The sequence below is a fragment of the Thermobia domestica genome, chromosome 9, assembly GCF_964235325.1.
Source record: "Thermobia domestica chromosome 9, izTheDome1.hap1.1, whole genome shotgun sequence".
Classification (NCBI taxonomy): Eukaryota; Metazoa; Arthropoda; class Insecta; order Zygentoma; family Lepismatidae; genus Thermobia; species Thermobia domestica.
The window spans coordinates 62,344,231-62,488,409 of NC_137462.1; the positions used below are offsets into that span (position 1 = coordinate 62,344,231).

Genomic DNA, 144,179 nt, shown 5'->3' on the forward strand with positions numbered 1-144,179 from the left:
GCTTGCAAGAGTCTTGCAAGTTTTGCTTTTAAGAAATCTCAAGCTTTTCATGGGTAAATTTTACTATGAATATAAGTAATAATAAATTCTACAATGCACCAATAGTGAGGGAAATACAATGTATGTTACTAAATGTAATATAGTTTACTTCGTGTATGTATGATAATAGTGTACAACATAGGTGATGACCTTTATTATTTTTAATGGCTGCCCACGCTTCACTACTTATAAGGTAAATCACAACGTTTCGCAATCTTTTTATATTTTTTAACAGATCCAACACTCCACTGGTTCCCAAACTGAGGAGAATATCCCTGAGATGCATGATAGAAAATCAAGACGGCACAGATTATTGAAATACCATGAATTGCAAAATTATTTTTCCACTCTAAAGGCATGAGGTTATTTTTCTACCACGATTAGCTAATCCTTGTATTGAACAAACTTCCAATTAAATACTGAGATTTTGTTTTACTGATTCCAATACGTACTCTATGGGGCATAAACATGGGCATTACGCAAAAGCGGTTTAAAAAATTGCTTTTAAACCGTGGGTATGGAGAAAAAAAGAAGAGAATTAGCTGTGTTGAACGGAAAACGAATGAAATGTTAGTAATATTAGCAGTAGGGGAAAAAAGAAGAATTTTAGATGTAATTAAGAGGAGGAAGAGGAACTGGTTGGGATATTGGCTGAGGAGGAACTATATTATGAGGGACGTGCTAGAGGGTATGGTGGTAGGAAAGGGGGAGGGAGCGAAGGACACTTGTTGAAGGAAGGTATTAAAACAGAAAATTGCTACGTCAAGACGAAGAGACTAGCTGAAGACCATCGTACATCGAAGCTTCTCAGTTGCAACAAGTAACCTGACAATAATGGCAGAATAGCTATGATAATGATGATGATGATAATATGTTTAGCAATATTGACCAAAAAAACAAGAGATAGAAAAAATTAAAATAATAATATTTATAACCAAATCTCTTAATATTTTAAAATAATTTGAGTGAAAACTGAAAACGACTCAACTTTCTATGGCTTTTGTGTAAACTCAATTTAGATAAATACTTTTGACCTAGATTAGAAATACAAAATAATGGCATCAAACTCCAAGTTATTTGAAATAACTCTATAAAATCAGTCTCATTTGTGAATACGGATTACTAGCATCAATTACCCACTTCGTTAGGTTAAATTAAAAGAAAATAATAATGTGTTTCGTTAGTCAGTCACTATTTACTGTTACTAAAGCGCTCTCTGATGTCGGTCATTTTCGATGATTTTTATATTTCTTTCCCTCTTCCTCCCCAAATTGCGGGGCTGATTTTGGATTTAGAAGGCATCAGATGTCTCACTGTTCATCTCAGAAATCCCGAAAACCATGGATTTGACACTGACATAAATATCGGTCATTTCCAATAAATTTATATTTCTCCTTCTCCCTCATGTTGCGAGGCACGGCATCGGAAGTGTCACTGTTCATCTCAATGACCTCCAAATCCATGGATTCGACATTGACAATGATCATTTTCGATAATTTTTAAATATCACCTTCCTCCACCTCACCCAAGTTATGGTGCTGAATTTGCATTTAAACGGAATCGGAAGTATCACTGTTCACCTTAACAACCCCGAAAACTAGTCACTTGTGATCATTTTTATGTATCTTCCCTCCCCCAAGTTACGGGGCTGAATTTGGTCGTAAACGATATCGGAAGTGTCAGTATTCAAATCAGCGACTTCTAAAACTATGGATTCGACACTAATATTTGTCATTTTCAATCACATATATATATATATATATATATATATATATATATATATATATATATATATATATATATATATATACCCTCCCCCTCCTCTGAGCTGCACCGTCAAAGTGATATGACAGAAACCACCTCAGGTCCGAACGTCATCCATGTTGAAAATGTGATCGAGATCGGTCGGGTGGTTCAAGAGTGATGAAGTCACAAAGACAGTCACTTTTATTTTTATTTTTTTACATATATATTTCCCCCTTCCCCTCCCATACGTTGCACCGTCAAAGTAAAAAGATAAAAATCGTTCCAGGCCTGGGGTTCCGGTTGCCGGGTGGTTCGAGAGTTATTTAGTAACAAACTTAGTCACTTTTATTTTTATTTATATTGATTTTTGTATATCTCCCCCTCCTTCTCCTCCCGTACGTTGCTTCGCCAAAGTGAATTGACAAATAACATTCCAGACCCGAACCTTATCTATGTTGAAACTTCGATCTAAATCGGTCTGGTGGTTCAAGAGATTAGGAGTCACACACATAATCACTTTCAATTATAATAATAATATAGATTTATTATTGTAGTATTTTTTATATCGCTCAATCCTCGATATGCCGTATACCTAAGGAGGCTGAAAGTTATATTGATAAACAATTATTCAACGTATAATCATCCGTCCATGAAATCCAACTTGTGGTCACATGCACTAAGTTTTCGCCAATGTCATGAAAATGTTATTTCGATATTAATTTTATAAACATATATTAAAAATTTGCAACGGATGCTTGAGTCTCGAAGTCAAGGCCATACCCATGTAGTCAGCACCTGTGGTGCACGGAATTATCGATGCTCATTACAACATTTCTCTTTAGTTTTGAAAGAAGAGCATCACTAATATGCTTTGAAATGAAATGAAGAATCTAGTTTAATGTCCCACAGCTATGCACCAAGGCTAAGGGAGACGGTGCTGATGAGAAATGACTGAAATGGTGGAATGAAGAAACTAGGAGGAAGCGGAAAAACTCCCAGAAATTCCACGCACACGGTGTTTGTCCACCAAAAAAGCTCACATTGCGCAAGATGGCACCTGTGAGGCTAGAAAACCAGTAGTATCTACAGAAAACGCTAACAACCAATTCAGAAAACGACATACTGTAGCTATATGCTACAGGGGCAGTTCGATTCACACGGATTGCATAAACTGCTGTGAACATATTCACTCAAGTGGCATGTTTACTGAAGCCAAGAAATTCAAGTAAAAGATATAATGATTTTCCCCTTCTTTTTTACATTCCGTAAAAAAAATTCAAGTAGTACCTTACTTGTGCAAGACTCTTGCGCAAGAGTCTTGGTCTTGGTCTTGGTTTGCAGGTATGGTCTTGGTTTTGCATGCAGGACTTGCAAAAACTACAAGACCAAGTCTCTTGCGCTCATCACTACTTACTTGGCCGATGATCGATCAGGGACCCCACGCACCAGAGACCCTACTGAGCCACTGTGCCCCAAGAATTAAACATTATATTTCACCAGGGGAAATAGGTTTTACACCCAGCTATCACACACCAATACGTCCGCTCTCTCTCACACACAGCTCCTTCGTGGATAAGTGATTAGCGTATGCGCGTTTTCCATGGGAGACCAGGGTTCGATTTCCGACGGGAGATCATTTGGTTCGGATTCCATTTTAATCAGTAGATCCAGGTCTCGTATAGCCTTGCTGCTGAAAGAGACGTTAAACTCAAAATCAACTCATCTCTAACTCTCTTTCTTTCTTTCTCTCTCTCTCCCTACCTCTTTCTTTCTTTCTCTCTTTTAAAATTCTATAGCCGATGGAACGCACAGCTTAATACTGCATTCATAAAAGTTCTAATTGAATTCTGTTCTTAGCAAACTGGATCCAGTTTCTAATTTGAATTTTTATTTCTGTGAGATCCATCTTCATATTGCCCTCCAATCTGTTGCTTTTGGGTTGCCCTGTAATACCGTTTATATAGAGTCATTAAATCTAGGAAGCTCAGGTAGTCAGGGTATGTATTAGAATAGAGAAAGGTAGGAGCGCTTTCAAAATTTTAACTGAAAACCCAAACATGAAGAAAGGACCATTAGTACGAGGGTCACTACGAAAGTTTTGAGATGTGAAATAACTTACATACTTAAAATCAATTTAACACTTACATTTTCTCAAAGTATTCACCATTACACTGTGCACACTTTTGCATCCTCGAAAACCACTTTTGGAAAGATTGTTGTCAGTCTTTTTCTTCAAGTGTTGAAAGTTCATTCTCGTAAGCCACTACAGCTTCTTCAGGGCTGCAAAATCTCTTCCCACGCATGCGATCTTTGATCATGGGGAACAGAAAAAAAATCACACGTAGCCAGGTCAGGGCTATACGGAGGATGAGTCATAAGTTTGACCTCCGTAGATTCTAAAAACTGAATTGGGGTGTTGACCATGTGTGCGGACGCGTTGTCATGATGAAGCAGGATCCCGCGCAATCCAGTTCTTGGACGCCGTTCCCGAATCTTCTGGAACACTTTTGTTAGGCTAACAGTGGTGTACCACTGAGCAGCAACAGCATAGGCGTCTCTAGCGGGGGGTGACGAGGGAGTCGCGTCCCCCCAATATTTTGAAGTACAAAATATTTAATATTTCATTCTAATTTAATTTATTTACTAACGACAGAATAACAAATAAATAAATAATAATCATATTTATTTGGAATATATTATTCAGGCTGTAGAACGATTATATCAGAGTTCTTGATATACCTTAGGGGATCGTGAAGGTAAGCAGAAAGGTAACAAATGGAATCGAAAATAATAAATAGGTTGGGCTAGGTAGCACCATTTTAATCACTGTCTTTGATGTCCCCCCCCCCCAAATTTTATATGCCAGAGACGCCAATGAGCAACATTCCTTTGTTCTTCAATTGGAACAGCTGCAACATGGCCAGGTTTGGAGAAGAAAGTTGCGACCATCTTCTTCCACACACTTCGCGGTCGCTTCACTTTCGTGGGTGGATTTTCGTCTGGAAAGACCCAAAGTATAGACTGGCGTTTATTTTCAGGGTCAAATTGATAGATCCAAGTCTCATCACCAGTAACAATGTCAGAGACGCGTCGAGAATTGCCTCCATCAAATCTTGCAAGCATTTCTTCACACTATTCAACACGCATGCGCTTCTGTTGTTCAGTCAAAGTGTGAGGCACCCAACGAGATGAAACCTTCCTGAACCGAAGATGATCATGAAGAATTTTTGTTACTGCTGGCGATCCAATGTTCACTGTAGATCCAATGTCCTTGAAAGTTGTTCGAGGATTTTCTCGAATCATTTATTCCACAGCGGCAATGTTTTCATCTGACACAGCTGTTGCCGGACGTCCAACAGCTCTCTCTTCATCTTTAAGCGATGTCCGGCCTCTTCTGAATTCACTAAACCACCGAAAGTTGTAGCACGGAAAGGAGCAAGGTCCCCAAATGCCCCTTGCAAACAGTCATGCCTTTGTGTCTCGTTCAAACCACATTTGAAATCATAAAGGATCATTGCCCAAAAATGTTCCCTTTCGAGCTCCATTCTAGACAGCCGAATACTGCTCACATCAACAAACAAGTGAAGGCGATACGGCCACTACAATAAGCGAGGCGAGTTGAAACCAGTGTTGAATTCAGACATTTTCAACCGGGGGGGATGTAAACTCCTCGGGGGGGGGTTTCTGTATTTTTGCAAGAAAGCAGCATATTTAACAATTCCATTCACATGCACATCTTAGCTAATATTGAGACTAATTGCTGATAAATATTCAATGTGAGATTATAATTTTTAAAAAATCCTTTAATTTTATCTAAAACATTAAATAAAGACTGGCAAATATATTTTTAGACTAAACTTTAACTGCTATTTACAGTAGCTATTTTGGTTATTTTTTCCCTATATTCAGTAGTTACTGTTTGTTACTAATGTAGAAGTTTTTTAAAAATATTTAAATTAACTTAAATATTTTTTGTCCTAAAACAAACATACATAGGAATATCTTAACAAAAAGTAATCATATTTTCTCACACTTCTGATTCTAAATCAAGTATACTAACCTTGGTTTCTTCACTGCACACACATCAATAGTTTAGTTTACGAAATCTTCAGTAGGATTAGTGTCGTGTCGTGAAAAATCAGAGCTTGGGGTGAGCCTATACGACGGCACCCCCGTACATATGAGTGAGGTCGACAGACCAGCTGCGAAAGGTGAGAAAATTTTAAAAAGTAAACCCTGCTTTTCCTTGATTTTGAGCACTTTTTATTACTTTTTCCCTTTTATTTTATATATGTGCACATGTGTTTCATTCCTCTCTTTTTTCTTTCCTTCTTTTCTTTTCTTTTTCCCTCCCGAATCGTGTGCCCCTTACTTCGGTGCCCGGGGCCTTCGCCCCGCTTGCCCCTCCTTCGTCACCTTCAATAGTAATCTTTCACTTATATACTACTATTATATTGACAAATTCTATCTCTAACCCAGTAGGGATAACTGTTCTTCCCCGATCCCTCTAAATGACACCCTCTGAATCTCACCCTTTAACTGACTTATTTTTACTTAAAGAAAGGTGTGTTTACTTTAACAATCGTAAAACGCATTTACGTCTGTTACTTCCGATGTGAGAAATGGGATTTAGGCGCTCTATTTCAAATAATGCAAGAGCTGTACATTTTCAAGAAATGAAGTCTGCTGACATCAGAGATCATATAGAATGATCGAAAGATCTTCCCTATTTTTCCTTTCCTATCTCAATCTGTGCTAGTGCTACCTACTAATATATAATATAGGGCGAGAGTATAGTACCTACTAAAATACAAACATTTCTTCAACAGTTGACAATTTCATGTTCTGCCAAACTCGGTCATAGCGTTAAGAAATACAGGTTTTATTGACTATTTGGTATTCTACCTTAGATGTTGCATGTTTAATATTTATATAGAATGAGTCTACATCATTTATATGTATATTGAGAGATCGGATTTCGTCTGCACGTGCACGGAAAGAAAAACAAATAATTGGGTGAAGTAATTTCTACATTTTGTGACTGAAATTTTGGGAGTTTCTCCGGGGAGGAAATGAATTTTCTTCGGGGGGAGATTCCCCCCCGGGCTACCCCCTGAATTCATCCCAGGTTGAAACTTGTTTCGCTTCTTCCCTCTGGATACCATTACCGAACGCAATTGTTAAAATTCAAATACTGTGCCACAACAATGCGTATCTCAAAACTTTCGTAGTGACCCTCGTAACTTCTAGTCGCAGGTGGAGAACAATATTAAGATGGACCTCACGGAAACAGAAATATAAAGTAGAAACTGGATCCAGCTGGCTAGTGACGGAAGTCAATGGAACGTTTTGTAAGTGCGGTGCTGAACCTTAAGTTTCACTACTGTAGACTTAGTTAGTATTCCTTTAAATGAGATGTCATATTCTCAGGGGACCATTTACCATACTCTTTTCTACGCGCTTATTATTATTATTATTATTATTATTATTATTATTATTATTATTATTATTATTATTATTATTATTATTATTATTATTATTATTATTATTATTATTTTAGTTTTTCTATATAATCTTTTTTTCTTTCTTCTGGATGGCCGTACAAAAAGACAAAACACATTTAGCCCAAAATTTCATTGGTGCAATTTGTGCATCATAGTTGTGACGCGATCTACTCTCTCAGGTTATTTAAAAAAAAAAAATCTCCTGTCTAACATCCAAGGTACAGATTCCTAGTATTGCTATTACGTTTACTGTTAAACAACGCACAAATATATTACATTCTATTCAAATATAAAATAAGGAACTCACTTTTACTAAATAACCTCGTGAAGTACTGCAAAATATAGCATTAGCCACTCTTATTTTCTTCAAACACACACACACGTAGCCTGACAAATTCATTTGCGTATTTGGGGGTGGTATTAGATTCCAGAAATTGACAGTAAATGGCACCTACGTCAATACGTTTGCTAAAGCGCTAATGGTGCGATTTAAGAACTAGTGTGATATAGGCAACTCTCCCTTACATTTTCTGTATAGAATAAACATATTGACAGTTTCCATTAGTCAATAAATAACTGTCAATTAGTGGCTAAGAGGGTTTATTAATGTTTTATGCAAGATCTTAATCTTTTGTCTGGAGTAGTGACAAGTATTGTATGAAATCTTATTCAGAAAAGTGTAGTGTCACTAAGAAAAAGAAAGAATTATCAGCAATTATGTTACAGATACATAGAAAAAAATTCTTAAGCATTCTGTTATTTTAGAAAATTCAATTACAGAATACTGATCAGACCGAGTTGAAAGGGAGGAAACACACGACAATAAAGCTGTCTGTCAAGAAAACTGTTCTGAAATATAAAAATATCAAATGGATAAAGTTAACTGTTAAATCTGGCCTTAAAGTCTTGGATAGGGTTGCCTTGTGACCAGGGGCGTACGCAGTGGGTACGTCATGAAGTCCAGACTTTAACGCTGAAATACCGATTTGTCTGTAAATTTACTGTAAATTTAGGGGCGATTTTTTTTACAAATGTTAATGTTCTACCCCAAATTGAATTTGGACTTCCCAAAAACTTTGCACCCTTCCTGAAAGAAATTCTTGCCGACGTGCCTGTTTGTGAAAGTTTTCAAAAAAGAAGATTTTTTATTTCATAAAAATGCAACAGTTGATTCAGTTATATTGAGCCGAATTTGCACTTACTACTAACCTAGTAAATGTCATATTTCCATCATCGGTTGTAACGATCTGCAGATCCCTTTTACTGACTACTGCCCAACATTGAAGTTTCCATTGCAAGAGACTGTGTTGCAGCTGTATTGCATCCCACTCCTCTTTACAGGCTTGTCATAGGCTGGAGATGGTGCGAACTCGAACATGGGACAGGCGCTGCTTGAGGGGTCCGAAATCACAATAGTCCATTGGGCTGGAATTTGAACTCTTCAGAGGGACGTCAGAGAAAACCATTGCCGAAATTCCAGTTTCCTGTTCCTACGGCGATAGAATTCCAGTGATGTTTTGTATGTGTGGCTGGATACCTTGTCTTGGTGTAGCTCACCCTGGTTCACGGCTTGACTGTAAAATGTTGGGATTTCATCCTGTTGCACTTCAGTCAGATCATGAGTCTGATAATACATAGCATTGATTTTGACGTTTTGCTCCATCTTTCAGAGATGTAGTTTTCTCCTATATGAGAAAACTGCCACAATAATCAACCTTTTTGGAAAACTCTCTCTGTATATAATGGCACGAACTTTATCGCACTCTGTGAGATAAATCTACGCCTCATCAAAGGTAACAAACTTCCACCAATCACCCGCGAAATGACATTCATAGTCACCTATTTTTCTCGGCCACATGGCATGGTTTCAATGAATGCATATTGCTTTTGCGAATGACAATGAGGCGTAAATTCCTGTGAATGGCTCAGTTGATTGCCTGCGATGTGCGGCATTCGGCATGTGCATCATTAGCCGAACCACGTGTAATAGTGGCTGGGTTCTCTTCACGGGAGGTTACGTAAATGTAGTTTGCCCGGGATTCTGTGCTGCACGTTCCCGTGTAGTACGATTTACAGTGGCATGACTTACATGAAACTTATGCACTTTGAATTATGCATGAAGAAATTACGGAATGGCACTTTATTGGTGGAAACGGTCGACGAGAAGCAAACAACGAATCTACTTAAATTTACTCCATTGGAGCAGTTAACGTGTTAGTAGGACCCTATCGCCCACTAAACGTCTCTCGCAGAGTGATATCATGTTGAGATCCTCTAAATACCATCGAAGGGAGATTAAATTGGAGCTGACTGACCAATATGTAGTAGATGTAACTCAGGATGTAAATGTAGGAAGTCAGGTGAACTCATTGCTACTCAGTCACTAATCCTTACTTTCAGTTTGCGCACTTCCGAACTACGTGAAGACTGGTTATTATCGCCTTAAGGTCCGTCCCTTCATTCCAAGTCCCCTGGGCTGTTTCTAATGTCAACAACTCAAGCACACCAGCAGTTCGTGTAACGCGAGTGCTGCTCTTTGTGCGAACTGTGGCCAGTGTAGTTATGGTGTGGTATGAAAATAAATGTCAGAAAGTCAAAAGTCATGGTGATTGGAACGAGGCAGTCGGTGTCAAACAAGGAAGTAGGAAGGGAGAAAATAGAACAGGTGAATAGTTTTCGGTAGTATTATTAGTAATGATAAAAAGTGTGGACGGTAAATAAAAGCAAGAATAAGGGGCGATAGAAACCCTTACAAGGAAGAAAATACTATTTTATGGGACCTTGAATGAAGAGTTGAGAAAAAGACTTATAAAATACTTCGTGTGGAGTATTATGCTGTATGGGTCAGAAAAATGGACATTACGCGAAACTGATGAAAAATGACTGGTAATTTTAGAAATGTGGGTATGGAGAAGAATGGAGAGAATTATCTGGGTCGAGCGGAAAACGAATGAGAGGGTCTTAGAAATGGTGGGGCAGAAAAGAACAATTTTAGATATTATTAAGAAGAGGAAGAGAAACTTGTTGGGGCATTGGCTACGAAGGAACTAAAACATGAGGGACGTGCTAGAGGGTATGTGGCAGGAAAGAGTGGAAGGGGGCGAAGGAAACTACAATTAACGGACGATATCATAACAGAAAAGTCAAACGCTAAAACCAAGATATTAACGAAAGACCGAGGAGCATGGAAGTTTCTTAGTTGCGGCACGTGACCTGCTAATACTTGCAGATTACCTATGATGATGATGACCTCCTGAGAATTTACCCGACTTACACCACCAATCTCTACTAAAACAGAAATTTGTAAAAATCTAGCATTTATGGTTTCAATATTAATTTTCGTAGATTAAAACAGTTAAGATATACCGAGAATTCGCTTTTTGATGCTTCATTTATAATTTTATGTTCGTATATGGAGTAAGAAATTTTATTCTTAAAATGGGCCCCCTCGAGCTTCCCTGGAGGCAGTTGCTCCCTGCCCCTTGCAAGTTACAGTCCTGAAGAGAGTCTTGGAAAGTTTGAACAATTCCACCTTAAATTGTAGACCCGCGTCTCACACAGCCTCGGTATTACAAGGGACACTAGACTCCAAATCCAACAACTCTAATCGAAGACCTGAATTGAAAAACGTTCCAAGTCCACTGGAGTACTTTTTATCGGGAAATCTTTAAGTTTAACGTCCCACGGTTATGCCGGTTAGGCTAAAGGAGACGGTGATAATGATAAATGAGTGAAATGGTGGAATGAAGAAAGTGGGAGAAAACGGGAGAACCCCGAGAAAGCCCACGAGCACGGTGTTTGTCCACCACAAAGTCCACACGGCGCGAGCTGGGATCGAACCAGGAACCCCAAGCACCGGAGGTGAACGCTCTACCACTGAGCCACCGCGCCCCCACTTTTTATCAGGAGAAACAAAAAACATTATAATCATAAATATTGTAATATCCACGTGCTTGTGTTTAAAAAACACTGAACATGGTTTGCTATTCATAAACAACAACCAACTGCACCTTACTATGGAGTACTACAGCAGCAGACGGCGGAGACAACAGCGACACAACCAGTCATATAATGACAAGGGAACAACAGCGCCACCGCCCCACGTTGAGTGCCTATATAACCGAGAGGATTTCAACGACACATATCAGTCTGCGATTGGTCATTCTTTCTTTAGCTTGCTCTGGATCTTAAGGAGTAACCTAGCCCAGAACCTCTTCTTTGCTTCGGAACTATAGGCTTCCCTTCTTCCCGCTTAGCTTGCTCCGGAGCTCTGTGACTTTCAACCCCCCCTCTGCTTGCTTCGGAGCATTGAGGATTTCTAATCCACTCCATCTAGCTTGCTTCGGAGCTCTGTGGAAATCCGCTCTAGGCTGCTCAGGTCTTGGGTCACCTTTCTCTACTTTATATTAGAGAATTTACATTATTATAGTATTTGTGTAAAATACTATTTATAAAGGATATTATAATAAAAACCGGTAGTGGGAAACGATTCCGTACTGTAATTTGTTCTACCTATTCTCTACATACTCTTGCACAAGCAGAAATTTACAATATATTTGTTTGGAAAAGTTTGTGGTGGACATACCAACGTGATATATACTCATATTGCAATATTTTGTGTAGGTAGAGACAATGATAGTCCGGGAATGTAGCCCTTCACCTATTTTGTTTTATAAAAATACAAAATAGTCTTTGCGTCTACAAACTTTGATGAAATCTTCCTTTTGACCAAAAGTTAAGGAAGTAATCTTTCATACGGGAACCCCTTCGCTCATGGCAGCCACCGGGGTGTCTTGTAGCGACTTGAGATTACGGTCCTAGGTGACTTCCTCGGTTCATAGCAGCCTCGTGAGGTACAGATTGTGTTGAGGAATTCACTTCACTTCAAATCAGCCTCTAAGGATTTTAGGATAGGTAGAGCCCCTTAGTCCAGTGCGACCTCCAGAGCTGTTATAGGTAGGCGATCAGTGGTCAACTGATACCACGGTCTTCTTTGGTTCCTCTTTTATAGGCTTTCTTCAAGTGGCTCGTCCTCTTTCGGTTCCCATCGTGTTGATCTTCGTGTCTTCCCGTTCAGCGTATCGCCTGCTTATTTGTAAACGTTAGCATGTGTCGTCCATAAATAAGTGCTCATGTTGTGATGTGGAGATCCTTACAATATATTTCTGTGGACTTGGATTTTTTTTTTTTTCAATTCAGATCCTGAATTTGAAATTTTTGATGTTGTTAAGTACCATTACATGTTGAAAGTGTGAATATTTGGTTACACTTTAATATACTAGTGAAAAACATAAAACTTTACTTATGTAAAAGAGTTCCTCTGAATTGTCTCTACAAATTCTGAAATGATGCCAATGTGTTGATATTATACATAAAAATTACCGAAATCAAACAGGTAGAAAGTATTATCCACATTGACTTCAAAAAGTGGGAGGAAGAGCCCAATAATGTTGTTGTTAAGCATTTGAGAGACGACTAACATGGTTTGTCATTGTTTGCGACTGAGGTCAAATAAAGCATTATAGGCGAATACATTTTTTCTCAGTCATTAAAGCTTTCCATTATAGCGATGCCATTCGCCTGAATACAAAAACGTTCTGAATCCTTTATCTGAACTTAATATAATCACGAGGACTCCGGATGTCATTCTATTCAGCTTGAATTTTTCGTATTAAAAATAAGATTATGCGTTGAACGTAGTATGCAATATTATACAAGTGAATGTCCCTTGAATCATAGGTGTTGACGCACGAAAAAAAATACAGAAAATACGAAAAAAAGTGGGTTTGGGATACCGTAAGACTGGTAGAAGTCTACACGGGCCGGAATTTTTAGCCCGGGCCCGGCCCGGCCCATGAATTTATAGTGTGAGGCCCAATCCGAATCCGAAATATGTTTAGCATTTAGGCCCGAGCTCGGCCTGAGTTCGAGTGATAATCAAATGAGACCGAAATAAGCTCGAATTACAGAAACTTAATAATTAACGCAAAATTGTATTTTTATTTACAGCAATTAGAGGTGTGCTTTGAAGTTTTTCGGAAAGAATGTTCAATAAATATAATTTTACAGTATATTTACTAAGTTAGGCAAGAAAAGGACCGAGAAATATAATTGTATATTTAAAAAATTACAATCCGAGCCCGGGCCAGGCCCAAAATGGTATATGTTTTGTGGGCCCGAGTCTGACCCGCGGGTTCAGCCCGAACCCATGCAGACTTATGAACACGGGGTTACTTGTAACTTCAGAGATAACTTTGCACAAAATATGAAAAAAATCACAGTTCTGAGTCGGTCAAACCTTGAACTGTAAATAGAAAGTTTCAACTGCCACCTTAAGATAGAACATCTAACTGTATTTTGGCCAGGATTGATATGTTTAAAACAAGTGTTTAAAACATGTTTCAAACGAGGGCTGTTGTTTTATTCAGTTTGTTTTAAACGTTTTAAACAAATTGTTTTAAACGTGTTTTTTTTCGATGGTGGTTGGACATGTTTAAAACAACTAAAATATCAGATTGAAGAAGCTAATTTAATTTTCTAACAAACAACACATCCTCCGCAGGATTTGTGCATGAAGTAAATTACAAGCAGAGTTATATTTTTTTTATAACAGCAATTACTGAACGAAATTCTGTACATCAATGTACGTAAAACTAAACCAACAGAAATTCAAGTGAAGTATTTGAAAATTTATTGATTTCCAAGAATACCTGGGGTTAAACACACTATACATTATTCTAAGATCCAAATTCACAAATTCAAAACTTGAATATTTTTTGGTCACTATCATTTCCATAATAATGAAGTTTTCACATCATAAGCTAGAAGAAATGCTCTGACAAATACAATACAACTCATAGAAAAGAGCAGTGACTAGATTACAAGGAGCAAATAACATTTTTTAACTAAACAGTTTTCAAGATACATCTCTATCTGCAACATGGATAGCTAACAATTATTAATGTCTACGGCATAACAACACAATTAACCTGTAGCCGCTCGCCAGGGATTTTTAAAAAATGGTAGACTCTCACGTTCGGAGCTCTGGTGACCCTCCTAATTATCACAGAGTCATGATTTATACACAGTTTTAAAGCTTATAGACCACAAATTCCAACGAGGTAACATTCGTGAAATTCCCGTCGTATTTATAGAAACGAACATACATAAAAATCATTAAAAAATATGAAAATATTGACTTTGCGGGGCCCTGGCAACTCTTGCGGTCACCTGCGCTGACAAAATGATGCTAATGTTTAGGCCACATACTTGTGACAATAATATAAGAAATGGTAGACACTGCTGCCATTGTATAATGAATTTGTTTTATGTAGGAAGTACTTAAAAAATGTGCAGAAAAACATTCATTGAATTAGACATTCTCTCCCCTCCCCCACGACAGTACCACGTCCATATGCAAGTCATTTTTGCTGTATACATCATGTATACGAACAAGGATTATCCTTCTAGACCACTTCAGTAAAATATATCTTGCCTTATATGGAACCGCTCTGAAACTAAATGTAAATTAGTCAAATTTGACCCCCTCTTCCTCTATAAACACAAGTACATATACAGGTTACTATCATGTAGCGGACTACTTCATTGCTTCACATACTAATTTTTGTGGATGTACCACAAAGGGGGAGGAATGGCCTCCAAAATCTGATGAAAAAAATTGATGGAAAATATAAAAAGCGAACTCCATCCTTCCTCTCTCCGCCGTACATAAATACTCCCTACATACATAAAATGTAATGATGAGCACGAGCGAGTTCGAGCGAGTTTTCATTGAAACTCGACTCTACTCGAAACCGACATCATTGAGCTCGACTCGAGAACTTGACTCCAACAATTTCCTCCAACTCGACTCGAGTTTCGAGTCGAGTCGAGCCAAATCGAGCCAAATGCTGTGTGTAGTTTCAAGTACTTTCTTCAAGTATCCTACATAGACAATATAATTATTATCAATGATACTTACTATTACTACAACTTATTATTATTATTATTATTATTATTATTATTATTATTATTATTATTATTATTATTATTATTATTATTATTATTATTATTATTACAACACCAGCATGTATAAACATGAATGATAGGCGGTTTGTATCTGAATACTAAAAACTACTTAACTGCTGACCTTGGAAAAGGTGAAGTCAAGGAGGCAAGGACATCGTTTACGAGGTTCTGGGTTTCAGTTCCTGAGGAGCAAGTATCCAGGCTCGAATCAAAAATCGTTAAAAGTTAGACTGCGTCGGCCAAACATGTTCAAACCTGCTAGGCTCGGGTTCTCAACGGCTCGGCTCACAGCTCATTCACTATCGAACCGAGCCAACAGCCCACCCAACAGAGCCGGCTTGAAGCGATGGCTCACCTGAGCCGAGTCGGTGCCTCATCTCAACCGAGCCGGCTCGAGCTGCTCCTCAGTTGAACTGAACCGAGCCAGTTAACATCACTACCTGGGTTGGGCTTCTGCTTCGGCTCAAAAGTTAGATCGTGCAGGTCTCAGCCTTGGTGGTAAGGACTACAGTATATACCGGTGTTTACATTGGCGTTCACATTTGAGGCTGTCCCGTTATAAAAATCCATAGTCGTCTTGTTCATCGATACGAGACGAGATACGAGCAGTGTCCCATCTTCTGAGCAACATTAAAAATGTTCCATATTACTGCTTACACTTCTTATGACTTTCGCTTTCCAGTCTAATCAGGCTATGATTTCAAAACGAGTTAAAACGAGCTAAACGAGCGAGCCGTTTATCAAACTCGACTCGACTCGAAACTCGACCTTAAAACAGTAACTTGGCTCGAAACTTGACTCGAGAAAATTGCCTTTGAATCGACTCGAATTTGCTTCGAGTTCCGAGTCGAGATTTAGCTCGACAAGTGCCCATCCCTAATAAAATGTATACTAGCGGAAGACTTCATTCCTCGGGAATACTTGGGTACCAAATCATCTTTCTAGCTTAATTAGGGGCTGAGCTATTGATGCTTGTTGTAAAAATAAATGTAATTTACGTCAAAAAACTGAAACTCCAAAAATTGGCTAACTTTGCCCCCTCCCTGCTCCCCCATATAAGCAAGAAGTACAAATACACGATATTAGCATGTAGTAGCCTACTTCATTGCTTCACGTACCAATTTTTATAAATCTACCCCCCAAGGAAGGGAATGACTCCCAAAAAGCCGTTTAAAAAGAAACAAAAAAACACGATATTTACCCTCCTTCCACCGCCACGTGGTACCCCCACATAGATAAAATGCACATCAGCGGAAAGCTGCATCCTTCAGGAATAAATTGGTTCCAAAACCATCTTTCAGCCTTAATTAGGGACTGAGCCATTGAGGGTTAAAGCCCTGATACAGCAGTTGCGTCAATGGGCGTTTAAAGATTAAGAATGAAGACGACCAGTAGAACGTGACACAAAGAAACTACATATTCAGTGAACAGAAATCGGTAAAATCCCGATTTCTTTTTCCGGAATTGAACATTTGGACAGATCGAGATTAGGGAAGTTGCCGAAATTTGATCTAACGGTTGAATATAGATGGCAAGCAATACCTGTGAGCGTGTAAAAATGGAATATATATATATATATATATGCCTATTTACATTATTGTTTTAAACAAAATAAACATTTTAAACGTTTTTTTTTTTGTTTAAAACAAAATACTTTGTTTTAAATGTTAAAAACGTTTTAAACAAAAAACGTTTTAAACATAAAAACGTTCATTTTGTTTGTTTTTTTTAAACGTGTTTTATTTCAACCCTGATTTTGGCTACAATGTTGGCGATTGACATCAGTTCTAATTACCCGGTGAGTTTGTTATTGTAGAGGTATGGAAAACAGTCACTGTAAAAGCAGACAAAATTTGAAAGATATCACTTACAAGAATTTCCGTCAAAGTTAAGTCAGTTTCGTAAAATACTACCGTGTATAGTGGGACTTTGAAGCAAGAGTTAAAATTGAAGTGTGAAACGTTTTCAAGTCATGCAAAAAATAAAACTGGGAGAAGGTGATTTCAGCCTCTAATCGCGGTTACTTTGCACAGGTCCAAAGTAACCCCTTAGATAGGAAATTACTACTGCTGGTACCTCCTGCCATCTAATTTTAGGTAAATTTCTTATTTAAGTAGATACCGGAATGGATTTCTTGTTTGAAAACAAATTATGAACAGTGCCGGGACCAGAAAAATATTTTGAGAGGGGCTTCACGCAGAAAAGCTTCGATTTTTGAGGGGGAGGCTTGAAGCTTATACGCATAGGAATGACTAACATTAGATTAAAGAATAAAAAAGAAATCATGCAGTTTGAGTGGGCTTCTGCCTGAAACAACCAAACCTCGTAAATATTCCACTGATTACATTTGGGATGATATTCTTGGACATAAAGAGCAACCAAAGTAAATAGGTTTAGGGGATTTTTTTTCCTGAGTTGGCATTTTTGTAGGACATATGCTAAACTATCAGAATGTGGTTCCTGTGGCGGTACTAGAATATACATAATTTTCTTTACAAATATCGATAATTCATACTAAGTACTGATACCGCTACCATCATTCTAATATCAATATATGTAGACTGTATGCAGTTTTGAGTAGGGAGTGAAATGTATAAATACTGAAGGGAAAACATTGCACAGAAACATTTTGTATGTGGTGTAAAGTATCCTCATCTATGGGGTTACTTTGCACCATAGTTTTATAGTTCAATAACTATGTCCATACTGAATGTTTACTTATGCACTTGCACGAATGTTTTCCTTATATATCTAGCTATTATATGTCTAAAAAACAGTGTTTTAAACCATTACGTTTATAAGTTACATGCGATTTTCTTTAAAATTTCTTAAATCTGGTGCAAAGTCTTACGGTATTTTTCAATTCAGGTCCTCAATTGCGGATGGGAGAAAACAGGGTTTCAGTGATACCGTGCTCATCCCTGGTGCGTGGAGTCACTGATTTGATCCCAGGCTATGTGTGTTTGTGATGAACAAGACCGTATCTGTGGATATCCTCATGGCCTCCCGTTTCTCCCGCACATTCATTCGACCATTTTTTTTATAATCATCCACTTCCATTAATTTTCTTTAGCCTAAAGAGCATAACAGTGGGACCTAAACTAGAAAATTCATTTTCAATTGTGGGTATGTGTTAAGCACATGGTGTCAAGCATCGGTCAGAATGAATTACGCCTATCTACTTCTCTAATATCTATTTTCTAAAAAGTACTTAGCTCTAAACCTTAAGAAATTATAATGTTTTTAGTTTTAGTGCCATTTTTCATTTTACCCCATATAGGGTGAAATGCACAGTTATTGGCCACTTAAGGAAAATTTTGACTTTGGTGTTCAGTGGTGCCCTTATTTCTTACAATTTAAAACTAATATTTTTTAAGTGGACTTATAGGGATATTAGCTATCGATTTCGGTTATTCTTTTTGTTCTAAGTTATACAGCATTTTCACAGAATCTCTTTTTGTAAAAATATGCGAAAATGTACAGTAATTGGCCACATTTTTTAGTGATTGGCCGGGGTTTGTACTAGTGATTGGCCACTAAACGCAATCAAAATTTTTGAGCTTAATATGAGTACAATTTTGTTCTACAGGCTAGAAATTAAACACCAATGTCACTATTACATTGACAAAAGTAGTTTAGGACTGTGAAAATGAAACAATGCATTTTGTGGTTATTTTTAAAAAATCTATTAATTTCTTGTTAACAAAATATTAATTTCTATGTATTATGTTTCTTTTACAGTTTTAAAAGTTTACAATGTAGAAATTATGACATATACAAAAGTAACTTTACTTGAAAAATATTTGAATATTATATAAATTAGGCCTATATAGTATAAAAATAATAAACAGCTTTTACAGTTAGTCCTTCTTTCATATCATACTTTTTGTAAGTTGAGCTTAACATCACCCTTTCAATGCTATTACTCTTTCAATTAGCTTTTGCAATTAGTTCCAATATCTCAGCCAATGACTCTGTATCACTGTCACCAATCTCGAAGTTGCTAGGTACACTTTCATCATCAATGTGGAAATACTTGTGGTATACATAAATATCATCATCTGGTGAGAGTGGAATGTTTGGTTTGATGATTTCTGGGGACACATGATTCATGAGTCGCATTATCACATTCGCTACAGATTAACAGATGCTTAGAATCGTTACCTTTACAAACATAACATTTCTTACCACTTTCAAAGTGTTACTGAGGTCTAATTTTCTTTTTGTTCCCTTTTTTGGGGCTAGTGACTTCATCGTTGCTTTGGATTTTCTAGTTTCCTCTCGTTCTCTCTTTTTGAGTTCTTTGTCCTCATTTAATTTAGCCTTTTCTCTTAGCTTCTTTTCACATAACATCCTGCATTTTTCTGACGTTATTGCATAAGGCATTCTTTCTATGTTCCTCTTTCCTTTTCTTTTAGGGGTTTCGGGCCAGGCCAAGTATACAATTATTTGGGAATGCTGGGTTTCCAAAAGAGGGCTTTCTGTTTCTTTAGGTGAAACTGCACTGCTAGTGCTGCTTGGTAAAGAATCGATTATTCCAATGTTTTCACTCTGTTCGTGAACACTTTCATCTTGCACATAACCATCGTTCTCAATATTCGTCTGTATTTGTTGTGTAACATTCGGGCTCCTTTCCACATCAGCACTATTAGTTACACTCAAATGGTTTTGATTGAAAAATTTCCATATATTGTACGAGATGGCAAAATTGTTCTCTTCATTTACATCTTTCTGTTGAAAGCAATTTCTATCGTTTTCTTCAAATTTTTGAATTTTATTGTTACCTACAATACTGCAAAATTTCTCAAATGAAAGAACGGGAGTGTTTTCTGTTAACTTTGTGCTCACCTTTGTTCCTGAAGTTGTTAGACATTTAGAATAATCAACGGCATTAGGATCCCAAGGAATCAACCCACATGCTCTAAAACCGTTAATGATTACTGCAGGTCTTAAATAAATTTGTATTACATTCTGTAACACTTCGGCAAAGTTTACCTTTGTGAGTACACAGTTAGGATTTTTCCTGTACCAATCGCTAACAGCTTTCTTCCAACCAGATTTTATTGGTTTAAAAGCAGCTACATCAGCTGGTTGCAAAATACGTGTCGAATTTGGGTAAAGGGCAATAAGTTCTATTCCTAGTTCTCTGCAAAGCTGGCTTAACTGATAAGTCAAGTGAGTTTTGTGGTCATCAACGAAGAGGATGACAGGGAGCTGAACCCCTTCTTTTACAATATAAGGATAAAATATATTTGCTATATATTCATAAAACACTTCAGATTTCATCCAAGCGTTTTCACTTCTACCAATTCCCCAACCTTCAGGAGCAGAGTTTATTATTACACTTGGAATTCTTTTATATGGATAAACAATCATCGGCGGACACAACTTACCATTGGCAGCGAAGCAGAACATCACTGTCAGATTTTCTTTGGAAGAGGACGTTTTTACGTCGTAAATGTTTTTATCACCTTTGAATGCAAAAACTTTACCGCTCGAAGGGCAGACATGAAAATTAGTTTCATCTCCGTTGAACACTCTCCATGGCTGTGTTAGGATGTCTTGCAGTCCTGATTCCTGTAAATAACTGTATATTTCCTGAAACAAACTGAGAATGTCTTTCTCACTTATACAAGCACTGGCGTACGTTACATCTTCTACAGTGCGCTGAGTCAGTTCCGGATGTCTCTTTAGAAAAGCCTGCAATATTTTAAAAAGAAAATAAATTAGTCGCTCTAATAAACTAGAAATAAAGTTTAGAAATATAGGCCCTATCTTTAAATTTTAGGTTTCCGATATAAATTTCTACACTGACAACAACATAAGAAATCACGTTTAATAATGGTATGAATGTCACCAATACTATTATTGCCATCTCTTAGTGGTCGACTAATGTTTGATTCCATGCAGTTTGAATTAAGTTTTTGTAAGTGAATACATAGATTAGTAGACCTAAGTAGAAACATAAGTATTAATGCAGATATCAATTGGGCTTACCGAACAACAGTCTCTTTTTCCTCTTTAGATAAAATAGGGGAAGGACCAAACGTGTTCTTGCAATCGGGGTTCTTTATCTTATATTGTAACGTAGCTCTTGGAATTCCATATTTCTTTGTTATGGATCTCTGAGATGCTTTTGTTTCATGTAACTCACTGAGAGCCTTCTCTATAATATCCTTATCGTAAGGCATTTTAGCAGCTTTTGGCATTCTTGCGATTACTACTGCAAAGCCTGAAACAAAAAACGCGGGCACGCGGTGGCTCGGTGGTAGAGCGTTCACCTCTGGTGCTTGGGGTTCCGGGTTCGATCCCAGCCCCCGCCAAGTGAACTTTGTGGTGGACAAACACCGTGCTCGTGGGTTTTCTCGGGGTTCTTCCGTTTCCTCCCACTTTCTTCATTCCACGATTTCACTCATCTGTCATCATCACCGTCTCCATTAGCCTAACCGGCATAACCGGTTTTTTTTTATTGCTTTCTTTCGAAACACTATTTAATATCTACATAAAAACATGCTTAAAACATATAAATTTAGTTACACCAATTAGTTTTTCTCCATATTTGCAAAATTTTTAGAGAACGCGTAAACACATGGTCATTTTGGGTAAGTAAACGTATTGTTTCCTTCTTTGGGGTCTCTGACTTATAAATCCAGAAAGGAGCCCTAGACTTTGTTTTGTTTTCATCGCTTTATTATTATTACAAGTAGTAAGAGCGTAAAGAAATGTGTGAGCGTGTGTCACAGTTAGGAAATTACAATTTGTTAGTTAACAGTCGAATGAGCCACGTATACAGTTCGTAATCAAATAATTTCTTCTATCAAGTTAAAATTGTCAGTTACACAGCTACACACACACACACACACACACACACACACACACACACAAACACACAAAAATACAAGCTCTGTGCACCGAAACTCAAGAAATGGATTCAATGTTTTGTTCCACAGAATGCAAATTTCGAAACCCCAGGATGATCGATTGTGTCATATTTTTTTTAATGGTCAAAAATATTTAGCGATTTTAGATAGGGAGGATACACGCGAAAAAATTAAATGAAATATTTGAGTTTTATGTCCCGCGTTTATGCCGGCTAGACTAAAGGAGACGGTGATGATGAGAAATGAATGAAATGGCGGAATGAAGAACGTGGAAGGAAACAGGAGAACCCCGAGAAAACCCACACACACGGTGTTTGTCCACCACAAAGTTCACATGGCGCGATCGAGCTAGGGACCCCATGCTAGGGTTGAGCGCTCTACCACTGAACCACCGCGGCCTCAGGGAGGATACACGTAACACAGATATGCAAAAAAAAAAGTTCTGTGCAGTGTAACCCATTGTATTTTGTTACACAGAATTCAAATTTCGAAACCACAGGATGTTTGACCGTGTTAATTTTGTTTTATGGGCGAAAAACGTATCTATGTGTTGTCTTATGTACTTAAATTCGCACCAAAATTCGCTGAAGTTTTCCACCCATAAAACAAAATTGACACGATCGATCTTCCTGGAGTTTCGAAATTTGAATTCTATGTAACAAATTACATCAAATCCATACCCTGCGTTCTACTGCACAGAACTTGTTTTTATCATTTTTCTCTTTTCCTTTGTTTTGTATGGCTGTCTTAAATGTATTCTCCCAATGCAAAATCGCTAAGGTTTTTCGCCCACTAAAAAAATTGACACGATCATTGTCTTGGGGTTTCGAAATTTGGATTCTGAGTAACAAAATACATAGTATCCTTACACTAGGTTGTGGTGCACAGAACTTTTATTTTTTGTGTATGTCTGCGTTATTATTAGGCATCTAAACAACATTGCTTTTTTTAGCGCCACAGAAATTCATTATTTTCCATTTTCTCGGAAACTACGCATAAGAATTTACAATTCAAAGATTTTACTTTGTTGAGCTTGAATCTGGTCTGTCGACTGATATATGTATTATCTTTGGAGAATATTTTAGTTAAACAGAAAATATAATTTCAGGTTATATCGAAATAACCGCACTATGCATTGTCGTCATGCTAGTTTTATGATGAAGAGCTTAATTGAGGGCATGCTCAGCATCAATGTCACATCATGTAGCAGCATTTTCTTTAGTTTTACAAACAAATTTATTTTTTTAGTTTTATAAATAAATTCATTTTTTAGCTTTACAAATAAATTCAATTTTTGTTTTACAAGTAAATTCGTTTCTTTCGTTTTGCCAAAAAATTGTTCTTTTTAGTTTTACAAATAAATTCATTTTTTTAGTTTTACAAATATTTTTATTTCATTTTCTTGAAAACTAAGCAAGACTTTAAATAAAGATGGAAATTAATTATCAGTTTCATCTCTCTCTAAGTGAAATGGTTTTCGTACTACATAAATTTTAGATTTATAAGCAAATTCTTTTCTTTAATTTTACAAATAAATTCTATTTTGTTTTACAAATAAATTCTTTGTTGTTTTACAAATAAATTCATTTTGTAGTTTTATAAATAATTTAATTTTTGGTTTTACAAATAAATTCGCTTTTAGTTTTGCACATAAATTCTTTTCCTAGTTTTAAAAATAAATTCATTTTTAGTTTTACTAATAAATTCATTTGGTATTTTTACAAATAAATTATTTTTCTAGTTTTACAAATAAATTCATTTTAAATTTTACAGATAAATTCTTATTCTACTTTTAAAAATAAATTCATTATTAGTTTTACACATAAATTCTTTTTCTAGTTTTACAAATAAATTAGTTTTTTTAGCTTTACCAATAAATCCATTTTTTATTTTCTCGAAAACTAAGCAAAATTTTAAATGAAGGTATAAATTCATTATCAGTTTCACTTCTCTAAGTGGCATGGTTTTCGTAGATCTGAATTTTTGCTTTTAAAATAAATTAGATTTTTCTGTAGTTTCTCAAGAACTAAGCATGAGATTTTATACACTTACGCATATCATTTTGTTCAGCCCAATAAGACATATCAACTGGTATATATTAGTGCTGTCGAATTTTTGTGACATTTGCGGTTTTCGGTTTTTGAGAAAACCGGTTTTCTGAACACCGAAAACCGCAAATGCGGTTTTAAAAACCAAAACCACAAAGGCGGTTTTTAAGACCGAAACCGCAAATGCGGTTTTCGAAACCGAAACCGCAAAAGTGGATTTCCAAACGGAAACCACAAAAGCTCTTTTCGAACGCGAAAACCGCCCCAAACCGTGTTTCGGTTTTATAAACGAAACCATGTTTGTCTTTTATAAGCGAAACCATGTTTGTCTTTTTCAAAGCAGAAACAATGTTTGCTGTTTTTAATTACACCTTTTAACAATTGTGAAAGCATCTATCAATCGGGAAAAAAGTATTGATTTATATGTGTTTTTTAACTTTTTTTTATTTGCTCCAAAACTATTATGGTAACATGTGCAGCACTGTGCGAAAGGGATACTTCGATGGTTGTACAAGTCACAGCTAAATTAGGGATGCCATATTTTAAAATCAGAAAAGTTGGAGGGGGGGGGGTTCTAAACCGTAAGTACTGATGTGAACTTATGTGTTACAAATACTGACCTGGGATCCTTCGTACTTTTCTTTTTTCTTTTTTTTTCTTTTTCTTTTTTTTTTAGTTATTTCTTTGATGACAATTCCAATGTACTTTTCTTTTCGGGCAAGCAAACTGGACCCCACCTGATTTTCATATATTTTGTAAATTAGACCACGGGGAACACGAATCTGAAGGAATTTTGACATTTCGAACGTCGGAACTCGAGATATTCGAACATAAAGTGACCATGGAAGCAAACTGGACCCCAACTGATTTTTATATATTTTTAAACTAGGCCACGAGGAACACGAATCTGAAGGAATTTTGACATTCCGAATTTCAGAACTCGAGATATTCGAACATAAAGTGACCATGGAAGCAGAAAGGACCCCATTTGATTTTTTATATATATTTTGTAAACTAGACCAAAATGAGCAATAATCTGAAGGAATTTTGACATTTTGACTTCCCGAACTCGAGATACTAGAACTTATACAGTAGTTTTATGTAGTATGTATAAAAGTAACGAAAAAAGTTCTGTCGCTTTTTGACCTATCATCTTAGAGCATCGATATGTCACCTAAGATCAAATATAGTACCCATCAGTAGCGACGACCTTCTGCCAACGTTCGGGATGGGCATGGATTCCTTCGCGGTGGAACTTGGTTTGCCGTGAAGCGAAGAAGGTATCAAGTGCATTTTGCACCTCTACTACGGAGTTGAACTGGAGTCCTTTAAGGTGAGTGTCCAAGGAATGGAACAGGTGATAATCGGACGGTGCAATGTCCGGGGAGTATGGCGGATGCAATAGTGTTTCCAATCCAAGGCGTAGGATGGTGTCCCGGGTCATTCTATCAATGTGGGGCTTAGCGTTGTTCCGTAACGAGAGAACCCCTTAGCGATTGAGGAGTGCTGGCTCCAGGCTTTTCAGTTTTTCTTGAACACGACTCAACTGCTGACAGTAGACGGTTGCATTGATGTTCTGCTCTGACCAGCCGGTAGCAGTTCCCGATGCACGATGTCGCGAGGAGTCCACCAAACACAGAGCAGGGCTTTTTGCTGCATTACTGGTTTCAGCTGTTTTGGAACCGGCTCATGGGATTTAACCAAACATGACGACGCCGTGGAGTTTCATACAGGACCCATTTCTCATCACATGTCAACACCCTGTCCAGAAATTGCTCCTTCTTCAGACAAGACAGCAAGGAAACAAGGTGTCTGCTCGCGTAGTCTTCTAGCCCGGAGTCAAATGATGTGGGACCCATAGACTCAACTTCTAGTGCCTCCCAAGTTGATGGAGTTGCTGCCGAATGGATTCTCCACTCACATTGAATGTTAGCCCCAGTTCCTCACATGTCTGTCCACTGTTCGCCTCAATTGCTACCTGAAGATCTTAATTTTGTACATGTGTTTGTCTTCCGGCACGTGGTGCGTCTTTCGTGAGTGTTTCGTCACCGTCCTTAAATTTGCTAAACCACCCTTGCACTATCTGTGTAATCACGACACCCTCACGAAAGGCCTGAGATATCTCCCGCCCCTCTGCAGTGGCGTTTGACCCAAGTTTGAACTCGTACAGCATACACGCCCTTATAACGCTCTGTGGAAGTTCCATATTCACTCTGTCCCTACACAAGTTCACGTTGTAACTGAACTGCCATAACCAGGTAGAATGTTGGATATACCCACACCAACAACTGACCTTCGCTTTATCTCCAATCGCATTCAACTCAGTGTGAAGGCCAATTGAACACAGACCTCCACAAAAAGCGACAGAACTTTCTTGGTTATCTTTTTATATCTCACAGGACATAATGTGTTTTGTGTAGAGAATACTGTTTTTTTTTTTTCATATAGATACATAGCTTCTATATTAAACTTTAAGTTTTAATATCTCGAGTTCCGGAAATCGGAATGTCAAAACTCCTTCAGATTCGTGTTCCTCGTGATCTAGGCTAGTTTACAAATTATATAAAAAATCAGGTGGGGGCGGTTTACTCCCTTGGTCACTTTATGTTCGAATATCTCCAGTTCTGAAATTCTGAATGTCAAAATTCCTTCAGATTCGTATTCCTTGTGGTCTAATTTATAAAATACTAGCAGCGTTCACCCCGCTTCGCTGCGGTCACCCCGGAACGCAATAAACTTTGTTACTTAGATAATTTTTACTTTTTCGCTTTCAAATTGCAGTAAATGTTAACATTATAGCGCCTGTCATTTATGTTAACCCGCCGAGTGACACGGTCATGCGGGTTGCATATAAATACGTTTATTTTTATACCTATGATGAACTAACAAAGGATTTGTACGTTATGAAAACTTGAATGGTCAATTATCTCAAGACACTGGTAATTAAAAATTAAAGTGATATGATAAAAACCATCTAGGGTCCAAATCCTAATAACCCCCCAAAAATGAAAGAAATTGGTTCAGCCGTATTAGCGTGATGAGCTAACAAAGGATTTGTGCGTTCTCTTTTATATAATAGATATAAAAATCAGCTGGGATCCAGTTTGCTTACCTGCAGCCTACTTCTCAAACGAAAGTTTTCCAGAGTGTGCACTGTGCTTCAAACTGAGTTCTGTCCTGGCTAACAAACGTAAATTCGCTTCTATAAGAGTCTTTAAAGTTACCCTTGAAATTGTCGTTCGGCATTCTTGTAGCTTATGAAGGCATGAATAATTCAAGCAATTGCGGATCCATGGGGGGAGGCGATCAGGGGAATCGCCCCCCTTCCCCCAGAAGAGGGAAGTTTTTTTTCTTTATTTTATATATAAATAAAACCCATCCCAGCGTTTGGAGCTCTTAAAAGTAGCTCTAAGTAGCAGTATTACAATCCATCGCCCCACCCCACCCCCAGAAGTCCATCCTGGATCCGCCAATAAATTCAAGTATGTTTGTCACAACATCTACAAAAGAATGTTCATTCGTATAGAACCTCCAATAGATTACACTAAAAACACATAAACTACTCAAAGAAAATAATTGTGCATTAGAGCAGATCTCTTATTAGCAAATGGCCCTGCACACGCGCACTGCTCAGCCCGAGCCTGAGGACGAGTTCAAATTTAACTCAATCGCGATTGAGATTGTCAGAGGTGTAGCGGTATACGTTGAATATACAAACACTTTATCAACTAGGCCTATGTCGTCTTAGATCAGCGTTTCCCAACCGGTGTGCCGCGGCACATTGGTGTGCCGCGAATGGATCGCTGGTGTGCCGCGAGGAAATCGAAACAAAATTATTAATTCTAACCAACTAACTAACTCTATGGCCTATGGAACCCGGAGGTTCAATGCCGCGTTCACAAAAGCTCTCCACTGACTTCTATCCTTAGCTAACCGCATCCAGTTTCTACTTTGTATTCCCATCTCTGCGAGATCCATCTTAATATTGTCCTCCCATCTGCGCCTGGGTCTTCCTAATGGTCGTTTTCCGATTGGTCTTCCAGTCAAGACTTTGAAAGCGTTTCTACTTTCTTCCATTCTAGCTACATGACCTGCCCACCTAAGCCTCCTAGACTTGACGACCCTAACAATGTTGGGTAAACCGTATAAATTATGTAGTTCCTCGTGATGAAGTTTCCGCCATTCTTCATCCCCGTTCCTCTTGGGTCCGAATATTCGTCTCAGGATCTTGTTCTCAAATACTTTCAATCTATGTTCTTCCCTCAGTGTAAGCGACCATGTTTCGCAACCATACAGAACAACAGGCATGATTATCGATTTATATAATCGATAAATTCTATAGCAATCAAATTGGAAGACATAGAGAAAAAGGTATATTTGTATTTGATATTACTACTATGAATCTAAAATTTAAAGTTTCATACTGTGTTACTTTTCTGTAGAACATTTTTCTGCACATTTCTAATTTTGGAAAAAAAAAAGTATTTGTTATCATTGTTATGACCATTATTGCTTCTTTATTGTTGCAGACTATTTCCTAACTTGAAATTGTAAAATATTATTCAATCCTTCCGGCAAAATAAACATGCATACGAATTATCTACATTTGTGTTTTAAAAGTACAAGAGATTTGTTTGTTCGTTCGTTATTTACTGATCCTCCTTCTTAATGGAAGGTTGGATATAGTTTTTTTGAAAAAGAAAGTGTGTTTTTAACAACTTGGGTCCTATATCTGATAGCAATTGTTTTCTATTTTTAAAATTAAAATGAAAAATAAGCATAATGATTTACCACGGGGAAAAAACCAGTGATCGAGCTTTCTTCTCTGTGAGAAGGATGTCAGTAATCAGAAAAAAATACTACAGTATTTTATATTTTCAAATAATAATAATAATTAATAATAATAATAATAATAATAATAATAATAATAATAATAATAATAATAATAATAATAATAATAATAATAATAATAATGATGATGATGATAATAATAATAATAATAATAATAATAATAATAATAATAATAATAATAATAATAATAATATGTGTGCCGCGAGAATTCGTTACCCTGAAGTGTGCCGCAAGTTGAAAAAGGTTGGGAAACGCTGTCTTAGATTTTTCTCCAATCCCAAAAAGCGAGTGGTTTTTCGTGATTAAGATATGTTTATGTAGAACCTGAAAATCGGATGGTACCCGCTAAACTCGGGTAATATGGCAACACTAAGCTAAATAGAAAATAAGGTATACTCCTTTTTTTAAGATCACTACACATGCAACTAATGAAATTCAATTTGAAATCTCATCCACTTAGACTGTGATCTTTTATATTATTGGGGCCGCGGTGGCTCAATGGTAGAGCGTTCACTTCTGGTGCTCGGAGTCCCGGGTTCGATCCCAGGCCCCGCCGAGTGAACTTTGTGGTGGACAAACACCGTGTGTGGGTGGGTTTTCTCGGGGTTCTCCCGTTTCCTCCCACTTTCTTCATTCCACCATTTCATTCATTCCTCATCACCGTCTCCTTTAGCCTAACCGGCATAACCGCGGGACGTAAAACTTAGAGATTTCATTTCATTTTTATATTATTATTACTCTTTCCCCTTGTTTTTAAAAATAGTGTGCCACTCTTTCTTTTGTTAACAAAAAAAGCACCACCTCCCTTTCTTAAAAAGAGAAAAGAAAAGGAAAAAGAAAAGAAAGAAAAATCTATACACAATTTTATTGTTGATTTGTTGCCACTCCGATAAATGTGAATTTTGTGGTTTTGCATCTGTTGACTGGTTTCTTATCGCAAATCCCAGTCACCTGCAATAGTTCATACGTGAAGGAAAAACCGATCATGTTTTATTCTGTATCTTTTTACTTCCCAATAACGATAGCCATGCCTCTATGTGAAAAATTGCAACTTATTTTTTTATTCTGCCAATTGTAAAAGTATATTCAACAAGAATTTTCCTACACTTTAAGACATTTTAAGAAAAAATACCTTCTTTCCCCACTGCAAATTTTGAGCATTTTTCCCAACGCCGATGGAAATTTCCATCCATCTGGCAACTGAGAGCCGAAGTGGGGAAAGATCTTTGCTATTTTCTCATCGTTACTTGATATTAGGCGGTTTTCGGTTTTTGAGAAAACCGGTTTTCGGAAAATCGAAAACCGCAAATGCGGGTTTCAAAACCGACATTTCGGTTTTATGAAATTTCACTTTTTCAAAAACCGGTTTTCGGTTTTTCAAAAACCGATTTCGACAGCACTAGTATATATGGCTCTTATATATATATATATATATATATATATATATATATATATATAGGGGCGGATCCCGGATATGATCAAGGGAGGGGCTAAACCATATTTGCCGTTTTATCCAGTGTAAAGCAGGATTGAAGGCCATTTTATCCAGAGTATACCTGAGCGTCAACGGGGGCTATAGCCCCCTTTGGATCCGCCAATATATATATATATATATATATATATATATATATATATATATATATATATATATATATATATATATATATATTGTTAAGCCTTCACAATATTTTAAAATTTATGGAACTATTTTGGATAATTTCGCTATCCAGTCTCGACCATAATATGAAAAAGGCATCGTTAAGTTACGCATACCGGTAAATGATTTTATTCTTTTCTTATAGCCTTCCAAATTATATTATGCATAAGTGTTGGAAGTCTTTTAGAATGGCTTTGTCTGTCTGCCCGCCTGCCGTCGGTAGGTGTCAGAAAAAAAAAACTGTTATACAGTATCGTAAACAGGAATTTATTTCGGGAGGGGCTCCAAACTCAATATGAGGGTATTTTATATTAATTCCTAAAACTGCCCCTAAAATTTGGCTAAATTTACACAAAATTAAAAATTTCGAGGGGAGGGGGTCCGGACACCCAGGACCCACCAGCTGTCCCTGCTGTTATATATAGAGAGATGCAGCTTTGGCAATCAATTCAGCATCCCAAGGATATAATCCATCTCATCCTTCACCTCCCTAGTCAAAATCGGAAGTATTTCGAATTAGTCATTTCCGGTTTCAACGTTTGTCGCCATGAAACGAAAACGGTAACAGGTAGCGAGAATTGGCTCTTTGCAAACGATTTAGCGTTCCAAGCAACATACCAGACTATTCCAAACACTATCAAAACCAAAAGTAATTCAAATTTAATATTATTCCGGATCAACACGGATAAGACATTAAACGATAAGATATCGAGAGGTGATTTTTTGTGATCGATTCAGCGTCTCAAGAATAGGTTCTATCTTCACCATTAACAGATTTAAGTATAATAATAATCATAATTCTTATCAAGATCCTACTTGAGATAAGTGGTGTATTTAGGGGGGGCTATCGGGTCAGGCCCGTATCCAGGAGGGTCTAATGGGCCGCCCCCTAAATTTTTGCTGATCCCCTTAAAATTTTCACGGCAGGCTTGCAAATGAACTATAATATGGTTGGGTCGGGCCCCCCAACTTCAGCCGAGCCCACCCTACATTTTTTGGACTGGCTATCGGCCTTTATCGGGTTCAAGCAACCCCCCGAAATAGATAAATTTATATATAGTACAGCCTATATAATAACTGTATACGTACATAGACCTAGTATATACACCTACACAGGAGAATGTGCCTCGAGACAAAATCCTAAATACGCCACTGCTTGAGATAAAGAGTTTGATATTGCACGTGTTGTATGCCTATGTTTCTTTTTCTATTGCTTTTTTTCGAAACACTATTTCGTATCTAGATAGAAAATTATTTTTTGTGCATTTATTTCGCCTTTTCTGAAGTACTTAAAACATGTTAATTTAGTTATAATAATTAGTTTCTCTCCATATTTGTAATTTTTTTGAGAGAAAGAACGTAAGCACATGGTCATTTTGGGTAAGAAAAGCCTTCTTTGTGGTCTGACTTATAATCCAGAAAGGGGCCCTAGAGTTTGTTTTGTCTTCATACGCTAACACGCAGTGTGGCAACCTCAGCATTACGAAGACTGAAGCTAGTAACGTGAGAAACACATCGATCAAAACTACTGGTAAAAGGTTTGCAAACTCTACCGTGAATCTTTAGGTTCAGACTTCACAAGAGGAAGAAAGAGAATGTAACTTATTCCTGCTCCCATATCTATTCCAAGATGGATATAATTTAAACAAAAAAGAATCGTCAGAATTGGGTTAAGTTTAGAGTTACTCCTCCGCTTTTTATAAAAATCAGGAAAATTTACAAGAGAAATGAGGTAAGAAATGATAATTTGAAGTTTTTATTTGATGTTTAGGAATGTAAGTTCGGCAGGATAGTTATGTTTAATACGAGAAAAGATATGTGGAAGTTAGTACTATTTGCCGGATGCGGAAGCATTCGCGGAAGGTTTCAGCAGCATGGTGTTTGTAAAATATGGCGAATATGGCGAACAGGTGTAGCGGATGCGCAAGAATAATGGAGAAAACCTTTTAAATTTTTGTGAAGCCCACGGAGTACTGAAGTCAAGTGAAATGTAAAAATTTTTAATACTTTGAGCACTGTTTTTTGTATTTTGCAAGGTCCAAGGGCACCTTCAGACTGGAGGGGCAACTCTAAACTTAAGCCTCAGAATTGGCCTAATTATACATAAACGAATTGAGAACCTCTTTCGTTCTCTGATGTTGGTTACAAATTCATTTCAAATGGTTCACCCGTGTCCCTCTGTGAATGAGACTGCAACCTCGAAGTCATATCTACATATTGAGAAAAAATTAGAAATTGTCCCCTTCTATCATTAAAATCGGAATTTCGAGAAATGCTGTGACATATTCTGCCGTGATTCGAATAAGGATTTTATATGTCAACTTCCATATTCCTAACACGTCTCTAGTCTTAAAGGATTTCGAGACACAACCATCTTATAAAAATGGCAACCTACATCTTTCTTCCTCCCTTGGACGAGAAATATAAAACCCGCTGAAACACGTCTTTAAATTGAAAGCCTAAATACCAATTTTCATATATCTAACCGAGCTGTGACCAACTTATTTTAACACTTGCAACCTCGACTCTTTTTCTTCCAAACTTTTTCTTCCCCTGGAGGAAAAAATATCAAAAACACCGAAACACGTCTTTAATTATTTTAAGTTTAAATAACAAATTTCGTGTCTCTAGTCTTAACGAGGTTTTAAACATGGCATCAAATTATAGCAACTGTAAACTCATCTTTGTTTTTCTTCCTTTCTAGGGCAAATATATATATATATATATATATATATATATATATATATATATATATATATATATATATATATATATATATATATATATATAAATAGGTTAAACATGTTTCTAATTATTTTAAATGAGAATCCAAACATCGAATTCTACGTCTCTAATCCTTAAGAAATTTCGAGATATTGTCATGTCATTATAATACTTGTAATTCCCTCCATTTTCCTTCTCACTCCCTTATCTACATTACATAAACAAAACAGCACACAAAAAGTAGCTAAATAAAACAAAAATTACTCGTGTTCCTATTTCAGTAAAAAATGTCTACTATTATGGACCCTAGAAATAATATTTATTCGTATGGCTTTCAAATTTATCAATATTGTCCCTTAATTAATTTATCATGTGTGGAACGGGTCCAGGGTCGTAACTGTAGGTCCCGGAGACCTTGCCGGGCGGTAGTGCCCACAGACTCCGGGGGGACTCATAAAGAGTAAGAGAAATATGGAAAGAGGGAGCCCAAGAATTAGAAAAACAACTATTTCTGGGGGGAGCAAATACACGTATTAATAATGCTTGCCCCCCCCCCAAAGTAAAAGTCTGTTACAACGCTGCCCCCAAGCTAGGAATGTGGAATTTTATATAGGTGTAATCATTAAAAATAAGCGAGTACGTATTACAGCCTTTTTTGAAATTTCCTGTTGAAGGGCATTTTCTGTAAAAAAAAAAAAAAAATAAATAAATAAAAATAAAAAAACCATTGAAAGCAATGTTATCTGCTGTTTTCGATCATATCATAGGAAAATGACTGACTTTCTCAACAGGGTTTTTGAAACAGTTGAAACAGTTGGAACAGAAACATCAGGAACGCACCCAGAAATGTTTGTTGGGAGGGGCCCAAAGTTTGGGGGAGCATCCAATACTATAAGACGCCGTGTCTAGATAGCATTGAACCCAATGATTGAACCGGAATTGTTTTGCATCCGAAAAGACGATAAATAATTATTAAATACTGCCATCTACTGTATATTATCAGAAAAAAAATGAAAGAACTGGAGTGCTTTATAAGAAACGAAAGAGTACAGATGAAGTGTAAAATCAAATCTCTATGCTGCGCCGATCATTTCTGTGCTAAACAAGCACAATTTTACAAAGGAAGTGCACAAATATTTGTCAAGTTATGTAATTTTGGGAAAGGAATTCGGACCCGGTGGATTCCCTACGTGGGTACGCCACTGGTTAGTACCTACCTGCAGTGGCGGATCCAGGGGTCGATCGTCCTCCCCAGAAGAGGAAACTTTCTTATTTTATATATACAGTGAAACCTCTACTAACGGACACCTCTATAAAGCGGACACCTCCCTTAACGGACATATTTTGTATTCCCCAAACACTGGAATAGGAAAAAGCATATTGACAAACCTCTCTAAAGCGGACACTCTCTAGTACGGACACGGACAGTCTTTTCTGTCTTTTATAGGTATTATTTTCCTCCGTATTAAGGACACTTTCTCTAGAAATAAGTTGATAAATGTAGTAAAAATGCATTTTTAGTAATTCACACATGTATCACCAAGGAAGCATTGTGACAACATTTTGCCCCCTCAACTGTCTGCTCAGCAACCCAGACGAAGCGTCTCTGTTTAACAACACTCTTATGTCCTTTGCTTGCATCCCACTCACGCCCAAGCTGTTTTAGACACAAAAGTGATTGACAGTTGCTCGCCGTTAGGGATGACACATTATGCTACTGTCTCGTTGGAGTCTCTAACCAACCAGCAGACAAGTTTAGTACTTTTTGTCCTCAGGTATGTATATTGTCTCAAAAAGAACACTTCAGGACTCCAATCATCCCACAAATTAAAGCGCCATACTGAAAACGAAGGAAGTACTGACAAGTGTAAAGTGCACAGAACTATAATATGTTATTTCAATGTTGTGCCTCGAACATAGAGTATTGGATGACAGAGAATAATGCATGTAATATTCGTAAATACGTGATTCATGCAAAAATATTTTTTCTAATTGTATATTATCTTGCTCACTAATTTACATAAAAATACTGAAACCTCTTGAAGGCGGACACCTCTCTATAGCGGACAATTTTTGATTCCCCGCGGCTGTCCGCTTTAGAAGGGTTTCACTGTATAAATAAAACCAATCCCAGAGTTTCGACCTCTTAAAAGCAGCAGTATTCCGCCCCATCCCCCCGCCCCTGCCTACCTGAAGTTGGGATTTTATCATGTCACTTTGATTAAAATGTGTATCGTAAGGAGGAAAGGGATCAAAATGTATCCCTAAAATATAATATCCTATGGATTTTTATCTTTACACTTTCATTGAAATGTGTATCCTGAAAGGAGGGGGGAGAGATTTCAAACTTCTCCACAAACCTATTCTTTCCGTCTGAAAAACGAACATCTCAGCTATAACATTTTAAAGGGTTCAGCTATAACATTTTGTCAGGAGTTGAAGAGCATTATTATGTTAAGTTTGTTTTTGAACTTGAAATAATTCTAAAACTGAGTTGGAAACATTGTTAATGTGCCTCAAGGGTCAATGAAAGAACGCGCGTTTTTGGATGATATACATGAACTACCAAAATCAATCTGAAAATGAAGGGCTTCATAAATAGTAACTGGAAGGAAGTGAATAACATAAAATATTAGACTTGAAAGTTGTTGTCATTATAATGCAGTAGTAGTGATTTTTTTAAAGTGAAAAATAAGTTCTTTTTTACGTATCGCAAACAGAGTTGTTCATTGTAGGCGTGCACAATGATAAGCAAAGGGTAAGTCAATTTTTGTTTAAACTCATTTTTAGTTATAAATTATAGTCAGTAATTGTAAAAGTAATCTGAGGAGTTCAAAAAGAGTTGGTATATTGAACTTTTCACAGCTGACACGCAAATATTTCTTGATCGTTCAATTTTAGCTTATTCCGGTATGTTAGTGCAGGTATGCAAGATTTCTGCTAATATAAGTTATACAACACAGGTTCGTGTAATGTCTTTAGTGCACACGTATGAACAGGAGAAAGATAAACATTGCGGTATAACCTAATATTGTATGCAAATACGGTACTATTGTGCAACATAAATTGCACTGAAAAATTTAAAGCTTTGTTCTGCATGTAAGCTATATGCATTTTTATGCGTGGGTTACAGGATACGTAACAGGTAGAAATAATTTGGTTTCTGCCTGTAATATATATAATTCAGGTATGCGGCAGTGATATAGCCGTAAGACAATAGAATAACAATGTGCCGATATTCTATTCACAAACAAATTTAATAGTTTTTTAACAAACAAATTTACTGTAGGTATAATTTATAAAGGTAGCATGCTGCAATGATAATTTCCAGTGGGGGCTTGTTTAGATGAAGCGGGCGAAAAGTAGGCAAAGAATATAAGATTTAAAGGAGAAATAAGTTGAAATAAGGAAAGAGTAATTGATTTATGTCTCATTTAAGAATGGAATAGAAATACATTATGTAAAAATGAGAAATGCTGTAGAAACTATGCACTCACCGGAAGCGCACATAAGGGAGTACGAATAAAGGTCAAGATGTATATTTAATAAAAAAAAAAAAAAAAAAAAAATACGAATATAATGATAATATTAGGTTCGGTTAACTACATGTTAACAAAAATGAAGGAAATTGTAACTTTCGAAGAAGAAAAAAGGTAAGAGTGCACTTTGTTCAGAACAGTATAGGAACCGATATAATAAATAGCAATACGAGTAACTATACTATGTTAATTTTAATAAAATGGGTAAAGACTTCCCTCACCCTAAGCTAACCCAACTCTACTTATTTCTTACCTTGCGTCATGTCAACAACATAACAAAATCACTTGTTCTGCGGTACAGAAAGGGGAACCAGTAATCCAGAACTTTGCACGTCCAATTCGGGGCCGTTATCTGTGGAAGTTTAGCCTTTTATATTTTTCTTGTCCTCCAAATGTACTAGCAAAACAGGAGAGGCCAAGAGTGCACTTTATGCAGAACAAGTGATTTTGTCATGTTGTTGACATGGCGCGAGATAGGAATAAGTAGAGTAGGGTTATGGAAGTCTGTACCTATTTTGTTAAAATTAATAGAGTGTAATTACTCGCATTGCTATTTATTGTATCGGTTCCTATGACTGTTCTGCACATAGTACACTTTTACCCAGGGAAGTAATATTTACTTGAAATGATGTTTTACTTTAAATAAAAAAAAGTTGCGTGCACATGCTAAAAGCTGCTCTTAAAATAAATAATGATGTAGAAATTATACGATTTCCACTACTGTATCATGATGCCGTTGTGTATTACACTAGACTTTTGAATTATTATATTAATACAATAATGAAAAAACACCATTAAAGTAGTGAACGTAATGACTTCTAAGATTTGTGTTGGTTTTAGAGCGTTTTGGGGCAAGATTTGACTTAAGGTAATTTGTTCAGCCGTTTCGTCCTTGAGGAACCACAAACGTGACGACTCAAAGGGAACCTAACCTAGCCCAATCTTATTTTACTTTACATCACTTAACCGAAAACGAATTACAAACACACTGATCATGGGGGATGGTTTTAAGTGTTAGTTTGTTAAATGATGAGATCTATATGTGTACCGTCAGTTGGGATGACTTTGGCACATTTACCAAAAAAGTATTCAATTATTTTTGATACTGTGAGAGAGTGTGATTTGCATGAATGCCTTTTTTGGTAAATGTGCCAAATTAACGGTATATAGTATATACCGGTATGCGGTTTGCAAATTAACTTACCGGTACAGTATCTCTTGTTCGAGGTATTTCCAAGTAACATAAAATGGACATGTATATTTACTGTCCGCTAGTTCGAAGTATGCTTGACGTTACTGTTACTTTTGCAGTTAGTTTGTTGTAGAATTCTCCATGTTGGATTCTACAAGATTAGAATAACTGGTTATAGGTATCATTTTCATGAACACTGAGTATTCAGAGTTTTTGAAACAGTTATTATACTTTGTGACAAGCATGATTCACTGCTCCGGTTACAAGTGATTTGAGTACGTGAAGAATCACGTACTCAGATCAAATTAGTACTCAATAGTAGTAGTAGATATTGGAGAAATTACGGTAATTGGAGTAGTGAATCGGAACAACCTGATTCAATATATAATGAAGTATGAACCGGTAAAGGTACAGAGTGCATGTTCTCCAGAAAATTTATTCCTTTTAAAACAATTTAAATCAAAATTAAAGTAAATCTATTGTAACCTGGAGTGTAAAATTGAAAGGAAATATTCCACAAATCAGTTTATTGTCTACAGGATAGGCCTTTGTAATAATCTTTCATAGTAACCAGTACCGCAACCATAAAATACATCAGACCAGAACTATAGTCTTATTTATTAAGAAACATATAAGTCCACAATATATATATATATATATATACATATATATATATATATATCTTGAGAATAAAAGTTACTCGCAATGTCGTCAGTTTGGAATATGCAATTAAATTGCCCGTACTTACACATTGGCATATAGTATGAAGCAGATTGTTGGCATATTTCTTATTAAAACTTAGGAATGGAACTAAAATTCATTAATGCTGAATTTTTCAATAAGAAGCTCCAACTCTGTCAGCGGCTTTTCCTTCTTAATGCTGTTTTCAAAATACAATCGTAAATCGATACATCACTTTTCAAAAGCAAGTTGTGCTCCACCGATTTATTTACTTTCCACTTAACTGAAATTAGATATTCAGCAGCCCAAACATATTATAATGAAATTCAGTGTTTGTTTCGTAAACGCATAGGCTATTTGCATTCTATGTTTGCATCGTGCAATTTAAAAATAGGTTCGCACTGTTTTACTGGTAACGCTTGGAAATGAAAAATATAACAAAACATTGTGTAAGTAATGCGTTCTATACTACAAGTAATGAAACGTATGAAGATCTCAGTTCCGTTCCCATAGGCATGATTGTTAGCAAGATGGAAGAGCTCTTTCGGATCACAACGAGGGTGTAATACATGTGATGTTCTGCGATTGCAAAACAATCCGTAACACACTTGAAGTCATAATAAGTTACCGGAACAGTAACATTTTGTGGTTTTGAAGCTGTTATATGTGTTACCAACTATTCACAAGGATAGTTGGTTTGTGTTTTGTTTTCAAAATGTTACAGATAAACTTTATTTTACAGGTAAAATGTTATTATTTACTTATTTGTTATTATTATTATTATTATTATCGTATAATGGAAGTCATGATGTGATTGAAACAATCGCATATGTTCATGTAAAAATACAAGCCGCTGAAGAAGGTGCGAGTCCCCATATAAAATTCCGGCATTAATAAGCACTGAGATGCATTCGTTAGTTAATAGTTATAATCAAGCGCTTATAATCAGTTTAGTTCGTTTAGTAGCTATGATTTATATATTTCTTAAAAAAGTTCAATCGTTGTTATATGACAAGTGATAAAACAGTGTCAATATAACGAAAAGTCATTCAGGTTGTTTCCAATGACGTGGTCCTCTAGCGAAAATTACATTTCGTTCAATGATGTGTACTAACAAGCAGGGTTGGCAAAAACCATGGTTTTTATTGAAAAAACCCAAAAACCAGGTTTTTTTGGTTTAAATAATTTGCTCTATGTATTTATATTACATATGGACAGAAATAAGCTTGTTTCGCCTTTGTGTTAGTATGCAACAACCGGGTTATGCTGGAAAGGGTCACATAAGCTTAAAGGGGAATCCAAATCGCATCTCGGCTTACATCTAAGAGAAATTGTCCTCCATAGAACTCGAAATCGGGACTAATTGGCCACAAATGCGATACGTGTGCTGACTCAATCACGAAGGATTCCTGATAAAAATACGTTAGACTGATCTTTACATATTTATTAATATAATCGTAAACAGTCATTTCAGGACCAAAAAATAAACAATTGCGCAAGTAGAACCATTATACAGAATTACATATGGACAATTTTAAAGTACTAGAGAGTACAGAAGAAGTAATTTAGTCCAAGTCAGTTCACTACGACTTTTATTAGTCTAAGTTAAAAAAATATGACGACTTACTTTGCATATCAGTAAGAAAAATGAATAAAGATACGAATTATTTGAGTCCACTTTGGCTCTGACCCATTTATACATAAATAGTTACCAAAGATTTTTGTGATTTCAATAATTGCCTCTCGTGGGGTTTGTATGACCCCCCTCCCAAAAAAAAGTACAGCATTTCGATGTATTTTATCGATAGTAAACATTATCAAAACGAAACAATGTTTAGAATTTTCCTTTGGTTGAACAACAATAATAACTAACTATAAAAAAATCACAAAAGAAACATCCATAAAGTTACATAAAAAAGGTTGCTTTTGTAATATAATCTCTTTGAGTAATGAATGGGGAATTTAGGTCTGAATATAATACGAATAATATATGGGAGTGAAACGTGATAACCCACAAATATGTGTTCATCAAGATTTTACGAATAGTTACACTTTTACGAACATTTTTCGTTTCTTGGTTTAAACCAGTTGGTTTTTTTGAAAAAAAAAAACAGCTGGTTTAAACCAGCCAACCCTGCTAACAAGTAAGAGAGTTGTTCATTTTCGAAGCAGTTTAATTTTTGATAGTGTCTCTGATATTAGTGGCTGTGTGATTGGTTGCCCTTGGTTATCGTACGGTACCATGTTCGTTACATCTTCCTTACTGTGTTCATTGTAGTATGTAATATGGTACTCTGTGTACAGGGTTGGTATTATGTTAACTTTACTAAGGGTATTTTCGAAATTTTATGGAACTATTTGGAGTCCTCATTTATGGTGAACGTATTTGAATGTTAGATAAGTCAGGTGTTACTTCTTCTAAGGTAACCACAAACCTCTGTTTCTGTGTTATGATTATGCAATTTGTAATCGTGATTTACGTCGTGGTTCGGAACAACTTTTATTTCTCATATATCCCCTTCTCTTAATTGTGATTCCCAGCTACACCATGACGTATACGATCACTCGCCCATGCCTGCAGTTCCACTTACGATGACTGGGACATGACAAGTGAAAATGCAAGCAACGTAAATAAAATATTGGTTAAGCTACACATATGATATTACAACAAATGACAAATAACCTTTTGATAAAACAAGTGTAATATTACTATAGAAGCGCGAGTATTACAAGAATGTATGTTTGAAATACATCTACTATTAACAACTCAGTATCAGTAACACAACGGTGTGGTGGCTCAAATAGCGGGTACTGTGGCTAAAAATGTTAATAAACTCACGTGTTTCTTCGGCTAGCCTGTTGAAGTTGCTCCCTTGTTGTCCCGTGTTCGAGGAGGTGCGCTGGTTCTGGGATGAAGCCCCAAAGTTAATTTACTGCTTCTTCAGTGATGGTTCCACATAGAAGCTACAAATATAGGTTTTGCTCCAGGAGGTCGTTGCCGCTGTATTGTCAAATAAGTACACTCGCGTAAAATTTGATGTGAGGAATAACGAACTGTCACTTTCACATATAAATAGAACACTTCTTCTCTTTTAATTCAACATAGAACGTATACGTGTACACACTCGTCTAACAATACAATAATCACAGGCAGCCTGAATGCTGCTTTCCGAAAGGCGAGTTCAGGGCAAAACCAAACGTCGACGAGTTTGATGTCGTATAACTACAGAGTGACTGCCCGCTTTTTCCAGTCAGCTATTGCGTATATGTTCTCGGTGCTAGAGCGCCCAGATGATGACGTATACTACTAAGTTCGCACTCTTTGGCTGAAGAAGTGCGGGCATTTTAACTAGTCAAATCAGCGTTAAGCAATGACAAGAAGTATAGTGTTTTTGCGACTTTCCCGTTTTTCCAGAGTTAGAGATCGTTCACAAAGAGAGTCGTTGTTTCTGCGTCGTATGTCCGTATATGGTTACGAAATCTAACGGAAGTCTACTAACACAGACGAACAGACATTCCAAAGCGGTGACAAAGAGTTTCTAGAACACTTGGGTTTATACGAGGGTTGGTTAATAAAGTTCAGAATAAATTTATTTTCTCAATGTTTCTTTCAAATCGCAAAAAATGAGCTGTAGGACGGTGACAAATTTGATTGCTTTGGAAGCTCGAATTGATTAGTTATTCGGACAAGATGAGAAAGAAAGGAAGAAAGATTGATCCGGTGTATCACTCCACAGGAACTTAATTCTCCAAACTGCTCCGTTGAATTGTTTCTTCCAACACCAGTTCACAAATTGATACAGCAGGGAATCGGTTACGTTTAAATATATACACTATGGAGTTCTGTTTAACCGAATTTTCATGGGGCCGATGGTTCTTCAGTTGAACGAAAATTCGATTAAACAGGAACAAAGATTTTTGTGATACAGTTTTGTACTTTCGTATACAAATCTCAGCTGGCAGATGTCTTGACCTTTACGTTATAATACAGTACAGTACATGTGCGAAAAACAAACTTGGATAGGGAAGTGGGGAAATACAGCCAAAGTATCATTTCATTTAGTTAATTTACCTGTTCCATTAGCTTACAAAACACGAGAGATTTTCATGAAAACATTACAGTTCTCAATAAAATACATGCAAAATATTATCAGGTAACAGAAGGTATACATAATATTGCATCTATGCATCTTACTAAGGCTTATGTCCAAAAGTATGCACACTTTGAGTATGCAGGCTTGATGTATACAATTAGAGTGCACACTAGATAATGTGTACTTCGTCAAATAATTAACTTTTCACACTTGGCACCAGCACCTCATCATAGAACATTAATAACAAAACAAAGGGTAATTTCGCATGCTAAAAAAGATAAACTAATGCTTTTTTTAAAAAAAATTTATGAATTACTTTCCCATTATGTTAAAGATAAAATTATCGTACAGCTTGGAGACAATATGGGTCAACCATAAAATGACAAGTGTTTTTCATGTATGCCGAGAGCTTCAAAAGTTGTATTCGGTCACCGTATTTGCGAATCTTTATAATTTCCGGTCTCTTATGCGCATATTAACAAGAGCGGCACGTAAAGGCAATAATTCTATACTCAGTGTGTAATACGCACAACAAACTCGCAAAACCCACCAATCTGTTGGCAATGTTCTATTTTACTAGGCATGCTTCCATGACGGGATATTTCTTAACCCACTGGGGATTAGGGTGCCGATGGCACTACTGTGGGCGCTATTTACAAACAATCTGACTTGTTAGTCCTTAAGGTAAGTTACGAAATTCATTACACGCGAAGACTGGCAACTGGCAAGAGCATTAGAGAACGGAAAGTACTGGAGCATTATTTACAGTAAATGGCACAAAACTATTTTGGAAAATGCATACTGTATCAATTCAAATTGTATATCATTGCTTCCTATACAGAGGAATGACACCGTACTGCTACAATCGTGCTATTTCTACCGTATTGTTTTAGTTACAGACACAAATTGGGACATTTCTACCTATTGCGCTAAAATTTGAGTTCCTGCACCAAAAGTTAATACTTATAAGGATGACAAGGAAAGAAGCGGCGCAGTTGAACAATACGAAGACCAAAATGTACGATATTCAAAGGTAAAAGTTGTCACTATAAAATGGCATTTTTAAGGATCAGATATACGCAGGCTGGATAACCCTAATACCTATGGTAAAAATAACCCTAATATTATGGTACCTATGATAACCCTGATATTACGGTAAAAATAATTGAAAAAAAAAAAGAAGTGTAAGATGATTATCTAATAAACCTCCTTAAATGTAGTCCTGTCATATGATGATACTATGATAATCTGAGTCACACCATGTGAAGCGCGCTACTATGCTTTCGGCGCCCTACTCTTGTCTTTTGGTCTGAAAGGGACGTTAAACTCAAAATCAACTCAACTCAACTTCTCCCGGTGTACACCTGTCTTCTGTTCCTCATGCTCCTCTCTGCGAAATAGTTATTGAGTTGCCAAGTTAAAGCTGCTGAAAAAATAAGATTTTTTTAAAAATTAAGAAACGTTTTATGAAAAAAAAATACCGTGTATGTTAGGTAATTGTTCTCATTTTCAGCTATGTGAAAGAGATTACTTGCTTATAATCGTTTCATAATGAGTGCAATAGAAATGTGATTATATGAGTTAAGAGGAATTTGTGAAAACCATGATAAATGTATAGAAACAAGTTTTTGGTCTGTATTTCACCCTTGGTCACTGCAAAATGTACGGTAACTGGCATATTACGGTTCCTCACATGGATCAAGTGCAAGGAAACATAGTAGTCTTGAGACTAATTTATTTGTTTTGAATAAAAACTTGGAAATTATGCTTTACTATCTACATAAGAATTAACATTTACAGCTTTAGCAGTAGGCACATAGTAATGAATAATATAGGTATTCATTATTCTATGCTGTATCGTAAAATTTTAATTCATGTGCCATTAAAGTTTGTGATTTACGTGCAAATAACTGCAATAACGACAGCCTAATTATCGCAGGTAAGCTACATGAACCATATATTTTAAGCACAAACATCTTATATCATTATTAAAGATATTATGTGAGATACTATTGTACATTATTTTAAATTCCTATCCTATTTTTGTTAAATACTTTTTTGTAACGGTTTCGTTATTACTAATTAGGATATTTCTCAAGGAACATCAGCTCACCTTAAAAAAAAAAAAAAAAAAGTGTAAATCTTCGCATACTAGGTGACGTTGGTTCCAGAGATAAGCGTACTTCGAATGTACTCTTGTATCTTTTGGACACAGCCTAAAATACAAAACCATAAATAGGTGAGACCAATCATAATCATGAATATCACCATTTACATCGTAATTAGGCAACCATTTATTCCACATCTGGCATATACTCAGGAGTAAATACCTGTTACTATTTCTTCATTTAATGAATAATTTAAATATTCCTTAATAGTATAATAGCATTTTACAACAAGTAGGTTAAATAACTTCTTACGAAAAACGGTAACATGAGCCATATTGTTCAAATACATAAGAAGTTTATTATACAACCTAGCACAGTTTTGCATATATTAGCATATTTTGATGCTTCACAAATATGTCACTATCACGTCTTGTATTATGGCTATGAACATTTTTGTTAAAAGTGAAAAGATGCGTGTTTTTTTACAGTAAAAAGAATATATTCATAAATGTATACCGGTACACTGGGAAATGTAAAAAATTTTGCTTCTATGAAAACATTTTTACATGACAATTTTGTGAGTAATCCGAAAATTATTCTAATCACTTCTTTTACAATCGGAAAAGGCTTAAACTATTTTCACCAATTCCCCAGTGTATTATTCCGAACCTAATTAATGAATTAAACTTGACGTAGTAAAAGCCAACAAGTACTTCCCTCGACACCGTACCTTGATGTTTATATAAGGCTAAACACACGCTTCTTAGCTTATTGTTTAAAAGTGGAGATGTGAGTAGACCATGAGAGATCGTCACTTATACACTTAAAAGCTTTGTGCTGCAAGAATATTGGAGGGAATGAGAACATATTTTTATTCTAGGTGATATACGCGGTTTCTCTGAAAAACCGTAAGAGAATCGATTTATTATGGTTTATAATTAATCTTTCGCTGATAACCACTTTACGAATTTGTCGGTAAAAATGACAGATTTCCCCTCAACTTCTGTTGATTTTCCTGATATAATCATATTGGTGCCAGCATATAGAATACATTTTCCTGAATATATATTCTAACAAATCATTTATATATAGCAGGAAAAGAATAGGACCCAACAGGGAACCTTGGATAATACCTCTGACTACTTGGTAAAGAAGAACAAGTTGTTTGAACCGCAACTACAACCAATTTTGTTATCTGTACCACTTATTATGTACTGCAGGACGCAAAATTTCGAAGTCAGATGCACATGCCAATCCAAAAATGATGGTCGCTAGCATCTCTCACGTACAAATTATGAGAGGTCCCCTCTCCGGGCCTTTGGTTTGACAAAGAAAGAGATTACACCATGGCATAAAATTTCAAAACAAGACAATTAGATTCAGAATAATCAAATTTGAATTGGACAATTCATGTACATGTTAAAAAATAGTTTACCGTAAGACTTCACGTTTGTGTAACTGTACCAGTTACTGAAGTACCTGGTACCTGGTATCTTCACTGAAGTACCAGTTGTCGATCGCAGTTTTCGGATCAAAGTCCTTAAGTGAAGGACCATTGATGGAAATTCTCAGCAGATCATTCAACGGGGGAAACGATCTCTCGCATTGAAGCGCCAAAAGGCAAACCATTTCGGTTGAGGGTTGGGGAAGGAGGGGCGAATTACAACGTTGTAAAGACTTCATATTCCGTGTTTCCTCTCACGTAGTGACAATTATTTTCGTGCGAAACAGAAACTGTGCAGCCCTGTGAGTTCAGGCAGAGACTATTCCTACTGAACACTGGTCGCCAATGGCGACCAGAAATTTTGCGCCGTGGTCCACTGGACAAATAAGAAAGAAAGAAGAGAAAAAAAAACAGTTGTGAGCTACCCCTCTAATATCATAAACATACAACTTGCTCAAAAGAACACCGTAATATTGTAACAATGAAATTACTTTTTGATAAATAACTGACATAAATCAATAATATTTGCCGTTGATCTTCTGAAATGAAAGTCGCTCACGAGTAGGTTTTTAGCAATTGGTTTAATCGGTTAAAAAGGACTGTAGTGTATATATGAAGGGTAAGGGGAAAAAACAAGGAATGTCACAAAACTGCATTTTCGAGATAACGGCGTTTTAATATTGAAAACCGCGTACAAAGAATAGGATTATGAAATCTTTTGCCACTTTTTACATGAACATTTCTACATCTACGCATGCATGGCATAGATAGTCAAATAGTGCCAAGAGTCACCAACAGATAGGACAAAGGACCCGAAAAAGCACATACATGGACATTCCTTGTTTTTTCCCCGTACCCTTCATATATGTTAGTAGGTAGCATACCTGTGTATTTTTCTTTTTTCTTCATTTATTTATTTATTTATTTACTAGCTGTTATGCCCGTTCTTCGCACGGGTCAGATAAAATATCTATGTAAAGAAACTGAACAACGAAAGAAAAATTAAACCTTTCTAAAATTGGATCTATTTTGTGTGAATGCACATCCGACAAAGTAGATGTGTTTCCATTGGGATAACTATAACCATTAACTAACCTGTTTTTCACCACAAAACCATCTACTACTAAACAGAAAAGAACAACATGAATGTAGAGAAAACTATGGTTTTCACACAAATATCGGTCATTTTAGATTTTTTTTTTTACATGTCTCGGCATTCTTTAGTATGGACCCTGCTCCTTAGCTGATGGGGGCTAAATTTAAAAGTAAACACTCTTTTGAGTTTTACCATTGAGCTCAGCAACCCGGAAAACTATGGATTTGACACTAATATCGGTCATTTTCGATTAGTTTTACATGTCTTGGTAATCTCCCCTCCCAACAGTTGGCCTCGGCCCGCATATAATGGTAGCTTAATTTGAAAATCATTGGTAATGAAAGCGTCACCATTGATCTCAGCGACCGCGACAACTATGGATTTGACACAAATATCAGTCATTTTGGATTATTTTTACGCGTCTCGGTATCCCCGCCCCCGGTGACCCCCGGCTCGCAGCCGAAGGGGTGAATTTGGAAGTTAATGCGATCAGAGTTTTACTATTGGTCTTAGCGATCGCAAAAACTAAATTTTACACTAATATTGGTCATTTTCTACTTCTTATACATGTCCAGGTAAACGCCCCCCTTCCCTTCCCCTGAGAACCCCTGGTTCGAAATTTCAAAAAAATAATGCTTCTTCTTGGTCCGGGGCCTTTACCAAGGTACCCATGACCCAAATTAGGTAACTTCCGGTCTACTCATCTGGACCCCAGGCCGTACACAGGCAGACACAAACAAACTCTTCCTTTTATTTATGTTAGACTAACTTTTACCTTTAGCAATTTACTTTCACTTGTTACGTTTTAAACATTACTGGCATACAATTAACTGTCTGGGAATTTCACTTTTCCTTGATCTGATCTTATATTTTAAAAGTTTCTCTGGTATATATTTAATTTCCAATTTATAGAGACTAATTCATTTCCTATAAACGTACTTTCCATGTGCGAAGAACGACTCGGATTCGTTTAAGTTATGTTCTTTTGTCTGGCTCCCATCATCTAGACATAACCCCACCAATTTCCTTTCAGTACATTAAATAGGTTGAGAAGAACCTGAGCATAATGATAATGATACCTGTGAACTTTAATAAAAAGTGACCCCGTATTCTTAATGTGTATCTTCCTACGGGTGTACATTCTAGAACATTTTCGAACCTACCGGAAAATAATATAACATGCTAGTACATTCTACAACAATTTTGAACATTCTGGAACATTTTAGCACATCCTGGATCATTCTAGAGGGTTCTAGACCATCCTGAAAACTCTAGAACATTCTCGAACCTTTGGGAAACTTCTATAACAGTCTGTAACACTTTCCAAGATCGTTGATAGTTCTAAAATTTAACCCATTTTTTAGCACGGTAACACCGTTGCTTGGGCGTTTTCTCCATCTAGGATCCCTGCTGGTCCAAACCGAAACCTTCTTCATGGATAGGAGATACAGGGCTACAATACCATATAACTTCCATGGGGCTCCGGGTCTTGGTATCGGAGCCTTTGTGGCACGCACGGACAAACCACACTTACTTTTATTATATATATTGATTTATTTCAATGTATGAATCAACACTATCTCTCAGTGCAAATAACAAATCCGTTCAAGGTCAGTGAAGGTCAATGTTCTTTCGTTCAACAGAGCTCTACTTTATAAAGCCGAAAGATTTATCTTATCTCTTATTTATTGAGTCCTCTGCCTTTTGAAGTTGCTGAAGAATCCGTTTAGTTACTTGCCTTGTTTGTATTGTAATTGTTTTAATCTACGATAAGAAAACTACAGAACACAAATACTGCAAGTAATTATCTAAAATTTGAAAATGTGTTCATATTATTGAAGATTCATTCATTTCCTTTTCTTTTTTTTCTTCATTAAAACGTTAGAAGAATCAGTAGAAAGTAGAATTTAAGAGAAAGTGTTGGAAATTACTTTAGTTATTCAAACATTTACTTATTTGAATAACACACAAAGAGTAAAAATGTGAATGACTGGACCAGGAATCAAACCCGGGATCTCCGGCATATCGCGCCGATGCATTCTGCACGGTATGCTAGAGATATCGGGTTCGAGTCCCGGTTCAGCCATTCACTTTGTGTGTTATTGAATTCGCACCTACAGATAATCTGGTATGTAAAAATAAGTTTAGTTGTTTCCTCCTTTAATAAATATATATGTGCGTATTTTAATTTTGTGTATTGCACAAAATTACATCGACACCTAGAGATCTAAATATTAAGATTTTTTTGTTCTACAAAAAGGACATATCGTAAGTCTCTGTTCGCAGTTTTGCAAGAAATCGAAGAAAAGAGGGTTTTAGTGCCTTTAAGAGTATTGTGTGTTACTTTCTTCTATCTAAATATATTTCTTTAGTATCTGAATATTAGGTTCAAGAATTTGAGACGTCTTTTATATTTTATTATAATTATAATTATTATTAGTAGTAGTAGTATTCGTCAAATTTATTCTGCTTTATAGATACGATAGAGCAGCGTTTCCCAACCTTTTTCAACTTGCGGCACACTTATAGATATTATTATTTGTAAATATAAAACACAGTGGTAATTTTTCTGTGATTATTGATCTCCTCACAAAGAAGAAAGCTCGATCACTGGTTTTTCCCGGTGGTAAATCATTATGTTTATTTTTCATTCTAATTAAAAGGTAGAAAACAATTGAATGAAATATTAGACTTAGGTTTTTAAAATACGCTTTCTTTTTAAAAACTGTACCCAACCTTTTACTAAGAAGGAAGATCACTAAATAACAAACGAACAAACAAATCTCTTTTACTTTTAAAATACAAATGTAGGTAATTTGTCGAAAGGATTGAATGATATTTTAAATTTTCAAATTACGAAATAGTCTGCAACAATAAAGAAGCAATAATGGTCATAACAATGATAACAAATACTATTTTTCAACATTAGAAATGTAAGAACAGTAACCCGGTATGAAACTTAAAATTGTAGATTCATAGTAGAGGTTCATAGTAATGTGAAATACAAATATATTTTTTCCTACGTTTTGCAATTTGATTGCTATAAAATTAATAATTTTGTTTCGATTCCTCGCAGCACACCAGGGGCCCATTCGCGGCACACTGGTTGGGAAACGCTGCGATAGAGTGTTTTCTTCTTCTTTCTTCCACTCAGTGGCATACACTATATTGTTTCAGATACAAAAACACATCAAATTATCCCCATATAAAAACACAAAGTGCATCAACCACCAAGTGGATTTGATTATAGGATAAACAGGTGTGCTGAGTTTTTCTTGGCGTTATCCCATTTCTTCACACACAAACCTGTTCGCTGAGCTAGTGGCTAGCGCGTGCATCTTTTGTGCATGTGGTCCTGGGGTCGATTCCCAATGGAAGAGGACAAAAAATTCAGTCATTCACTTTCATTAATTGCCTGTCTCTTTTTGCTTAAAAGAAGACATAAAAGAGTGGGACAAGGTTGGCTGGTTTAAACCTTTTGGTTTAAAGCAGCTGTTTTTTTTTTTTTTTTTTTTTTTTTTTAACGTTTAAACAAAAAAAATGCTTTAAATCGTATGAACTTCATAGTGACGTTTCTACATATCATACCATCTGCATTAATTTTATCTCCTTTTAACCTTTTAATCAACGCGTCCCATCTTTGATTCTCGGTCGAACCACAGCCCTTTTTTCAAGTGTAAACCAAGTAGCGGTTCGGATGTCACTTTAAGCGAAAGTCTTCTTGATAATCTCGGTATTACATAAGAGTGTTAAGCCTAAACACACGAAACGAAACCAAATTATATGCCTGAATGGGCCAGTTGTTTCATAAAGAAGCCACGGTTGCTTAAATATATTGATAGAAATTGGCAAAATTTATTGACTGCGTATATAGCTTCCAACATTAGCTTGGATTGGACTTTCAGTTTTAATTTAATTGAATGATATCTACATACTAAATTTGTAATTTAATATCTTAGTTTTAGCGTACTGATTATGATACGTTGACCATAAAATTTTACATGCCAAGCAACAACGAGATTTTTCCGTTATTGCTTTGCATTTAAAGTAATAACAGGATTTTCCCAATGGTTTCCCGATTTATATATAATTCTGTATAATGGTTCCATTTGTTCAACTGTTTATCTTTTTGTCCTTCTGAAACGATTGACAATTATATTAACAAATATGTCAAGATCAGTACAGGGAGTCTATAATTTCCTGTAGGAAAGTAAAACTCTATAACTTGGAAACCGTTACGTTTAAGTGTAAAAATTTTTTGGGTTGGAAGAAGGGAAGTTTAAAGTTTTGTTCTGGCCACAATGCTTGATGCTTGCCACGGTGCTCGATGACGTTTGCGCTGGTAATCACGTGACTTAAGATGGCGTCTATTAAAGAAAAGGCATAATGTGTTTTGTAGTTTGCGGAATTGAAATCTTGCCTTTCAGTGCGGAGAAAGTTCCGAACAACGTATGGGGAAAACACCCCCAGCAGAAACAAGTGTCAAGAGGTGGTAGGGAAGTTCAAAGAAACTGGAAGTGTGTCAGATTTACCACGCAGTGGAAGGCCAGGAACGAGTGACTATGTGATTCACATGTCGCAGGACAGCGTAGCCAGGAGTCCAATGAAGTCGCTTAAACGTAGGTCATTGGAACTGGGAGTACCGAAGTCGACGTTACACAAGATCGTACGCAAGAATTTGAAGGTCCGGCCCTATATATTAAAATTTGTGCACGAGCTGATAGGGGAAGACTGTGACATGAGAATGGAATTCTGTGAGTCAATGCTTACCCGCTTACAAGAAGATGGTGACCTGTCTCGATTTCTGTTTTCAGATGAAGCCACATTTCATGTGTCGGGAAAAGTGAACAGGCACAACTGCCGAATTTCTGGGGTGGAAAATCCACGTGAATTCGAGGAGCACAAGCGGGGTAGTCCCAAAATCAATGTGTGGTGTGCTGTTTCAATGGACCACATTATCGGCCCTTTTTTTCTTCAAGGAAGAGACGGTAAATGGTAACAATTATCTGAATATGCTGCAGACATTCCTTTTGCCAGAACTTACTAGGTTAGGCATCCTTAATGAGGTCCACATGCAACAAGATGGGGCACCGCTGCACTATGCCCTTCAAGTTCGGCAGTTTCTTAAGGAAGAACTTAAGGAGAGGTGGATTGGCCGAAGAGGATCCACACCTTGGCCTGCAAGATCACCAGATTTGTCGCCTTGTGATTACTGGCTGTGGGGACACGTGAAGACCAAAGTTTATTCGCAGAAGCCAGCTAATCTGCACGATCTCAAGAACGAAATAACTGATGTGATTTTGAACATCCAGATGACCACCGCCAACACGCAATTCTTGGTTTCCCAAAAGACTGCAAGAGTGTTTGGACGTGAATGGTGCACAGTTGGAGGTTTGACGATGAACCTTAACTAGCTGAAACAAAACTTTGAACCTTCCTGTAAGTACACCAAAAAATATTTGTTAATACATTACGTAGTTTCCAAGTTACAGAGTTTTACTTTCCTGCAGGACTTTATGGACTCCCTGTACAACGTAGTTTTATCAGGAATCCTTCGTGAGTGAGTCGGCAGATTCATCGCATTTGTGGCCAGTAGTCCCGGTTTCGAGTCCAAATGGAGAATAATTTCTCTCAAATGTAAGCCGAGAAGCGGTTTGATTCCGATTTACGCTTATGTGACCCCTTCCAGCACAACCCCGTTGCTGCATAAGAACACCAAGGCGAAATAAACTTATTTCTGTCCATATATAATATCAATACATAGAGCAAGTTACTTTACCTCCCCAAAAAAACTGGTTTAAACCCCCCCCCCCAAAAAAAAAACTTTTTTTCAATAAAAACCATGGTTTTTGCCAACCCTGCACTTCATTCATCCAACTCATTCTTACCGCCTCCTTTAACCTTGGTGCATAGTCGTGGGACATTAAATAACGAAAGAAAATGAAACCTGATCTAAAAATACGAATAAACATCAACTACCGAATTTTAATGTGTCTTCCAGCTGATTTCTATACTTTCTCCGCGTGGATTGAAAACTGATACAGACCCTCATAATGAAGAACTCATGAATTAGAAATTCCTGTAAATAACGAAGGAAAACTAGAAAAGTCCATTTTGCTATGTAAATAGATGTTATTTTAGTAAATGTAAATGTTGTTTTTGAGACACTCACTATACCTGAGTTTCGTTACTGTAATTTCGCATTTGTACCTGTTTAAATGATTCTACTAGCATCAAGCGTATGATTTAATTTATTGTACAGAATAATGTAGCCCGGTTTACCAGTCCTGATGAAGGGTAATCGATGAATTTACCTGAAATATTAAACATTTGAAGAAATTCTTTTCGACGTAAGAATACGTACAAGATTAATAATTTTGATTATAATATAAATTACCTGAACTAACGCATGACTGTGTAGGGAATATTATGCCGGATGGTGCACAAAAAGCTGGTCCCTTCAAGCATGTACATTATACAAGGTTCGGTCAATAAGTAATGCCAATCCTTAATAATTTTGTAATTGATTACTCACAACTATTGGCTACAGATCAGGATCATTCAATATATTCATAATTTCTCTTTCGACATCTGGTTCAGCGTTCTTTCCAACTCACAAAGGCACCTCAGTAGTAAAATGCTACATGTTGCTTGCGAAACCACCCTCTTGATTTCTTGGGGTCGTTTTCAAATATTTTAGCGCGTAGAAAATTCCTCAGCCTACCGAATAGATAGAAATCAGAGAGAGCCAGGTTAGGATGTAATCTGGGTGAGGCATCACCCTACCCGTATCTTGCAATTTGTGTCAGCATCTGGTGCACAGTGTGCTATCTTGCAATGTCCTGATGAAATTTGATTAGAATGTCTTTAGGTCCTGTGTTTTTGTTGCATTTGCTTTTTTTTTTTTTTTTTTTTTAAGCTTTTCTAAAGATTTACGTCATTTTTCTTTGTTGATGGAAGCATCTTTTTCAAAAATGTCCATGGGGATGAGGTCATCTTGGTCCGAAAAGACGGTGATCATGATTTTGTCTTTAGAAAGAGCGACGTTGTATGGGTCCTTTGCATTGATTGACAGTTTGAAAAGGTCATAATGTTAGACCAAAATTTTGTCTCACATTATGATGCCATTGAATGTCTCAGTAGGTGCTCTTGGGACAGATCCGACGAGGTATAAACAGATTTCTTTCCGAGTTGGCATTATTTCTGTTGTTAGAAACTTTTACATCCATTTCGAGGATAATTTTCGATATCCAAGAACTGAAAGAAACTTAAGAATGCTTCCTTTCAGGTTTGACAAATCTTTCCATCAATTGACAAATCGTTACCGGTGTTGTTCGGTTATTCTTGGCCATTTCCTCCATACAAGTAAAATTTTTCCTGTTGCTGCAAAGGAGGGTCTGCGTTCTCTTTGTTACGGATATAAATCATCAGTCAGAAAACACTGAATTGTGCTTCTGTTCAGGATTTCGTTTTCATACACAGATTGCAGTTTTGAATCTATTGCTGTAGCTGAAATGTCTTTGGACTTAAATATTAACTCAATCACTGACCATTGTCAAATTCTGATTTGTACTTCACGCTCTAATCTGAAAAAATTAAAAATATATATAGAGAGAGGGCATAGTGCATTATTTATTTACGTTCCTTGTATTACATACATTATTCACATTTTACACATGTATACATTGTTACATAGGTAGGCGAGTCAGACAAAGTATGTTAGTCTCTTTTTCATTTGTTCAAGGCAGAGAACTACAAATATTCAGACTTAACGTTTAATTTCCGATTATTAAAAGACGAGCACGCAAGCAGGCTGACCGGTTTTTCTCGTGCACCACCCGGTATTACCTGTTTAATATGATATTCCTTGTACAATCAGGTAATAACTGATTAAGCTTGTGTTGTTTGTTGATAAGCTTGAAAACATGATCGACTGATAAGCTCAAATCATTTCACATTGATTGAGATAATGTCTGTCCTCTCAGCCCTATTCTATATAACAGAAAAATGTATTGTATTTAGTGTAATTTGTTTATGCATAATTCTTCCGTAATGTTGCCATGACTCAGACATTACATACTGCACGTGGAAAATTGAAGACAAACACTATTTCTTGTCGCTGCAAGCAGGCTTAAGTGTCTTTCTGTAGTTAGAATTGATTTATAATTATTGCTTTTTACTTTGCGATAGAGAATTGCATTGGAAAGGTGCAATTATCTCCTTCATAGTAGACAATTGTAGTTTGGTTAATAAAGGTCAGTGAAAAACACAACTTTAGCTAGCGTAATAGATTAGGTTACGTTACGTTATATTAGTATTTTATTGTCTATTGTCATAACGTATCTTAATCCTTTAATTTTACTTTTAATAGGTAAATTATGAACCAGAGTCAGCGTTGGAGTGAGCTAAACGACAAAGATAGGCTTATTTCGGTAAGTGTGTTTTATTAATAGATTCATCTGTTGTAGGATTAATTTGTTTATTGATTCAATTGTTAATAACACATAAGACGTTAGCTCCTTGTGGTATTTCTATATTATCATGTGTACTGCAGTTCCATTACTATAAACGTCATGGCAAGAACACAGCACAACAGGGATTGAATCTTTTAGTAGGGAGCTCCGCTGTCGACCATGAATTGAGGAAAGCGTCTATAGACGCGCCTCATTAAAAGATTTTTCTCTTCTCAGGGAATGCGTCTGTAGATGATTTTCTAGCGAAAACGTCTTCACAATGACCCTTGACATCTAGGGTGATTTTGGAAAACTTGATATACATATAGAAACAGGTACAGATATCCTTCGCGTGAGTGAAAGTGTTATGGTAGTTTCGAGATCAAAGAATCCCTAACGGGTATTTTTCTTTCATTTGTTTCAGTCAGATTTCGTACTTTTCGCATTTGCTTTTCGATTTCTTTTGGGAGTGTGTCTTATATGTTTAGCATACCTGTCTTCTGAACTGAAATGAAATCTTTTCAATTTAACGAAAGGCTAAAGGAGACGGATGATTAAGGCAAGAGAATAATGATGGAAGAATAATTGAACTGAGAATGTGAGATAAATATTCCGAGAAAACTTATCACTACACGATGTTGTCCACCACAGGGACTCCATACTCCAGAGCTAAGATATCTAGCACTGAGTAGTCACCGTGCCCCACGGGAAACCCGAGTTCGGTTCCCGGGTAGAGCTCATATGATTTGGATTTCACGTTAACTATAGATATACGTCTCATATAGCCTCGGTGCTGAGGATACTATAAATCAACCAAGGGGGCCGCGGTGGCTCAGTGGTAGAGCGTTCACCTCTGGTACTTGGGGTCCCGGGTTCGATCCCAGCCCCCGCCAAGTGAACTTTGTAGTGGACAAACACCGCGTGCGTGGTTTTTCTAGGGATTCTCCCGTTTCCTCCCACTTTCTTCATTCCACCATTTCATTCATTACTCATCATCACCGTCTCCTTTAGCCTAACCGGCATAACCGTGGGACGTAAAACTCAAAGATTTCATTTTCATTTTCTAAATCAACCAACCAACTGTCTATATTAAATGTATAAAGAACAGTGTATGATGATGATGATGATAGATTCTGATTGGTCATTACTTTTTTCCGAAACAAAAGGCATGGAATTAGTTTATTGTTGCTAACAAAAATTTATTTAAATAATTTCCAGTGTAGTTTAAATTTCATTTTCTTCAAAACTAACTTACATATTAATTAGATTAAGTTCTATCAAAAGCAACCACTTCTATCGAAAGATAAAATAAATAAATAACAGAAGAAACTACTGAAACAAGGTTTACATTAAAGGAGTTAAAGCATTTGAAGTTTAGTTTATTCTTCATATGCAAACAAAAGATACAATTATAAAAATAATTAAAGAACTACTTACATAGTTGTTAAGTGAAATTATTATATGAAAATTAATAATTATAGAACATCTTCAGTAAACTAAATTTCCTATAGAACTTCCTCATGAGGAAACGATTAGCGACCTCGTCGTGGGCTGAGTTACTCCTGATGGGAGCTCGTGTAGTTCAGATTCCACATTAAGCTTTAGGTCTGTGTCGTACATAGCCTCGGTAATGGAAAGGAGCGTTAATCTTCAACTCAGCATCAGTTCCCTTCATTACACTCTACCAACAACAATGAATGCATTTTAATCGTGTGATGTATATCGGTTCCGAACTCCTATATTTCTGATTAACTTAAAATTTTGTGCTTCTACAGAGAATCAAATCTAACGATACAGTCAAAAAAAAAAAAAAAAAAAAAAAAAAAAATAGCACGCGAACTATTTCGGTCACATAGCATCACTGTTATGTAGCGAACAATGAAATGTGAATTCATTGTTAGATTGTTTATTGAATTTAGCGTCGAGGCTATATTAGACGTGGCCCTACAGTTTGAAATTAAATCAGAACAATCGTAATTCATTTAGTGCTCTCCCACTAGGAATCGAACCCAGGTCCCCCATGCACCAAATTGTACTTGTTTTCTTACTTATTAAGATGTTAGGTTTTCCTTCATTCTAAGATTTAAAAAAAAAAAATCATCAAAGATCAGTCTTTCGGTAGTATGGCACTTTTAAAAAAATGACTAAGACTTATAAAATTGCATTTTTCTTCAGTCACTTGATAATTCTTTTCTGTACATCTCTTATACCTTTGTATTTGAGTGCATATTACTTAAAAAAATCCACTAGCTGACCTTACACAGTTACCTGTTGTGTTTCCATAGAAAGAAGCACTTGCACTTGGAAAGAGCACTTATATCTCCTTTTTTATTTTTAGTTGATTGGCTTATTTGAAGAAATACGTTCCTTTACTTTCATTGAAATGGGGATGGACTTCTATAAACCTTACTCACTTTTTTCCTTCCTCTCTTTAGACTCCATAATAGCATATATTTCAGAATTTCGGTTATTTTGATATAAAGCTCGATATTAAATAATTGAAATTCCAAAATTTGTTACAAAGTTTCGAAACGGAAAAGATCAAACCGATATTTATATGTTCTTAGCTGTTTTCGTTATATGTGCAGGATATACTAATGATGTTTGACTTACAGAAATGTTTCTTGAAACGTCCCCGAAATAGAACTTCAGATAAATACATCTTATTTTTTATATATACGAGGGAGGACCCAAAAGAAACCGGACTTTCGTTCTAAAAAAAATAATTTATTAAATTTTTTACAAAATTCTTTCAGTCTCCTTCAAAGTACTCTCCATTAAATGCGATTCATTTCTCCCATCTTCTTTCCTACTGTTTGAAGCACCTCTGAAACACTGGAACTTTTATATCGTCCAATGCGCTCTGCGAAGTTCTTTTTACAGCCTTTACACCATCAAAATATTTTCCTTTTAGATTTTGTTTAATTCTCGGAAAATGTCATCATGTTCGTCAAAAAGTTTGGATCACTTTCGATCCGATTTTTCAAGTCTTGGCTCAAATTCAGACGAATGATTTCATCCTCTGTGAGCAGGCGAGAAACAAACTTAGCGGCAACATGTATCATTTGCAAAGCCTCACGCTGGCACGAGCTCCAACTCACTCCTGCCTGTTTTGAAATATCATCGATCATGAAACGACGATCCTCGCTGATTTTGGGGCAGATTTGTTCGATGTTTTCGTCGTTTGGAAATGATGAAGAGCAGCCAGAACGAGCATGATCTTCAACACTCATCTCACTATACTTAAAGCGCCCAAACTACTCAAAAAATTGTGTGCGGTTCATAGTATCCTTCTTGAAAGCCTGTTGAAGCATTTGGTAAGTTTTCGTTTCCGATTTTCCAAGTAGGAAGCAAACACACTCCTTGTGCCTTTGAATCTGCCATAACGATTTCGCAGGCGGCAAATGAGAACAGTTGAGAAAAACAATAATACGATCAAATGTTAACCTCCTACGCAGACGCCGCTTGGCCAACTGATCTGGGAAGGTCGCTACTAGACCCACCTAGTAGAAGAATTCTCCACTACGCCTAGGAACGGCAGCGCTCTTTCAATCCAGTTTCTTTTGGGTCCCCCCTCGTATATATTGGTAGTGATTGACTATCATTTTCATTAACATTTAAAAGGCTGGTAATGACGCAAAACTTCTCGTCTCGTTTTTAGTTTTTCTTTCAGTCTCTTCTTTTTACTGTCGTTGTGAATACTTTTGTTTGATTTTCATGTATCCTCGTTGGAAGCTCTTTCAAACCATGCTGTGCGTAAGTATAGTAACTCTTATGGAGCGAGTGGTCCCGCTAGCATAGTCGCTAACGCTGTCATCTTTGCAAGTGGTCCCGTATTCGATATATATATTGGAAAAGCTTCTTAAAACCAAGTACAGCTAGAACCTTGTTATTAGAGCTGACCTTTCTTCCTTTAACTGTAAAATACTGATGCAAAAATTGAAATTTGTAAGTTTCAGTGCTGAAGCTAATTTTATGATGTTAATGTACAAGAAGGGAAAATTAGGTATATAAGATGAAATGCGGTGCTTTTTGTGTAGAGGGCACTGGTTTTTGTTTCAAGCTTCTAAGTCAAGTAGTTTTTGAGACAGTAATAATAATATAACAAAACAATTGTTGAACTCTTGTGGCGGGCTAGTTTCAATATTAAACAAATTAAGAAAGTCAAATATGGGTATACAACTTTTACATTTTAGATTAGGTGATTTGGTATGGAATTACCCATATATCATATAGGTGAAAGAATCTTGAGAAAATCCACAAACACGGTGCTTGTCATCACAAAGCCCACTTGCCGAGAGTTCCGATCGAACCAGGGACCCCACTTTCCAGAGATGACAGCTCTAGCACTGAGCCACCAGTGCTCCATAATATTACGTTTGTGTGAGTTACTTAAGCAAAGACTATGAAATTACGTTAGGCTCTGTATTTGGTTATACTGTTATTTATTTATAAAACATTATGGAACTTGTAGATCCAAATGTAATTACCATGAACGTGACCTTGGCATGAAACGTCAATAAACTTGTATGTTTGTGTCACGTAATAAGAATATGCCATGAATGTAAATTACCCAAGAAACATTGCAGTTTAAATTATGCAATTGGGAAAATCAATAATAATACTGATGAAACGCTGGTAAGCCAATTACAAAAATAGTAGAGTAGAAGTTTGTAAAAATCAATATTTTCCATTTAATATAAAAAATGGGAAATACAGTAAAGCAAGCTGATGATTTAAGGTAATCATCTTTTATATGTAAATTATTCATTCTCTTGTACCTTTTAATTCTCAAGGTACACTCATGTCCAAAATTATTGTCGCATGTCTATAAATATGTTGTAGGAATTTAATTTGATAACGAATTCGCCCAGTATTTCTTATAACGTTAGAATGTGTGTAATCGGCAAAGACATGTATGTGGCAAATTTCATGTCAAAAGAGCAGTAAATAAGAACAATAAAACGAAAATAAAACTTTCTTGTCCATTTAACAACATTTTGTTTTAGTCATTCTAATTTTCGTATTTATAATTCTTTTCCTATGAAATTTACCACAAATATAAATTTCCCGATTATACACATAGTATCAGTATTAAAAGTACCCTGCAATATCATTATCAAATTATATTGTTACAAGAAGACAGTTATAAATATGCGACAGTCATTTTGGACATGAGTGTACCTGGTGTACATAACATAATTGCAGAGAACTCTTTAAAACAGAAATTATAAGAATATGTTTGTATCTTAACTTTTAAGGATAAAGAGTTCTCCAATTTATATCAAATTATTTTCTTCAAGTAGTGTGCTAAGTCGGATAAAGAGTACACGTGTTACAAAAGTGGCCGGTAGAAAACTAATAAACAGTGTGGTAAGTTGAGTTGACTACCATTGTAAATTACTGATGAATTTTCTGTAGATTCATCATGGCCGGCAAACAGGATTCGTCTTCCAAATTCATTATTATGGGTTTCCTAACAGAGCTTTAATTGCCAAATAGGGAAACGAGGATTTCTCAAATGGAAATAAATCAAATTGGAATGAATACAATAAGTTTTTCTGTGTAGCATTTTTTTAAATCATTAGTAGTAAGCTACTAAATATAAATAAATTTGTAGATAAAGATTCGTATATCTTTGACATCCTTTAGTGTACCGCCGTTTGGGTAAATTGCGGTCATAAAAGCAGATCTTTAATTTCAACGAAAACATATCGTAATATATCCACTTGTCGACAAAAGTACAAATTTCAATAAATATCAGAAACATACTATTTCAGGAGTGCTAGAGCGTCACTTCGTTTTAGTAAAATAAAATATTGATCCAACTCAGACGGATTCTGTATGTGTGAAGATTGCCAAAATATGCCATATATTCTTTTGATGTCCATGCCAGAAAGAAGTATACGGGACAAATTTGAAAGATTTTTTTTTAAATCCGGGCCCCGTATGGTTTAAAGATTTATTTCGGTTTTATTTTATTTTTTTTTTTAATTTTCAGTTTCTTTGAGGCAAAACTGTTAAAATGTAATTTGTATATGAAGATACTAGCATTGTTATGATTTACAACAACTTTCTACAAAGTGCTAGATATGTCTTCAAGATCTTCCTTTTATTAATTCTAGTAGAGAGAGAGAGCAGGTGGCTCAGTGGTAGAGCGCTTACCTCTAATGTGTGGGGAACCTGGTTCGATCCTCGCCAAGCAAGTGTGTGGTGGACAACATCGTGTCCGTGGGTTTTCTCGGCTTCCTCCCGTTTCCTCCCACTTTCACATTCCACCAGTTCTTCCATCATCTTCACTTACCTTAATCATCCGTCTCCCGTAGGTTAGGGACGTTAAACTGAAAGATTTCATTTCATTTAAAAAAAATTCTAGTAATTGAATTCTTGTTTTTCTGGTGTTCAACTTGTTTGTTTGTTGAAGTTCAGCGTCCCTATTCAAGACCGAAACTACATAAAACGTGGAACTAGAAAGTGGGATCCGAATCACTGTAATGCGTTGAAATTTCAGTGCGCTCTCGCCGAGAATCAAATCCTGGATCCCGTGCACGAAAAGACGCGCTTACCAGAAAACCCGCGGGGAGGGCTGGTTTGTGTTTGAGTATATGGGGAAATGAGTACATTGATTTATATATAAACTGGACCGGATATTGAAAGTAAAAAAAGTTGAAATTTTGCAGTATGCGAATATCGATAGGGGGACGTTGTTTGACGTACTCTGCAATTCACCAGATTAAGATTTGCCTAACCAATATAAAGTTACGTTTTTTTCTTAAAATGGTACTACCCGTATGTCATGTTATTATAAATTCAAATCTATATATTAAACGAAAATACACAATAGGATACTTACGGATCACTGTTTCAAAGTTAGGATGACGCTATAGTATCACAAACATCCAAATTTGGAGCTCTCTTAGAACAGCAATAACGCCAGTGAAACGGACGGAGCAATGCACATTCAAAGTACCTTAGTGTTGAGTGCTACGATCATGATATGAGGTGTTTCGAATTAATGGAAATGAAGTTACAGTGAACTGAACTTTATTATTATTTTTTTTTTTTTTCGAGTGAGTTTATTTCGGAAAAGTGCTTAGATAAATATTGCTTAATCACACAGATGGTTTCCAATAGACATAGAGATCAAAGTGCCGTTTACACCAATTTGATATCTGAAATCGTTCTAGAAATATGAATAACGGGTAGAGATAGTTATTCTACTTGAAATGGCGTAGTTATGTAAAATTTTTAGAATGTTAGTTTATATATATATATATATATATATATATATATATATATATATATAATGAACTATACCAACAAACTGTAGGGGCTGATTCCTTATATTAAAATAAAAGAAAAACGTCATATGGACCTGTGGGGAAAAGTGCATAGTTTCAGATCTAGGGCTGTCCAAAATCGCGAAAAAAACAAATTTCAAGAGGCCCTATTTCGAATTCGAGAGACTTTCGATGGTAGTCATTATCAGCGTAAAGGAAGTCACGCATACGCAATTCAAAAATGCATATTTCATTAATGTTCAATGGGTGTACAGAGTATTCCATGCAGGGTGAAATTCCCGGACATGGCATCAACCAAATTTTGAGATATGCTCTGACTTTATGATTGGTCCAAAGTAGGCAAACGATAAGCCTTGATATCAGTGAACACGGAATCCTTTGGCGCGATGTCGGAAGTGTTAAGGATCGTCAGCAGCACTGTCTCTCGTACTCGGGAAAACGCATGTTGCATTGTTTTCTTTCACGCTTATAAATGAAGAAAACGTAAAATATACCGTGACGAAATACATCGCATCACACGTTATTCCGAACACAAAAATCATGGATATCCATTGTTGTAAAGGCTTACTTCCTGCCTACTTTAGACCCTCCTTGAAATCAGGGTATATCTGAAAACTCTTAAAAGCATGTCTGAGAATTACACCCTGTAGGAAATAACCCTTGTACACCTATCGAAAATTGACGAAGTATGCACTTTTGGATTGTGTATGTGTGGCTTCCTTTACGCTGATATGGATCACCATCCACAGTTTCTGGAATTCGAAATAGAGCCTGTTGAAATTTGGCTTTTTCGCGATTTTGGACTAACCATATATATTACACTAACTGTTTTTGGTAGTTATATTTACAGTAAAATCTCCCGATTACATGCTTTTTGAGCAATGTTGCAAAGTTTACCAATCATTATCTTATATCCGGAACGGTTTGAGGTAACAAATTGCTATTGCAGTAATATAATCTTAGCGTCTTTTGAAAACTAACCACGTACCTATATTGAGCACTTTTTTTGAAAGAAGTATATTTTTTTTTTCTATCTTTTGTAACTTCGTTCCTATTTATTCAAAATAATCTGCTATCATGACCATAGTATTCAACACTAAGGACACTGTGAACATGAATGGGCCGTTCGTCTCCCTTATATTATTACTGTCGTAGAGGCTTACAAAATTTATTTATTTTTCGAGGTTTCTGATGCTTTATCTTTCTTAGTTTGCAACACTGAGCAATAAATGTAGTATTCCATATTTTGTTTAATATATAAATTTGAAATATGTTATAACCTGAGTGGTGCTACTTAATAAAACTCAATTTTATGTTAGGTTCGCAACACAATTAATCTGGTGGTATTGAAGAGTATATCAAACAATGTACCCTACCATGTATTTGCATCAGGGTTGGCAAAAACCATGTTTCTTTTTCGAAACAAACAAAATTTTTTACTTTTTTTTAACCGGGCTTTTTGGTTTAAATAATTTGCTCTATGTATTTATATTACATAGGGACAGAAATAAATTTGATTCTTCTTGATGTTATGCAAGAACGGGATTATGCTGGAAGAAGTCACATAAGCTTAAAGCGGAATTCAAACCGCTTCTCGGCTTACATCCGAGAGAAATTGTCCTCCATTTGAACTCGACACCGGAACTAATTGGCCACAAATACAATGAGTCTGACAACTCACTCACGAAGCATTCCTGACAAAAATATGTTGTACTGATCTTTACATACTTGTAATATAATCGTCAAGAGTCACTTCACAAGGACAAAAAGATAAACAGTTGCACAAGTGAAACCATTATATACAGGGATCGGGAAACTTCCGCCTTTGCCATTGGGAAAATACCGTTATTGCTTGGTATGTAAAATTTTAAAGTCAACGTATCATAATCAGTACGTTAGAAATGAGGGGTTAAATTACAAATTTACTATACAAATATCATTGAATAAAATTAAAACTGAAAGAGTCCAATCCAGGCTAATGTTCAGAGCTACGTAGGCAGTCGATAAATTTTACCAATTTCTATCAATATATTTAAGCAACCTTGGCTTCTTTATAAAACAACAGGCAAGCAGAAAAATTTGGTTTCGTTTCGTATGTTTAGGTTTAACATCCTTATGTAATACCGAGGTTATCAAGAAGACTTTCACTTAAAGTGACATCCAAACCGCTACTTGGTTTACACTTGAAAGAAGGGTTATGGTTCAACCAAGAATTGAACACGGGACGCCTTGATTAAAAGGTAAAAAGGAGATAAAAGTAATTCAGATGGTTTTATATGTAGAGATGTCACCATGAAGTTCATATGATTTAAAGCATTTTTCGTTTTTTTTGTTAACTTTTAAAAAAAAAACTGGTTTAAAAACCACCTTGGTTTAAACCAGCCAACCTTGATTTGCATGGTTCAAATTCTTTTATTATTATTATTAATAATTATTATTTTTAAGGTTAAAAGTTATTAGAGCTTTTCAAGATAAATGATACACTCTGTATATATAATATGAGGTGTGATGAAAAAGTACGATAAGTAATTTTATTAGAAACAAAGTAATAAGCTTACATGATATTTGATTAAATCTTCTTCACGTACTGTCCTTAGTTTTTGGCTAGCATACATTTCCCCTAACGTTGAATCCATGACCGGAAGCATTTCTGAAAGGCTTCCTTTGGAAAGGCGTTCAGCTGCTCTGTCGTGCCCTTCTCAATGTCATGAATGGTGTCAAAACGTCTTCCTGTAAGCACAGTTTTAATTTTTAGGAAGAAACAGAAGTTGTATGGTGCTATATCTGGAGAGCATAGCGAATGTGGACAGACTGGAATATTTTTTCGGCTAAAAACTCGCGGAACAAAAGCAAAGTATCGCACGGCGCGTTTTCGTGGTGAAGATTTGATTTTTAAGGGAACTGAGCCCACTTGGGCAAAACTAGTACTAGCAGAAAGGAGCTGTAAATTTCAGAATTATATTTCCTTGACACAGGATATATTGATTTGTGCAGGCGAGATATAGAAACTTAAGCGGATATGTAGGATGTACATGCACCATCAATTGTCGCTGCATCCTGTGCACTTTATTTTCCCTGAAAAGTTGGAATGGGTGGATACATTAGAGTACACTTAGATCTAACTTAAAGAAAAGCACGCTGCTGAAAGGGATGTTAAACTCAGAATAAATTCAGCTCATTTTCTGTGTTACAATGAATTTCGTTCAATTTTACAATCAGTGACTAAAGGAATTACTGAGAAGGATGCCTTGTTTTCGCTGGCTAATGATTTAAATGAATGTTTGACCATTATTGCAAAGACACTTTCATAAGGTTCTAAAGTTGTAAAGGTTAGAAAGTTTTCATTCTGTGATAACATAATTTTAATTCTTTTAAACAAGGTATTTTTAGTGACATCTTTTTCCTTAATTATATTCTTGAATTTGCGTTTTACGGGTTTTATTGTGCACACATCTTTTGAAATATAGATTTGATTTGAAGGTATCTGAAAAATAAGTTTATTATATCGCTGCAAATTCGCCCTAGCTGCTGGTGACCGACAGATTATTCATGTATTAGTGCGTTTGTGAGTAGAAGAAAGTTAAATCGCAATTTTCAGTATATATAATGTTGAATATGCTTTTTCTTGACTGTTATTAAATGTGTTTCTAGCTTAAAATAATGCATACATTAAAAATTCTTTATTATTTATTCTAGGGACTTCACATAGTGTGGTGTTGACGCGGCACTTTTTTTTATATAAAGAAAAGGTAAAGCGGCTGTGAAAGAAAGCTAATAACTGCATTAAATTAGTTAAGTTTATGTGTTAAGTTGGACTGGTGATGAACAGATTTTAGGCATTCTGATAATGTGAAACGGTTATTAAGTATCCAAAGAACGTTTAAGTCAATAAGAACCATGTCGACCAATGATGGAAAGATTTCTAGTTCCACTTTGAACATTAATCCTAACATCAGAGATCCAAGGCTGATGTCGCGCGCTCATCAGAGCACTGAAGTGTCGTCAGATTCTTCGGTGACACAGACAAGATTTACTGGCAATAATCTAGATCCACCAGACAATTCAATAGGACCTCACAGACTTAGTCAAGGAGTTAGGCCTCTCTCAGATGCAGAAAACAGCCAGATATTTAAACAAAACCGTCCTCCACTGCTGACTAATCGCCCTCCATTGCTGCCTGACCCACCTGTAAATGCATTAATGCATCATGTGCCATACGGTGTGCCACACCCTTTTTCTAGAACCCGAACACCTTCCATTAACATGGGAAATAAAGCACCTCAATCAGCAACAGGTTTTTCCATGATGCGGCCAGTTGCTCAACCGTCATACCAAATTCCTTGCAGTCCATCTTATTCTGAAAGTATTCCGTGCAGTCCATCGTATTCTGAAAGTGTTCCTCGTAGTCCATCTTATTCTGAAAGTGTAGTACCTCACACACGTCCGGATTTTCAAAGAATCAGACCAGTTTCCCACACAGCTTCACAGTTGACACATCATCCTTGTCAGTCTTTCCCCAGAACTCGACCGTCTCTAACTCCTTCACAAGACCTTCGGGTTTATCCACGAACTGAGGGCACAGTAAACCAGGCAAACCAATTGTTTCACAGAAGGCAACCAGTTAACCAAACAGCACAAGTTCCTAATAGCTCAGCTTTGTCTGAAGCATCGAGTTCGATGGAAACCGGACAGAAACGGTTTATCACTAGTACTTTTCCTTACAACCATTTACGAGATACTGGAGATGTGATTTCGTCAAGACTTGTTTCGAACAACACAACGAATATTGAGAGACATATACATCAGTCACAACCTGGAGTGGTCTCAACAACGGTAGTCGAGAATGTTGGGTCATATAATGAAATAACTGGAGCAAGAAGGCCATCTACAAATGTACTGGCATCTAATTCGTATCCTTTCAATAGCGGTTCAATGGACGTTGTACATCATCAAGTAAACGTAACGAGCATTGTGTCTTCATCCTATTGTTCTGGTGGAGCATTACCTCAAGTCGAATTTCAGAAACCAAATCATCTAGGACCTGCAGCGCTTTCAAATTTTGATCATAAAATGAAATCTTTTAAATTTTCGGAAAGAGCTAGGTCTTACACACATGAAACACATTCATTCCCGAGACCAAATAATAATCATAACGATAGAAATTGGAGATTCGAAAGAGAGACTAGTTCCAAAGTTGACAGTCCTAAGTCATTAGATGAAGAACCCAATCCTAGTGTAGAGCCCACTGTTCAGGAGAATCCTGAATCAGAAAACAGAAATGTAAGTGAGGTATCTGTTTCTACTGACAAACAATGTGAAAATATTCCATTGAAATCTCAAGGAACAAGCACAATTCCAAAATGTAGTTCTCCTACGAAGCCTTGTTCATCATCATCTTCTCTTTCACCACAAACTTCAAAAAGTAATCCAGATCCGAAAAACGAAAGTCAATGTGGAAATAGCATGGATAAAAAACAAGATGTTTCACCGAATAAAAGTAATAAAGAAACAAAGAGCAAAGTAGATATTAACGTCAAACAAAAGTTGATTCAACAAGTGATTGAATCACTATTCAAAAAATCGATTCAAAGTATGACTGCGGGAGAAGAATCTGAGCAGGATTTGCTTGAGGAACTTCGACGAACTGTGAAACCTTCAAAATTTGAGAAGATTCTTAAGATTATGGAATCTACGTCAGACAATGAAGCTGATGATGATAGTGAGAATGGTAATTTGTCTAGTAACGAAGGTGAAAGTAAAGCCAAGAATAAGACAAAGAAAAAGAAATGTGATAATTTGCTCAAAGACCCACCGAAACATGGAAATGAAGTGACCTCGAAAATCGCACCTAAGACTTCTACTACATCTCAAGCAGAGAAACATCAACAACCAAAACTTGTTCACAAAACTGGAAATAATGTAGAGAATAATAGTTTGAAAGAGAAATGTGATTCACCTCGAAAGAATAGCGTGAAGAAGGAGAAAGTGGACAGTAACAATATAAGCCATTTACAGCCTTTGAAACATGAAAATCTCAAAGAGGACCATAAGAAAGGAAAGCAGTGTGATACGAAGAAGACGGGAAAACAGGAACCATACATTGCAAATAGTAAGCAGGTTGCCGATAAAGGGTTGTCAATAAAACCTTTGGATAAAAATGACAAGACTGTGTGTCGTGAAGAAAGTCCAAGCACAAGATATTTGCATCAGTCGAAAACGAAACAGTATTTATCAGATCAAGAAGTGTCGAAACTTCTCTTAGAAAAGGAAGAAACCTTGTTAGCTGAAGTGAAACAGTTGAAAAATGACTTGGTAGAGAAGAACAAAAGTGCAATTCGCAATAAAAATTTGGAAGCTAAGCTTGGTAGGTCTTTAGTGAAATCTACAAAGGATAAAAGAAAACTAGACCAATGTAAACGAAAAGCCAGAGAGATACGTCAGACTAATAAAAGCGAAGAAACACCAAAAGCAGCAAAAGATAAATCGAATGTAGTGACAAGCGTAACAATGACGAAAGCAGAAAAAAGTGACGTAGAAAAGACTGACATAGTAGATGAAAAACAGATAGAATCTATGAAATATTCTGATAATAAGCTACGTGATAGTGAAGTCCTGGAACGGCGTAAAATTAAAACGTCCTTGGAACGTCTTCAGCAAGATCTCAAAGATTCTTTTATAGGCAAAGAAGTTCTCAAGGTCACTGGCTACAGGAAGTGTCGAATGAAGCCTACAGAAATAGAAGCCAGTAAAGCTAATGTGAAAAAACAACAGGAGGATGGAATTTCTAAAGCTTCATGTGCAAAACTTGATCAGGATAAAGAGTTCTTGGAGAAAAAAACTCCAAACATAAAGAGTAAGAAGGCAGCCAATTCAGAATTGGAACGTCTTCAGAAGGATCTTAAAGATTCGTTTATAGGCAAAGAAGTTCTGAAGGTGACTGGCTTTAGAATATGTCGATTGAAGAACTTGGAGTGTAGCTCAACTACATCAGGAAGGAAACAGAAGTCATCCGAGGAAAATCTTAAGAAAGTGGACGACGAAAAGGAGATTGCAAAATCAGAAAAACAGGAACACCCAGATGATACAAACAAGACGGAATGTAATTGCAAATCTGAGAATGAAGATAAAGAGAAAAAGGAGTGTTCTTCTTTGCAGCTCTCAAATAAAGTGAATAAATGCAAAACAGCGCAACGAAAACAGAAAGGGAAAGTAAACCGGCAAATGAAACAAAGTGAAGTGTTTAAATTTGCTAAACAAAGGAGACGTTTTTACTGGAAGAGAGGTGTAGTGTTCCATCAGAAAAAACAAAAAACGAAACCTATTATTGCTAATCAGAAACAACCAAAGCTAACAAAGAAAATTTCGAATCCTGAAAATGTCACTGAATCAAGCAAAGTTAAATCTGAGGATAAAAGTATTAGCAACAGGAAGTTGAAAAATAAATCTTCGAAATTGAAACAGTCTAAACGGAAGAGTTTAGAAGTAAATAAGTTGCAACAAGACCTTAAAGATTCATTTCTAGGTTTAGGAGTTCTTAAGAATAGCGGCCTTAGACGGTCGAGAAGTAGTGGAAACTTCCGAAGCACTAGACCTGTTGCTAAAAAGGAAGACTCTAAGATAAAAGGAACAAGTGAAATATCCAAAGAATCAAGTGATAAAAACGTTACCTCCGGTGATTTACATTCAATATCTCGTATGGAGGAGGAATGCAACAGAGTTCCGAATTCGTCAGACCAGCCGTTGGATTCTACAGAAAAGTCTGAAATAGAAGACAGTAAATCTGTTGAGAGTCTAAAGAGCGTTTCTGCAGCTAATAATGCTGTCTCTACTGATCTAGTGTTAAAGGAAGAGTTACATTCCCAGAAAAAAACAAACGATGATAACATTTCAGATAACTACAGTATGAACAGTACTAAAATAAAACGCTCTCGAAAGAAGAAAACTTTCCTCGAAGCTCTACATGACGATCTGAAGGACTCTTTTATTGGCGACGAAGTTCTTGCTGATATTCATCTTAGCACAACACGGACGAGGAAAAAGCAGCGAATAACTGCAGAAGACTCTACATGTATTTCAACTATCAGTACAGTGAATAAGGAGGAGAACAGTTGTTTTGAAGCTGAAAAGTTGGTGGAAGACCAAACTGTAGTTTTCGTGGACAGATATGAGGACAAGACTTCAGTGAATCAATTGAGCGAGAAGGATACTGATGGAAATGTGGGTAAGAAGGTTGAACGTTCTTTGAACGTAAAAGCAAGAAAAGAGGGCAAAAGACAAAATCTAGTAAAGCGTTTAGAAAAACTGAAACAAGTCAAAGGTGGCAAAAGTATAGAAGAAGATACTTTGACTAAAAACATATCAGAGCAAATCCTTGTGATATCCGAAGCATTGGAAAGAAGCGACACAGCTTCCACATGTCAATCTACTGAGAAAGTCAAACAAGAGAATATAAATTTACAAGAAACAAAAGATTCTGAGAACTTCACAAATACAGAAAGTTTCAAAGAACAGGATGATAATACCACGGAACAACAGAATAATGAAAGTGTAAAACGTAGGAAACCGGTCAAATCCAAATTGCAGTCGAAGATAGTACAAGACAATCTTAAGGATTCGGTTATTGGTAAGGGTGTCCTTAAAGCTCTAGGTTATAAGAAAAGTCGCAAAGTGAACAAACTAGAAGACACGAGTAATCCCAAGCAGCGGAAACAAAGATGCATTATTGAAAATAAAATCAAAGAAATCAAGAAAAAGAAATCGCAGAAGCTGAAAGTAGATGAAAGTAAAACCACAACAACTGGAACTGCTACAGCCTTAACTGATAACAATGCCTTCAGTGAGAACAGTAACAAAAACCAATACCAAAATGCTGATAACCAAAAAGTAGCGAAAAAAACATCACGTGAACTACAACGTTTGCAGAAGGCTATCGAAGATTCATTTATAGGTAAAGAGATATTGCAAGCTGCTACTTATGGAAAATATAGAAGTAGAAGAAACGAACATGTTCAACCTACACAACAGCAAAAGAGTGTATTATCTGCAAAAAGGAAGGCAGAAACAGGGTCAGTAGAGAAAAGTACATCTACTAGTAAAAAGCAAATAGAGAATATCATTGACCCAAGTCAGGAAAGTAATGAAAAAAAGGAAAATCCAACAAGTCACACGGAGGCTGCTTCAGGCTTTGAGAATCTGCAACGAGACCAAAATTCATCAGGCGAAATTGGAAAGATCTTCAAGAATAGTTCTGAAAGTAATGTAGCTATTACCAACGAAGACAAAACTTCATCATTGCAAGATGCGGAAGGTAGTATTCCTGTGAAAGTGGAAGCTTGTGAAGAGCTAAATGAATGCAAAATACCACGAAAGAAAGCAAAGAAACTAAGATGGTTTGAACGTATGAAACAAGATATCAAAGATTCCTTTATTAACAAAGATGTCCGTGCCATTACAAAGCAAAATTTGTCTCGAAAGAGTAAAAGAAGAGTGTTTAATCAGAAACAAAGTGAACAGGAAATCGTTGTGAAAGTAGAAATTGAAGAGCATGATAAACTAGAAATTAAAGATGATGATAGACAAATCATCACTTTCTCAGGTTTGTCGAGTGTGACTCAACGTGAAAGTTCTGTTGATGAAATGAACCAACAAGAACGTTCCTCTGAACTGCACCATAATAATTCTAGTAAAAACGAAGAAGAGGAAAAGGTAGATGTGACTCAGTTGTCAGCAATTTCTGCTAACAAAACTTCTGAAAAACAAGAATCTGATGACGTAAAACATGAAGCGCAAAATGAAGGAATGTGCGAAGACCAAGTAGATGACACATATCATAATGTCAAAGAATTTGATGTGCTTGATAGCAAATGTCATCTCCAAGAGGATACTGTAAATCTTGAGAGTAATATCCTGAAATTAGTAAATGAGGAAAATCGACCATGTGTTGATTCAAAGAAAATTGATAGTGGGATTCGTGAAAAAACGAAAATAAAAGTTAAGCGCAAACGAAGGGACGTATTAGAGCCAGGAACTAAGCTCGAAGCTCGTAAAAGTATAAAATCGTACGGAGTCGTAAAAGAGAAGCTTACACAATGCACAAAATGTAAGCATGCTGCATGTTCATATAAGCTAACATGTAGTATTCCCGTTGGCGATAGTGCAGTTCCAAGAGAAGTACTGCGAAAAATGTATTTGAACTCTTCAATCTTAAGTATGAATACCATTTCGACTGAATTGCGTAGGAAATATGGCATTGGATCTAAGTTTTTTCCTAACTTCCCTTCATTTATAAAACGCAAAAGAGCTGCTTCGTCCATGTCGGTTAGAAGAAGAATTAGAAAAACATTAGCTGGAAGTAGGAAATGTTCAACACCAAATAGCCATGCAGACTTACTGACAGCTTCTGAAACAAAGCTGTGCTCTTTGAAATCATGTGAAGGAGATCAGAAAGAATCAGATGCTATTACAAAGATGGAAGTATGTGCTTCAGAGATTGATACCAAACACTTAGATGACAAAAAGAACGATGAATTAAGTACATCAGACCAGTCCAAGGAAACAGTAATTTCTAATAGTAGTAGTTCAGTTGAAAGCACTGAAGGGACAGATATGGAGACAGAATCTGTCACTGAAATTCCAAAACTTAGTGACGTAACAATGGAACAAACGGAACAAGTGAATGCTGAATCAAATGAGTCGAGTGACTTATCTAATCCTCATGCTGTTTCTGTATCAGACAATGAAACGAATTGCTTGACTGAAAAAACGTTGACACAGGAACCCCTCTCAAGTAAATCGAGTATAATTTCTGACGCAAATTCTGATCATACTAGTAACAAAGTTACTGAGCTAGAAGCAATAAATTCAGAATGTAGTTCAGTAACGGCAGAAGTAAAAAGAAGTGACATCGACAACGAGCATACACTTTCTAGTGTAGTTGTTTCTGTTCCGGATTTAGACTGTGGAAATGTCGAGCAATCAGAAGCAATTCAATCATATAATTCAGTAAGTAGTGGAATAATGAAAGATGCTGATTCTAGTGATAATGTGCCTTTAGCGAAAGTTCCAAATATTTTAAATTTCAAGCATGATGAATCAAAGAATGAAGAACGTAGAAACTACAACTCTGAGATATTGTCTGAATGTGTAAAGAAAGTACGCTGTACGGGCACTGGCAGGAATGATGTAAAGTCCGGATCTCTGTCATCAAATCATGTTCGAGATGTTACAGTTTTATTTGATGGAGACGCGACAGAACGAGTAGTTGAAGATAAACCGTCATCGAGTAAACTAAAGTTCGTTACATATCGCAATCGACGCGTAGATTATAAAGCAGAAAAGAGAAAGTTTGACGTAGATGCTTCTGAGAAGAAGTCATATTACGATCAGCCAAGAGCGATGTGGCACCAACCAGAAGAACCAGAGTTAGAAAGTGCTTCGTGGCAAAGAACCCCTTTTCTCAAGAACATCTCGCATCATATGAAGGTAATAGAGCACATAGCTTCAAAAGTATTAATTTCTTCAAATGAAAATTCTGAAGAAACAGCCATCCAGGACAGTGAAATCTCTAGCGAAACAAGCACTACTCCAAAGACTGAAAACAGTGTGAATCATGACACTCCTATGTCTTGCCCGTTTATTGAAGATAAAACAAAAAAGACAGAAGATGACGGAGATTCGAGTTCTGATAGATCGTCTGTAACTGAATCTACCGTTGTTAGCCAAGCGTCTGGAGGCTTTGAACATCCGCACGTCAACAGCAGTGAAGAGAAAGAGACTGAGGAAAATCAGTTGTCTTCAGGTAATACACAAGCTACTAACATAGGTGATAAGAGTGAAATTTCAGATTTGTCAAAGGTACCTGATGTTAATGTTAATGAACCTCCTCAACAACTGGCCAAAACTATTCTGCTTTTATCGCAGCGACTGAATGTTCCATTAATGGAACAGGAAAAGTTTGAGAACGGCTCAGCTAATAAATTGTCTTCCAGTGAAGAGGATATGAAGAAATCCTGTGACAATGAGACATATGTGCCTGAAACAGAAATTAAAACTCCTCAAGTTCCTACAAACATTCCAGTCGAAATACGCATAGGGTCATTGGGTGCAAAACGTTTCCCGAACTCTGTATACTTTAAATGCAATAAGAAAAAATGTGTAGATTCAACTAGTGATAACTGCATATTCTCTACAACAAGTGAGTCATTATTCACTGCACACATTCGCGGATCCCATAGACGTGAAATCAATGGACGAAAGTGTGGGAATTGCAATAAGTTTGTGCGAGGTGTTAATACAATAGTGAATCATTTGAAAATGTGTTCTGGTGACGAACGTACGAGTGCTGTAGTTAATAAAAAGAAGGATGTTCTTGACAAATCAAACATTCCTAAGGGAAGTGAAATGAAGCCAAAAGAACTGGAGCAGTCATCTCTTGCCCAACAGGAACACAATGAACAAATGGAAGATGATGAGAGCGTGCCAGAGCCATTAACGCAGAAGAATAACACTAGTGAAGAATCTCACCGTATTTCCAGTGTAGAAGGATTATCCAGTGACATTGTACTTAACAACTCTTTACAACACACTTTGGCGAAAGAACCTTGTGAAGAAAGAGAAATGAAAACTACTCCCGTTTCATCGGCCAAATCATCATCATTTTACTCAGGTAAGTTTACTATTTCAATTAGTTTTCTAACACTTACCTGTATATCAGACATTTTATTATACTAGTACGATGTTCTTTAATATTATTTCTTGTATAAACAGTGTTGGTAGTTAGTAGTATAGTCCAAATTAAATACAAAATAAAAGGAAAATAATCATTGTAACTTGGTTGTTCCTTTTTTTTTTTTTTTTTTTTTATTTATTGATAATGAATCATGCAACTCTGTAAGATTGTATACAAAATCTTCATTTATAAAATATGAAAAATCATTTGAAACATTTCGAGAAAATAATACGAGAAGAATCTATCTATGCCAATTAAATTACCTCAAATGTAATATAGCATGAACTTATATTTGGAGAATTATCCAATAGTTAGTAAGTGTGCAATTACCAATGCTGTGCCCAAAAGTCTTGTATCCGACATAATTTGAAAAATTGTGCGGCTATTTTCCTCAGTCAGCATAGGAAACGAAAACTGGATATTGTGGAATTTATATCACTACTGACAAATCGTGTGCAAACAATTACTTGAATTGCGTGCGATATGATGAGCTAATGATAGTTCAGAACAGCCCGCCTGGTTACCATCACAATGAACAATTGACACATAGAACTAGTTAAATAACGATATCAATAATGAAACTTACGAGAAAAAAAATTAAAATCATCCAATATGTACAAGATCCAACCAAAACAAATTGCATACTATGTATCAATATGCTGGTAATTACATCATAGAAATTGTAATGAATATCTCTGTTTGCTGCGTAAAACGTGTTGTCTAAAAATCATAAATCGTAGTCATTTGACAAAGATTGGTATTGGAAAATTTTATGTTTGTGTAAAGTCTTTAAAATACAACGTTTATTAAACGCTTTACATTGCTGGCGAAGTGTAGAGTATTTTAAATCTGTCCATAAATTGTTTCCCACAAAGTATTATAAAAAGATTTTTAAGTTGAAACTTTTAGAACATTTTGGACTTAACACCTTTTACGCAGCAAACACAGATATAATCATGTTCTTCCAGTTCTGTTGTGAGCAAGCAGCCAACTTTGATTGCAATCTGTAGTTAAAAAAGAAACTTGTATTTTTGGATAAAAATTTTTATGACAAAATACACACTTTGTCCAGGCTAACTTGATCTAAATTTAAAGCAGGTATTTTGTTGTTATACGTAGTTATAAAATAATAATATTTTGAAATACATACGTGTTTTGGAAAGCCGTAAATTTCTGAATCACAGTCCTTGACATTCTTTTTATGCACCTTTATCTTCGTTTCATTATTCCTCTATGTCCAAGCTGTTTAAGTATCATTGCATTCAATGTAAATGCACGGTGGCTCAGTGGTAGAGCGTTTATCTCTGGTGCATGGGATCCTTGGTTCGATCCCAACTCGCGCCAAGTGAGCTTCGTTGTGGACAATCACTGTGTGCGTGGGTTTTCTCAGGGTTTTCCCACTTTCTTCATTCCACCAGTTTTTCATCCATTCCATTTCTCATCGTCGCCGTCTACTTTAGCCAATCGTAGGACGTAAATCTTAGATTTCATTTCATTTCAAGAACTATTCCTTCACTCACCCCCCAGAAAAAAATGTCATAAGAAATAGGACGGACGGGTCTAGAAAACAGTGAAACAGCTGCAAGTGCTTCAGAATGAACAGAATCTATTTATTACATCCAAAAATTAAATTCATGATAGGAAATTGAAGCATTTCCTTAGTTTTATGCTGAACCTATAAAATAAATTTATTTCTAAATTAAACATTAAATCGAGTCATCAACTAATAATTCACAAAATTTCTGCTCAGTCTTATAAGATTTGGGTTTAATTTGTTTCTATGAATGTATAGACTGGTTTCGTCCTTGGAAGAGATCAAATATCAATTTTAATAATTATCAAGTCAAGAATGGTTTAATCGGAAAGAAATAGTTCGAAAAAAAAATGAAGCAGGTTTTAGATATTTATAGTTCATGACGCAGTAAGATTGCGGTTAGGTCTGATAATCATTGGATTTAATTTCTCATGATCTCTCATGGGTTTTAAAAGCTATTTTGTAAATGACTTGGGTTCATACTTGAGTACATTAGACCAGATGTAAATACAATAGTACTATACTTACATAGGTATGACAAAGAGAATCATTGGAATCAAGGATAAATAATATAAAGAATTCTAAAATAGTGTTTCAACGCTTTTGGGCTTGTCAAAATACGTAGTTACTTCGAAACAAAATTAAAAAAAAAATCCGTGAAACTGATCAAGATAACTAAGAAAAAGGTAAAATTTTGTTATAAATATCTTAATTTAAAAAGTACAAGGTTTAAAAAATACTAATTTTCCAACAGTTTCTGACTACAATTAAGTTCAGCAGTTTGCTCAAAGGAGACCAGGTCTGACAAGAATTTATTTGATGCAGTTATCTGCATGTTTGTACATGTGCAATTTTTTAGTTGACTATTGTACATACTTTATATACACAATGTATGGATGTGACATTTTATATATAGACCCTACACACACACATCATGTTGCAGCCTTCCTCGCTAGCCTAATGGCTAGAACATGTGCCTTTTGATTCATATGTACCTCTTCGACTTCCTGTTGGAGAACATTTTAATGTCTCATGATTGTGCTCCGAGGGTAAAGGAGACTGTGATGATGGTAATGAACGAAATGATGGAATGATAGGAAGTGGGAAGAAACGTAAGACCCCTTCACACAGTGTGTTTATCCACCACAAAACCTACTAGGCGGAAGCTGGGATCAAGCAAAGAACCCCACATGCCAAAGATAAGCGCTGTAAATCAGCATCACTTTGCAGTTAGGTATTATTGTCCGTGGAAGATAATACTTATGTAAGTTAATCGATACTAACTTCCTGTTTTTCTGCATCTACTGAGGAAGATAGCCGCACAACTGTTGAAATCATATCGAAAACAAGATAACTAGGCACAGTATTTAAATACATGCCAATCAACTACCCTGTCTGTTGGCTTTTAAGAAATAGATTATGCCATATCGTAGCATTATGCACAAGCATAAGTTTTCGAGAGAACCGTCTTAAGAAAACTCGTTGCCGGTAGTAAACTGTCATTCTAGATTTTTCGAAGCGAAATAATTGTAACTTTAAAAAAAAGGAAAAAGAAAATAAAATCATCCGAGTAAATCTATTCAGCTACACGAAGCTCTTTGTGAAGGAAGTTCTATATGAATTCAATGTTAATTCTAACGTTTCGCAGTCTAATTAGGAAGGCATGTACAAAGTCGTCGACTTCCATAAATAGATTGTTCCAGGGCTCTGCGAAAGTCTAATTTTTTACCATAATCTAAGATTCGTCGCAAACACGTGTGAGAAATTAAAAAAACTAACATTTCCACAATAGTTATAGTCCGCGTCACGCGAATTGGCGTGTGGCATCAGTCAATAAGCTCGCAGTGCGCTGTTCTTAAACCTTCAGGGAGGAATCTAATCATTCATAATTGATTTTGTTCGTGTTTGTGGACAGTTATTAATAGTTCGTGCCTCATATTAATATTAATATTATATTTATATTAATATAATTAGTTCGTGCCTCACTCACTAGATGACTCTCAAAATAGAATTCAGAAATTCAATACTAGTACTTCTTCAGATGTAACTCCGTTTATAAATTTTACTTACATCGGAAATTGCTTACGTAAGTATTCGTTCGTATGTCGAATTTACGTAATTCGGGGATTGTGTGTAATACAAACGAAGAAAGTAAGTTCCGCATGCTGCGCCACTCCCAAGTGTCATATAGTGGTGATAATACGGGAAACAAGAGAAAGAAACGTGTTTAAAAGATCAAAATTAGCACTTTTGTACAGTCAATAACTTACACTGAAAGCACTGCGACTTATAATGCCCCCCTAACAGTACAGAAGGAATACAGTGGTCTTTAAAAGGGTAGTTATCACTATGGATAGCAGTGTACGCTCTGCAACGTGCTCCCATGCTGCTCAAAAAATTGCTGATGAGTTGTTGTGGTACGGAGTTCCATTCCTCCATCAGCGTTGTTGACAACTGCTGGGTGGTCGTTGATGCATCAGGACGTGCTGTAAGACTTTTCCCTAAAGCATGCCAAACGTGTTCGATGGAATGCGAGTCAGGGAACATGTAGGCCAGTCCATTCATCAAATATCCTCTCGTTCCAAGAGTCCGCCATCTGCTCTCTTCGATGCGGTCATGCATTATCGCCCGTGAAGAAGTTGGGGCCAGCTGCACTTCTGAAAAGACGCACGTGAAAGAATACGCGTACAATGTCATAATTGTGTTGACCGATGACTGTATCACTTTCAGAATTTGGGAAGTTAGTATGCCCATGCAACATTATAGCTCCCCACACAAGAACACCGGCCCACCAAAATGATCATGTTTGAAAATGTTCCTGGACTATCCATTGCGTGTTCCCACCTTTTACCGGACTATTGTATGTACTGAATCACTACTGAAACTGAATCTGCTCTCATCGGAAAAGAACGCGGTCTAGTCCTTATGTTCTAGGCACCACCAATATGCGTATGTCAACGGAACGGCCATCGACCCTAATGCAGTGAAAGATTACTGGAAGCTTTATCTGGGAATAGACCTGAAGCAAGTACCAATATTCTATGTCAATGAGGAAAATATTTAGAATATTGATATTTTCTTCAGAGGTCTACTCCCAGATGAAGTTTTCAATGTAAGGAAGGAAAATATTGGGTTAGAATTGAAAAAAACAAGCAAGGTATGTAAAATACTTTATTTTCTATACATTAAACGTACTGAGCTCGCCATTGCAATTCTGTCTTTTATCAATGCTATCAGTTAATTTTTGAAGTGTAGTGTATTTATTGACAGAATCACCTTCCATATTTTAGTAAAGGCAACAGCATAATTGGAATACGAACGAGACTATGCAGTTTCTCAGCTACCACAAAATGTGATCTCACCAAATTGTGCAACTTAGAAATTTTCGTAATAAACTATTTCCAGAATTGAATTGGTAGAGAATATGACCCTTCAAAGTCATAATGTTTGAGCTTAGATTTCTATTTATGAGGTAGATAAAAACTCAAAATTATCAGATTAGGATACAGGACCTAGATTATCTTCGGCAACGAACCGAGCTAAAAACATTGGCTTGACATTTGTCGGGCAACCAGAAGGACCTTTGTAGATATATGCTGACTTGTCGCATTGCTTTACAAATTTAGTTTCTCCAACAGTTAATGAAATCTCACAATTCTAGCGTTATTAGTTGAAGAAATACATACATCTGTTGATGGTAGTGATTCTGTCAGACACATTGTTTTTAACAAGTACTATATTAACAAAAAGTTTAATGTTATTTGTGGGTTCATTTGAAATGAGAATACAATTAGAGGAAAACTAATAGAATTATACTATGAAGGGAAGAGTACTAAAAAACAAAATTACATTACTTCAATATTTAATTGTATTTCTTAAACAAACCCTCAAATAAGCAGTACGTAATAAAAAAAAATATTACAGGTCGTTTGAAAAAAAACTGCAAGTGTATATCTTACAGCAACGTATCCCAGACTTTTTTTCAAGTAGGTTCCACTTTTATTAGTCAGAATGTTACAAGGGCCACTCTTGGTTACTTTGAAAGCGAATTTATAACTTGTTCTGTTGTTTCAAACATATACTGATATATTTGTAAACTTGTATTAATTAAAATTCCCGCAGTTTTATGTTGGTATCAATAAGAGAAAATACATACCGTACTACTTCTTTAATAATTGAAAACTACAAGAATATTATATAATTATTCATTTGTTTAAGCTGTTAGAATTTGTACGAGGGTGGATTGGAAAATTCGTGGCCTGACCTACAAAAGTAGAAAGTATTAGGATATGTTATGTTTTACTTTTCCACGTAACCCTCCTCGACCGAAATACATTTATGCCACCTCTCCGATAACGCTTCACTTTTAAAAAATGACTTCTCGAGCTCTGCAAAATATTATAGTACTTTTCACCTCCGCATCCGATGAAAACTGCTGACAGCCCCCCCCCCTCTCCCCCTCCCAGAGGGGCCAGATTAGGCGAATAGACCAGGTGAGGCAACAGTTCGAACCCACAGTAATGAATTTCTGCCATGGATGCAAGGGACGTGTGAACGCGAGCATTGTCCTGGTGATTTTCTCTACGTCATAAATTTCCATCACTTCCTCCGACTTATAACTTCTTCATCTGAAACAATAGAGATATGAAATTTTACACAGTGACTACCAATGGATATAGCTACGCAGCTAGTATATACAAACATAAAATAATTGCTTCCTTCTTAGTCAGGCCACGAACTTTCCGATCCCTTCTCGTATAATCTTTGCTTTATTCTAATTGTATGATCTATACTTTATATAGTCTGTACCTGTTATTTTAATGTTCAGATACAGGGCATTCATCGAATACCACAATTTCAGAAATAATCTTAGCATCGGTATGAAAAACATTCTGTTATATGTTAAGTTAGAGAAAGATGTTTTTTTTTTTTTTCTTTGGCTAAAAATTCATGATATTAGATTTTAAGAAATAAGTGGCTTTTATTTCGTTATTTCTGTTTATTTATTATTAATATTTGTTTCTCTTCAGGCAACGAGACTTCTGAAATAAATAATATCACCGCAGAATTCAAGAAAAATGAAACTGAAATAAATACTGCGAGCTCAGCAGATAAGGAAAATGAAAATGAGACATCGATTCAGATTTTAAATATTATGAGCCTTAGTGAAGAAACTACTGAAGTCTTAGATAAGGTAAATATTTCATTTTTTTTTTTTCATCACTGTTATGTTCATGATGTAAGTTATTTCGAATAAACAAAGTTTATATTCGCTAAAATTTAGCGAGTGTTTGTGTGTTCAAAAAACAAGATTCGTACTATTAACTTACTTCCTTTTCGAAGAATTGTAAAACAGAAAGCAAAATTAAAATACGGGGATCATTTATATACACTTACGAACAAGAAAAAATATCCAGATGAGTCTGAGATTAGAATATACAAGGTGTCCCATAATTATGTAGATTATGTTTCAAAGCCTGCGGTATGTGACGATGGGGCAGATCTCTATCTCATAAATTTGCTCGTTAATTTCCACATCATTCAGGGAACTGCTCACGCTAAATCTTAGCGGTGTCACAAAAGAATTGTAACTAATTTACACCATGATTTTCATGGGACAGGTGGATTAGTCTAGGGGAATTAAAAAAAAAAAAAAAAAAACTTCTTTAAATATTTAAGTTTTATTACATGCTTAGTCTGGTAGTATGCAACAACATAAGGAGTAATGCGAAATATTTGATAGTCTGACAGATAATTCATGTAACTACTTTACTGGAGATGAATGATAGAATGCGCGTATGCGACAACAGATCTTAATCTTGAAAGTTTTACTGTGGGTAGGCAGAACATTTTAAGGAACTGCATGACATCTCTAATCACGAAATTAATGATGCAATAATTGCTCATACATACCTTGCTGTAGTCTCGTAATCCTGAGAAACTTCGACGAAGCTCTGATTACTCGCAACCGACGTTCCGTAGATGAAAGCCGAGTCTCGAATCAACTCTTGAGACCTTGAGGTCCTTTTTTAATATTTTCGAGGGACACACCCAAGCTTGTGACAATCAGCTCATCCTTTTGCGTCAGATCCCTAAGTATGGAAACGTATTGCTCTTTTGCATTCTGATTGGTCCACCTACCACACCCAGGATACATGGCATGACACACATGTACACACGTGGACAGCATATACAGTCATAGCCGGATGAATTCAATATCATAAATTCTAGAATTCTCCATAAATGTTTGACCAATTTCCGCACATTAATGCGTTGTCAAAATCGTGATTAAGCATTGTGTATCCTGTATGGTGATTATTTATAACCTTCATCAAGTAAACTTCCTATGAAAATTGCGCATTAAAAGCAACGTTAGTTGCCTTCAGAAGTTTTACTTATTTCCTTTCTTTGTTGCTAACTACGACAAGCCAAGAGAAGAAAAATGTCTATTAATCCAAAACAACCTTTTCAATTCATTCTAATAAAGAGCAAGGTAACCATATTTTGGACCCAGCGTCACAGGTAGAGAAGCTAGCAACATCATTTAAACATAAAACTGAAAATAAACACATTATTCTCATACCTCCATACAAGAATATTAATCTCTGTTCACCATGGCATTGTCCACCAATCGATACATGCCTGGAGACGAAGAGCAACGTTGTCATAAGCAGCTTGACAGACCCGTATACCGATAGCTTCCCACAGTTCGTCCAAATTGCGTATATGATATTGATACACTTCATTTTTTAAAACACCCCATAAGAAAAAAGTCAGGTGGTGCTAAATCGGGAGATAGAGCTGGGCACTCCACATACCCGTGTAAACCGATCCAGCATTCAGCGGTTCGAGAATGTTTCGTTCAGCCACTTTTGCACTGGTGTGGCACTAACGGTTCTAAATCCAGTGACCGTTATCCCCACTCTCAGGCTATACAGTGTTGCCATTTTGAAACTTTTTGTCCAGAATTGCAAATACAGTCAGTCAAACATACATAATTATGGGTCACCCTGTATATTATTAAGAAGAAAGGTAAAAATAGGGTATATTTACGACAATTTTATACTTGTGACCATGGACTAGTAGTGTTACTAAAGAAGTTGAAAAGGACCTTCTTTAGTTTCCAAACACATTTCCAACCTAATGAGTATATTTGTGAATCTCTCTGCCCGAGTTGATATACCAGAATATTCAAATACGCTATGCTGGAGTATCTAGGACTTAGGATTTAGATTTCTGGGCTTTCGGCATCTAAGGCCATTTAGCCCGTCACGTTTTGAAGGATGACGTCTCTCGGCGAGCACACTATCCGGGGAAAGGGAAGGAAGAAAGGATTGGAGAAGGAAGGTAGCGGCCTGGGACCTGTAAGTTAGGTACCACCCCGGCATTTGCCCGGTGTGAATGAGGAAAACCTCATTCCGGGTGGCTGGCCTGAAAAAGCATGCTACACTTTTTCGACCGAGTGACCCCACCGGGTGCTGGAGTAGCTCTTGCAATTGTTTAGAGGACTTTGATATTGTTGACGTGCCCCTTCCCTCTCTAAACTCTTCACAAAGAATCACAAACAATTAAATCCGTGGTTGCCGCGGAGGCTTACTCATAGTGTATGGGGTCCCAGGTTAGATCCGAGCTCATTCCAAGTGGACATATACCGTAGGTTTTCTTGGTGTGTACCCGTTTTGCCCTACTTACTTGATTCCACTTGTTCATTATCATCATCACTGTCTCCCTTAACCTCAGAGCATTATCGACGGACGTAAAACCAAAAAAAGAAAAATCCGTTAATCTGGATGGCCATAAACCATGGCTCTGAGGGTGACAAGAATCCGTGTAAAATTGGCTGTAATAATAAATTATTAAATTATGTGTTAAATTAGAAACCTATCTGACTATGTTAGTTTATACAAATCTGTGTTGTCTGTAGTGGGGAGGTGTATTGTTAGTTGGGATGTATGTGATATTTAACATGCAGGTGTCCGTCTCATAATCCTTTGTCTGTGCATGTGTCATAATCTGTCGGCAGGCTGCAGCCTCTTCAATTCAGCTCTTCCTTTTCTTCTACTTCGCTTTGTTGTTCCGTAGTATGGTTGGGTTTTAAGTGCGACTGCTTGCCCCTGTATTTTATTTTGTCCGCATATGTATTGTTCCGTTGGTTGCTGTTAAGGCGTTCACTGTTTCTGCAAATACTTTCTTTGTTGCTTTCTGTATGGTTTCCAACATCGTATTTCGTTCGTCTTGTTGACTGGTTGCCGTGTATTCTGAGACTGATAGATGGAGAATTTGAACGCGCCTTTATGAATATCGGTGATTGTAGATGCGGATCTAAATAGAAGTTACTTTCGTCAATAAGGTGGACTGTGGCTAGCTTTAAGAATATAAATGATACAGGCAGAATCGAAGCTGCTGGAATGTTGAAGGATCGAATACGAGGATGACTAGGAAAATTTTGAGATACAGTCAAAGGGACACTACAGGAATAGTTTTGCTTGCATGAGAAGCACTCATCCTTTCTAAGTGAACTCGTCCAGTCTCGCGACGATCATGCCATGTGACGTGATGAACGGTGTTACCAAGTAGCCGAAGTTGGTACTATTTGCAGCACAACCATGGAGTTGGAAAGAAGAGATTTGCGAGCCATAATTCTGTACAACTTCAAATATGATTTAAATAAATCGGAGTCGCTGGAAAAGTTGACACAATCCTTTGGGAAAAGTGCACCATCGCATGCAACGTGTTTCGTTGGTTTTCAGAATTTAAATGGGACCGGACCTCATAAAAAGACAAGGGGCGCAGTGGAAGGTCATCAACAACAGTAACAGAGGAAAACATTGATGCTGGGGAGCAGATGATAAGGTATGATCCGCGAGCGACATACAATGACGTCAAGTGCCCTTGGGATTAGTGCACTGAGTGTTTCACCCATCATAAACATTTGTGTGTGAGGAAGGTTTAATCTCGGTGGGTACCACACAACTTGACTGGAAATCAAGAGCAGACAAGAGTGGAATACTGTCAAGATATGCTTCAGAAATTTTAAAGTGGGAACTCTAAGAGGGTTTCAGACACTGTGACGTGATGAAACCTGGATTTGTCAATTTGACCCTGAGACAAAGCGCCAGTCATTTTTTTGGGTGTTGGTATTCCACTCCTGAAGGTGCCGTGAATGCCTCCAAAGAACAGTTAGGTATAGCGTTTGAAACTCAGTGGCACCAGTGCTTCCAGGATTGGTTTAGAAGCATGTGAGATGTTCTGTGGAATGTCGGGTAGAATACTTCGAAAAGTTCTAATAGTTGAAATAAAGATATGTTACTCAGAGCTGCATATCTCAAAACTTCTGGTGACCCTCGTATAGGACATGTTTTGCATCTAGATTTATAACATTTCTTCGGTAGATGTGCTAGATGTTTCAAGCAACCAATGTAGTTTTAAAGATTGAGACCTTCGGCAACCAATTTTTGAACTGTGCTAGAAAGTCTTTTCCATTTCACGATCGGAGCAGAGGATTCTACGATTTTTCTTTCTTTTTTATTTATTTTGTTTTTCTTCATCTCTTTTATTCCAGTTAAGCTAACGAGAGGATCTTCAATTGAAAGGCCTAACACATGGTTTATGTGTTGTGACTGTTTCGGGCCTTTCATCTGGAAGTATTTGATCTCGGCACTTTAGTTTTATTCATTTTCACAATCTAGACGCATTTGCTATCTGGAAAACACAGAGAACATAACCAGTACCTACGACATTACGCTTTACTTCGACACAGATACATCTAAGGCTTTAGAGTACAACGTATTACAAGCACAATATTTTTGTTCTATATTGAGGATAATGATTGTTGAACTTCTTCAATCATAGTTCAGTCATATTTCAATAGATAGATTGAGATAGTTGGATTAGGAATTGTGTGTGCTCCGGGATTCTAGGCCGTTGAGCCCAGGGATAAGTGGAATTTGTGTAATGAAGTTGCGTAGGCTAGGATAGTATTAGGTGGTAGAGGTTTGTGATGGAGGTAATGAATAAAAAGTAGCTTGTCTTTGACCTATAATCGAAGAACCTGCCATACTCATCCGTCTTCTGAAATTGCTAATTCGTTTGCGTCTTCTCCATAATGCTGTTTGTAGTCTGTTACGGATCTCCGAAACTTAGAAACCCTGAATTTGGAAGAAATCGAAAATATTACTTTTCTCTGCTATTCATGTTGATTATTTAATTACATTAATAATAATAATAATAAACTAACTAACTAACTCTATGGCCTATGGAACCCGGAGGTTCAATGCCGCGTTCACAAAAGCTCTCCACTGACTTCTATCCTTAGCTAATTGCATCCAGTTTCTACTTTGTATTCCTATCTCTGCGAGATCCATCTTAATATTGTCCTCCCATCTGCGCCTAGGTCTTCCTAATGGTCGTTTTCCGATTGGTCTTCCAGTCAAGACTTTGAAAGCGTTTCTACTTTCTTCCATTCTAGCTACATGACCCGCCCACCTAAGCCTCCTAGACTTGACGACCCTAACAATGTTGGGTAAACCGTATAAACTATGTAGTTCCTCGTTATGAAGCTTCCGCCATTCCCCATTCTCGTTCCTCTTGGGTCCGAATATTCTTCCCAGGATCCTATTCTCAAATACTTTCAGTCTATGTTCTTCCCTCAGAGTAAGCGACCATGTTTCACAACCATACAGAACAACAGGCATGATTATCGTTTTATATATTTTAAGCTTCAAATTCCTCGACAGAATTCGCGACGACAAGAGATTTTGAACCGAATAGTAACACGAATTCCCTGCTTTTAGTCGACATTTAATTTCTTCGTGAATATGATTTTCGTTTGTTAATATTGATCCTAAATATTTGAAAGTATCCACTTTATCAAAAGCATTATTTAATATTTTAACGCCTCCACAATTTGCCGTATTACGGTCCCGACGCACTTCCATGTATTTAGTTTTCTCTGCATTTACTTCTAAACCCATGTCCCTGCAAGCGTTTAATAATAATAATAATAATAATAATAATAATAATAATAATAATAATAATAATAATAATAATAATAATAAAAAAGATAGTGATACGAGGGATGCTGGTAAAGTTTGTGCAATCAATATATATAAAGACACGTGAAATTCTGGAAATGGCTTTTTTCGAAGTACTCACTTTTAACATCGATTTACTTTTACATACAGTCAATCTTGAAAGCGTTGATTCCATTATGAGGCTGCAACCTCAGGAACACCTGTTCAGAATGCGTCAACAACTGCTCCAAATAACTCAAATCACTTACTCGCATCTTATTTTCCATGTATGGGAACAAAAAAAAGTCATTATGTGATAAATCAGGTGACTACCGAATCATTAATTCGTCGTTTTTACTGAACAAAAAGGAAAAAGAAAGAAAGAAAAGTTTGGTGTACTGAGTGGGAACTAGTGTTATTGTGGTGAAGAATGATGCTGTGATTTTGACTTGTTTTACATAATTCATTGATGAACTCTGGGAAACAATTGTTGTGTACTGCTTAGCATTTACAGTCTTTCGATCTTGTAAAGCTGGTTCACACACGTTCGGTATAACCAAAGAAAAAAGCAATCATTTTTGCTTGGCAGCACTCCTTAAACGAATAGCTTTTCTTGGTTTCGGCTCAGTTTGAAACACCTAAACAGTAGAATGCTGTTTACTTTCGAGTTCGTATGAATAAATCAAGCTAAGTACCTTATAACGATGTAGTACACCAAATTTGACTTACCTTGATTGATGATTTCTTATGAGAATTTCTTTACAGCAACTGACATGAGCCTGTTTTTGAATTTCGGGCAAGTTTTGTGAGATTCAATGGCTTGAAGTTTCCGAATGTTCGGATGGCCATGCAAAATCTTATGTATTGCGTTCGTGGCAATGTTATGCTGAAATTCGAAAAAAACAATTGTAGTCTTATTGGATGGTTCATCGCAAAAACCAAGTGAAGTTGCTTGATGTATTGTTTCGCTGTAAATTTACATTTGAAATCATAATAAATCATTGTCCGAAAGGGTTCACGAGAAATTTCCATTTCTCATATAAAACAGCTACTATAGACTGCTGTAAAAATAATAATAATAATAATAATAATAATAAATGAATAGCTTCAAACGAACCATCAGAGATAATTTAAACATAAAAACGTGTATATTTCCGAATTTTATAGAGTGGAAGACTATTGCCACTGTCATTAGTAGTTTGCAGAAACTTTCCCATCAATTCTTGTATATCGTATTGCATGTTGTTTGTAGTTTCATTGCATTGTCAATTGTAGAAATCCAAATATAGATGAGTAAGTTTCCGTGTTCGTTCCTTTGGTTTTGTAGACCGCTGGCATTTATTAATATTTCTGTTTAGAATTTTGTGGAATTTCGTTTAGGAATTACAAAAAGTAATAAACTTGTGTACTTCAGTTTTCACTTTTATAATGTTAAATCCTGCTCATAAAATTTAATGTGTCGGGGCAATGTCTTCTATGGGTATAATAATAAATTTGTTAAGATCATTAATATGTATTACAGAAAAATAATGCAACTTACTTGATATTTTGTCCTAATGCTTTATGTTATTTCTTTACGTGTAGGCACTAAAGGTACTTAAGGAAGAAGATGATGGAGCCGAACGTTTGACTGATAAAGAAACTTCGGAGTTCATGGATACTTGCACTGAGGACCCTAAGTATTCAGTACTGAATTCCACAGAGGTTGATACTAACTTCGATAGTTCAAAGTGTGACAAAATAATAAAATGTGAAACTGAGGAAGTAGTTGAAACTGAAGAAATAGTTGCGCCTTCTTTAGAATCTGATTCTAGTTCCGTACCAAATGATGGATCTTCAGCTTCAAATAGTGTCAAAGAATGTAAAAGTGAAGATACTTCAAAAGGATGGACTATCAGTGAACTTTCAACGATAGTTACCAGTGAATCATCTCGTGATCCTTCACAGCATGATGTTGTGTTGGCTGAAGGAAAAGTATCAGCGTCAACAGCTAAGAACGATGTCCCGGTACCTTCTAGTAACAATGAGACAATAGTAGGTGCACCTCGTGATGTAGCTACAAACGAAGAACGAGAGTTAGTAGAGCTGAAAAGCTACTCATTGTACCGTTGTGGTAGGACTGGCTGTAAATTTTCCGCTGAGACATCAAGAGATTTAAAAACTCACATAATGATGTGTGATATTGCGCTGGATGATGATATTTTAGTGTGTGTTCACTGTGGAAAACAATATAAATTTATAGAAACATTTCTGGATCATCTTCCTGTGCACGGCATCAAACGCTACGAGTGTAGTGTGTGCAGGTTTCGCGCTTCGGTAGCGGGACATATTGGGAGGCATATGAAACAAGTTCATCGTATATTTAGCATGCGGGTTTCTCCGCGTGATCCATATAAAACTGATCCAGAAACAGCATTCTTTATTGTGTATCCAAAGGACATTAGTGGAAAGTCCACTAACGACCAGGCGTAAAATATTACACTTCTTTCCCTATCCTTTTGCACCTTATATGATGAACATTAGGATACTTTGACTAGTCAAACAACAAAACATTACTTCATAAAATAATTCGACATTTAAAGGAGTTTGAGACTGTTCTGCGCTATGTTATTGCAGCAAGTTGAAAGAACATATTTAGCAATAGGACTAAATACTCAGAATCTCAATGTTTCGTTTTGTAGGTGTAAGAAATGCAGTTAATTTTAAATAAGATTCGGTTGAAAATTTGCTTCATGGCAACAAGACTTTTAATATTATGTATATTATATTCAATTTTCGATTTTAGAAATTTGAAATTAATTTCTAAGAATTTTCGTACTCTTATTACTTCATAACAAGAATTATGTTATCTGCTGTGGTAAACTTGTGATAATATACTAACGTGTAATAATTTGAGATGAAAGTGGATATACTGTGATAATTCATTAAACCCCATGACTTATTTTAGACACTTGTGATTTGTATGATAAATTTTTGTGTTGGAAACTTCATAGCACCTTGTCCCATGATTTGAGCAATCATAAATTTTCCCCACCGTGATTGAAAGGGAGGTTAAGAACAGTTGAGTATTAGTGATTCAAGTTATTGTAAAGTGATATTGGAACATTCTAGGAAGTGAAATTATGAAAGATCAGAACTGTAATGTTGTAGTGTGTAAGGAAGAAAACTGGAATTTTGAAGACAAAAGAAATTTTCCATTTGTATAAAGGTAAGAGAACATTGTCAATATAGTTTTAGTTTCTATCTTTATTTATTTAGAAAGAAAAAAAAAACAATACAGTTAAGCAAAGATTTCCTATTATTATATTTTGAATGCACCGGTGTAATATTGTCATAAGTAAAAATAAGCAAAATGAAGTACGAATATCACCGTACATTTATGTTACGTATTCATTAACCTGTTTTAAACGTCTCCGATGCAGATATTACCTATTTCAATAATAAAAGCTTACGATTAAGAATTGACGTTAGTGTGTACTTTACCTTAAAGGATACAGTAACATACAGTAAGAATAAAATAAATGTTCAATTGTCACTATTTCAGTTCCTCCAATTTTGCGTTAACGTCACACTGGAACGTCCCTCATAGAATATAATGAAGTAAAATTTCTTTTTAAGCATTAAGATTTTTCTTAAAGTAAAGTAAGCAAAATATGAAGACACATCGCAGATTACACCAGTACATGAATCAGGTGAATCGTAATCAAACCAACGGCAAATAAAAGGTAGGTCACCAATTGCAATACATACTGGAGCCGCGTGGCTCAGTGGTAGAGCGTTCACCTCTGGTGCATGGGGTCCTTGGTACGATGCCAGCTCGCGCCAAGTGAGTTTTGTGATAGTCAAACTTCGTGTGCGTGGGTTTCCTCGGGTTTCTCCCTTTTCCTCCCACTTTCTTCATTGCATCATTTCATTCATTTCTTATCATCACTGTCTCCTTTAACCTAGCGGCCATAACCGTGGGAATATAACACTTAGATTTCATTTCATGCGAAAGATACTGCGCGGTAGGATTTAACATCCTGACCCCAGTGACTTCCTTGACGTTACAGTCTCTTTCCATTTTCAAAATTATATAAGTATCTAATGCATGAAATTAATATGATGTTTAGAGTGCCAAAATAGCGGAATTTGTAATTTTGAACTGCAGGCGATTTATCATTTTCATTTCCTCTCTTACCGAAATAAGTTTATTGGTTGGAAAAACTTAATGAAAAAAGTTGGAGATATACCGAAAAGCGAAATCAAAAGTCAGTTAAATCAATACTTATCGACTTAAAAGTTTGCTGTGAATGTATTTTATCATCTATATAGTAGTTACATAGTAATTTATATTTGTGTGAGGGCATGTGATTTAATATGAGAAATCTGTAAGCTTCCGTGTTCCTGTTCATGTGCTTGCTGAGCCGTATTTCTGGACAAATCCGTGAGTAACCATTTGAGTATGTATAAAGAATAAAGTTCTTGTTGGAAGTTAATAATTTTAAACTCAGAAACAGCTCTGTAAGTAAATGTCAGTTAAATGGTTGTGAATTTAATTAACCTTAAGCACGTACATAACGCCATCCGTTAAGCCTAACACTGGTTATACACATAATATTGTATGTATTACACATACTTACTGTTATACTTCCTGTAGGTTTCAGACCTGTTGAATGGTTTGACGTATGTTCACCATGGAACTGCGAAATAAATTTACATGGCGGCCCAAAAGTAGGTATATAGTCCCATCCCGTATTTTATATCATTTCTTATTGTTATCAAACAGGTAGACAGCTTCTTTATTATTTGATCTTAACGTCTTTTTACTTAAAACTTAAACCCGGAACAGTCAAAGCAACTAAATCCATAAACTGGAATATTATACTTGATCAGTGCAGGGGTGTATACCTACTTTTGGGCCACCCTGTATATGAAGTTACGTGTTCTATATGATGAGGTAATCGATCCTGCGACACACCTAATACGCTAATGTACTCCAGAATGGTGTATGCCCATTAGTACTTGTTTTGATTTGTGCAAAATTACAAAGTATTTAAAATTCTCGTTTTAATACGAGAAGCTTATATTATATGTATGGTAATAGGTCTGGCTTATCTGAAGTGCAGACGTTTTCTTCTGGTTTCTGTATTACAGTGTCAACTAATTCTCCTGAAAATTCTTAACAAAACGCTTAAATCTGACTTCTTGTTTAGTTGAGGTATAAAAAAAAAGTCAGTTTTGTTACTACTTCATATCATGAGGGTCTCATTATTGCGAGAAGAGTATACAACATCAAATACTTGACATCTATACATATCAGACTGACTTCTGGTGCCGAGAAGAATTCTCGTGATATGCCGCAGAAGGAGTCTCAAGGTCAATTTGGAAGAATGCCGATGTTTCATTATATCTTCGCTGAACAGGCAAAAAAAAAAAAGGTTTTACATAATCTTTCTCCACATTTAGATTTTATTGACGTACAGGTAATTAATTCTTAATAAGTTGCAAGAAACCAACTCTCTGGAGATACTGACAGCATAGTGTCTAGAATACCATATAGGATTATCGTTAGGTGTCCAGAAAATGTAGAGAGCAAAATTTCAACATTGAACAGAAGAAGAAAAGGACTCAAAATAATCGCTGCATTTTTTAGTTGAGTTATAAGTAATCTAACCAAGTAGGCTAAATCTCGGGTCTCTGTTAATTTTCTTTTTTTCCGTTCAAGCTTCGAACTGACCTGATGGTCGAAAACATTTTTTGTGACTGATGTTTGTATAAGGAAACTAGTGTTCAGGTATATTGTCAGTTTCAGAGTTGTCAAAAACCATGTTTTTTATTGAAAAAACAAAAAGTCTTTTTTTGTTTATTTGTTTAAACCAGGTTTTTTTGGTTTAAATAATTTGCTCTATGTATTTATAACACATATGGATAGAAACAAGTTTCTTTCGCCTTTGTGTTATTGTGCAACAACCGGGTTATGGGGGATGGGATCGCATAAGCTTAAAGCGGAATGCAAACCGCTTATCGGTTTACATCCGAGAGAAATTGTCCTCCATTTGAACTTGAAACCTGGACTAATTGGCCACAAATGTGATACATTTGCCGACTCACTCACGAAGGACTCCTGACAAAAATACGTTATACTAATCGTTACATACTTGTTAATATAATTGTCAAGAATCATTTCAGAAGGACAAAAAGATAAACAGTTGCACAAGTGAAACCATTATACAAAATTACATATGGACAATTTCAAAGTACTGCATAGTACAGAAGAACTAATTTAGTCCTAGTTAGTTCACCACGACTCTTATTAGTCCAAGTTAAAGAAATACAACGACTTAATTTGCATATCAGTAAGAAAAGTGAATAAAGATACGAATTATTTGAGTCCACTTTGGCTCTGACCCATTTATACATAAATATATACAAAAAATACTTCTTATTTCAATAAACGCCTCTCGTGGGGTTCGTATGACACCCTCCTCCAAAAAGGTATGGCATTTCGATGTATTTTATCAATAGTAAACATTATTAAAACGAAACAATATTTAGAATTTCTTTGACTGCAATTGAATAACAATAATAACAAACTATAAAAAAAATCACGAAAGAAACATTCATAAATTTATGAAAAAAAGTTACTTTTGTAGTATAATCTCTCTGAGTAATGAATGGGGAATTAAGGTCTGAATATAATACGAATAATATACGGGAGTGAAACGTGATAACCCACAAATGTGTGTTCATCAAGATTTTACGAACACACACTTTTACAATATTTTCCGGTTTTTGGTTTAAACTTTTTTATTATTATTATTATTATTATTATTAATCAGCTGGTTTAAACCAACCAACCCTGGTCAATTTTCTTCTTCCTCTAGCATAGATTTCCAATAATATAGGTGTTTTGAAATAGTAGCAGTTACATCTGTAGAGGTACCAACTATTATGAGTATCTGTAACTATTACTCATGTCTACTCTCTATTGAGAAATTACTGATATGAGAAGAATTGCTACTGAAAATGCTGAATTTGAATCACTTAACTGCGTCATGTGATAGAAGTCTGTTTTATTTCATTGTATATGAATTTTGTAAAGCAAGCTGTAATTACCTAAGTACATACTCAAGAAATTCTCATGAAGATGGAGTTTCAGAAGCATACAGATGTAGTAGATGTTTCTTTGAGAAAGCTTTCAATTTTTTCTCTTCACTACATTGCTTCGTTGTTTGGAAACTTGTCTATTGATGTTGACTAATTGGAAACTCAATTTTCCCGAATATTGCGGTCATAATTCGGTTAAGTGCAGACTTTGTCTTTTTCACTCTTTCTTGCGTATAGTAGTGACATAATACCGCAGTAATATTAAAAAATCAGTAATCTATACCACTTCACACATTCTACTACTTATTTTCATTGAAAACACTAAATAAGTCTCAAATCTTAAATTAAAATAATAATAATGTTTTTACAAAGAGTGTTACTAAGGATGTCAGACTTTTAGATTACAGGTTCCTACATTATGTTCCTAATTGTATGCAACTTTGCATAGAGAAAGGTTTTCGCTGAAAATATACTCCATTACGTACAGACTTTACATTATATATTGCTGTATCTGTATCTATTGCTATATCTGTAACTACTAGGCCAGGTTCGATTGCTAGCTGGACCTCATGTGGTTTGGATCCAACGTTAAGCTGTAGGTCAGCGTCTCATATAGCCTTGCAGCTGCAAGAATCAGTAAGCATTACTCAACAGCAGTAACAACAACGTAGGTAACCTACGAATGAGAGACGATATGGGTAAGAAGAATCATACATGTGCTGCTAAATATTTGGTGGTGGTTGGATCATCGTAGACAAATGATAAATGCAAGGACACATTACTTCTCAACACTACGCACTTGGTTAGTGTGCACAAAGGACCTACATGTTGACGGAATTTAAGACTGGCAATCTAGGAAATCACCACGACCAGTATGCCTATCGGAATATGAAATATCCAGCAATTCTTGAACACGATGAGAAAACTTTCGTATCGTGTAGGCAAAGGAATATCTTTGAAACCAGATACGCTACTGTTTCTACAAGAATGCGCGATGTGGTGACTAGTGAGACGTAACTACAGGTTTAATATACCTACAACCCTACGAGTTAAGAGAAAACAATGTGGAATTGTTAATTCTCGACATCCCAGATACGTTGAATTGAGTAGTTTTCAACTTCAGTATGTTTTCATTGGTGTAAAGAAGTACTACTGGGAACTCTTGTATGTCTTATATATGTAGGCATTGGATACTTTGGATGATGTACATCAGTCACTGGGCCTCCAGGGTCGTAAATGAAATGAGTAGTCTGTAGTTTTCCGGAGTTTTACCGCACCATAAGACTACACCACGCTGTACATTTATAACCAGGCAGAACGATGTGTTTAGACGCTACTAATACTACCAGGTGTGTAAAACATCCGTGGAAGTTTGTCCCAGACTCCTCCCTCGCATAATTTTCAGTGTGTAAAGCTAGTAACATGTTTAAAGTTGTAACATATTCATAGATTTATACAAGAATGGTGATACATATTCACTTTTTGATTACTTTCTCTGGTTGTTAGTCACACTGAGATCTATACGCTAGCAGAATTAGAAGTTCGCTATTTGGCAGTTTATATTTCGTTGTTACGAGTGAACCGAAGAATTTAATTAAAATACAGGTCAAAAGAAAATGATGGACCCGGTTTCAGAAATTTATAGTATAAAATTGAAAGGTTAACTTTCAAAGTTTAGATTCCACGCAATATTTTCGCCTTCTACCGCTAGGAGTCAGCAATGAGAGCATGCTACAAAAGGTTTGGTAGGAGAGACTATCGGCTTGATGTATGCCGTGTTACGCGAGGTGTTCACATAGAACACTTGTAATATGTTTAAAGCGAAATTACGCTTGTAATATGTTGACGGTTTACATAAATTAAACATAACTTTCTTACAAGGCTGTCTGTATTCTTTATTATAAATTAACGAGAAATGTAACAGTTTCGGAAGTATATCACTTCCTTCTTCAGACTACTATTTCAACTGAAATCATAGATAACATAACATAATTTGTTATCTCTACCAATCAAGAATCATCTTTTTCATTAAAATTCAAAATATATGCCCATTGTTGTGACAATTTTAAACTCTTAACAGAAATCATACATTGTTACCTAATCTTTATATTTCTTGTAATATATATTAACTAAATTATATTTATATGTTTATTTATATGTTTTTCAATACTCAAGTAGTTAATTAGTAATGAATATTCAGGTAGAAAATTTAGTATTCAATATTAGGTACAAAATTTCTATATTTAGATAGTTAATTAGTATTTAATTTAGTTAATATATATTACAAGAAATATAAAGATTAGGTAACAATGTATGATTTCTGTTAAGAGTAAAATTGTCACAACAATGGGCATATATTTTGAATTTTAATGAAAAAGATGATTCTTGATTGGTAGAGATAACAAATTATGTTATGTTATCTATGATTTCAGTTGAAATAGTAGTCTGAAGAAGGAAGTGATATACTTCCGAAACTGTTACATTTCTCGTTAATTTATAATAAAGAATACAGACAGCCTTGTAAGAAAGTTATGTTTAATTTATGTTTAAGATGGACACAAGGCCTTTTTATAAAAATATCTATGTTTGACGGTTTACATTTCTTAGCACATGTCTCAAATAACATATCTTGATTAGATTTCACAGAATAAATTTCTGAAATTGGGTCCATCATTTTGAGATGATCTGTATTTTAACTTGCCCTCCGCTAAAGTTGTACAAAGTAGTAGATGTACGTATCATGTTTTGCCATTCTCGTAGAGGAATATTTGCGTATGATTATGCTATGCCTATTATTTTTCACTCATGGTACAGTGCATCTAATGTGTACTTTCCGTTACATCTTCTAATTCCTTACCTGTGTTGTGCATATGTCATATACAAAGAGGGTGGACCATTTATCTTAATTTTCCCTTGTAACTTTTAAACTGATGGACAAAAAAAAGCTAAAAGTTTGTACCATGCAAATACCCACAAAGGGACATTGTTTGGTATATTGTGTGATACTACAAGATTATTAATCCAACCCAACATAAAGTTTTATTATTTTAAATGACATTACGTCAGATTGTTACATATTTCAGAACTATATGTAAAAGGAAAACATTCAATAGCAGACTTGTCATGCAGTGCTGCAAATTAAGGACGCTGCGAATCGCAAACATCGAAAAACGACCGAATTATGGAGGGCTCTACAACAGTAATGACGCAAGTGAAAACGGACAGGGTAATACACATCCTAAGTGACTTAATGTCGAATACTACAGCCATCATGCGACTTTCCGTATTTCTCGTATCTTCACTCATAACGGAGTTGGTCTATTTGTCCGGACGTTTGCTACACCTCGTATAATATTATTATGGTTCAAGGAACTATCGCTCTAAATATTGCTGCGCATTTTTGAATTATATGTACTATGCACTAGCCTTCGGCCCCAGATCCCCGTATTTGCTTGGCCAACAGACTCGCACTTCTAATTCTTTGAAAACTGTAAATACCAAATTTCAAGCCTCTAAGTTTAAGAAATTTCAAGGTATAGCTATCTTATTTTAACAATTGCAATCTTCACTTTTTTTTTCTTTCTTCTAGAGGAAATATCTAAAGATGCTCAAACACGCCTTGAATTTTAAATGAATTGGCTAGATAACAAATTTCATGTTCCTAATATCAAGGGATATTGTGATATGGCCATCTTACATTAACAATTATAAGCCGCAGTCTCTTTTTAACGTGTCTTTTTCTTCTTTTCTGCAGGAAATATTTAAAAAAAACACTGAAACACGTCTTAAGCATTTTAAATGAAAAATCTAAATACCATATTTCATGTTTCTAACCGCAAAGAATTTAGAGAGAGGTCATCCTGTAGCCCCACCTGTTTTTCTTCCCTTCTGGAGGAAATCAAGAAATGGTGAAACGTGTTTATTTTAACTGGGAAATCCATATACCAAAATTCATGTCGACCATTCAGAGATTCGGAGATGTGGACATTTTATTATAATAATCGCCACCCTCATCCCCGTTCCCCGTCGAATTTCCAAAAATTATTCCGTAGTTGTACCTTACTTCACAAATGTTACGCAGTCAAAATCTCACGTTTTTAGCTTAAGAGGTTTGGCCTGGGCATTGGTCGGTCAGTCAGTCAGGACTTTATGCTTCCATTACCTTGATCTTCAAACCTATTTGAAATATTACATATCAAAAATGTTATCATACGGATATAATCTAGATTTAATAATTTTTAATGTGCTATGCGTTAATAAATTCGTTACAAAATATTTTAAAATATTTGTGATTCATGATTACAATTTTGGAGTACTTACATTAAATCAAATACAACGTAACCTGCACTAAATTTTTACGTTGCTTTTCTTTGTTACAGATTTTTTATTTGAGGAAATTATGGAAGTTGGTCTGTAGTGAAATGGAAATCCACTGTAGAATAGTAGACTAGCACGGTAAGAGTTTGAGATTTCAAAGGGACCAATACATGGAAATGCTGGTGACACAATAATTAAGTGTGATTGCACAGCTTTAGACTGAAAAATGTTGTAGACATTTGTACCTGACGGTCTGCATTTTTATACTTATAATAAATAGTCAGTATGTTTATTTATGTACGAGTTATTTCGTATAAAGGAAGTATTAACCAAAGGTGATAACTAAAAATGCAGTCTTAAATATTACATTTGTATCTTAACTTCAAACCTTGTACACTTCGTTCGTATACGGCGTTCAATAGACACATATCCTTATAATTCACTTGTATGAAAGTAAGTACGGAATTCTTTATTATAATCGTAGTTAATTGAGAAATTTAGGATATCGGTTTGAAAGAAAATTACTTTGTCTTCGTTTACACTGATGCAACTTAAATGATATCATGATATCTATTTTTTTTTTTTCATTCTTTTAAATATTGAGATGTGTGTAAATATTTCCGATACTGCTTTTAATTCAGTGGTTAACTCATATTGAATAACATGTCTCGAAGTACTGAAATATTACCAGGTTTGGTTAAAACTGGCAGATAGTTCATTTTGTATATAATGTAATCTTTTAATGTTTCTCTCCTTGTAAAATTATTTGATTTAAGCGTAGATATCTTGATAATGGTATTACTGAAACTGTTTTTGTTGTTAAATAGTGTTAATTTCAATCACTACATCAAGTCATATGTTCTTGTATGAAACAATAAAGAATTCTGAACATTATTTGTGATTTTTATTTATTTTCATATATACATATAGTTTACAATCAGTTTAAAAGAAAGGTATTTCCAGACTTACAAATAGGATTTCTTGAACATTGATGTAAGGTCTTTCAGTAGGCTTCTTATTGTGTTACATAAGATGCTAAACATTATATACGAATATCACAAAGGACAGCAAAGAATGTCGAAAAAACGTTAAATAGAAATATTTAATGTTCAAAGAGGAGTTATTTCCTTGTGTAACATAGCTGAAACCGTTATTTCACTGGAATCACAAATTCCGTTTTTAGCTTACTGCGCAGTTTCGATATATGCAAGCCTTTCCAGCGACATCTTTTATCTCCCATATCATTTCTTATACATTAATATGAGCTGCCTTGTGGCTTTATGGTTAACATGCTCGTCTTATATGCAGGAGACCTTAGCTCGATTCTGGTGGGAGCTCATGTGGTTCGGATCACATTATGCTGTAGGCCTACGTCTCGTGTAGCCTCGAGGCTGAATTCCAAGTAAGCCAACCATTCATACTATAATAGTTGTTATTCATTTGTTCAGACTTACGAGGCTTAGTGTTAAACGTGATTGCTGATTACATGGATTGTATAAGAGGTTCAGGTATAAGTACAGTGAAACCTGCCTATGTTGGTCACCATCGGTTCCATCAAAAAGTGGCCAACTTACAGAAAATAAGTGTGATTTGTGTATTTTTAGAATAGGGTTTCTAGTATTACTTGATTGTAAAATTTTAATAAGCAGTGGCACGACAGCTACTTATAAATAATGTATAAAGAGTAATCATAAAAATATACAGTACTAGAAAATATTACTATAGTATGTTTAATATATGTGCATACCTTTCTCTTCCTGAAAACTAGTCTGGTACATTGGATTATTCGGATTGAAAACACAATAAGACAAACAACCATGAAATAGAAGCGTATGTACGCAGTTTATTGAAATTGATATTATAGCACTCTTGAGTTATTCAGATTGAAAACAAGAAAAGCTAAGTTATAAATTGAGAAATTCATATGCAATTTATATGACTTCTTTTCAGTTGTTACTGAATGGTGGTTCATTCTAGACGTATTTGTTTTATTCTTTTTGGCAGATATGCACATTCTAATGTTGTAGTTAACTACCACTTGTTAATGAGCTAGAAGTGTTTCCCTCGGAGCAAAAGATGTTTTGAAAAATTCTTGTAGGAATTCATATCTCATAAACTCCGCTATCTTTTGACAAGCCGACAGGTGCCAATAGTTGGCAATTGAGATGGTTAGTTTTAACCTTGAAAATTTTCCGGAATTACTAAAGCTCCCCACCGATGAGAGGAGTTGATATAGCTAATGGTTTTACCAAAACAAACAGGGTAAACAAATACGTACAACCATTTCCTGAATTCCTGTACGTGCTTTTTCTTATTCACATCTTCCTTCACCACCCCTTTATGAGGGTAGTGTTCTGGCCATTGACCTCCAAGAACAAATCGTGCGAATCTATGCTTCTTTGCGTCCAGTCAAATACAGAACATCTGCCTCTCATATGGGAATTCGAAAGAGTTAAGAAAAATAACAAAACTGTATTTTGCGTGACCAATATGCGCAGGTAAATTTATCATCATAGGGTAACATTGCGTCAGTGTGGCCAACTTCCAAGATAGACAGGTGGCCAACTTAGAGTAGTAAGTAACGAATGTCTTATGGGAAAATGCAGGTTCAAGACGAACTAGGCCAAGATAAGCAGGTGGCCAACTTGACAGGTTTTACTGTATTCATTTTCTGTTTCATTAGTTCGAAAATGTTTTTGTGGTAAAGAGAGAGTAATTTTGTTTGTGAACAAACTAATTCTTACTCCATAAGTGATCTCTAAGAATTAGTACCTTGTGAAATGCGTTTTATTGTTTACTAAGCAATAGGAAATCTTTTTTAAAAATGCGATTTCGGAGACAGTCTGCAAAAAAAAAAAAAAAAAATACTTTATGCACTTCATCGTTAGTTTGATCCACGTTGAAACTTAATTCTTTTGCGGAGTAAAATAGTGTAACGATACAGTAGAAAGAAATGTCAAAGAAACTGAAAATTATCGTTGAAAAAATCTAAGATCTTCCTTTTTCACAAGTTAAAATCACACACACACACATATCCTTCATACGTACGTCCAGTGGCGTCGCTTATTCAGTTCACAAGAGCACATAAACCCTGGAATATTGTGCGTTGTGTATTGTTCCATTACATATTTATTAATATTTAGAATATTATTTATTATAATATTTAGAATACTATATATCACTCCATTGCTTTCTCTTCTTTCCTGTAACATTAGTCACCACAAGTTTCTTCAAATTTTAAAGCATCTACTTGCTTTCTATAGTTCTATCCATGATTTTGACCAAGTTCTTAGTAAGACCGGGTTTTGTGTGTAGACCAGAGCTCAGCCAAGATGCCAGATTCGATTAGGTGATCCTGGAACGGTGGCTCACTGGTAGAGCGTTCACCTGTGGTGCATGGGGTCTCTGGTTCGATCCCAGCTCGCGGGAAGTGAACTTTGTGATGGACAAACACCATGTGCGTGGGTTTGTTAGTGGTCCTCCCGTTTCCTCCTATTTTATTCATTCCATCATTTTATTTATTTCTCATCATCATACCAGGTAGTCTCCTTTAACCTAGGCGGCATAACCGTGGGACGTTAAAACTTCGTTTTCGAATTACTAGTAATAGCAGTAGTGGTATTCGCAAGTAACGGTGGCAGCAATAGTGGAATTAGCACTAGTATTTGTAATAGTAATAGTAGTATTAGCAGTAGTAGTTGTAATATTAGTATTACATACGGTATAGCAGTCTTACGTATCATTTTCTTACTCGTAACGCACTAATGAGTGTAGTATAAGACTTTTACGTCTATGAGCTGTGTTATATAATAAACATGGCTGGACAGAGCAAGCATAGATAACCAATAGACAGACAGAATAGGGATATAGAAAGCAAACCTTGCACACGATTTTCCCATTCGAGGACAAATAGACATTGCAATGTTATGACGACACATTTCTCATTTTCCATTGAACATAGAAGGATTGACTTGACTTATCATACTTGGTTGTTCTCAAGCCGGTTACTCCCTGCCTGTTTAGAGCCTGACACGTTTGTGCCCGGCCATTTTATGGTCCGGCCCGATCTCCGCCCGGATCAAGTCGGGCACAGAATACAGATCCAGTCGGGCCGGGCCAGGTCATCTTCCGACCTGGGTTTGCAGGGCTGTGGTGTAGAGCGGCAAATATTTTTGTAGGATCAAGTAAAGAAGGATTCATGACGATTATCTCCGTTGGAACCAGTGAGGTTCGTTTAGACCATACCATCCTCTTTACTGTGGTTCCTATGTTTGCAAGTTGTCATAATAGTAAATTTATGTATACGTATACTGAATCTGAATAACTGTAGGTGATAGACAAATGTCGATTACGGATTCGGATTCAGCATGCGTAAACTTTCAGATCTTGATCCAAACGTCAAATTCTGTGCTTTAGACAGAAATACTTCTGTGCCAAACAGATTCACAGTTGATGGTCTCTCAAGTCCAAGGTGGTCAAAAAGTTAGAGACCGGTACTGCATAAATATATATATATGCCGGGGGTGGGGGATGTTTCAAGTATAACAAATATGCTTTTAGAAGGCTGGAATTTTTATGTGAATTGCAGGCAGGGCCGGATTTAGGGGGTGCACGTGCACCCCTTTGTTGTAAATATACACTATCTAAAGTAAGAAGCTAGCAGGGAAAATAGCCACACTTTCCGAAACTTTCTGCCATAATGTTTTCCTTTGGAGCTTAAAAGAGCTTTGCAAAAGGAATAGTTTAAGTCGATTTCCAAGGACAAGGATTCACCAAGCAAAACAATATAGCATTTGTCAAGTAGGGAAGAAAACAAACAAGAAGAAGAGAACTTTATTCCTGCATAATACTTGCGACCCTGTTTAAAATACTCCCCTCCCCTCCGTTCTATGTATCAGCGTTGTCAGGTGTAAAGAATATTGTCACATGTCACTTTGAAAAGTTTTAGTGTTGTTATTGAAGAGCTTGTGTGCACCCCCTTTAGACAATCCTGGATCTGGCCCTGATTGCAGGTGTGGCTACAAGCTTAATTATTGCTTCGTCGGAACTTTTGTAGGACTTCATTTAGTCATCCGAAAAGTACACTTTCAATAAATTTTATTTTAATGACTAGTAGAAATCTTCAAAAGGGAAAGAGGCTATGCCTTTACTTTCTTTCGTTTAAGATGGAAGAAGTCCTAAACAAAAAACATAGAATAATTATTTTTTCCCTCCACTTGACTGCTATATAACCCACTTTGGGTAATACTACTGTTTACTCCTAAGCTTTGAAACTTTCTTCATGAGCGATATTTCTAAATGCATCTCGTTTCTCTCATACTTTGGCTCATTCACAGCGATATGGAAAGTGAAGAACATCAGTTCTTACGCAACGGTTATTTTGTATTTCTTGTTCTTCTGCAACCGTACCATTCTTTACAAATTAACCCCCACAAGGTTCGCGGGTCAACTCCTGTTGAACTTAGTAGTGTCTATCGACGATAGGCGAGGAAAATTACTTTGTCGATATGACTTAATTCGTCTATTAAATCTTAATATATTTCTCCGAGGAAACTTATTCATAGGACAACATCTGTCATAATGGTTAACCAGGCCACAAGAAAAGCAATAAGTTGCAATATCTCTACATTCAAGTTTGCCAACCTTACTCTTCCGTTAATGTGGCCAAATTATTCATAAGCAAATATGTATTGCTTTCCTCCTGGTATTCCCAAATTTACTTATATTCAATGAATGGTTCAAAGTCAAATTTGGTATATTCAACATCTTATTCCACATTTTTTCACTCTCGATACCACAAATTAATTGATCTCTAACAGATTATTCTTATTGAGAAACCGAACTTGCCGTAGTTCCCTGTTCAAGTTGCAAGACAAATTGCTGTAACGATTGCCCAAGTCCTTATTTCTGCCTAGTAATAGTACTTTTCTTCCACCACATTTCGTACCAACAGGAAAGTTGATGGACTTCCTAGAACTCTGTGTCGTACAAATTACCGAAAACCATCAATTCTTTTAATGACTTATTTATTATTGATGACCCATGACTGAAACATAAATACCAAAAGATTGTAATTGCCTGAAGTTGTTGAACTAACAATAATTTAGGAGTCTTTGTCACTTCTTTATTGAAACCCTATAAATAACCTATTTTTATGCAGTGATTTATTTGTGGATTTTGTAGAAGGGGGGAATATTTATGCAAGATTGTGTTTCGTATAACAGAACAACTTTAGTGGGGTTGGGACTACGTTATTTTCAAACCTACCTACTTTGAAATTATGATACTGGTTTGATAGGAGACCCCCAAGTTCGGTAGCGACAGATTTAATAAGATGCACGGTAGCGACAGATGATCTTGCGCAATAACATAAGCAGTTCTAAATATCACAGTTGTCTTTTTAACAAGAATTTCTTCACAATTAACACGAAAGCCTCTTACTTTGTACCGGAATTACTTGCCTTTTAATCGTCAGGAGCTTTTCCTTTATAGCCTAATATCCATTTCCTTACGTTCTTTTTAAGGCGCTTGTCAACGAAGAAACTACCAATTCACATCTGCAGTGACTGCTCACTAATAACTGAAAATGTTCTATTATTATTATTATTATTATTATTATTATTATTATTACTGTGCTACTCAGATGAAGTATGATAATCAGTTTAATCAGCTGCAGTATTTTTCTTTCGGAAACAATTCTATAAACAAGACCAGCATAGCTCGCGACAATAAACATACTAAAAAAGTAAAGAATTGTTACTAAAATATGGAGTTGAATTATTGTACTTTAAAACAGATTGTATAGCCTAAGAAAGGTAGAAAATATCTTCCCAGGCTGGGAAGATAGAATTAAACCTAGAGACAGGGAAACCAAAACTTAGAAGGGGGGAAATTCCCAGGCTTCCCTGGCTACAAATAAATCCCTGTTTTTATGTTTACATCTACGTTCATGTGTTCGTAATCTCGTCAGAAATTTATGACGTTGAAAACCTTAAGCCTCTATAGCATCAATTCTATATCACGATATATCTGCAATAGCTGATATATATTCAAGTAATCCATATTTATTCTACATTCTTAATAACTGTCTTTTTGTATAATCCTTTAATAAACTCTGTATTAAGATCACGTTGTTTTTATTGCATATTCTCTGACCAATTACATTACACGTTATACCATACAAATAACATCTAAAAATTCATGACAGTACATATCTCCAAGGTATATAATTACTATTTATGTGTAGAATACATCAACTACTGTATGTTTGTACTTTACGCCATGACTCAATCAATAATATTTAGATTCGTCTTTCGTGAGAGAGAACATTTTTCACCCAATCTTTCGAACTATCAACAAGTAGTAAGGTAAAGTATGAAACCAGTAATCAGTGCTAAAACAGACGGAATTACTTGAATAATTAAAATACTTACACTCTATCTATACATCGTGAGGTGGTTTTTTTTCTTACTTTTAAATCTATAAAAACTAATCTTTGTACAGATACAATTTGACCAAACTTTCACAAATAAAAGAAATGCCAGAACACACTATTCCTATTCCAAATAATACAAACGCTCCCATTAAATTATCAATCGTAATGGCAACCTTCGTCTTTCTCTCAATATAAATTAACTTAATTTCATTCATTTTGCGATAAAAATAATATGTATCGTCTTTCCATTTTATGAATAATCCGGCTTCGAAACACACATCTATTATACGGGCAAAAGGTTTGCTCAATGGTGACCCCCGTCTCATATACAGGACTAAAGGAATGGAAAGAAAGGAATCATATGCTGTCCGAAACAATGGTTCTCCGTAAGCATCAAAGTATGACAAAGCGTACATCTCTGCTGCTACGTGTAAAGTCACAAATGCAAAGTCTCTCTTTTCTACAACTCGTTTTATGAGTCTATCTTGGTTATTCTCAACTATCCACCTGTCATATAAGGCTTTTGTTACTAAATCTTCCTTTCCTTTGAAATATGATCGGCCACTTATTGGACCACCAAATTTCAGTCCAGAATTTACAAGATCTTCCATACTTTTTACAGTAGAATGCATCTTAGGCTTAGTTAGAAAGCCAAAGAATGAAGCTTGATAGATAGTGGAAATGACTAATGAAGTCAGCACCCATAAAATAAAAACTAACCTAACAAATAATTTCGGAGGAGGAGGAGATACTGACATATTCAGCAGAACTGACAACGAATATAAAAACGATTTACCCATTACTGAACTGTAATTTTTAGGTTCATTTTTCATCATAGTTTTCAATGTAATTACAATTAGAAAATAGGAGATGATTATGCTAATCCAAGTTACCAAGTCAAGAGGAAAGTATATGTTCATCCATCGTGGATAACTGTTTGGAAGAGGAACTATCCATATAGTATGCTGGTAAATCCTTGACAGTATGACGTCAAAATATAAAGATGTAGCTGGATAAGGAATGGACACTTTAAAAGAACCTTCATACTTACCAATAAATATTTCTAATAAATCACCTGAGATTGTTCCATTAGGAAAAACAAATCCCACAAAATCATCAGTATCGCCAATATCATTTAGTGTTAAGTTAAAATTCAGTTTTCTTCTCAATGCTATCATAGTTTTTCCAAGGATGCCTACGAGAGCATTTTTTCCGTTTTCGTGGTCTGTTAGAAAGGAATATGGAATAAGAGCAGCTGCTGTCAACGATACTCTACAACCATAGAGATTATCCATTTTGTTTGGAAACAAGTTGGTTCCTGTCGTAAAATTACACTTTTTCCAACTATCCAAGATTACCTCTGCACCAGCAGATCCACAATGCAATTTCGAGTAGGGAAAATAAGTATATATAAGTAAAGAATTACCATTCTCAGATGTCAAATTCAAGTTACTTGGAGACAATATTATGATAGAATTAACTAAATCTGCTTTCTGTAAGCTATTAAATGCAGTTTGTAAGTCTTGAGTATTATCATCTTCAGTGGTAATAAGTATCATGCATTTCGAAGGTGGATTCAAAAACCTAAAATTCCAAAACTTCACTAGTATATCTGTTACTTTAGATAAATTATTTACAATAATCACATATTCTACTGCATATTTCTCCTGTAACATTAGCAGTTGTAGGTTTAACATAGTATGATAGTCGGTAATGTCAGGATAGATTCTTAAGACTGGTGTTTTGTAATTAAACGTAATAAAAGTTTCCAATTCTTCTGTATCCTCAAAGATAACCAATGTTTTTGTGGTTTGAAAATACTTGTCCAAAATCAGTCTAACACACGTTTGCATGTTTTCGTTCAAGCCACTCATGAAATTAATTGTTGTATTTTGTACAGTTGAAACTACCAATGCTAGTCCAGTAGCAAGTAGAAATTTTGACAGCACTATGAGACTTGTCATTCCTGAAACGTAAATGATTAATAAAGTAATTATCTTCTTATTTATATGTTTGGTATTATATTTGATAATGTTAAAAGATTTTGCAAGTATTACTTAATTTCTACCTTAATTTGGTTTCATAAACTTAACCTACGGTGTATATGACTATAATGGTGAAAGACAAATTGGGCCTTATGCAGAGTCGTTCTGACGCGTGATTAGTGTCATACTAAAGAGTTCGACTAATGTTTCCTGCAGTAGTCAAGCTTGTAGTATGACGTTAATCAAGCGTCAAAACGACTCTGCATATGACCCATTATGTTTACAATGCTTATTTTTAGAAAAATATATAATAATTCCAAAAATAATAATATAATAATAAATAAATAACAAAAGTTATATGTAATTTAAAATCCTCTTCCAATACCAAGCTGTTTGAGAGACGAACTCACAGTTTAATGTGTTATCTCAGTTTTCACTGGGATTCAAACCTAGGTGTGCCACACAAACAGAAGAGACGCTTACCATATACCCACGATAGAAAGAAAATATATATTTTCAAATTAGGGTTTACTTTGTAACTTTTATGCGTGATTGGCAACCCTGATGTAGTGTAGGCTCAAACGACAGTAGTAGCAGTAAGCTGAAACAGCTGCCCTAATGCAAAATCCCGGCAATTGTGAAGTTAAGATCTGTCAGGATTTCTGAACGCCAAAGGGGAGAATGCAGCTGACATCCGTCGGAAATTGTGTGCCATTTACGGACCGACAGTAACGAATTAAGGAAAGGCCAGACAATGATGCAAAGCAGAGATGACGTCGGTCAATGAAAACTTGACCCACGGGCCACGGTGGCCTACTCTCACCCACCAAAACCCATCGTCATCAACTCTGACACGTGATCCACGGCCTCTTCTCTACTGACTAAAGAGTTTACACTTGTAATAAAACCAGGCTGGGAAATTCTAACTAATCGGAGTTTGAATTTCTAAGATCAAAACCTTTACGATATAAAATGGTAAAGTGTTTGTCATAGGTCAAATTACGATGAATTTGAATTAAATTATCATGGTATAATTATTTCCTTGTTGAATTATCGATATTTTTCAGTGGAAAAAAGAATGAAATTTGGAAGTTCCACATCAAGGTAAGTAGACCAATGTAAAGGGGAAAAAAGTGTGAAATTTTTCATATAATTATGCGTACAGTCCAAACTTAAAATGTCCGTGTAATTAAGCTTACAGTATTGTAGTTCATTTGCAAGCCTACCGTGAAAATTTTTGGGGGGGCAGCGAAAATTTAGGGGGGCTAGAACCCCTGGATACGGACCTGGCTCTAAGCGCTCCATATAATAAACATAAGCCACAACAATTATTATAGTAGAAAGAAATAGATATATGAAGCGAAGCACTGTACATATACGAGGTGTGGCAATTAAATAATGAGACTGCCCATCTCCTGTCGCATCAAATTGAGGAGGAAGTAGCTAATGATGTGTTGTTGATTTTGAACCTTCATGAGCAGCCCCTGTTTGTTTCATGATTCTGAAAGCTTTTCTTTTCTTTGCAGGCTTGCATGAAGAGGACAGTGTTCTGTAGTAGTGCTGGAATCATGGTGAACAGTAAAGTTAAGCAGCGCATTAACATCAAATTTCCGGTGAAATTAAACAAAACACCGACGGAATGTTGTGCAATGTTAAAAGAGGTATATGATGATAATACTATGTCATGTGCGCGAGTTTTCGAATGGCACAAACGATTTTCGGAAAGTAGGGAGGAGGTTGAAGATATTGAATGACCCGGCCGCCCTTTGAGTTCGAGAACGGACGAAAATGTTCAAAAAATTAATGAACTTGTGCGGAAAGACAGACGTCTGAGCATTCGCATGATCGCAGACATAACGAACATTAACAAAGAGACAGTAAGACAAAGTTTTCATGACAATTTAAATGTGACAAAAGTTTGTGCAAAAATTGTCCCGAAAAACCTCTCTCATGAACAAAAGACATTCGAAAGACCATTTGCTGTGACGTCGTGGAACGACTCAAAGCAGAACCAGGCTTGCTAACACGTGTCATCACATGTGATGAAACATGGATTTTTCAGTATGACCCCGAGACTAAGCGTCAATCCATGCACTGGAAGACTCCCACATCGCCAAGAATGGAAAAAGCACGAATGAGCAAGTCGAAAGTGAAGCCAATGCTCATTGTTTTTTCGATATCAGGGGTATCATCATGAGTGAATGGGTGCCTCGGGATCAAACGGTGAATCAGACTTACTACAAAGAAGTCCTAATCAAGCTGAGGAAAAGAATAAGGAAGAAGAGACCGGATTTGTGGAAGAACGATGAATGAATCGTCCACCAAGACAATGCGCCTGCTCATAATGCCCTTTCTGTGAAGCAGTTTTTAATAGCCAAGCGCATTCCTGTGCTCGATCATCCTCCGTATTCCTCAGACCTGGCTCCCTCTATTCCCAAAAGTGAAAAGTGCATTGAGAGGAACGCATTTTTAGTCTCGTGGAAGAGGTGGAACGAAATACGGCAAAATTGTTGAACAATGTGACATCTGATGACCTACAGCATTGCTTTGAACAATGGAAGGCACGTATGTAGCGGGAAGCATTTTGAAGGGGATAACAGTCAATTGTAACTTTCTCTGCAATACATCACATTTATGACACAAGTCTCGTTATTTAATTGCCACACCTCGTATTGTTTCTCAATTAGTAATTGTTTCTGAATTTGTTTCTCAACTAATATCGATCGTTTTCGATTATTTTTACAAATCAACCCACCACCAATTTCCCATATATAGAAAGTGCCCCCCCCCTCCCTCATAAAGAAGATTTTAAAAAAATGCTAGTACACGTTCTGTTTATTTTCAATAAGGACTTAATATACTGAATTTCAGCTCCGTAAGTTGAACGGCTTGCGAGATACTCAATTTTTTTTTCCGCAAAAATTCTGATCCCCACTATTCCCTTAGGATATGTATTATAATGAAAACAAAACGATAGCATCCCAGTTTGGATTAAGGCCTAACTATACACCAAAAGTCATTTCATTAGACTTTGCAATTTGGCCGTGATGATCAGGCACACACACATTCATTTTTTTATATAATAATTTACATGTTACAGCAGTGGCGGCTAATGTTAGTGTTGCAGCGTTGCACAACGACCAAAGGATTTCAAGAAAAAATATTATTATCAATAGTAGTAAAGAACAGAAAAAATACTCTTTAATACTTGCATATATACACTTTAAATAACATATTTTTTACTTCTGTAACTGTCCGTTCCGTTAATCCGTTTTAAAAAGCGAAAAATAATCCGTCACAGAGTCTCTAATTTATATTGTGTTGCAGCGCGCATGCAACGACCAGATTCCTTCAGCGCCGGTATTGGAGCAAATGTTAAGTCTCCTTTCCCCTATCTCAGAAGTTAAAGGGACTGGTCGTTGCAGTGCCTCTGCAACACAGCACGGCTTCCAGTGAACGAGAAGGTTTTTCACGCTAAATAAGATTTCTGAATTTTCTTTCACTACCAATTAAAAAATGGAATTTGTTTTTTATGCATTCATATTTTTAAATTACGGGACCATACTGAAGCAAATCAATATAATGACAATTAAAAAAAGTGATTGCAAAATTACAAAATAAGAAAGAAAATATCTAGTAGAGGAGAAAAAAATGAAAGTAGACCCGCATTTACAAGTTAATTCTGAGCTTATATTGATAATGAAGGCTTCTTCTACAGTAATTTGTGAATCAAATATTAATAAGTCTGTATGTAGAATCGCTCCCCTCCCCCCTCTGTGGATAGTATTTTAGTATAAACATATTTATTTTATAAAATAAGTATATTTTATACTCTTGATAATTTCCACATAAAACTGTATGATGGGGAACGCCACATTGAATTTGGAACTAGTTAGCAATGCTCAGGGGCGTAGCCACGAGGGGGTCCACCGGGTCCGGACCTCCCAAAAATTTCGAAACTTGACTAACATTTGTAGACTTTCTTAATAAACTATACTTTTTAACACAGAAACGATTGATGTATGCTAAATATTTTATTTTACGCCTCATCATGTACTCTTCTTTTCTTATAAAAATAATCGTTCTATCATTTTTTCTAAAAATATAGGTGACAGTAAGGAAGAATTACTTATCGTCTTTTCGGGTGCAGTATAAGACAGGTTCCATATTATGTAGACGTATTGGACCTCCCTCAAATACTTTGGACCCCTCCCAGTTAACATTTCTGGGTGTAGAACTGGCAGTGCTGTTTGTTTTGATGTCCTTTGATTTTTTTTTTTTTTTTTTTTTTTTTTTTGGCTTCTGTTACATGCTGATCCTTCATCTGGCGGGTTTCGAGGTTTCCTTTCCAGAACATATCACATTGGTAAGCATTGTTTCGCCTCATGTGGAAATATATTGTGTTCATCGTGCATTACGCAACAAGCAAGACGGATAATTTGGAACGTAGTTTTTTCTTTTACGCACATGTGTGTGTGTTGATGTATGAATATGTGACATTCGAAATTCATATACCAGTACCTATTTTGTATCAGCTGGTTTGGTTTTTAATTATTAGGTTTAATTTTATTGTGTGTGCTTTAATTCTGAGAATAACCTACAAATTCTGAATGAATTTTATACCATGACTTCTGTGAATAACTTACAAAACACATTGACCAGCTTTCAACTGAGGAAAAACTTGCAATTAAGGATTAGACAAAACAAGCAAAGGGCAATTCAGGAGTGTTCGGAAAAAAAATCCAGTTTAAATTTACAGAATATCTTACGGCAGTATTGTTGTTTTCACCAGATACATTTCCTCAATTTATTTTAAATTTTCCCGGATAAACTGTTAATAAAGTGTGTTCAATGTACATTTTTTTTTTATATCACTAATCTCTGCTACGAACTCTCTTCAGTCAACGCTGAAGAGGAATTCCGATCACTGTCAGGGACTGAGTTTGCTAGAATGAATCGTTCGCAATAATCTAGAAAAAATATTTAGTAAATCTACAAAGCTTTGAAATTAATATTAACAGTACCTATGGCTTCAGCAAAAGACGAAAAGTTTTTTCCACGTGAGAAAGAATTGACACTTTCAAGGAAATGAATGTCCCAAGAAAGGTTATCACCATTGGTTATGCTTTCCATCGAAAAAGACCTGACAATAAGAATACCAGAGTTCAACCAGCATGTATTAGACAGATTTGCTCCAATCAAAGAGAGGAGAATGAACTTACTAATTAATTAAGGTGATTAATCGGATAAAATGTTATGCATTTTTTATTTTTTAAAAATAGTATTTTATTTAGCTTAACATGTCACATAGCATTTGCATCTAAAGTTATGCTGATTAGTCAATGAGTCAACTTTATATTTTCTGTCTCTTATCGTTCGTACTGCAACACCCGAAACCACAATCCACCGACCGCCACTGTGTTACAGTGATTGAAAAATGTATTTTTCCCAGTAGTTAGCTTCTATAAAAACTCACAGGTTGTGTGTCACGAAAGCCAAGTAGTAGTGTAAGTCCTATTGCTATCATTACAATTACAAATATCAATATCCAAAAGTGCCGGAAGTTCTTTTTTCACTTAGAAATACTCATCTCAGGTAAGTAATCAGAAACAAATAAAAAAGAAAGGGAAATGAAAGCCTTGAAAGTAAACCGCAGAAAAATTCACCAGTGTTCAGAAGATGCTGTCTACAATGTAGTGAGCAGAGTGGGTCGGTAGGTCAGAGTGAGTCAGTGGTTCAGAGTGGGTCATGGTTAGTGGTGGGTCGCAGTGGGTCACATGCTGTTGATCCACGATCCCTATCTCACTCAGAAAACTTGACCCAATCCATGTCTGTTGCAGAGTTTCGGGAAGGGCGTTGAAATGTTCATGTCGGTGAACACAGTGGAAGGCCTAGTGTTCAGACCGATAATCTGGTAGAACGTGTTAACAACAAAGTGTGATCCAATCGCCGGTCCACAAAAACTGAACTCTCGGAGGGTTTCCAGAAGTGTCTGTGGAAACAGTACATCAAATTGTGACTAACAAGGTGGGTGCCAAAACTGCTTACAGGCGCTCACAAAGAGCAAAGAACGACAGCTGCACATAGTTTTTGGCCCACCGATGGAAGGATGAGGATAACCTCTATTGTCACATAGTGAAGAAGAATGAAACCTGAATATCATACGCCCGTGGGGAGTCGAAGCACCATCCAATGCAATTGTAGCACTCTGCTTCTCCTAAAGCGAATAAATTCAAACAAACACCATCAGTTTACAAAATCATGGCAACCGGGATCAAAAAGGGTGTAGTTCTTGTGGAATTCTTGAAACTAGGATGCACACTTACAGCGGAAATGTGTTACTAAACACTGAATAACCTGCGACTTGCAGTCCAAAATCGGCGGTGAAGAGTGCTACACTCTGGAATTCTGACAACGCACGCCCGCACACAGCTGCTCGTACTGTTGAGACATTTCAAAGATTTCGATGGGAACCATTCAATCATCCTCCTCACGGCCCCGATATTGCCCCTAGGGATTTCTTATTTTCCTTCACCTGAAAGAGTGTCTTACATCGAAGCGTTTTAACGACAGTGAAGTGTTCAAGGCATCAGTTTTCGACTGGCTGCACCCTCAAGCGTTAGATTTTTACACAGAGAATATACAGAAGCTTTCACCAAGCTACCTGGAAGTTCATGGTGACTACTTCGAAAAATAGCCAAGTTGTTTACATGTGTATCAATCACAATAACATTCTTCTATCATTTTCTTGTTTTTTTTAAATATCTGTTTTTTCACATGCGCCTCACAAGGGAACCTTCCGAAAATGATAGTTGCAGTGAAAGATGTGCCCTATTCCAATTGAAAGAGCTGTAACAGAGATGGTCATTCCCAAAAAATTAGCTGCCCATAGCAATAGGTTCAAGAAATATAAGGGGTGGAAGTTTGGGAAACAGCAAAGTTGGACAAGAGGGGGAAAGTGCAAATTCCGCAAAAAAGGGGGACACGGCAAAATACAATGCTGACAAGTGATGTATAGAAAGAGACTTTCCACAATAGGGAACAAATGAAGGCCACCAGTGGGGTTAACAGTGTTGCCAGTTGCGATGAAAAGTACATGTTTTGCAAAGAGCACTATATGAAGTGAGTGCAATATTCAGTGTCAATCTGTCATGTAGAACATAAGATATGAGTGTATAATCAGTGGTACAATCTAACAAAAGAGAATAGAAAAAACAGAAGTATGAAAAATACGGGAAAGGCGGAGTTGGCCATAATGCGCCACATTTGATCACGAGCTGTGCATATTAGAATGAACAAAACACGAAGCACCAACTATGCAGGAAACCGACGTCGAAAAAAGTCGAAAAAAAACGAGTTCCAAAGTTGGCAACACTGGCCATGAAAATCCAGACAATTCTAATATAGTTAGGCCACTCGCTTCACACAAAGAAAATTTCGGCAACAGGCATTAGCCTCCGCATCATTTGTACATGCTCGTCCACATTGTACGTGCAATTGTTCGATGAGACAATGGTCCAAACCGAAGATACATTTGCAGTGAGCACAGCGGAATACTGCCAATCCGTCACACATGGTACAATGATCGCCTGTGAATGTCTCGAAACAGTACTCTAGAGGTGTCGGAACCTTCGGTCTTTCTATCACATATCCACACCTGTAGAAAGCAAACATAATCAAAGGCTTGATCTACTGTGTGTTGCTGTCTGCAGTACTATCACCGCCTATAAGATATATCCAGAGTGTCCCACCTAACTCTGCGACTGAAATACTTTTAAAGCGAAAAAAATGTGACACATCCAGTTGTGCAGGAATGTACCCATGTCAGCGGGTGACAAACTTCTTTGAGACGCAAGTGCCCCCAAGTCCCCATCATAGGGTCCCAGGGGCCAACTTCAAAATTTCAAATAGCACCATCGGTCGAGTTATATTTCTTTCGATAAATCTTGGAATATGCCACAACGCATATCAGAAATATTTACTATATGGGATTTCAAAATGACCGCCAAAAATATCTGCTCGGTGACAAGAACAACGCGCATTTTTGGCGGCCATTTTGAAACCCGTGCTTCATAAAATAAATGTTTCTTATAGGCGGTGTTGTATCTATCCAGAGAAATGTCATTCGCCCCCTGTTCCCATTTGAAATGTTGCGGTTGACCCCTCGAGCCTTATAATGGGGGCCCTGGGGGACTTGCTTCTTACAAAGTTTTCTTGGCCCTCGACATGAGTACATTCCTGTGCAACTGGATTTGCAACATTTCTTTTCGCTTCCCAGCAATTTGAGATCACAATGTTCGATGCCATGTTAAGACACAACATATATTTGTATCGGCTATTTTGAAAAACATGTTTCATATAACAAATGTTTCCTATAGGTGTTGTTGCACATTCCATGATATATCAAGAGAGTTACCACTCGGTCCCTGTTGCCATTTGAAAGTTTGAAGTTGGCTCCTGGGGCCCTATTATGGGGATCCTGGGGGCACTTGCCTCTCACAGACTTTTATCACCCCCTGACATTGATACATTCCTGCACAACTGGATCCGTCACATTTTTGTTCGTTTCGCAAATCTTCCAGGTCACAAAGTTTGGTGGGACACCCTGTATATTCCCACATACGACCCAACCATGACATAATGCTCACTACTTCTATTATCGGTTTTTGGTTCAACCCAACCATTTCATGTTCCCCGACTTGACATTGCCTCAATCACTCTAGCATTGATGCATTCCGAGTGATGCCTGTTGCCGGAATTTTCTTTTTGTGAAGCGAGTGGCCTAACTATATTAGACTTGTCTGGATGTTCATGGCCAATGTTACCAACTTTGGAACTCGTTTTTCTTTTCGACTCTAGGGACGTCGGTCGGTGCTTCTTGTTTTGTTCATTCTAATATGCACAGCCCGGCCATATCTTATGTTCTACATGACAGGTTGACACTGAATATTGCACTCACTTCATATAGTGTTCTTTGCAAAACATATACTTTTCATTGCAGTTGGCAACACGGTTAACCCCACTGGTGGCCTTCATTTGTTCCCTATTGTGGCAAGTCTCTTTCTATACATCACTTGTCAGCATTGTATTTTGCCGTGCCTCCCTTTTTGGCGGAATTTGCACTTTTCTCCCTTGTCCAAACTTGCTGTTTCCCAAACTTCCACCCCTTATATTTCTTGAACCTATTGCTATGGGCAGCTAATTTTTTGGGAATGCTTATCTCTGTTACAGCTCTTTCAATTGGCATAGGCCATATCTTTCACTGCAACTATCATTTTCGGAAGGTTCCCTTGTCAGATGTTATCACAAAATTGTAAAAGTCATGCCAGAATGCTCCAGACAAAATCAAGGTAAAGAATAATAGGTAATTTATATACAAGCAAGTACAAGAATTTAAAACATCACATTTGTGTTATAACACAGAAACAGTTACGAACTGAAAATAAAGAAATCCTAAATATCAACATCCCTTCCGTAATAACAAAAAGTTTAATGTGGGGTTATGATTACCTCTAACAGCCACGCACACATTGCAGCGATATTAAATACTATCTACGAGATAGTACTAGAGAACCGTAAACAGTTAATCCCATTCTTCACGAACATCAGGGACAGGTTCTGTAACAGTCCTAATGGAATTTGAGTTACTACACTTGCTCTCGAAGGCATCCCAGATGTTCTATAATCTTTCTATTAAAAGATCTTACTGGAAGTCGATGCATTAAAATATTCATTTCCAACAACACATTTATCTGATTTGCCCAATGTTTATGTGCATCATCATCCATTAAGTAGAAGTCTGGGCCTGCTGTACTTCTGGAAATTTGCACATGTACATTTATTGGTCATAATACCTTACTGGCAACAGTGAACAAAAACTTTCAATTGGCTCCTTTTACACAATTTTCCTGGAATTTTACGACCTTCTACGTACGTTCTATTCAGATTGTCATAAGACGGAAATCACTTTTCAAACAAAATCAAGACATATCCATGAAAACCCACAATTCTCCATTTATTCAGGAGCCAATTCCAATTATCTTAAAATGGAAGAAGTCCCCCTCCCAAAAAAAATCCCAATTCATTACCTGGCTTGTGATAATTAAAATTAGTTGTTTACGAACTAATGATTTGCTGGCAATTTATTCATTCATTTTGTCTTTACAACCATTTATGAAGGTATATAATGAAAGAATGAACATCGTTATATATATAAAAGATATATTGCATTGGTACAGTACTATTGAAATTCTCGATTCGATTGACGTGTGACTCTTTCAAAGGTCAAAAGCGTGAAGATTACAATACCTGGTTAGTGAAAGTAGTCTTCGGCCGCAGTCACTTACTCTTTTGCTATCGCTGAGCCGGCGACTGGATCCCATGACGAAAGAAGGTTGCGATGCGAAGTCTTCAACCTCACGTTGTAGCGCTTAATCGCCAGAAAAGTTCTAACCTGCCATAGAGTGATGGAGACATCAGAAAAGGCAGCAGTCAGTAGGCGAGACGATAGGAGAATATGTCACGTAAACAAGAGCTTCATACTACAACTCTGCACCATCCTTCGAACGACATGTTGGCGTGCAGCATGAAGACGGCATGCCTGCTGGTCACTGCTGGATAGTTGTGAACAATTTTGGGTTTCATTTAACGGAGATTAGCATTGTAACGATCAGAAATGATCGACGGAGAAAGGCATGATAGATTACCACACCAACACCAACACATTATTCGAGTGAAAGGGTACTTTTATAAACCATCCTACACCTTCATTACGATCCAACCAATGTTCTGACTTTGTACGAATGTCGTAAAAGATATCTTTTCCATATGAAGGAAGTCTCTTCCAAACTATGGTCTCTTTTGCAAAAGCACGTTGAAGTATACCACGTCAATAGTGTAAACATGTACACCGGACAAACATATATATATATATATATATATATATATATATATATATATATATATATAGATAGATAGATAGATAGATAGATAGATAGATAGATAGATAGATAGATAGGTAGGTAGGTAGATAGATAGATAGATATAGATAGATAGATAGATAGATAGATAGATAGATAGATAGATAGATAGATAGATAGATAGATAGATAGATAGATAGATAGATAGATAGATAGATAGATAGATAGATAGATATAACGGGTGATCCAGCAAAATCTGGACTGCACTTAACAACATATCAGTAGCAAATTGTTCACATAAAATATAAAGGAAGGGAGAAATGGAAAGGGTAATACAAACACTACGAAACACACATTTATTCTACTCTCAACTGCACCATTCCGCCTAATCTGATCGATCCTCTTTTTAGTGCTCTCCACCAGGCGCTGTACACGTCTGATGTCCATTTGTCGCAGGCATAACTTGATGCGATTCATGTGATGGCGAGTTTTTTTCCGGCTCTCCAGACACTGGCATAGACTCAGGCTTTCAACAGTACTCAAAAGTCCTTAGTACATCTGGCCTCCGGGAGTTTGGCAGGGTTGTCTTCCTTGGCGACGAAATGAATGGCTTCTTGTTCCAAGTGTTCCACCATCACTTTGGCGTAATGCACACTGGCTTTGTCCGGCCAAAACATGTAGTTGTTGTCGTAGTGTGCTCTAATGTACGGAATCATATGTTTCTTAATCCATTCCTCCAGGTAAACCCTGTCATTGATGGAAAAATTGGACTCCATGATCAGCAGTTCTGACCATCCATGTGGTCCGATGCCAACCCAGACCAGAACCTTCTTCTCAAACTTAGTTTTGGGATAGAATTTCACCCTAGGTGGCATATCGTATCCGTTCGAGGTGTAGGTGTTGTTGGCGTTAATGGTGGAGTGGGATAGCATGAAGTAGGAGTCGTCATCGAAGATCCAGAAGGCCTTTGAAAACTTTCGATACAGCCAACCACACAACCTCTTCGACTGGTCGTTTTCGAATACCCCATAGGGATGCTAATGGGGACTGAACGTTAACTTATACAGTATGCCAAGTGTCACTATTTATCTCAGACCCCAAAAAATAAGACTAAACGCCAATATCGATCATTTTTATTACTTTTACACGTTTCCCCTTCACACTCCCCCTAGGTGTTCTAGAGGGTCTTAACCCCTAGGGGCTGAAATTGAACTTTAAAGGCATCAGGATACCAGCAATTAACTTATTGACATTGAAAACTATTGATTCGACACTAATATTGGTCATTTTCGATTACTTTTACGTAAACTATTTCAACCCACCAACCCTGAGTGATAGTGATGGCCGAAATTGGATTTAAGTGACATGTGGAGTGTCATTGTTTATCTAATGTAAGTGATCCTGCAAACTGGAATCCTCATTCAAATCTTTTTTCGATTATTTGTATATGTCTTCTCCTTCCACTCCTCCTAGAACTGCTAGGGGTCTTACTCTCACTCGGGGCTGAATTTTGACTTAAATAACTTGGGGACTGCCACGAATTAACTTAGGATGCTGAAAACTATTGAATTGACATTGATATCAGTCGTTTTCATTTATTTTACATGTCATTATTCCATCCCCCGAATGCATGGGGGCTGAAATTGGAATTATACGGAATCAGAAGTGTCACGATTCGTTTCAGAGATACCATTTATGCATTCAACACTATTACGAAATCTACAGTCATTTTCGATCTTTTCTTATATGGCATCCTTTCCCTTTCCTCCTAGGTGTGCTGAGGATCTTAACCTCACAGTACTGTTTATTTTCCAGACTGTAAGTAATAAGTATACTAACATAGAGAAAGCAGACTTTACTAAATAAACTTCGGGGCCATTTGTTGCAAGGTAGTAGTGCGCATTAAAAGTGTTAATATTACAAACTGGGAGAGCGCAATAGCAAAAAAAAAAAAAAAAAAAAAAAAAAGCGGAGATAAAGCGTCTTAAAGTTTCGACTCACCGCATATATCGTACGAAGCATAAAATTACTAAGTGACGGCGTGGAAGAGTGAGAAGCATCAGCGATTTACGTGCAAAGAGTCCACGGTTCGGTTCCTACTCGAGTCAACTTTTTTGTTTTTCCTTTAACCAACAAAGTAGCCATTTGTAACCACAAGTAAAATATTAAATAATCATATGTTTATAATGAATAAAACAATAGAAATCTTCAAATCACTTGTAAATTCTTTCAATCTTCCACGCTAATTAGCAACAAAATGTAAGCTATTCCGTAAATATATTGATATCGCGAGTTATATTATGGTTACCACAATCGTTGTGTAAAAACTTTTCTTGGTTCTTCGTGTCTATATCTGTGGACAGTGTGCGAATTATAAGGGGGTTGAGGGTGAAATCCCCTTTGGTATACTTTACATAACCAAAGGAGAATTCCCTCTCATTTTCTGTTAATTTTCATATCCAGGATAGGAACACATTATTATTTTACTTTATTATTTTACTTTATTATTTTTTGCACGAATTTTGTAAATTTCACCTCTAGCGAATATGTGTGCATTGTTTCTGTGTTTTGTGACTATCATGTGTGATTTCGGGTTCAATTCCCGGTGTGTGGATACTAGCCTCTGGTACAAACACGTGTTATTGTTCAGATCCCACTTTGAACAATAGGTCTCGTGTCACATACCCTTGGTGCTGAACAGAAACGTTTATCTCCAAGCAAATAATGAACAGCGTTGTTGAACCATCACATGTACTTACTATTTAAAAACGTAATGAGTATGTTGAATATGTTATATAATGAGTGTGTTATATTAATGGCACATGAAATTATTTCCTATATTCTTTTACTAAGTGAAATAGCCAGCTAATGTAACTTTTAACACATTAGAATATGTAAAGTCATAATGCAATTTTAATTAAATTTTAATATGTAAGTGTAACACCATGCTGCATTCGTTCTACTATTCGAATTTTGGTTTTAAAAAAATCATATAATCGAAGTAATGAGTTAGTATACTCTGCTAAAGACAGCAAAGATAATCATGCAAAGCTTACCTGTATGCGTTATAGCTAGCTATCGTTAAAGCCTTCGTTATTCGTTAAAATTTTAACGGGTTGATTCCATTAACAAACTCGCCGAAATAATCGCTTTAGTAGTCTGTTGCAAAAAAAAGAATTCAAAAATTTGCTTACATCCATGCGACATGGGATATACACAGCTACAGTTATCCGTTAAAATGTTAACGGATTTACTCCATTAATGAACTCGGGCAACATAATCACTCTAGCTGTTGATTGCGAAAACAGAATTTAAAAATTCGCTTTCGTTCAAAGGTTATTCTCTGAAGTAACGGATGGCGTTACTAGTTAAGATGTTAACAAATTTATTTCATTAACGAACCTGGCCGAGAGAATTGCTTTAGTTATCTATTGTAATAAATGGAATAAAGATTTCCTCCGTTCAAGAGTAATCGTGTGAACTTATGTCGTTAAAGTCGTCCGTTAAGATGTTAACGGATTGACTTCATTAACGAGCCTGCCAAAATAATCGTTTTAGCTATCTGTTCGAATGAAAAGAGATCAAATATTTTGTTTAGTGCAAGAGTAATCGTGTGGACTTATATTTATGTCGTTAAAGTAGAGATGCAAGGGCTCGGAAAAAAACCGGCTTTTTTGGAAAAAAACTCGGTTTTTTCTGCTTCGCTTTTTTGCTTGGGAAATTTTGGGCTTTTTTGAAAATTCTGCTTTAAATTGATAAAGCAGATTTTGTTTCGCTTCTCTATAACACAAAAAGTCATTTAATTAGTGGTTGATGCCGATAATAATATAAAACATCGAAAATAAACCATGAATTTCGAAAAGATATTTCAAACAGTTTTACTTCTCAACATATTTACATTATGAATTCCAAAGGAATATCCAATGTATATAATAAGATTTTTTTTAACCTCCTACATACAAAAGTAAGCAGGGTTAGCAAGAACCATGGTTGTTTTTGAAAATCCCAAAAACCCGTTTTTTGAGGGAGATTTTAAACTAGGTTTTTTGGTTTAAATCAGGTTTTTTGGGTTTAGGTATTTTCCTTTATGTATTTATATTACATATTGACAGAAATAAATTTGTTTCGCCTTGGTGTTATTATGCAACAATGGGGTTATGCTGGAAGAGGTCACATAAGCTTAAAGAAGTCCGGTCAGTAAATTTCTTAAATTGAGAAACTCCCGCCCTAGCCATCGGGAAAATCCCGTCATTACTCTAAATGTAAAACAATAACAGAAAAATCCTGTTATTGATTTGCATGTAAAATTTAAAGGTCAACGTATCATAATCAGTACGCTAAAACTGAGGTATTAAATTACAAATTTAGTACGTACAGTACATATCATTGAAAGTACAATCCAAGCTAATGTTGGAAGCTACGTAGGCAATCGATAAATTTTGCCAATTTATATCAATATATTTAAGCAACCTTGGCTTCTTTATAAAGCAACAGGCATTCAGGCATGCAGAAATATACAATTTAGTTTAGTTTCGTATGTTCAGGCTTAACATCCTTACGTAATACCGAGGTTATCAAGGAAAAGACTTTCACTTAGTTACATCCGAACCGCTACTTTGTTTACGCATGAAAGAAGGGTTGTGGTTCGACCGAGAATTGAACATGGGACACCTTGATTAACAGGTGAAAAGGAAATAAAACTAATGCAGATGGTTTGATGTGTGGAAACGTCACCATGAAGTTCACACGATTCGCATTTTTCGTTCTTTTTATTTTATTTTTTGGTTTAAACCAGTTGTTTATTTAAAAAAAAAAACAGCTGCTGTAAACCAGCCAACCATAAAAGTAAATACTTCTTTTAAAAAACACTCAAATAAGTAGCAAAATTCTATGTAGTATTTTTACTTCAAAATATTTCATACCCTCTTTTTGGACTGACACACAATCATAGTCATACGTCTTGCAAATAAAATCAGAAAAATAAACACACTGCTGAACAAGACTGCACTTATTTAATATAAAAACCCATTTACACGTGACGTTTCGATCTTCTAGCCAAGATCCTCATCAGACGTACACTCTGATGAGGACGTCTGATGTATCCTGATGTATCCTCTGATGAGGACGTCTGATGAGGATCTTGGCTAGAAGATCGAATGTGTTTATATATTAAATAAGTGCAGTCTTGTTCAGCAATGTGTTTATTTCTCTTTTTGGAACAAAATAAAATTAAAGTAAAACATAAGAAAAATGCTTAGATCTATATGATAAACTTTCAATGATGCACATCTAGAGCTTTTTTTGGTTTTGTATATTCTTGAAATTCTACAGTTTTATATAAGCACCAACACAGTTTACTCAGTCCTCAAGTTTTCTGTATTTTTAAGAAGAAGGATTCAATATATGAAGGGTGTGAGGTAAGAACATGGTAACCCACAATTTTACTATTTTAAGAAATTAGAAATTTTCTGCTGCACAATCCATTTTCAAAGTCGGAAAGCTGATTTTTCACATAAGACTATACATGAAGGATTAAACGAAGCGGTATGCGTTGCTGTCTATCTGGTGCTGCATAACTCAGCAATTGAAAATTTGTTAGTTGCCATGTTCTTGGCTCACACCCTTCATATAATTATGGAACTGTCCCAACCCCACCCCCACCACCAAAAAAAAAAAAAAAAAGGACTACGGAATATATTTAAGTTAAGATAAATACAACTGCACAACAAACATGACTGAGTGGAGCTTTTGCGCTTCTATTGAGAAGTCCGGGATTCAACCCAGCATTCGATCATTCTGACAAAGCTTTTCCATTTGTGAAGTAGAAATAGTGCGTGTACTATGAGTTGGCCGACTTCCTTTCTTATTGTTTTTAAATCGTTATTATTACTAATTACCAGCAGTGACGGTTTTGCGAAGATTAAGGGGGCGGTCTTTCGGGCTGAAACATGTTCCACAAAGTTACGGAATGTCTAAAACACGAAATATCTATTAGTTATGCCTTTACTCATAAACTTTAAGCTCCCGTCAAATAAAAATTACGAATGTTTAGAAAAACTAAACATTAGTAAGAAAAACACCCTTCCAAAATACTTTTCTAAATCCGCTACTGATTCTCAGTATAAAATGATCTTCAAGGTTGTATCCGGAAGATTATCTCTAAATATATAAACGAAACGAAATACAGTATTAGTTATGCCTGTACTCATAAACTTCAAGCTCCTCCCAAATAAAATTAGGACATTTTAGAAAACGAAACAATCACAGAAATCCGCCCCAAATTACGTTTCTAAATCCGCTACTGATTATTTGTATAAATTAGTATTCAAGGTTGTATCCGGAAAATTATTGCTAAATCGTAGCACAGCTACAGTATAACAGAAATGTGGAAGTACGGTTAGACGGATATATTGAAAAACATACGCTTTGACGGATATATAGAAAAACGTAAGTTTAACTTTTGCGCTAGAAGGTAGAGTACTAAGCTCTTAGAAATGAAACACAGATGACAAACTGAAATGATCCCGAGAAGAAAAATATGTCGATAACTCAGTTAAATAGCCTCTAAAATTGCCCTCAAATACTACATTCTTCATGTTAGTTTTAATTCATAAAACATGTCCTCCGTCTATCTTGATGGTGAATTTTAGGGCGAAATATGGCGTTTAGGTCATGGAATTCTTATCTAACTATAGAATATACTATAAGAAAGCTATTTAGATAGAAAAATCATGAAAATGAAAACAGCCAAAATTTCCAAAATTCTCGTTTTTTTCCCAAAAAAGCCGGCTTTTTATGTGCAAAAAACCATCGATTCAAAAAAGCCGGCTTTTTTACATCTCTACGTTAAAGTCGTCTGTTAAGATGTTAACGGATTAACTTCATTAACGAGCCTGCCAAAATAATCGTTTTAGCTATCTATTCCAATGAAAAGAGTTCAAATATTTGGTTTAGTGCAAGAGTAATCGTATGGACTTATATTTATGTCGTTAAAGTCGTCTGTTAAGCTGTGAACGGATTGACTTCATTAATGAGCCTGCCAAAAGAATCGTTTTAGCTATCTATTCCAATGAAAAGAGTTCAAATATTTGGTTTAGTGCCAGAGTAATCGTGTGAATACATGTACGTATATACTAATATTGCAATCTTATAAGCAGGGCTGTAGTCCTAAAACTTTCAGAGGGTATACGCTGTTTTGTGATCATCTATTACTATCATAAGAGACATTGAAGGTATCTTTTAATGAACAATGTAAATCGTATGTATTACTTAATTCAATTACATTAGGAAAGAAAACATTACTGTTTACAATCTAAAAGCATTGCATGCTATTTTCTTGATGACACTCCTTATTTAAGTCAGATCGTTAATAACATAAATGAATATAGGTATGGAGAAGGAACCAACTCACTCCAAGAAGAAACAGAAAAAATCGCGCGTTTTTTCATGACTTGTATATTTGAACACTTGCAAAGAATATAAGAGAAAAAAGAGTCAGTTTATCATTGGACTCATGCCCCGATCAAATAAATAAATATAAAGGAAGCAAAAATAAAAAGTACTATACGCCTTGAAGCAGAAGATACACTCTCACCGCCGTGTACCCTCGCCTACAGCCTTGCTTATAAGGCTTCCTAGCGTAGTTCTAATAATCATACTTTATAACTAGCTGAAGTGCTTGCCTTAACTCAATAACAGGTAAAATTGATGGGAAACATTTGAAATACACTAAACTTTCCTTTTTGGTTTGATACATTTATTGATATATGTTCTAATTCATGGAATTCCTGGAACTCAAACTACTTCAAAGTTGAATCAAAATCCAGTGATTCACAAAAACCTCCTTTCTCCTGTGTTCATTACAGTGAATTCGCAGGTTTACCGAATTCACCACCCATTTCCACACCTACTCTATAGAAATCACATTTTTCATTTTTCCTACAGTGTTAATTTTTTATAGTATTATCATAATTTGTTGCAAATTTCATGTATTTCGTGAATAAAAATATTTATTCAATCTTTGGTCTACGTCAGTTAATTAGTCATGTCTTGATTTGACTAGCTCATATGTGGGCGTAGTCATACTAATAATCAATTTCGTTACCCATGGAAATACACATATTTAGAAAAAGTATTTTAAATTGTGTGAATTTACATCATTTCAGTATTATCGTATTCTAAATATTCGATTTTTTTTTTACTTGGGACTATACCGGGATCAACCAGAAAATCCGATGATTGTTCAAAATAGGATATATTCATAGTCTTGTATATGTAGACATTTCCGTATGTTTTAATGTAAATGTTGCCATGGAAGTAGGTGTGTGAACCCCTAATTTGAGGAACCCTTTATCTGGGGTTGAGATTAATTATTTGATGGTGATGGAACATGGAAGCCAGTCATGTTTAAGGTCCGTTTTCCATATTCTATCAGAATCAAGGTATGTTTGACATTTGAAGTGAATCTAATAAAGCTTCAAAGGAATATTTAACTTCATTTGTGACAAAAGTAATAGCTTTGAAAATATCTTAATTGAGAAAGTACCTCGTAATTCTTCATTGATATTACTTATTTTATCACCTTGCTTATTAGCAAATTTTGAGCATTAACGTAAGCTGAACCCTTATCTTGGTTAGAGGATTTTTCAGATTGAAGTAAAGCTGAATATAACGTTTTGGAAGTTTTTTATATTACAGTTCAAATTACTTTTACTGGCATAAGAAGTTGAAATTTTGAAAGAATGGAAAAGGCAACTAATATGATGTGTGGTTAGGTTCGTTTAGTCCTTCCTTCCACAGACTAGAAATCACTGTACTTGTATTTCCGATCGCGACGTTTATAAATACACTTGGACATCACCAGACGGAAAAACACATAATCAAATTGATCACGTTTTAGTGGATAGAAGAAGGCAATCTAGCATAATTTGATGTCCGGTCGTTTAGAGTGGCTGATTGTAACACTGATCACTACTTGGTAGCAGCGATAATACGAGAGAGATTATCGTTGAATAAAGGTAATATTCAATGTCCGAAAACGGAGAGATTCAAATCAAAGAAATTACAAGAGAGCCAGGTAAGAGAGGAATACCAGATTGAAGTTTCGAATAGATTCACGGCTTTAGAAGATTCGGAATGCACTAGTGTTGAGAATACCTGGATTGAAATTAGAGATAGCATTAAAATTTCAGCAAAAGAAAAATTGGGACACGCGGTAATACGTAGGAACAAACCATGGTTCGACCAGGAATGCATTAAACTAGCAGAGAGAAGAAAACACGCAAAATCACGCTGGCTAAAAAATCCGAATGAAATAACTACACAAAATTTTGCGGATATCAGGCGGGAATCTTACAAAACTTTTAGAACAAAAAAACGCAATTTTTTGAAAGATAAAATCAAGGAACTTGAATGTGATAGTAAAAATAAAAATATTCGGGACGTATAAGGGGATCAGCGAATTTAAGAATATTCCAGAATCCAACCGAATAAAAGTAGAAACCTCTACAAAGAAATTAAAGAAACACAAGTCTCCGGGTGTAGATGAAATTCCGACTGAGTTAATTTTAGCTGGAGGCGAAAAATTGTGGAACAAGATACACAAACTCATTCTCCTTATCTGGAACAAGAAAGAATTTCCACAAGAGTGGAAAGAATCAATCATTGTTCCAATTCACAAGAAAGGTGACAAAACTGACTGTAATAATTATCGAGGCATTTCTCTTCTGTCAGATATCCTATAAAATCCTTTCAAATATTCTATTAGCAAGGTTGACCCCATACGCAGATGAAATCATTGGAGATTATCAGTGCGGATTTAGACGAAATCGATCGACTATCGACCAACTATTTACCATTCGCCAAATACTTGAAAAAATGTGGGAATACAATACCCCGGTACATCAACATATGATTTTAGAAAGGCGTACGACTCGGTTCGGAGAGAAACATCATACAACATTCTTACGGAACTTGGAATACCGAGAAAGTTAATTAGATTAATTAAGATATGTTTAAATGAATCCCAAACTAAAGTCCAGGTAGGAAAAGTTTTGTCCATGAGCTTTCACGTCGAAAATGGCCTGAAACAAGGAGATGCGTTGTCGCCATTATTATTTAACTTTGTTCTGGAATACGCTATAAGGAAAATCAAAGATAGAAACCAGGGCCTAGAATTGAACGATATTCACCAGGTTATGGCATATGCTGATGATGTAAATTTAATAGGATGTCACCGTCCTACAGCTCACTTTTTGCGATTTAAAAGAAACATTGAGAAAATAGATTTATTCTGAACTTTATTAACCAACCCTCGTATAAACCCAAATGTTCTAGAAACTCTTTGTCATCGCTTTGGAATGTCTGTCCGTCTGTGTTAGTAGACTTCCGTTAGATTTCGTAACCATATACGGACATACGACGCAGAAACAACGACTCTCTTTGTGAACGTTCTCTAACTCCGGAAAATCGGGAAAGTCGCAAAAACACTTTGCTTCTTGTCATTGCTCAACGCTGATTTGATTATTTAAAATGTCCGCACTTCTTCAGCCAAAGAGTGTGAACTTGGTAGTATACGTCATCATCTGGGCGCTCTAGCACCGAGAACATATACACAATAGCTGACTGGACAGGGGGGGCAGTCATTCTGCATCCATTCGACGAAAACTCGTCGACGTTTTGTTTGCCCTGGACCCGCCTTTCTGAAAGCAGCATTCAGGCTGCCTGTAATTATTGTACTACTAAACGATTGTGTACACGTAAACGTTCTGTGTTAAATTAAAAGTGATAAAGTGTTATATCTATATGTGAAAGTGGCAGTTCATTATTCCTCACATCAAATTTTACGTAAGCGTACTTGTTTGACAATACAGGACAACGACCTCCTGGAAGAGAACCTATATTTGTAGCTCCTATTTGGAACCATCACTGAAGAAACAGTAGTGGGAAGTTAACCTTGGAACTTTAACTCCAGAACCAGCGCACATCCTCGAACACGGGACAACGAGGGAGCAACCTCAACAGGCTAGCCAAAGAAACGCGTGAGTTTACTAACCTTTTAAGCCACCACTTTATTCATTACTAAAGCCAAGCCACCATAGTGTCGTTAGTATTAAATTGTTAATAATAAATATATTGGAAATCTAAAAGCATGTAATACTTGTGCTCTTATAGTAACATTATATTTCTTTTATCGAAAAGTGACTTTATCATTTGTTATATGTTTAATACTTAATTTTCTTTATACGTGTAGCTAAACAACAAACTTTACGTTGCTTACATTTTCACTTATCATGCCCCAGTCATCGTAAGTGGAACTGCAGGCATGGGCAGTGGTCGTTTACGTCATGGCGTAACTGGGAAACATAACTAAGAAAAGGGGGAATATATGAGAAATAAAAGTTATTCCGAACCACGACGTAAATAACGATTACACCCGAAATGGCGACCGTGACAGGACATACTTTAATCTTCGGATAGAACTGCCTTTAATTATTTCAGCGTTCATTTACTAAAACACGAAAATAGTAAACATTTGAACCACGTAGTTACAGATAGCTAACTCAGTACAAAATCATGCGCAGATTGCTTCAGCTTGTGAAAAGAAAGAAAAGAAAAAGAAAATAATAAATAGGATTTGAAAAAGGAAAACAGAAAGTAAAGTCAATTACCACAGAAATACAATTAGTACAATTTGTTGTGTAAGAAATTAAAACATTTTGTTTGTTCGCGAACTTTTCTTCCACTAATTTTTCATAGTACGTATAAGCGAACATATCGAACAGCTGATCACACATACACACATACACACACTCATAGTAGTATATGCACCTCGATAAAATAATGAATGAATAATAATTCGTTTGTTTATGTTTACTGTCTATCGAAACATTTTGCAAAATGAAATTGTGAAACAAAATAAAAACTTTGTGCAATTGAAATGATGAAATAGTTTGAGAAAGGTGTTTGTTTATATTGTTATTTACTTCAAGTGTTTGCTGTTGCATGTTTTATATTGTGATTTAGTTACTTGTAAGTTAAGTAAATATGGAAGCGAATATTTTAGAACAATTTCAGGCAATGTTAACAGAACAATTAGAAAAACAGTCTGAGGAATTAGAGCATAAAATTGATAGTACTAACGAGCGAATTAAGGAATTGGCAAACGAGTGCACGAACAATAAGTTAGAGCTAGGAAATAAGTTTGATTGCAAATTCGACCAATTGAGTACCGGTATTACAAGCACCAATAATTCCATTATCGAGGTACATTCTGGACTAATTGATGTGACTAATCAAGTTGAAGCAGGAACTGTTGAGTTTAAAAATAGTGTAGCAAAATGTAAGGAAAGTCTCGTTGAGTTTCATGAATGCATGCAGACGGCACAACTTGAATGCAAAAAAGTGCAAGGCGAAAGTGAAATCGTAAATACTCTTGAATTCGCGCAGGCTCCCATTGCGGAAGATAAATGCCTCATAAGTCAGAGAGTTAGTTATAGTCAGGAAAAGGAAATACGTAGTCTGGAGGTAGCAGTAAGCAAAAGCTTGTTATATGTCTCCGTAGACAATTGTGATTCTAGTATACTTAGCGTCGTTGATTTACCGGCTAGGGATGCCGATGGCTCACACACAACGAACGGTAGCGTTGGGAATACGCGTACCCATCCTCTCCAAGAAGCCAGGGAACGCTTGAGAGTTGAATTGTTGTTTTTGTGTGAAGATGTAGTTACAGTGTTGTCGTTTTTACGTCGCGGGCAAGTGGTCTTGCGCGACTTAACAGATTCAAATTTGTCTTTGGTACCATACACGGCCAACGTGAATTGCATTTTTATACTGCAGATCCATTCCGACTTTACTAACTTCGAATACGGTAGTAAGAAACAGCTCCAGATTGATAATTTGAAGTGTAGGCCTATCCAGCGAATTGTGTTTTACGCGATAAGCGCTTTATTTGTGGATAACTTGTCAGAAACGTTTACGGTAGTTGAGCCTAAAAGTAACATTCTTACTCAAGTGCATGCAGGTAAAGGGAAATTGCCACCAGTAGAAAAGCTAACATATAATATCGAGGTCAAGAAGAATAGTGAGATAGTCCACGGTAACCAGTTGAGTTTTGCTGATTTGGTAGTTTATCTGAATTCGGTCTCACTGCGCACCAATAATAAACATGCTGTAGAAGGGCGTAAATTAGATTCTAGTATGGTCACCTTTTATCAAGCTAGTACGTCATCATTGCGAAATTGTCGAAAACGAAGGTTCAAATGTAAATCTACTCGAAAGCAGCTGATCGTTCGTGATTATGTTCATGCTCGTCAACTTCAATGCAAAGTGTATTCACAGCGCGTACAATCCCGCATTAGGTATGCAGCGAAAAGCAGGGCAAAAATAAAACAAAAGCGTTCTCAAAAACGAAAGTTGGCACAAAGTAATCGTGGGAGAAAGAAATTTAAGTGTAAATCGAAGTTAGTGGCATATCAACAAACTCGTGAGAAAGCCAAGACGCGAAAAAGGTGTATGTCGACTCCGAAGAATACTAAAAAGCGCAAGTGTAAATACGTACGAGTATCGTGCAGCAAGTTACATGGTAAATACATCGATAGTAAATGTAAACACAAAAGGAAAGTTGTGCATAACCCTAAATTTAAGCGCCGTAAACGAAAACGCGTTACTATGTGGAAGTTCAGTAGATGCATTGCAAAGAGGAGAAAAGCCCCTCAAGTCATAAGAAGTAACTGGAAGAGTACTCGTAAGCGCATAAAATTGCAGGCATACAAGTGTAACAGACATCGGTGGAAGATTAAAAATTCTAGCGCGACCTAAGCGTGAACTTTGCCCGAATTTAGACTGAATCCCGGAAGAGACGAAAACTAAATACCGAATTTGATTCGTCAGATTTTATAAGGATACAAACATAAAGATTGTTATTTCTTTTATTTTAATTATTCCCCACCGAATCTCGCAAGTTAGGAATTTGTTTTTCAGCTTCAAGTGTGTGCCTACCACCACCGACGCGCCTGTTTCAAGGAACCACCCATATCCATCTACAATCAGGTACGATCATTTAAATATCATGTTTTATTGTTTCTTTACAGCTTTTGAAGATGAGAGATGAATAGGAAAACCAGAGGAAGGACCGTATTGGAAATTTTAAATAGGTAATCAACTTAGATCGCGATTTCGGACTTTGAAATTTTAATAATGCCCCTCCACTTTTGAAAATTATGGTTATCCCGTTTTGGATACAGAACTTCTGTATCGAATTTTTGTTAGGATGTTTATGTTTCGTATGTCTTATTTCTTTTCAGGTGCTTCCAGTTTTGGGAACCAAATGTCATTAATAAAATTTTACCATTCCATTTTCTTTTGAGTTTTTATTCACTCACCTTTATGTTTATATAAACACTTAGCTGTCCCCATACCATCATGCATTTAGAGAGATGTTAGGCAATTAGAGATACTTAAAATTCAATTAGAGAAATACTAATGAATGTTACAATTAATTATGAAATTTGGATTTAAAAAAAATGTGTGTTCTTCAGTTGATGAATTTTTTCATCCAACTTTGTTATTAAAAGCATGTGTAAAAGCATATTGAATTTGTAATATAAAACTGGTTAGGCGTTGAGATACTGAAAATTAAATATTATTTATTATGATTTTGTAAGTAATTGGAAATAATGTTGAATTTAAGAAATCTGTTTACGAATTTATTCACGTATAATGTTCGTTATGTAAAGTCAGTGGGTATTTGTTACGACATTAATGAAATTTGAAACTTAATTGAATTTAATTACAAAAACTGTTCTACAAGTTAAGAAGAGGCAAAAGGTTGAAAAATATGATTCAACCCTTAGAGGCGTCACTACTATTCTCTTTCAAAATTAAAGTGACGAAATCGGGATGGCGTCCGGTTGGGCCTCAGCTAGTGTGTGAATTTGGCCTTTAGACACACACACTTCTAAATTCCATTTCGGCTTGTGACATTCTAAATCTATTTATTTAAGAACAAGATATTTAATTTGACGCTTAAAATTTCATATTTTATTAGATATTCATTTTTAATTGACGTAAAAGAGATAATAAATTGCGTTTATTTGGGTTTTTGGCAAATAATTTTTCTCTTCTTTCCTTCCTGTAGTACGCTTCTCAAGAAATATTACGTATATTTATAATAATGTTTCTTGAGAATTGTACTACCAATGACCATCGACACAATTTGGTATCGATATGTAAAGTGTTTGTTTTAATTAGGTAACAATTACTTGCAATAAAATTGGCTCATAAAAATGGGAAATATGTATAATATAAATTGATTGCAAAATATTATGGAAATCAGATAATCAAAACTATCATCAGCCTTGAATTCATTGATGTTGGTGAGTCTGAAAAAAAAGAGGTTTGATAAATATTGCTTTAAGTTTTGAAATAAATCCATTTTGGAAATAGAACATGTGAATAATAAATCAAAAATGATATTTGTCGGATGTGACGATTAATTCAGGATGTGAAAATTTTCCAATTTCAGTTCTTTTAACTTCTCTTGTATGAAAAGAGTCTGTCGGTTCTTAAGTGAACATTGTATAATTTTCAACCCATTGATTATCATGGTCGGACTCGTAGTATTGACCTTATTTTCTTGTTTCGTTAAGGTCATTACAATTCTGTTATTCATCTTTCATTACTCATTAAAAAAAAAGGTAAGCATGACATGTTTGTGCTAGATGCCGATTAGCGTTCCCTTACGCATTTATAATTCTATAATTTATTGGAAAATTGTCGTTTTAGACTGTAAATGATTATGGATTTAAATTTGTCGATAAACGCTCTCGACTATGATTTTACCCCGGATGTGACTTATTCCTGAATGTGACTATATAACCCGGATTTGATAAGTGCAATTTGCCAGTAAGGCCGCACAACTCTTTTGTACTGGCTGGCGCTCTGATAGGATACTTTGTAAACCTACTAATTTCGTAGGTATGAGCGAGCCAAAAATAATTAACAATTAATAAGTGGTTAATGGTATTGAGGTGCAGGGCTGTAGTATCGAACTTCCCTCCCCCAGGGTATTCTTATTGTCCTTTTCATATGTTTATTTTCTTAAAACACCTTCTTTAGGTCTAGATACTGGCAGCCCAATTGGGGTTGGAACAATTTACCCGTTTATGACATAGCTGTAATGCGCGAAGCATTCAGCTGGGAGGGATTAGGATTTAGTGCAGGAGCGATTTATTCAAATCGTCGGGGAGTTCAACGACCCCGCACACTCCAGTTATGTGAGATCGTAAGTCGGTGCCTTTTGGTCTTCGGGACCAATTCATTAACCTATATTTTTGTTTAATTAACGACTTACGACCTGAGGTGTCAACCAATGACACTCAGGATGGCACTTCGAAAGGCTTGACCGCCGTTTAACTCATATATATATTAAAATGTTTTAAAGTTTACTAGTTATGTTATGTAATGCAAATATATAGGTTAATATTTCAACTATTTTGCATCTTATGGTATAATACGTAAAAAATGTTAGTATACAGGCAAATTTTGTTTAGTTTTGAATTTTACTAGTTTACGAATAGATTATGCATATTTAGTGAGAAAATATAATTAGAATTTGGATTTTGTTCAGATATCGTATTACGTTTACATATTATGTTTGTATATCTTAATTATTTTTTGAAAAATATATATATCTCAATCATTATTCTGGAAAACAGACATTTAGAAATGAAGAAGTAGTTTTAATGTGGAAAACATATTTTAAAAAAAAGTTTGCTTTTATAATTTTCACAAGTTTATCTAATGCTCAACAACTCACACAAAGGAGAGAATACCTAATTTAATTTCGTTTCGTCCTAAATAACTCATACAGGTGGAAAAGTTTAATTTAATTCACTTTATTAGAGTTTTATTCATTTCGATATGAGAAAAGTATTAGTTGGAACTTTCGCTACATAGTTCATTTGAACAGAATGATCATGATTAACGAATTACTTTGTTGTTTATCTGATTATTTTCATGTTCAAAAGTTCGAAAGGAGAGAACATCGTTTTGAATCAGCACTTGTCAATAAACTCACACGACTATAACAAAGTTTAGATTGAATTTGAGAATTTTGAGAATGGAGAATTTGAAAAAAATAAATAAATAAATAGATAAATAAATAACAGAAAGAAATTGGTTTATTGTACAATTTAATAGTAATTAATAGATTTCATTGCTTATAGTATGTTGAGGCAATTAAGTTTAAATTTGATAGTCACGTTGATATTGATAATGGTCATCGAGGGAACAAAATGATTGTGTGCAAAGTATTTTGAGCTGTATACGTTTTTCAACCGAATGGCAATTGAGCATTACGAGTGAGTTAGGGCTATTTTAAGATGCCAAAGGCTGTATAGAGCGGCATCCTTATATGAGTTTATTGTTATGATATATGCGTATTTTGACGTGCAACCAAAGGCCAATAGAGGGCGGTTCACGTTTGGAGATGGATACTCCTCGTTACTTCCTGAATACCTAGTTTGCTCCTAGATGAGTAGGGAATGTCTTTTCTGAGTGTTTAATGTGTAGAGGTGGATTGTATATCCCTCTTGTTACATGTGTTTGCGATTAATGCCCGTCAATGTGTTGGTAAATTTGATTTTGCCATTGCCAGTAAGATGTCTGTTGAAAATGAGAGTAAAGTCATAACTGTATCAGCCAAAAGTCGTGTGTTCGCCAATGTTATACAAGTTCTGTGCACTAGTGTTGATGCCCGCATACTTTTTGCAATAAATAAATAAAATAAAAGTTTACGTTTGTTGTGAGTAATGCTGATAATTAAAAAAAAAGTGAGGTGACATGTGAATCCCAAAATTATTTGAAACAATTTGATGAATCTCTTGTTTGTTGTTTGAGCAATAGAATTATTGAGACTTGATAGTATATTTGATTTTGCATTCTTTTAGTACTTTTGATTTTTAGTAAATTGAGAATATAGTATTTTGAATAATTAGTATGTAATTTACTTCATGACTATTTTACGAATTTTTGTTTTGAAAACTCTTTGGATTATTAATATTTTGCATTTATGAATATATATTAGTTGATATAATCATTTTGATGTTATTTTAGAAAATTTTAGTATTAATTAAGTTTGTTGTAAAAGGTGCATATATACACATACTACACTACACAAATTACATATTAGGAATTCCGATATTATCGTTTATTTCGTTGTTAAGCTACACTCCCGAAATTGGTATACACATTGTCATTATTGTCTAGTAGTTAAGTAATTTCTGTGCCAATGTTTATTTGTACATTTATTTCGCTTTATATGTTTGAATATATTATGTGTTAGTGAAAAATAATTGAAAGGAAAATTAAGGTACATTGGATTATAGTGAAAAACCAAGATTTGAAAAAAAAGGAAAGGAATAAATAAATAAAAGAGACTATAAACTGAAAATATAAAATAAATTAACAATGAACAATTTACTAATGGTGGCATAAAGGTGGCTTTATTTAAACAAAAGGTGGCTCAATTAGAACTTAAAGGTGGCTTAATATAAATAAAAGGTGGCTTTAAAGGACATAATAGGTGGCTTTAACAAAGGTGGCTTGTTGTCATACAGGGTGAACAACCTCCCAGTTAATGAGTGAAGTGCAATATATAGTGCAGTCCCACTACGTCGAATTTTCATAGTGAGTTCTCAACGATCTTCGATTCATATACAGTGTGTCCCATGATATAGTGATTTTCTAATAACACTTCAGTACACTAGTGGAGTGAATTATATACAGCATAGTACCGATATATTGAGTCTTTATGGAGAATTTCCAGTGACGGTCGATTCATATACAGGACGTTCCAAAATACAGTGGCCCTTAAGTGATATTCCAGTATGGACCGTTAACCCTTCAACGGCCAGGGTTCTCTTCACAAATTGAAGCAATTTGCTCGGACACTGCTCGGGCCCCAATAGGTTGTCACCGTCCTACAGCTCACTTTTTGCGATTTAAAAGAAACATTGAGAAAATAGATTTATTCTGAACTTTATTAACCAACCCTCGTATAAACCCAAATGTTCTAGAAACTCTTTGTCATCGCTTTGGAATGTCTGTCCGTCTGTGTTAGTAGACTTCCGTTAGATTTCGTAACCATATACGGACATACGACGCAGAAACAACGACTCTCTTTGTGAACGTTCTCTAACTCCGGAAAATCGGGAAAGTCGCAAAAACACTTTGCTTCTTGTCATTGCTCAACGCTGATTTGATTATTTAAAATGTCCGCACTTCTTCAGCCAAAGAGTGTGAACTTGGTAGTATACGTCATCATCTGGGCGCTCTAGCACCGAGAACATATACACAATAGCTGACTGGACAGGGGGGGCAGTCATTCTGCATCCATTCGACGAAAACTCGTCGACGTTTTGTTTGCCCTGGACCCGCCTTTCTGAAAGCAGCATTCAGGCTGCCTGTAATTATTGTACTACTAAACGATTGTGTACACGTAAACGTTCTGTGTTAAATTAAAAGTGATAAAGTGTTATATCTATATGTGAAAGTGGCAGTTCATTATTCCTCACATCAAATTTTACGTAACGTACTTGTTTGACAATACAGCGACAACGACCTCCTGGAACAGAACCTATATTTGTAGCTCCTATTTGGAACCATCACTGAAGAAACAGTAGTGGGAAGTTAACCTTGGAACTTTAACTCCAGAACCAGCGCACATCCTCGAACACGGGACAACGAGGGAGCAACCTCAACAGGCTAGCCAAAGAAACGCGTGAGTTTACTAACCTTTTAAGCCACCACTTTATTCATTACTAAAGCCAAGCCACCATAGTGTCGTTAGTATTAAATTGTTAATAATAAATATATTGGAAATCTAAAAGCATGTAATACTTGTGCTCTTATAGTAACATTATATTTCTTTTATCGAAAAGTGACTTTATTATTTGTTATATGTTTAATACTTAATTTTCTTTATACGTGTAGCTAAACAACAAACTTTACGTTGCTTACATTTTCACTTATCATGCCCCAGTCATCGTAAGTGGAACTGCAGGCATGGGCAGTGGTCGTTTACGTCATGGCGTAACTGGGAAACATAACTAAGAAAAGGGGGAATATATGAGAAATAAAAGTTATTCCGAACCACGACATAAATAACGATTACAAGGAGATGATAGGAGAACAATAGAAAGAAATGCAGAGATCTTATTAAACGCTTTCAGGGACATGGGTTTAGAAGTAAATGCAGAGAAAACTAAATACATGGAACTGCGTTGGAACCTTAATACGGCAAATTATGGTGCGTTAAAATATTAAATAATACTTTCGATAAAGTGGATACTTTCAAATATTTAGGATCAATATTAACAGACGAAAATCATATTCACGAAGAAATTAAATGCCGACTAAAAGCAAGGAATTCGTGTTACTATTATGTTCAAAATCTCTTGTCGTCGCGAATTCTGTCGAGGAATTTGAAGCTTAAAATACATGTATGTTGTTCTGTATGATTGCGAAACGCGGTCGCTTATTCTGAGGGAAGAACATAGACTGAAAGTATTTGAGAACAAGATCCTGAGACGAATACTCGGACCCAAGAGGAACGGGAATGAGGAATGACGGAAACTTCATAACGAGGAACTACATAATTTATACGGTTTACCCATCATTGTTAGGGTCGTCAAGTCTAGGAGGCTTAGGTGGGCAGGTCATGTAGCTAGAATGGAAGAAAGTAGAAATGCTTTCAAAGTCTTGACTGGAAGACCAATCGGAAAACGACCATTAGGAAGACCTAGGCGCAGATGCGAGAACAATATTAAGATTGATCTCGCAGAGATTGGAATACAAAGTAGAAACTGGATCCAATTAGCTAAAGATAGAAGTCAGTGGAGAGCTTTTGTGAACGCGGCATTGAACCTCCGGGTTCCATAGGCCATAGAGTTAGTTAGTTAGCACAATATGATACTATTTAACTAAGTTATTAATATTTTGGCAAAATGTAAGAATCATGATAAACAGAAACGTAATTTTGATTTTTAATGCAATTACTTTTAGATTCATACTAATAACAAAATCCTTGGAACTAGCTTTATCTATTCTGTACAATATTACTCATTATTACACAGATAGTCACAGCAAAGTTGTCAATGGAACAAATACATTTTAAGGAATACTTTCATTTAAAAAAATCTTTGCTGCTGTTTATGAAATTACTTATTACAAATATTTAGATCTACGCGTAATTACCTTCCTATTTTGAGTCTATGTTTGTGGCTCAAGTTCCAACTTTTTTTTTATAATATTGGTGTTTAATTATAAGTAATGAAATGTAAATTATAGTAAACAAATGATACGTTATTTCTAGTAGGAGCCAATACTGGAGTAAGTTAGTGATGTATGTTATAAAATGTGTAGAAAGCATGCAAAGCTATTGCCATAATTTCGGGTTGATATGTATCTTGACATTCCATGTACAGAAAATAACGATTTCGTATTTCATAAACTATGCATGTAAACACGTAAGCACAATCTTGTAAAGAAAATATGAAATTTATTTTATTTAAAAAATTGCAGAATGCAAAACTATTGAAAATTGTTAATCAATTCTGATCAGCTGTCACTAAAATGTTTATTACAGATGTCTTTCTTTTTAAAATTTATATTTGCTTATCTATGTATTTGTGTACTTAAGTAGATAAAATCTTTGCATTTTAAAACTGGTTTCATAAGAATTCTTCAATACATTTCCCATTATGAGAAATTATGTTTTTAGCTGTTGTTGTTGTTAGTAATAACAATAAGGGCTCAAACGTTCAAATATGAACGTGGAATATATAATCTGAATTACAATTTTGACAGATTTACGATAAGTCAGATTACCGTTGTAAAAGAATAATAAATTTTAACTTTTAAGTAAAATTTCGTTTTTACCATTTGTATGGATATACCTAACAGCTGCTAAAATGGCAGTCCAATTTGCATAAATTATTACACATTATTATTATTATCAATACATAAATGTGTTAAAAGACGAAGCAGTATCTTATTCTTCATAATATCGTATTTTAAAGGCATTCTAAGACGAAAACAAGCAACAATTTTTAACGAATGAAGATTTAAAAAATTGTTTATAATGCAATTTTAAATAATATTTATTAACGATTGTTTACAACATATCTTTTTCTAATAATTAAATATTAATTCATTAAATTAACTCATTAATTGGAACTCAACTCACTAATCCAGCAAACATTATAATACATACATACACACACACACACACACACATATATATATATATATATATATATATATATATATATATATATATATATATATATATATATATATATATATATATGTATATATATATATATATTCCTTCCAGCCCCGGTGTTGTCTAAAATTTTAAGCTGGGCCACAAAAAAATAGATACCGGTACGAACCTTTTTTCTTTCTGTCCTTTTCCACTTGTGTGGAATCAACGTTTCTGATGATTTTTCCCCATAAATCCCTGTTTCGCAATACTTCCACTGTTAGACCTTTCTTCTTGAAGTAATTCCTAACCATGCCCACCCATTTCCTTCTTGGTCTCTCTCTATCTCTTTTCTCATTCACTTCTATTGTCATCATTCGTTCTACTGCATAGTTGTTTGTTCTCCTCATTGGATATCCATACAACTGCAGTCTTCTTTCTTGGATCTCCTTATATATCTCTACAACATAGTTATTCCTCTTACTCTCTCAATCATTATCTCTTTTTGTTATTCCACACATCCAGCGTAGCATTCTCATTTCGGCAACATTCAACTTTTTTGCATGTGCTATCTGTATTAGCTAAGTTTCTGCTTCGAAAAATCATTGCCAACCTAACCACTGTATAGTAAATCATCCCTTTATTCTTTATCATGATTCTGCTGTCACACAGAAGGCCCCATACTTGCTTCCAATTTTGACATTCCTCTTGCATTCTCTGTGTTATTTCTACGTCAAAATCTGTGACCCCGAAAGCGTAGTCGCTAATGCTATCGCCTTCGGTGCGAGCACTCCCGGGTTCGATTCCCGGCGGGAGCACTCGGTCGAAAAAGTGTAAAAAGCATTTTTCAGGTCAGCCATCCTGAATGAGTTTTTTCTGTCTTTTCCTCATTCTCACCAGGCAAATGCCGGGATGGTACCTCACATACAGGTCCGAGGCCGCTTTCTTCCTTTCCTTTCCCCGGATAGTGTGATCGCCAAAGGACGTCATCCCTAATACATGACGGGCTAACATGGCCATAGATGCCGAAAGTCCAGAATTATAATCATTAATTACTCATCTATCGTAACTCTATTTCATATTGCTACGAAAGACGGAACTAAGTGATTAGTGAAGGTTGGTGTCGCGGAAGAATATCAAGCTGATATTTGCTTCTGCTATTCTCAAGAAAGAAAAATTATTTGTAGGGCATGGGGATCAACTAAGGATTTTAACGATTTGCATGAATCGGTGTGAATCCACCATTTCAAGTGCGAGAAAGCGTTTAGAATCGATCTAGAGGTCTCGTCAGTGACTATCCAGCTGAAGCCTACCAGTGAACTCTCCGCACACACTTGAAACCCCTCTGGCATCTGTCAATAAGATTTAAGTAAAATTCGTAAAACAAAGGAAACGCCTCTTCCCTTCACTAGGGTGGCCAGAAATATCTTGACCAAAAGGAGAAAATATATAGCCGTAACTAGACATTCAGAGGGATCTATTGTCAGTGGTTATTGCAGTTGCATAGTTAT

At 35.9% G+C, this 144,179-nt stretch overlaps 2 protein-coding genes across 3 annotated transcripts; one reads left to right on the plus strand and one right to left on the minus strand.

Annotated features, from left to right (window-relative positions):
* Window positions 1-35,973: 35,973 nt before the first annotated feature.
* Window positions 35,974-100,959, plus strand: LOC145694686 (uncharacterized). 2 transcript variants are annotated; one of them, XM_081771192.1, is made up of 6 exons: window positions 35,974-36,236; window positions 56,004-56,064; window positions 67,083-76,050; window positions 82,678-82,841; window positions 90,244-91,867; window positions 100,128-100,959. In XM_081771192.1, the coding sequence occupies exons 3-5, from the start codon at window positions 67,284-67,286 to the stop codon at window positions 91,129-91,131; spliced, it is 9,819 nt and encodes a 3,272-aa protein (XP_081627318.1). In that variant the 5' UTR covers window positions 35,974-36,236; window positions 56,004-56,064; window positions 67,083-67,283; the 3' UTR covers window positions 91,132-91,867; window positions 100,128-100,959. The 2 variants fall into 2 exon arrangements, with proteins under 2 accessions (XP_081627318.1, XP_081627319.1); XM_081771193.1 differs by lacking the exon at window positions 35,974-36,236 and adding an exon at window positions 36,521-36,665.
* A 6,594-nt stretch (window positions 100,960-107,553) lies between these two features.
* Window positions 107,554-109,464, minus strand: LOC145660838 (uncharacterized). Its single transcript, XM_081726260.1, has one exon. The coding sequence runs from the start codon at window positions 109,462-109,464 to the stop codon at window positions 107,554-107,556; it is 1,911 nt and encodes a 636-aa protein (XP_081582386.1).
* Window positions 109,465-144,179: the final 34,715 nt, after the last annotated feature.

What these genes read in the sequence shown, in the direction of transcription:
- LOC145694686 (XM_081771192.1), top strand. Translation starts at nt 67,284, where the DNA reads ATGTCGACCAATGATGGAAAGATTTCTAGTTCCACTTTGAACATTAAT. An exon ending in ATCATCATCATTTTACTCAG is followed by an intron (nt 76,051 to 82,677) that starts GTAAGTTTACTA and finishes GTTTCTCTTCAG; the next exon opens with GCAACGAGACTTCTGAAATA. An exon ending in CTACTGAAGTCTTAGATAAG is followed by an intron (nt 82,842 to 90,243) that starts GTAAATATTTCA and finishes CTTTACGTGTAG; the next exon opens with GCACTAAAGGTACTTAAGGA.
- LOC145660838 (XM_081726260.1), bottom strand. Translation starts at nt 109,464, where the DNA reads ATGACAAGTCTCATAGTGCTGTCAAAATTTCTACTTGCTACTGGACTA.